General features: G+C 39.9%; 7 protein-coding genes, 1 long non-coding RNA gene, 4 other non-coding genes and 1 pseudogene across 15 annotated transcripts in view; 5 read left to right on the top strand and 8 right to left on the bottom strand.

The window, feature by feature from the left end:
* The window catches only part of gatad2b (GATA zinc finger domain containing 2B), a 44,937-nt gene extending 37,847 nt beyond the window's left edge, over positions 1–7,090 (top strand). For both annotated transcript variants that reach the window (XM_053333760.1, XM_053333759.1), the window contains exons 6-11: positions 1–30; positions 1,167–1,536; positions 3,490–3,692; positions 4,077–4,187; positions 4,663–4,873; positions 6,941–7,090. The exon at positions 1–30 is cut by the window's left edge and continues 138 nt beyond it. In XM_053333760.1, the coding sequence (XP_053189735.1) occupies positions 1–30; positions 1,167–1,536; positions 3,490–3,692; positions 4,077–4,187; positions 4,663–4,873; positions 6,941–7,077 (1,062 nt within the window). In that variant the 3' untranslated portion in view covers positions 7,078–7,090. The remainder of the gene's footprint in view (positions 31–1,166; positions 1,537–3,489; positions 3,693–4,076; positions 4,188–4,662; positions 4,874–6,940) is intronic.
* A 25,292-nt stretch (positions 7,091–32,382) lies between these two features.
* Positions 32,383–35,199, bottom strand: txnipa (thioredoxin interacting protein a). The gene is made up of 6 exons (XM_053333766.1): positions 34,798–35,199; positions 34,283–34,358; positions 34,028–34,175; positions 33,582–33,941; positions 33,155–33,451; positions 32,383–33,038 (listed from the first exon to the last, which is right to left on the bottom strand). Exons 1-6 carry the CDS (start codon positions 35,051–35,053, stop codon positions 32,991–32,993), a joined length of 1,185 nt encoding a protein of 394 aa, XP_053189741.1. The 5' UTR covers positions 35,054–35,199; the 3' UTR covers positions 32,383–32,990.
* A 4,791-nt stretch (positions 35,200–39,990) lies between these two features.
* On the bottom strand, positions 39,991–43,321 carry LOC128373645 (uncharacterized). Its single transcript, XR_008322952.1, has 8 exons — positions 43,192–43,321; positions 42,592–42,657; positions 41,844–41,882; positions 41,623–41,667; positions 41,036–41,092; positions 40,741–40,788; positions 40,439–40,477; positions 39,991–40,141 (listed from the first exon to the last, which is right to left on the bottom strand). It is a non-coding gene; the product is annotated as an uncharacterized LOC128373645 (long non-coding RNA).
* LOC128374775 (small nucleolar RNA SNORA8) lies at positions 40,565–40,702 on the bottom strand. Its single transcript, XR_008323032.1, has one exon. It is a non-coding gene; the product is annotated as a small nucleolar RNA SNORA8 (small nucleolar RNA).
* Positions 40,867–41,000, bottom strand: LOC128374785 (small nucleolar RNA SNORA18). Its single transcript, XR_008323041.1, has one exon. It is a non-coding gene; the product is annotated as a small nucleolar RNA SNORA18 (small nucleolar RNA).
* Positions 41,399–41,536, bottom strand: LOC128374776 (small nucleolar RNA SNORA8). Its single transcript, XR_008323033.1, has one exon. It is a non-coding gene; the product is annotated as a small nucleolar RNA SNORA8 (small nucleolar RNA).
* Positions 41,742–41,811, bottom strand: LOC128374773 (small nucleolar RNA Z40). Its single transcript, XR_008323030.1, has one exon. It is a non-coding gene; the product is annotated as a small nucleolar RNA Z40 (small nucleolar RNA).
* Positions 43,322–46,234: 2,913 nt separating the features above from the next.
* On the bottom strand, positions 46,235–53,900 carry chtopa (chromatin target of PRMT1a). Its single transcript, XM_053333776.1, has 6 exons — positions 53,645–53,900; positions 51,909–51,998; positions 50,661–50,811; positions 48,036–48,207; positions 47,776–47,922; positions 46,235–47,253 (listed from the first exon to the last, which is right to left on the bottom strand). The coding sequence occupies exons 2-6, from the start codon at positions 51,971–51,973 to the stop codon at positions 47,048–47,050; spliced, it is 741 nt and encodes a 246-aa protein (XP_053189751.1). The 5' UTR covers positions 51,974–51,998; positions 53,645–53,900; the 3' UTR covers positions 46,235–47,047.
* A 59-nt stretch (positions 53,901–53,959) lies between these two features.
* snapin (SNAP associated protein) lies at positions 53,960–57,822 on the top strand. The gene is made up of 4 exons (XM_053333779.1): positions 53,960–54,101; positions 54,434–54,480; positions 55,433–55,551; positions 56,414–57,822. The coding sequence occupies exons 1-4, from the start codon at positions 53,986–53,988 to the stop codon at positions 56,519–56,521; spliced, it is 390 nt and encodes a 129-aa protein (XP_053189754.1). The 5' UTR covers positions 53,960–53,985; the 3' UTR covers positions 56,522–57,822.
* An 883-nt stretch (positions 57,823–58,705) lies between these two features.
* smad10a (SMAD family member 10a) lies at positions 58,706–89,339 on the top strand. 3 transcript variants are annotated; one of them, XR_008322951.1, is made up of 15 exons: positions 58,706–58,998; positions 62,670–62,745; positions 66,973–67,216; positions 73,258–73,432; positions 73,545–73,568; positions 75,228–75,440; positions 75,551–75,808; positions 77,465–77,566; positions 77,669–77,722; positions 79,799–79,982; positions 81,353–81,521; positions 81,658–81,796; positions 82,687–82,940; positions 86,628–87,417; positions 87,987–89,339. XR_008322951.1 is itself a non-coding variant. In XM_053333764.1 (14 exons), the coding sequence occupies exons 1-13, from the start codon at positions 58,995–58,997 to the stop codon at positions 82,896–82,898; spliced, it is 1,854 nt and encodes a 617-aa protein (XP_053189739.1). In that variant the 5' UTR covers positions 58,706–58,994; the 3' UTR covers positions 82,899–82,940; positions 86,628–87,431. The 3 variants fall into 3 exon arrangements, 2 of the variants coding, with proteins under 2 accessions (XP_053189739.1, XP_053189738.1); XM_053333764.1 differs by lacking the exon at positions 87,987–89,339 and having other exon boundaries at positions 86,628–87,431; XM_053333763.1 differs by lacking the exons at positions 86,628–87,417; positions 87,987–89,339 and having other exon boundaries at positions 82,687–83,929.
* A 1,404-nt stretch (positions 89,340–90,743) lies between these two features.
* On the top strand, positions 90,744–95,403 carry pex11b (peroxisomal biogenesis factor 11 beta). The gene is made up of 4 exons (XM_053333775.1): positions 90,744–91,045; positions 91,772–91,887; positions 91,978–92,179; positions 93,591–95,403. Exons 1-4 carry the CDS (start codon positions 90,990–90,992, stop codon positions 93,991–93,993), a joined length of 777 nt encoding a protein of 258 aa, XP_053189750.1. The 5' UTR covers positions 90,744–90,989; the 3' UTR covers positions 93,994–95,403.
* Positions 95,404–96,053: 650 nt separating this feature from the next.
* Positions 96,054–103,365, bottom strand: ilf2 (interleukin enhancer binding factor 2). The gene is made up of 15 exons (XM_053333767.1): positions 103,265–103,365; positions 102,485–102,544; positions 101,410–101,452; positions 100,693–100,797; positions 100,520–100,597; positions 99,956–100,058; positions 98,833–98,898; positions 98,452–98,568; positions 98,265–98,343; positions 98,066–98,153; positions 97,894–97,955; positions 97,684–97,798; positions 97,332–97,422; positions 96,940–97,108; positions 96,054–96,272 (listed from the first exon to the last, which is right to left on the bottom strand). Exons 1-14 carry the CDS (start codon positions 103,267–103,269, stop codon positions 96,957–96,959), a joined length of 1,164 nt encoding a protein of 387 aa, XP_053189742.1. The 5' UTR covers positions 103,270–103,365; the 3' UTR covers positions 96,054–96,272; positions 96,940–96,956.
* A 21,470-nt stretch (positions 103,366–124,835) lies between these two features.
* On the top strand, positions 124,836–127,182 carry LOC128373963 (uncharacterized; annotated as a pseudogene).
* Positions 127,183–144,179: the final 16,997 nt, after the last annotated feature.

Here is a 144,179-nt window from a genome sequence, read left to right as displayed (position 1 = left end):
AGCATGGGCAACCCCATCAGCTACCAGCAGGTACACATCCCAAACCTGACGGAGCTCCAAGGCCTGCACTGCATCCAATAATCCAGAGTGTTTTTACATTTGTGTCTGTCATTAACACTGAGGGAGCGGATGAGAGCGGTGGATCTGACTGAAAGCAGGTTGAATTAGAGGTTAAAAGGGTTGAAACTACAAAGTAAAAGTGCACACTGTTCCATAATAAGCTGTAGTGAGAGCAGGTCTGTAATATAATGTGTTGTGAGCTTTACTCCATTTGTCTTCAGAGGGATGGTACTTAAAAAACACACGTAAATGACTGTTTATTAAATCTGTCTATTTTTAGCTGTATTTAACACCGTTTCCCACAAACCCACAGTCTGATGTAAGATCAGGGTGGACTGGGTTTCTTAAGATGTATTTATGAGCAGCGTGTTAATCACAGTGTCGAGCATGTTAGTGATTTTTCCGAAATGAACATAGTTACATGCTTTTTTCACTTTGACCTGTTGTTCCTGCTGTTACCGTGGATACAAGGACAGTTTGAGTTCAAACAAAATAGCAGGTTGACCACAAGTGTATATTCACCATCAGTATGTCAGTCTGCTGGTGCTTCCTCTTCCTCATTGTTAACCATTAACACAAGCATTGAGGAGTGAGATGTGCAGCTCTGAATTACCAGATTATTATGAATTATGAATTTTCATGCCATGTTCCTGATAATGTGTTTCTAAAGGAGAGTGATCAATCAGTAACTGATCAGCCTTGTCAATGTTACAGTGATGAGAAAGCGTCCTCATTTCTAATATGGTTTCTTGTTTATTAATTGTGAAACCTTATTTTCTGTTTCACAATGATCTAAAGTGGGATGTGTGTTCAAATACAGCAGATATAAAGCTGAAACCTTACAGACAGCAGCTCTGATGATGATGATGATGATGATGATGATTATGATTATGATGATGATGATGATGATATGGACAGTGATCCAGGAGTCTTACACTTCCGATGATTGTAGGAGTTGTTTTTGATAATAGTGCAGCATGTGCAGCTGCTCCCCCCTCTGACATGTCACAGTGTAACACACAACTCCTGATGTTGATGATGATGATGACGATGAAGCTCTGACACACTACCTAAGCAGCATGATGTGTGTGTGTGTCTCCCTGCAGGCCAGCCAGCAGGTGGCAGCTTCCCAGCGTTCAGGCTCCAGTGCCATGTACATGAACCTGGCCCACATGCAGGCGGCGGCGGCGGCGGGGGCAGGAGGCGTGGGGGGGGGCCTGGGCGGAGCCTCGGCCGTCAGCCCGTCCACCATGTCCGGCTCGGCCAGCGGCGGCGTGAGCTCCATGGCCGACCAGGCCAGCAGCCAGGCGGCGGCCAAGCTAGCCCTAAGGAAGCAGCTGGAAAAAACCCTGCTGGAGATCCCCCCACCCAAACCCCCCGCCCCGCTCCTCCACTTCCTGCCCTCTGCAGCCAACAGCGAGTTCATTTACATGGTGGGGCTGGAGGAGGTGGTACAGAGCGTGCTCGACAGTCAGGGTAAGCAGCACACACACACACACACACACACACACACACCTGCATCACCTGTTACAGTCTGAGCTGAGGCACATATAGACTGAACCTCTCCATGTGTCTGGAGCACAGTGAACAGCCATCCAGTCATCTACATGCTGCTGTTTGTACAAGTGAAAGGTGATTGTGTAAAGTGAAGTGTCCAAACACCCACACATGTAGCAGTGAAGCAGCTACTTGTGTGTGTTGTGTTTGCAGTGACTGGCAGCAGTGCTTAGAGCGTGTGAACATCTCACACATGTTCAGAGCTCAGGTACATGCACAATGCTCAGTGAAGCTCACATGTTTTGTTGTTTTTGACTTAATTTCCAAATAATGATCAATTTTTTTTAAATTCTCTATTATTGATTTTTGTACATGGAAAAAATAGCTGGTAAATGTAACATGGACACAGTTAAACTTGTGATCTGGGATATGATAATAGTTCTAGATGTGTGTAAAAGCAACACTGCAGCTCCCAATGCCGGTAGACTCAACAGGACACCACCAGTGACATCTCAGTGCTCCTCCACAGACTGAGACCATGTCTACCTGCATTGGGAGCAGCAGTGTGCAGACTTTTTTTCTTGCTTTAACACTGTTGTTACTCTGGAGATGAGCGCATACACCACAAACTTTTTTTAAGTTCTATATCTGCCACTCAGTTGTTTCTACATTGATGTGTAACTGTCCAGATACTTACTGTCTGGACTGTGAGCTGTCAGCAGATAATAATGTTAATATGAGGCAGTAAGCAGTGATAATCATCTATAGAGCTTCTGTGTTTGAACATGAACTATGAATCCAGCATGTTATAAACTTCAGCTCCTTCATGTTTGTTCATCATTGTGTCCTAAAACAAGTTTACAGATGTTTTATCACTAACAGCTGGGCAGGTGTTGTACAGTTTACTGTGGTAATACAATACACATTTCTCTGCTACCTGGTAGTGTGCTAACACACACTTTAGGGCTCAAGACTACAAGTGTGGGTTAGATATGTACCATAGATATCACATTTCAACATTTTATTGGCCAACAAATAAGCAAATTAAATAGTTTATTATTATGAAATTTAAACAGAGTCTCAGTCTGCTGTGCTCCCCCCTGCTGTCTGTCTGTGCCTGTGTGCATGAGGGCAGAGCTACACACACACACACACACACACACACACACACACACACACACACACACACACACACACACACACACACACACACACACACACTACAAACTGTTACAAAAAAAGTACACTTAACATTGATGATGTAAAAAAAAAAAGTTTTTGCTTTTGTAATAAGATAAGAGTATTATTTATCATATTGATCACAACATGTAATTATATCAGCTTTCATTATCACCACTGAAATTAGATATGAGTGCATCTGTAGCTAGAATACTGAGGTCAGACTGTGATGCTGATGATCTCTATTTAAGGATCAGTGCAGTCTTTTTATCAGTCTCAACTAATAAAAACTGAATACTGAGTCAACAGCAGCTTTATTACCTTTTTAATCTCACTTTGATCAAAATGTGGGAAAGCAGTTAGACGTGTGTGTGTGTGGGGGTGTGTGTGTGTTTGTGTGTGGGTGTGTGGGTGTGGGTGGGTGTGTGGGTGTGTGTGTGTGTGTGTGTGTGTGTGTGGGTGGGTGGGTGTGTGTGTGTGTGGGTGTGGGTGTGGGTGCAGTAACTGTAGATGAACAACAGGTGCAGACAGGAAACTAAACCTAATCACTTTAAGGATGAGAGTTATCAGTCACTGCCCATCATGGTTTAACCGCAGCACACCACCCTCTCCACCTGTCATCACCAGCTGACCAATAACAACCTGTGATTGTCATTGACTGAAAGTGATGAGTGAACGAGCACTGATCCAGCAGTGTGTGTCTTCACCTATGTGAGCGAGGCTTCATATGTTACTGTGGGCTCTTCTCTGCAGGTAAACTCCGGGGGACGCTGGCCCGCATGGAGCCCTTCTTCTGTGCCCAATGCAGAACCGACTTCACCCCCCACTGGAAGCAGGAGAAGAGCGGGCGAATCCTCTGCGAGCAGTGCATGACGTCCAATCAGAAGAAGGCTCTGAAGGCGGAGCACACTAACAGGCTGAAGAACGCCTTTGTGAAGGCTCTGCAGCAGGAGCAGGTCAACAACACTGTCCCTCCACACATCCAACTTCACTCTGATTCTTTGCATAGCCACCATTTCTTATATTTATATCAACAGAAGGTTTATCACAACATACCTCATTTGTCCTCCCAGTGTAGGGTTTCCTTCATCATATTCTGTGCACCTTTGTGCCTTTTTAAGGAATTAATATAAGAGTGAAGAGTGGTGAGTGTGTTAAAGCGGCCAGTTAAACAGCAGTAGTTTAAAGTCATGTCATTTCACTCTCACTATCTGATAAGAGCTGATGTAGATCTGAGGTATAATGGTGACACTGGGAACCTCTAATTCAGACTCAGTTTAATGAGTGTAAACACTGTTCCATGTTGTTTCCTGACTGTTTCCTGTATGTTTTCCTATCAGGAGATTGAACAGAGGCTGCAGCAGCAGGCAGCCCTCTCCCCCAGCTCAGCTCCTACTGGCCCCAACGCCTCCAAGACTGATTCCATGATCCGACACCATGCCCTCCGCCAGGTAGAGTGCTGCACACCACCCAGCAGTCCTGATCATAAAAGAGTCTCACCCACACATGTTTTAATACATAAAACAAGAAAATTTTATAATGATTATTTAAAATACTTTAAATAATCATTTGTTGTTTTTCCACTACAAATGTATGAGAGAAACTTTGCTTTGTGTGTATTAGCTACCACCAACATTTATATTGACTTTATATCAGTGAATATAATGATATTTCTGATATTATTATTTATTAAATATGACAGCATCATAACAAGTTAAAGGACCCCAAGGTTTACTGCATGGTTTTAATAGTTAGTACAATAGATTCATGATGGCATGGAACAAAGCACAGCATGTTTTAAGCTGGTAATGAACAATTAACTAAAAACAAGTACTGCATAAACAAACAGTTTACATTATACGTGTGTAATCTGTGCACTGTGTAACCGTGGTGATGGAGTTAATGGGATGTCTGTGCTGTCCTCAGGCTCCTCAGCCTCAGGCTTCCATGCAGAGAGGTCTGTCCAACTCTGCACGAGGCGTCCTGTCTAACTTCGCCCAGGCCTCTCAGTTGTCAGTGGCCAGCAGCCTCATGGGGATGACCAGTGCAAAGCACTGTGGCAGCGGAGGCAGCAGTAGCAGCAGTAGCAGCAACAGACTGCAGCATGACAGCCGTCGCCAGATCTACAACATCCCAGGTAGCTACAGCACACACTGACTGGTTCTGTGCCAGAGAGGTCCATGTTTAGATCCTTTAGCTTCACATTAGTTCTTCCACTTCCACTGCATTTTACTACTGTGGGACAAACAACTAGCAGCCTCATTAATCAGAATCATAAAGTAGCATAGGTCCCTTGCCGGTTTCGAACCAGGGACACTCAATTATGTGGCATGCACTCTTACCACTCGACCACCAGGGCGCTCCTGTTCTGTATATAGAACCTGCCTTATAAGACTAGATCACTTTCACTCATAATGATAGTGAGTAAACCATATTTTAGTCTTATGGTTACACCAATAATACTCCATAACTGAACAAGATAGTAGATTTCACAAACAAAAGCTGATATCATTATCAGTGATGTCCAGCAGTTCCTAATAAAAGTCAGGTAATAAACATTGAGGTGGTGAAATTTCAACAATTATATTAATAATCAATTCCAAAATGTTCTTAGAGCCCACAGAGCAAAATTCAGGTGCACTCAAGGACCGGGCTGGTGACACAGAAGCTTTTGATTGTCACATTTGCGAACCTGCAACCAGCAAATGTTTTCTTTTTCCTTTAATTTGATTATAAAAATGCTTGTAGATGAATTTCCTGGTGATCGATTAATGGATTAACTGACCATCCATTGCATCTCTAGTGGAAAATTCTGTGCTCTAAGGTTTGGTTTATGCCTGTGTGAGTCTGTATGGAGCATCCACTGACGCTTGTATACTATGCATTGAAGTGCTGTCTAACACTCAGGGATAATACTGTCATAACTGTGTGATGTGCTGCAGAGCTCTTCAATGCTGAGCTACTATTATTATGTTTATGGCTAATCAACTAAACAAAGTGTAGATATGGACACTTTTTATTTATTATTTACTGTATAATTCCAGTCATTTTCACTTTGCTCTTTTTTTCATTTGGCTACAGGCATCACATTAAAAACCAATCAAACGTTAATGTGAAACTAGCTTTTAAGTGTTCATTCACACATAGTAGTTGTAGTTGTATACTGAACAAAAAACATCAATTGGATTTAGTAGTAGTAATTAGTAATGATATTATTTTTGTTCCATAGAAAAATTCAAAGTGCATGACTCAAAATAAAGGCCTGGGCCTTTTTCTAATGAAGGCCTTTATCTAATGAAGGCCTGTTTCTAATGAAGGCCTGTCTCTAATGAAGGCCTGTCTCTAATGAAGGCCTGTCTCTAATGAAGGCCTGTCTCTAATAAAGGCCTGTCTCTAATGAAGGCCTGTCTCTAATGAAGGCCTGTCTCTAATGAAGGCCTGTCTCTAATGAAGGCCTGTCTCTAATGAAGGCCTGTCTCTAATAAAGGCCTGTCTCTAATGAAGGCCTGTCTCTAATAAAGGCCTGTCTCTAATGAAGGCCTGCCTCTAATGAAGGCCTGTCTATAATAATGGCCTGTCTCTAATGAAGGCCTGTCTTTAATGGTCTATCTCTAATGAAGGTCTATCTCTAATGAAGGCCTGTCTCTAATGAAGGCCTGTCTCTAATGAAGGCCTGCCTCTAAAGAAGGTCTGTCTCTAATGAAGGTCTATCACTAATGAAGGCCTGCCTCTAATGAAGGTCTATCTCTAATGAAGGCCTGCCTCTAATGAAGGTCTATCTCTAATGAAGGCCTGTCTCTAATGAAGGCCTGCCTCTAATGAAGGTCTATCTCTAATGAAGGCCTGTCTCTAATGAAGGCCTGCCTCTAATGAAGGCCTGCCTCTAATGAAGGCCTGCCTCTAATGAAGGCCTGTCTCTAATGAAGGCCTGTCTCTAATGAAGGCCTGTCTCTAATGAAGGCCTGTCTCTAATGAAGGCCTGTCTCTAATGAAGGCCTGTCTCTAATGAAGGCCTGTCTCTAATGAAGGCCTGCCTATAATGAAGGCCTGTCTATAATAAAGGTCTGGTTTTCTCTTCAGTTTAGGTAAATAAACACCACTATTTTAGAGTTTACAGTGACTGTAGAGCATTTCTGAAGCTAAGGCATAGTGTTTTGTGTGTGGAGCTTACAGTCCACTCTCTGTTTCTGTCTCACCCCCACAGGGTTAAATATTGCCTATCTGAACCCAGCGGCAGTTGGAGCCCATAAGAGCTCCAGCTTAGCAGACCGGCAGAGAGAGTACCTGTTGGACATGATCCCACCTCGATCCATATCGCAGTCCATCACCGGACAGAAATGAGCCCCGCCCTCTAAACCCCACCCCCCCAACCCTCTCCCGCCCCTCTGAAGCCAACCCCCCATCCTGCCCTCCTACCCCACACTGAAGCACTCCCAGATCAGCCAACATCCCACCTCCCCCCAAACCCCACCCCCACCCCCAACCATCGCATGCAGTGCCTGTCCGTGTGCCTACCTTTAAAAACCAACCCGAAAATCCACCAAGTCAGACAAAGACACTAAACTGTCAGTGCATCTCAAATTTTCTTATTATAGTAAAAATTCTTCTTCGTCAGCGTTGTTTAACAATTGTAATTCCCATTATTATCGCTGTTGGTAGCACTATTATTATTATTATTATTATTATTATACCTGCAACTACCTTTTTTGCTTCGGTTACTATTACTCATTATGCTTTTTTCTTTTATAAGTGTTGAATCCATTTTTTTTGTTTCTCTGCTGTCACTCTCATATTTTGGCGGGTGACAGTGAATCATTGTAGGGTCGCTTTAGGCCGTGATCATATAGGGTTTTTTTGCTCCACTCAATTATAAAACTTAGATGTGAGTATTGCTAGTAACAGAAGATCAACAGGGTGCATTCTGGTTGCTATGCAACATAAAACAACTTTGAAGCTTTGTTAGCTCACTAACTTGAAGTAACAAAGTGGATAATATTGATAGAAACAATATTAAGTGAGTAACTGCTCTACTCGCTCTTCAAAAGAGGATGAAGAGCTCGTTATAAAAATGGAGAATGTGGGGGGAGGGGCGCAATCGTGGACAGAGCACCCACACTTGTATCATCTCACTGAACCGACCCATTTCAAGAGCTGTTCTCACACCGATTCACAGCTAAAAGTTCAGACACATTGAGCTTGGAGTTCAGGGCAGCACCCCCAAATTTTCGAGGAGTCACCCCCTGCCAACCTGTCACAGCGAATCAACTGGTAATGACTACCAAAAGGTGCAAAAGAGAATCCTATGCGATCAGAGTTTTTGAAAAGCTTTTCCTTTGCTAGTCGGCTCCCTCCATCCTCCATCAGTTTCCTCATTTTCTGATGTCAGCATCTCCTGTCCAGATTTAACAGTTACCGGATGGATGGTAACACGGGACACACTGTAGTTGTACTAATCAGGGTGGACAGATGCAGCAACAACCCCCCCACTGCAGCTCCAGCTGACCAGCAGAACAATACAGACTCCAGTAAGGAGAGCTGATGTGTCCACACGTGTCTACACATGGCGACAGGCCGGAGTCCATCCAGTAATGACAGGGAGGAGGATGATCTCCCCTCTCAGAGAAGTTGATATTCCCTTCCTGGTTCCATCCCATCTCACCACCTGCTGCTCACCCCTCCATGAACCCCGCCCCCCAAACCCCCCCCCCCCCCCCCCCCAATACCTTTGGTTATCCAGTATGCACAGACTGAACCCTTTCTACCCAGCAGCTCCTCTTTGACATCACATGTTCTTTGAAAGTGAAAAGGACTCCAATCTGAAGGTGGGAGCACGTTTTGTGCATCCAAACCACAGATTCTGTACCTAGAAACCTGAAACCCCGGGTTCCTTTTTCTTGTTACATTTGGGTTTTTTGATTGTTTTCTGATTGTTGCCCCCCACCCCCACCCCCACCCCCTCAAACCCCCCCCCCCCCTTTCCTTCTTGGTTTGTTTCTTTGTTTTTTTGCGGCGTCTCCTGATGAAATGGTGGCGTACCTGAGAGGTATCAGCCCCCGGAGACGATAATAATCAACATAGCTAAAAACAGAAACTATTGAAATATCTGTATGGATTATGTATAGATACCTAGCTTCAGAGAAAAAAAAAGGATGTGGATTATATCATTTATGGGAGAGACATGGATCAATCATTGTGTGCACGCTCTGCACACAAGTTGCCTCACTCCAGAGGAGCACTTTGCATATTTCCAATTGGAAAAACATTTTTTTTTTTTTTTTTTTTTAAAGAGGAAAAGAATGTTACAATTGAGAGTCCCTAAGGTCTGGATGCTGGATGATGGCCTACCAGAGAGTCAGGGGAGATGTCCTTGAGTATTGTTGATTGCATCAAGGTGTGTTTTAATGGGTGATGAATGGTTTAAATTTTACTTTGCCGGTGTTGATCTCTGTAAATGTTGGACCTGAAGTGTCCTGCTGTCCGTGGTGTCAGGGTTTAGACCCAGCCTGTTGAAGAAGATGCTGCTGACCTGTGTAGCTGCAGAGTCTGACTGGCTGTCTGGAAACCTTGAACCAGTCAACACAAGTAAAGCTATGCTCCATCCCAGCCTGCACCTTCAACTCTTTGGATCACATCCCAAACAAATGTGTGACCACAGTAACGAGGCATTCACCACTTTGCCCTCATTAAGTGAACGTCATGAGAAATGTTCCTCTAGCAAAATCATTTGAGGATGAATCATGATTGTTTTCAAACCTCAAACATTTTAAGTGTTTTTAGAGTGCAGTTGCACTCATCTCTTTTATGACCTCAACACTTTGAATGTTACTCCATGATTCAGTCACATTGTGTTCCCAACACAAGCCTGGGAGGGGGGGGGGGGGGGATCCAAATGTTATTTTCTTATGTGTTTTTCAGTAGCTGGTTGCATCTTTAAATATATTTTCATGATCCGAAACCTATTTTAAAGCCCCTTATTTTCACAGTGCTCCACATCCATGCTTCTTGCTGTGGAGTGTCACATCACATGATACACATCAGTCGACGCCCATAGGTTACACTGACAGAAGTACTCAAGATACAGAAGTGAGGATGTGCAGGTCTTCAGTCTGCTTATACAAACAATGACATCACAGAACTCTCTCCAAGCATTGGGAACACAGTGTGACTGTATGGAACAACATGCAGAGTGCACAAATTGAACTATCATTGCTCTTATTTATTTTAATTATATTAAACGTATATTCAGCAACACAAAGCAGCAGCATGTTCTTCACAGGTTGAGGGTTTGACCATTGTGTCAGGTTGGCACCTACAGCATGGAGGCTCTTCCCTGACCGCAGCTACAGAAAGACAGTCTGGAAAAACTGAAATGCAATTTCATTTGATTTTCACATTTTATTCACTCAACTGTTCAATTTGTTCTTTGTAAATATTTCATTCATTCAGAGGCAGTAATGTGTCCACCAACATTTCCCACCAGTACACACGCTGTGTCACCCCGTCTTTAAGGTTTAAAGCTCATCTGCTACAGGCTGCATGTAGTTGACTTTTTAATTAAATGCTTAGGTCATCAGATTTTTAACACTGACTGTTTTGTAAAAATAATAGCTTTGTCGGGTCAGACCCACCCTGACCAAAGCAAAATAAAGCTTCTTGTTTCCTGTGATAGATGGTGTAGTTATGCTGCACTGACACTGTGCAGACAGGCAGCCAGAAAAAGAATAATGAGCGTTCTGCTCCACAAGCCAATCAACAAGCAGCTGCTCAGTCTGTCGTGTTTTTGATTGGCTGTGTCCCGTAATGGCATACCCCTCATAGAAAGTGTGCTAACAGCCCTTGAGCTTGTGTGGTTTCCTCAGGAGTGGTGGGCTCCCAGTTTGCAGTAGCATATGAAGCAGTGTTCAGTCAGTGTGCAGTATTATACATGGAGCATGGTTTAAGATGGGACAAGACACGAGGCTGTGAGCTGACTCTCCAACACATTTCAGTCTAATCAGTCAAATCATTCACTAAGAAGACAGAGCACATACACAAGTCTTTAACTTTAATCCAACTTGTCAGTGAAATGTTATGTGTTCAGAAACATGGGCAAAAAACCTGGCAAAGACTGTTTTAGTGAATCCATTAAGGCTGGAGCCTGTTATAGGTCAGTGTAATGGAGATTTAGAGAAACATCTCACAGGCATGTTAATCATTTAGTCCACATGTAGAGTACAGCTAGAGTGTAGTGGCAGAGGTCCATCAGTAAAATGAGACTGGCACACTGTTACAGAGGGTTACAGATGGCCTCACACACCTCACACAGGCAGCCATGTTGGGTCCCTTCATTTCTCGGGGAAGCAGCTGATGTGTTTCTAACTAAACATTTAGTTTCTGTGCAGTTACTGTGTGACTGGGATATTCACTGATTACTTCTGTGTTTGGATGATGTTGGTCTGCTACTCCACACACTGATGAACAATTCTGGACACGCACTCTTTAACTTTGAATCGTCTTGGAGACAGACAGACATAGTTAACATGGTTACAGCCCAGTGTCACAATGTTAACCTTTGTATGCTAGCGTGCTGGTGTTAGCATTTAGCACAAAGCACAGCTAGTACAACCTCCTAGCTTGTATGGCTATAGACTCGTTACATTTCAATATTTTTCTGATGAAGAGCAAGTGATGCTAACATGTGAAAAACAGCCCAGCTTTTGGGAAAATGAACTAAAAATAAACTAAGCACTTGAAGAGTGTGTATGTGTGTCTGGAAGCAGACGCTAACACATCTTGTTAAATCTTTTGATTTGAACAAACAGGAGAAGCCTTCATGCTAGCTGCCCACCAGCTAGCTAGTTAGCTAAGCTAGCTCTCCTGTTTTTACTGCTCAGTGTTATTTCTTCTGGTGGTTTGAGCCTTTCATTCTCTCTGAAAAGCTGAATATAATACTGAGTCCATGCTCTAAACAACATTTCTATCTGCTTCTGGAGGTTTTGAAGCTAGTAGATAAGATATAGTTTTGGCTTGGAAAGACCAATGAAAGCATTTATAGGAAAAACACATCACACCTGGCCAAGACTATTAGAACGCAGCTCTTCTCAAGCCAAGACACTTTAGAACAAACATAAAACAACATCAGTGTGATATATATTTGGCAAAAATGTCTTTGAACTTTTATTAAAGTGACCCAACAGCAGTGTTATCAGCTGTCAGTCAGACACTAACTGCACAGCATCTGCACATCTCCTGTGATTGTATTTGTTTGTGAATCAGTGTCACTGTTACATTTCTTCTCTGCATCTTTTCAGTCCCATGGCCCACACACACACACACACACACACACACACACACACACACTAGTCTGTTTTTGGGTTTTTGTTTATTTTTGTATTTTTTTTTCAGCCAGACTGTTAGAAGGATGTGTTCTGGTTCATCACTTTATGATGCAAGAAAAATCCATTTGAGGAATCCAAACCTGCTTTGATACTGCGTCAGAACGATCTGATGATAAACATCCCATTGAAACGGAAGACTGAATCATTTTTTTCCCTTTAGTGGAATGCTTGAAATTGGATGTAGAGATATATTTTCATGAATTTTTAACGTCTGGGGTAAATTTTTACTACCACTCACGATTTGATTTTAGCAACTTTTTTGCCATGCATCTCCTTTTGCTGCCAAGCTGAAGTAAAAAAAAAAAGAAAAAAAAAAAAAAGAAAGAAAAAGAAAAAAGCTCCTGTCTCTCTTGCTCTTTTGCAGATGCATCCACACACCTTTGTATTTGGACTGCGGATTCTGTCAATTTTTAGATTTCCAAAGTCTTTTTTCTTTTTCTGATGTCTCAATTGAGTTCTGTTTTATTTCTATTGCAGTTTTAAAAAATAAACAAATGTATTGACTATGAAATAAATGACACGATATTTGCTAGGTTTGAAGTAATAATGACTTATTGTACATAAGCATTTTTTCCTCCCTTGTACTGAAAAAAGAAATTAAATGGTTGTATATTGTGTAGAAAAGCAAACAAAAAGCCATGAATATTGTGAAGCTTGTCATTTCGTTTTGTGATCACTGTGTATTATTGTGTAACAAATGTGCAAAATGTTTGGGATTCTTTTTTTTTTTTCCTCCTCTGCTTGTTGAAGCGGTCTCCCCGGATGCATTCACTTTGGTTTTGGACTAGTTAAAGAGTTTGCAGGAAAGTGCTGTTTGGTTGAGACAGACGGGGTCTTCAGTCTGTTACACAGAACATGTTCAGACATTTGTTTAGTTTCCTCTTAGAGCATCAAAACTTGACATAACTTTGTTCCTTATTAAAATCATTTGCTGAATTTGCTCTCAATTTAAAAAAAAAAAAAAAAAAAAAAAAGGTAAAAAAAGCACTTTGAATATTTCACCGTGTGTGTTGGATCAGTCGACCCTCCACAACCTGTAAGAATAGTTTAATGTTGGGTCAGTTTGCTGATACTGGACTTTCACTACAGGACCAGACTGGTGTTTGTGCATGTTCACCACAAATCATGTTCATCCTGCATCACTGCTGACCACTAATGTATGTCCATACATTCAGACAGCAGCTCACTCTTTATCAACATTTAAACATTAGTCTAGACTTGAGTCTAGGTTTAAAGTTCAGCCATCCATTATCTGTTTTATTTATTCATTATTATTATTATTACTGTTATTATTATTGATATGAAAAGTCTGCTATCAGTTAATATGTTGACAGCAGAGAGGGGGTAACCTTACCTCCTGCTTTAATGTTAAAACCAGTTAGAGTGGATGTGCAGATCGTTTGATTTGTCCAGATGTTGAGATGTATGTGTGACATTTCTGCCTCCATCCAAATACATGGAGCTGATTAGAACGTAGTGTGTGCTGCTCACAGTAGTTAAAAATTAGATTAACCATATTATTCAGTCATTTTTCAATACTGTGAGCAGCAGATACTAAGTTCCATTCATCTTCATTCTATGGGGTGGAAGCAGATATCTCAAAGCCTGGACCAATAACTTATAACCAATCCTTTAATTGTAATGTGTTAATAATATGACTGTAAATCCATGCATGTCTAGCAGATGGAGACAAATGAAAGAAAAGTCAGTGAGTTGATTCATGGATAATGATTAGTGGGCAGTGATGTGATCATGATTTGCCTAAAATAGTTTTTATTTTATTTTAAAAACACCAGTATGATCCTTTACTGAGCTTGAACAGCTGTTTTGGAGTAAAGTGGTCACATCTGCACAGACGTTTGGCGTTCATTATGCCAACAAGCTCTTACATGAGTGGAACCCTGGTCAGACCCAGTAACACGTTCTTTTGTTCTTTCAGCTCTGTTTGAAACGATCAGGTCTAAACCAACGCCAACACCAGCATACAACATATACGGTCCTTTACTCTTGGCTTTATCTTCTATTAGTTGTTGCTAATGCAGGGAAACATTTAATTGCAAACTATTTTTATCAACCTTGAGTTTTACCTGTAGAAGGCATTTCTTTTTCGCATAATGTTGACAATGTTGCAAATGAACATCTGGGGAAGCAGAAACATGATGATGAAATTGAGCGGAGACTAATTTACGTCCTTTTTGTTTTGCTTACATCAATCCTGACCTTTTGCACATACTTGATATTTAACGGTCTTCAAAAAAGTAAAAGAAAATAATGCTGTTTGAATACTGCCAGTTGATTGACAATTATGCATTGATTGAAAAAATAAGCTAATTTTGGAGGAAATAACTTTGTAATATTTATCTCTTGCAAGCTATGTTTAATAAAGGTTGAAACAATTTGCTTCCAAGTGTGACTTCATTAACCTTTTCTTCTTCTTCTAGGAACAGACTCCTAACTGTTTGATGACTCCGTCCATCTCTCTCAGCTCATGTGACTTCTTTAGCACTTGGTTCATCTGATATCATAATCCAAACATTACCAGAAATCATTCATCATGGACAAAATTTTAGCATCACCTTTCAGTATAACACATCATAATTAAACAGCAGCACAAATTACAGCTTCCAAAATGACCAAATTGAATCTGAAAACATTCTGAATGAGGTTATTTACTGAAGGGTTACTGTATTATTATTGAAAATGCATCATAATTATTATGTCTTAGACTGGCTCTGTTGTCAGGCAGTATATCTCATCTAATGTCAGTTATTGTCTTACAACTGAAATAAATAAATAAACTGAAATAAGGAGTACTTTTCAGCCTGTGAAATCAGCTGTAGTGGGGTTTCTTAGTTTTTTAACAGAATATACAAGCATTCACTCATTCCAGTTCATAAAAAAAAGAATTATTAAATAAATAGTAATATGTATATGTATAAATAAAAAAATGTGTATGTAGAGCAAACATAAAAGTTTCAATAGAAATAAAGAATAAAGACATAAGACTTCTTCAATGAAACAATTCTAGTAGATTTTGATTACATAATTACTTTTCTTAATTTGTATACAATATAAAGACTCAAAAATGTTTTATATCAGTTAAGAATAATTGAAATGCTGGGGCTGTATGTGAGAGAAAATACCCCTGATGATGTCATCATTTGCCTCAAATTGGGGTTGAAACATTTTAATAGAAAACCTGTGTAACAAATTTGAGGTGTACAGAATAAAATGATTACACACTCATGAGGTAGTATTAATGAAATACACTATTGGTTGCATTGTGGGAAATGTAGTATTCAGTGTTTTCTGAGTTTGACTGTCATAAGGACACAGAGTCAGTATATCTGGGCCTCAGCTGTACTGATTTAGATCATGATTTAAAAATCTGTCTATCATGAGTCCCCCATCTTTATGGAGGTGTAAAACTAAACTTGTGGAATACATCTTTAAGCTGTAAATAATAGAGACAATGGAACAGGTTCAGTATTTACTTCAGTGTGCTGAACAAGAGATACACAACTTGCTTAGTCAAAAGCTGGGTTTGACATTTTTATTCTGGACCTTGGACACACCAGCAGGCAAAACCAGTTCACTTCCTTTAGTCCAGTTTAGTGGCTGTTCCAAAGCATGTGATCATATCACTTCATCAGCAGTTGTGCAGTTGCGATGAAGTCGTACATGTTTTTCTATGATGCTCCAGGGTTTCAAGGTGCTGACCAAAAACTGCAACATCACAGGTTCAGTGTGTGTGAGTACACCCCTCCCCCCCATCTCTCCCTCCCTCTGTCCTCATGTTATATTTGCTCTACTGTCAAACTGTCTCATAAAGACAAAAATATTTTACTTTCTTTTTTTTTTTTTTGCATGGAGTTGGTTTAATAGTTGAGGGTTAGGGTTAGGGTTAATTTCATTTTTCACCAGAGGTCAGAACTCTCCCTCCTCAGAGTGCTTTATCCCATGTGAGCCACCAGGTGTCAGAGTGGAGCGGTGATAGAGTTTATACCAGGAGTCACCCCAGTGTCCTCAGTGTTTGAGTTTGACTGACACACGTTTCTAATACTGTGAAGCAACATGAGACAGTGAGAGCTCATGTGAAACTTATGTGCATCAAGCTTTAATTCAATGTTGACATTTTAACACAGATGTGAGTGAAGGTTAAATTACTCCCAGCCATCAAATATGCAAATGATCTCTATAAATAAATATCAGAGCGGACCTCTGCTATCTGAGATCTATTTTACCATTTCTTTAGTATCATCTGTTTTTATTTGTTGTCTCATTATAAAATCTGCTTTCCATCATGTTTTCCATGATCTCATTTTTTTATGTTCAGATGCATCAGTTGATTCAAGTCCAGCCTGCTAATGGAACTCAGGCCAGGGTTCACTAAATAGCCATCTTTATTTATACACCCTTATGTTCTTATGTTTGAATGACTGAACCACAAATGCATGTGCGTCATGCCCTGCTGTCTGGCCCCTGCCTTTCACTGGGGCCCCACACAAAACGTTGTTTTTTGACCTGCTTGGTATTGTTTCCAAAGCATGTCTATACTTCATGTCCATTATGTTCATGTCTGAAGTCTGCAAAGAAGACAATCAGACAACCCTGGATTACTCCTGATGATCTGGATGGAATCACATATGCATCTGTACATTCAATCTGGAATGTATAAGAGTGAGGCTGGTGTTTTATTATGAAAGGACATCTTTAGTTTTCTATCACAGAGGAACTGAAAAACATAGACAAGTTGTCAAGGACAGTAATATACACGTGACCTGCTTTATTTGTGTTTGTCTGTGCTCCACTGCTCTCTATTTTAATAACATGTTATGTCTATCATGTGTGTCTATATTATGATAATATAAAGAGTTATTAGAGGAAATGTTCCCATAGTTAGAATTGTTGTGTATGAAAAACAGTCTTTCTGGCTAAAACACATCATGTGAGCAGTAAATATAAATGTGAGCCACATGTGTCAGATCTGCTCACACAACTGTTTCATTGCTTCATTTGCAGCTGGTTTGGTGCACACACACACACACACACACACACACACACACACACACAGACAGGCTTGAGCTGATTTTGGTGATATTTCCAGAAATTCCAGGTCTGCAGGACAGTGTCCATTCAACAACTATCTTATCCTCCTGCTTGACCAGATCGTTGTGTATTGTCAGTGTCTCAGAGCTGTGTTTCTAGTTAAACATGTTGATTATAGAGATAAACTTGAAAAACAAAGTATAATACTGTATCAGTCATCACTTTTGTACCCAGTGTGTGTTGGTGCCTGTACTTTCTTCTTATTTTGATGTGTTCAGAATATTTGTGGTTACAGGCATGTAGAGACATACCGAACTACACGTCTGTCTGGAAAACACATTAAACCCAACCCAGAGATGATCATGTGACATCTGAAGCGTGGCTGTAAACACAATGTTAGAGCAGCAACAGTGTTACTTTTGTACAATACGTAACAGTGGGTGTGGCTGCAGTGAGAAACAGTTGAACGTGGGGAACATAAAGTTCTGTAAGTGTTTACACACACAGGTCTGCATGGAGGAGAAAAACACGGCAGCTGGATGACGTGCAGAGAAGCATCCATGATGCAAATGACCACACACTGAAAGACACTGACCTACAGAATAACTTCACACTGAAATATGAGATTATTTAAGCAGAGGTTGTAGCTGCTGTATGAAGTCACTGTAAAGCAGTAACAGTGTGACCTTCCACGTGTGCAGCAAAACACAACTTCACAGCATGAGATTATAGATTATAGCAGTACTCTGTTTTATCAACTGCTCCTCTTTTTTATTGTTTGTGATGACTGCTACACACTATATATCATGACTATACTGTATATATAGTATGTATATACTCACAGTGCTCCTCAGTATTTTTAGCCTGTGACACATTCAAAAAACAGGTCAGTATTTTAAGACCTACCCTTAATCATTTTCTTTCTGTGAGTGAGATGTTCATATGGGTGTCAGTCTCGTGTTTGTGTGTTAAAATACAGAGCTGGAGTCAGGATGTGGTTAGCCTAGCATAGCATAAAAAAATACTGCTTTGCCTGGCTCTGTCCAAAGTCTAGAAATACACCTTCCAACACCTGTAAAGCCCACTGATTAACACCTCTTATCTTGATGATTTAATCTGTATGCAAACACAAATATTACACGTTACCTATGGAAACTATTTCTTGACAAACACATTAGTCATGTAGTCCTATGTGCGCCCCCCCCCCCCCCTCCTCCCTCCTCCTCCTCCACAACCTCATACAGGCACAGGAGCGGTCAGCCTCAATGTGACTGCAAGACATCAGGAGTCTGCACAGTCACTGCACTGCACCCAACTAACTGCTGCCTGCACCCCATCAGTCCCCTTTTTCCCCTTCACAAACTGCTTTTTCCCCATTCATTAAAATGATGTATACATGTGAGCCCTCATCACAGGTAGACTGCAGGTACAGTCAGACTGAAACTCACTCGCTATTCATTTCAGTAAAGAAGGGGGCGAGATGTATTTGGTTTCAATCCCCTCATCCCTCTATCAAACTGGCTTTGTATTTTCATAGGAGCAAACAGATGTTTAGACTAATCAATGTAGGATCACTTCTCAGCTGGAAGCAAATACATCTCACTCCCTTTTTACTGAAATGAGTAAGGACTGAATTTAGGCAGGTAGGGTAACTTTATTGACCCCCTGTAGTGGGAAATGCAACATGGACACAACAGTATTCTTTAAGAGTGATAAAAATGAAATAACATATACAATAAGACAATCTCCAAACACTATATACAATAAACAATAAATATACAGTTCATTAGTGGGAGTGGGAGGTACTGGGAGCTGTGGTGTTGTACAGCCTGATTGGCTGATGGTATAGAAGAGCCCCCCCCCCCCCAAGTACTTTGAGGTATAACCGCACCATTTGACAGCAGTCTAGTACAGATATACAGTAAGTAGACATAAGTTGCATTAATCACAGTGGTTTCATAAACACATACACATAACAGTGAAGGTTCAGTCTTCACTTTGAAAACAGCAATTGGAGTCATTTGTCCTGGAGTTGAAACTGTTCTCCTTTATAGAGGATAGTTTTTTAAAGATAATACATTGATGGTATTTTATTTTGCTGGTGCTGCTTTAAAAAAAACTACATTATACACATGTACACAACAAAGATACAATTATTTTAGTTGTAATATAACAATAATAATAATAATAATAATACATTTAATCTGTATTGCATTTTACATTGCAACAATCTCAGAACTTCAACTCAAAGTAACAGCAGCTTTAATATAAAATGAAAAGGTTATTGTTAGTCAACTTAAAGACTAGCACTATATTTACTGTGACATTTAAGTTCATTGAGTTGCTCTTAAATCACAGACTGATGTTAAAATGATGGAACAAACTCTGCCCCAGCTAGGGTTAGGGTTAGGGTTAGGGTTAGGGCTCAGAGTCAGTCAGTCTTTTATCTTGTTGTTTACTGTAACAGTATGTCTGATATCTATACACAACTGGAGGCAACCCAACACCATACTGTGACACTGTACACTCCCCTTTATTTATATTCATGTCCTACATAAGTCAACCCACTCCTATAGAGATGAATGATTGGTTGGAGGCAGGAGGAGGCAGACTGAGGTCAGGCGGAGGTCTTCCTGTCCTTATGGAAACTTGTTTTTCAGGCAGTTTGCTGAAGGAGCTGCCAGACGCTCCACCCTCCCTCAGTCTGTTTACTCCCTTCTCTCTTTCTCTCTGTTTCCCTCTCTCTGTCCTGTTCTCACAGGCCCAGACACACACACACGCGCACGCACACAACATACAGGATCCACACGCACTATTTTTTCTCTTCAGGAAAATTTATCTAAATCAGATCTATGTGCAAAAAAACCATCTGTGACGCATGTTCCATCTTGTGTGCCGGGTCGGTATTTAGCGGAGAAGCTTTGTGTGTTTTGGTGGAGCTGTGTGTGTGTGTGTGTGTGTGTGTGTGTGTGTGTGTGTGTGCAGGTGTAGTGTGGCAGCGGAGACTGTTCTGCTCTGTGATTGGATAGAGAGCTGACCTCAGGTTAAGACTACAGTCAGTGACACCATGGATGTTTCCATTCACCCCAAATCTGACTGTGCTGCACCTTCCTTCAGGCTTGTGTGGAGGTGTGAGTGTGTTCTTTTGTACTTTCGGATGTAACCACTTATGCACATTTTCAGTGGGTTGCACAATGCAGACACAAACCCAGAAGCTGGAAACTTGTGTGTGTTATGTACCATGTCATGACCCGGCCCCAAGGAGATGACAAAACGTGAGAGACGCAGTGCATGGTCGATAGAAAAATATATTTATTTAAATAAAGTAACGCAGGTATGAGGTGTGTATGTCAGTGGTATCAGTCATGTAAGTGTGGGTGTATTGATCATATATGGTGGAGTGTTGTGAAGTGAAAATGAATGAAAGGCCAAAGAAACCAAAAAGGTGCGGACGCTGGCGAGGGAAGAGAGACACTGACAGGCGGCCACTGGCACCTTTATCCAGCTGGAACACCGGGCCCAGGTGCTCCCCATCAGGTTGATGTAATCAGCTGATCACCTCGGAAAAACACAAACCATTACGTCAGCAGAGTGAAAACCCATGGCAGTCTAAGCAGCCTAGGCAGGGCCGTCACAACCAGGTGAGCAGTTCTCATTGGACTGATTCATAGATTCATGGATAGCACTTCACTTCAAGTCTCCCTGTTTTGCATTCATAAGCATTATATAGACAGTTCATTTGAAGAAAAACCTCAATATAATGTAGTTAGAAGCAGATAGAAGGACATTTTTAAGAGTTGAGCAATCTTCAGTGTGTATTTGTTTGGAGTGTAGTCAGAGTGATTAACCCTTACATTCTGTTCAGGGTCAAATTTGACCTATTTTTACATTTGAGAGCTGTAAAAACATCATATACACATTTCTTTTAGCTGGACTTTTCCTAACTTGACTCAAAGGTTACAAACATGTAAACAAAATATATCATTATTCTATTTTAATTTTATATAAGATGAATCAAACAGAAGGATTGATGTTTGATGTTTATTAATGACTGATGGTGAATGTATGAATGTGAATTGAGTCATGATATGAACTGTAGTCCTGTGTGAGGGTTAAGACAGACAGAGTGGTGTGATTGACTCTATAAGGTCATAGTAGCGGTACAGATGTTGAATAGTTCCAAACACAAATTCCAGAAGTGAAAGTCTCCTCAGTCTCTTTAGCTTCCCTCCCTCTGAAGGAACTCCTCTCTGTAGAAAAAACAAGATGCTGACATGCTCAGCCTGCATGCCCTGTGCATGAACAAGGACCTCAGCCAATCACAGAAGGCAGCTGCATCACTCAGCCAATTGGTGCTCTGCTTGTGTTTCAGGAGATGGTGTGTGTCATAAGGAGGGAATTTTTCTTCATGGATGGAATGAACGGCACAGAGATCTGTAATCAGTTATATTCATGATCTAACATGAGAATCACTCTGTGAAGCCCCAGAGTTTCTGCTATGTCTGAAACATTAAGTACATTTAAAGAAATGATCCAGCTTAACAAAAAGTTTAGACAGTTTAACAATATTTTTTTAATTTGTGTGATTTTCACTGTATTTCTTTTAGAATTTGTGAACTATAAATCAAATGGAAAGAGAGGCTGTCAGAGGGCAGAACAGAGAATATTCTTATTGTCAGGATGTCAGTATCAGAAATAACATTTAAAGCATTTATGGGAACATCGTAATTATAATGATACAATCTGATTTGTCACTTGAAGATCAGCTCATCATTAGTCATCAGTCATCATCACTAGGTGAATGATGTCATTATGGTTATCTCATCTCAGGTCTTTAGAATTTTACATAAGAGAGCCTGAGCATTTAGTAGGAAGTTAAATTACTTGAACTCCTTTCATTATAGGAAATGTGTTTCAAGCTTGAGCCATACTTGAGGCTGAAGCTAAAGCAGAACTACCTAAAAGTTCCACCTACTGCCATTCAAAAAGTCTCAACTTCCCCCAAAAAATCCTGAGTCAGTCATTTTCCATGAGTCACATGGTCTCAGTATCTGAATTCAGCCCTTTGAAAAGTGTACTGGTGGTCATTGTGGAAATTTTCCTCTCTTCATTAGATTTGATTGAATACTTGTTGATTGACAGATGTCTCACCTGCTGCTCTCCTCGGTTCCTACTGAGTGGCGAGCTCCTGGCTTTACCTGTGGGTTTCATACTGACCCCATTGTAAACCAACAGGTGATGTCGCACCTCACTACATCCAGCTTCATTCACACACTATGATCTCCACCTCTGCTGCTTCAATTCTAACTCTCTCTTCTTCTTCTCTTGTGAGTTTCCCAACTTTATAGAAGTGCCCCTTAATTGTTTTGCCCTCTCACTTACATCCATAACATCTCCATCATGAAGAAAAATAGAAGATTACTAAAGTATATTAGTTAGGAGCAATTGCAGCTCAGGAGTTAGAGTAGCTGTCCACTAATCAAAAGATGGGCAGTTTGATCCAGTCCTCATGTTGAAGTGTCCTTGGGCAAGATACTGAACCCCAAATTGCTCCCGACGGCTGTGTCATCAGTGTATGAATGAGTGAATGTGACAAGTAGTGTAGACAGTGTAGAAAAGTGTTCTATAAGTACAGTCCATTTACCATTTAATGGACTTACTAATATACTTTTGTAATCTTCTATTTCTTCAGTTTTTAACCAACTCAGTTTGGTGAGTTTAGTGACAGTAACACTGATGAACTTGTCACTTAAAGACAGACTGGAATCTGTGTTGAAATCTGACATGATTCTTAAAGTTGGAGTAGGACAAATGTGTCTCTTTACATTGAGTTATTTATTTAAAGAAGTGGTTGATCTCAATATACTGCATCATGAGTTTCAGTTCTACAATACATATATAGTAAATCATCAGCAGTGTATGATACTGACATGTTAACTGTAGACTGTAAAGTTCAGTGTAACTCAAGCATTTCTTCATACATGTTCCACTGACTGTAACTCTGGAAGCATGTGTCCCTGTGTCATAGTTAACTCTCAGGGCTTCTGAGCAGACTTGCTGTGTAAACACAATGTACTTCCTGTGGTGAATCACAGCCCACACTGAGGGAACCAGCAGAGGGAGGATGAGGAAATAGATCCCTTCAGGCTGTGGGTGTGGGTGAACATGCAGCTCTTGAATGCTAGCCCTCGTGAACAACTGCCTCAGCCAAACAGGAGGCGAGTGCTCAGCCGCCTCAGCCAATCACAGAGCGCGTCTGAGGGCAGAGCAACGCGTGCAACATGCTCATATCATGATATGATCATAACGATGCTCTCGGCTACAGACACCTTAAACATGAGAAGCAGGTTTATTAAAGAGCTCAGAAGTAAATCAGAAATAAAATACAAGGTGTATCCCTGATGAGTTTTAATAATCTATACATAATACAACCAAACTGTCATATACATCAAATGTATATCATACAGTCAGTTTGGGGAATTGGGATCAGACCACAAGGACAGTGAATATCAGAGTGGGGCTGAGGGTTAAGATTAGTTTCAGTGAATGAGTGATAAGTCCGGACTGAATCAGAACAAAAGGACGTCACATAGTCTGTCGTCTGACTTTTAATTGCTGTTTAACGGATGTCTGTCAGGAGTCTTTGGCTTTGAGTCAACAGAGTTCAGACCTCAAACAAAATTCCCCAAAACGCCCAGATCTGTAAATCAAAAGCAAAAATGAAATTGAACACAGCTTGATATGATGTAATGCTGTGATCCCTGGTGATAATGGATAAGTGAAATGTTATCAGAACACTGTAGCCCATTTTAGGAAAAAGACTGTAATTTACTTTATCAGAGAGAGAATGGATAGATTATGGAGTTCACTTTTAACCAAGTGACCAAGTGACAATTCATTTTGGGGCATGTCGTCATCAGAGCCAACAAGGGATAGAAGGGACACCTTTTCTCATTGTTAACAAATCCATCTCAGCCTCTCCAGTGTTCCATTTCCGGTCACTCCCTCCAGCCTCTCTCTCACTCTCAGAGTTTCTGAAATGAAATGAAACATGTTCCTGAGGTTACTTTTCATACTCTAACATAAATGAGTTCCTGCTACACACAGAACCAATCATTTGTAGAATGTAAAAAGACATTAAATAATGTATTCTTTTAAATCTGTACCATACATATTGTCATTGATTTACTTTAACCCTAACCCTAACCCTTTGCATGTTATATTAAATACATAACTTGAGATTTAAATGATTATTTAAATAATTTAAATGTCTAGTAGCAAAATGTTGTAATATAGAATATAATTTGGACCTTTATTTGATAGTTGATAGTGTACATAAGTGGGTTATTTTCATATTTGTATGCTGTTATTTTATATTTTATATTTAATACTAGGCTACACCGTATCCATGGTAATGATGCTGCTTTAAAGCTCATCACTGGGGGAGCGAGTCAGGCCAGGCTTGTGACCTGTAAATATTCATCTCTAGCCTATCAGAGAGAGACTTTATTATCAGAGAGTGATGATCCATGTGTACTGATCTATCTATATCAATGCTGTCTTTGTGTCATTTGTAATATATTAACCCTTACATACTCTGACATACTCTGACTCATAATTAGTCTCTACTCCAATTAACATTCATAAGTTCCCCATCAGTCATAAATTAATGTTTGATTAATCCTTAATGAACAGTGTGTTCTATTTATTTATTTTTAAAAAGATATTCACAATCACTATGTTATGATCCAGTAGAATATTTGATATAATCTGAAGAATTTAATATGTTTGCAAAAAATATTCAAATCTGGACATCAGCTGCACAACAATGGTGCATTTTATTTCCTTTTCTATATATTTAGGGTCACATTAGTCAAAGTCCATCCAGGTCCAAATTTGACCGTGAACAGTATGTAAAGATGAAGTCTTTGAGCCTGGTCAAGAGTGGACCCCTTAATGTGTCATTTAATGGTTATTGATCATTAGTATATGATTATTATTTTTATACTGAATGGTTTTATGATACCAGGTTTGTAGCTCCTAGGGCCCAAAGTGCTTGTAAGCAATTAACAACTGATCATTGAATGGACATCAGAGCTGTCTGTGTCTCTTTGGAATCAGTTACTAACAGTCTTCTTCCACCATCATCATCACAACACAATGCAGAGACTGTAGACTGTCACCACTATCAGAGATAACAAAGAGACTTAATGAGTTATAAAGTAGAAGCCTTCCAGTTAAACTCTCTGATTATCTATACTTTACAAAGACCTTAACTAAACGAGTATACTATACTATACTAAATAGAGTATACTACGTACATCTCCTTACTGAGAAGTAACACAGTTCTCCCTGCAACCCTTACTGAGGTCACATCTCCTTACAGTGATTCAAAGAACAGAACCACAGAGCTGATGCAGCAGCTGTCTACAGTATATGTCCTACATCTTCAGAATGATATATACAAGCAATGTCTAGCAGGTGAAACCATTTCGGTGAACTGACACAGGATACAAATAGGGCAAGACATATAGAGTGTATAGACTGCTGAGATAAATATGGACTGGTTACAAAAGAGTGACATATTACTATACATACAGTAGGTGGTGATGTTGTGTTGTGTTGTGTTGTGTTGTGTTGTGTTGTGTTGTGTTGTGTTGTGTTGTGTTGTGTTGTGTACATGTACATGTACATGTAAAGAGTACATGGACTGTTGAGATAAATATGGAGTGGCATGTTACTATACATATAGTAGGTGGTTATGTACAATATATACAGTCATTTCTACCAGTGAATCTCAGTGTAGTCTGTTTTAATATACAGTAATGAATGAAATGTATTGCACATTTTGTGGTTTCGACTAAAATAAATAAATATCATTTGTAGTGGTTCTGGTGAACTACAGAGTGGTAATGTCCAGTTTGTGAGGGGTCTATAGTGGTTTTCTCTGACTCTGGAGGTGTACATGTCCTGGATGGTAGGCAGGTCAGCTCTGATCTTTTCTGCAGATGTGAATGACCATTGTAGTTTGTTCCTGTCCTGTTTGTTCGCTGATCGAAACCAGTCAGCGATGGATGTGCAGAGCACTGACTCCGTGACTGCTGTGTAGAACTGGATCAGTGGCTCCTGAACAGGTTGAACTTCTGGAGCTGGTGCAGGAAGTTCATACTCTGCTGGGCCTTTTTGATGACTGTGTCAATGTTGAACTCCCACTTAAGGCTTTGGGAGATTGTAGAATCCAGAAACCTGAAGGATCTCACAGCTGACAGTGCTGTTGAGTATGGTGAGGTTGCATGGGAAGGCAAGCAGTGGGAGGATTGTGAGTGTGGTGAGTTCCAGATTGTTGTGACAGCACCACAGAACCAGCTGTTCAACCTCCCATCTGTATGCAGACTCATCACTGTTTTGTTTCGGGTGAGGTAGATGACTGTTGTGTCATCTGCAGGTTTCAGGAATTGAACAGACGTTCTCCTGAGGAGCAGTCATTGGTGTAGAGGGAGAAGATCACACATCCCTGAGGGACGCCAGCACTGACTGTTCCCCTGCTTCAGCTGCTGCTTCATGACTGTCGGGAAAGTTGTGATCTACTGACAGTTGGAGGCAGGCACAGTGAGCTGGGTGAACATCAAGCTGAAATCCCACTGGGGAGTCGATGTGTTGCAGGATACAGCGCTGTCATTATGACTGCATCATCCACTGACCTGTTTGCCCCGTAAGCAAACAGCAGGGGGTCCAGCAGATGGTCTGTGACGTCCTCCATGTGTCTTCACCGGCCCTTTGAAGGACTTAATGACTACAGACGTTAGGGTGACAGGTCTATTGTCGAAACCTATACCTGGATATCCATGTAGGGATATGCTCTAATGAGTATTTCTGGCAGCAGGATGGTGTGTGTGTGTGTGACTGAGTCAAAATAAACTGTGTTCATGTCACTCAATGAAACAGTGTGGCTCATTGTAACTCTATGACAGAGGAATAACATACAGACCCTTTCCAAAAAATTAGAATATCATGGAAAAGTTGTTTAATTTCCATAATTCCATTCAAAAAGTTAAACTTTCATAGATTATAGATTCAGGGCCCACAATTTAAACGATTTCAAGTATTTATGTTTATTTTTACATAATTTGGGCTTCCAGCTCATAAAACCCACGAAAACAGGAATTTAAAAAATTAGAATACTGTGAAGAAATCACTATTTACTTCTCAATTTTTGCAGAAAAAAACGAAAGAAATTAGGATCACATCAAATCAATCAAAATATGGTACTTTCAAAACGAAATGTCAATCTTCAGTACTTGGTTGGGAATCATTTTGCCTTAATCACTGCCTCGATGCGACGTGGCATTGAGGCAATCAGCCTGTGGCATTGCCTGGGAGTTATGGAAGCCCAGATTTCCTTGATGGTTGCTGTCAGCTCTTCTTTGTTATTGGGTCTGGTGCCCCTCATTTTCCTCTTGAGAATACCCCATAGATTCTCAATGGGGTTTAGGTCCGGCGAGTTGGCTGGCCAGTCAAGCACTGTGATGGCATGGGCATCAAACCAGGTTTTGGTGCTTCTGGCGGTATGGGCAGGGGCCAGGTCCTGCTGGAAGATGAAATCTGCATCTCCATACAGATCCTCAGCAGAAGGAATCATGAAGTCCTCTAAAACATTCTGGTAGACTGTTGCAGTGACCTTGGATTTAAGAAAGCAGAGTTTACCAACACCTGCATCGGACATTACACCCCAAATCATGACTGACTGTGGATATTTCACACTGGACCTCAAGCAGCTTGGGTTCTGTTCCTCACCCGTCTTCCTCCAAACCTTGGACCTTGATTCCCGAATGAAAGGCACACTTTACTTTCATTGGAAAAGAGGACCTTGGACCACTGGCCAACAGTCCAGTCCTTCTTCTCCTTTGCCCAGTTGAGACGCTTCCTACGTTGCATCAGGTTCAGAAGTGGCTTGACCCGAGGAACCCAACAGTTGTAGCCCATCTCCCGGATGCGTCTGAATGTGGTGGTTTTTGAAGCTGTGACTCCCGCCTCATTCCACTCTTTCTGGATCTCTGCCAGATTCTTGAATCTTCTCTGTTTGATAATCCGCTGAAGCCCATGGTCATCTCTTTTGCTGGTGCATCTTCTCCTGCCACATTTTGCCCTTCCACTAGACTTTCCATTGATATGCTTGGACACAGCACTCTGTGAACAGCCAGCCTCCTTAGCTATGAACTTTTGTGGCTTACCCATCATATAGAGGGTATCAATGATGGTCTTCTGGCCAGTTGTCATGTCTGTAGTCTTCCCCATATTGAACCAAACTGAAGCAATTTAATTAAAAAAATAAAATTTGGGCTGATTTCTTCACATTATTTTAATTTTTTGAATTCCTGTTTTCGTGGGTTTTATGAGCTGGAAGACCAAATTATGCAAAAATAAACAATTAAATACTTGAAATCGTTCAAATTGTGGGCCCTGAATCTATAATCTATGAAAGTTTAACTTTTTGAATGGAATTATGGAAATTAAACAACTTATATATTCTAATTTTTTGGAAAGGGTCTGTATATCAGGCTTTGGATACACACACGCAACACTTGAAACTAAAAACTTTAACACATGGTTGCAGAAACATACATGATGAGTGTGGAAATGATATGAATCATACACTTTGGCCTTCACAGTCAGCAGGTGTCAGCTCAGATCTCAACCAGTCAGCAAAACACAAAATGAGGGAGTATTGTTTTGGGAGATGATGTTAATCCCTCCAGTAGGACTTCACACATCTGGAGAATCTCTGATAAGATGAACTGAAGCTGTTCTGGAGGCTTATAGTGGAGCAACACATTACTGATACACTTTATGTTGTGTTTTACTGTCATTTGTCAGTTTGGTTAGGGTTAGGGTTAGGGTTAGGGTTAGAGTCTGTGGAAATACTGATGTCTATGTTTACAGATAAAGTCCAAAAGCTAAGTCTTTAACCAGCGTTTCCTCTGAGACTGATGCCAATCTGACAGCGTGGCAGTGAACAGTGGGACTTAAAATAGAATCCAACATGAGGTCCAGTTTGTTATATAATTATTGTAATGTATGCAGTGTGTGTATATATATTCACTCATATAACTTCAGAGACATGTTTGATGCTGTTGAAGGTTTGAATGTGTTGTGGAGTTCTCTCATAAGTTAATTTCTGTGTCCATATATAGACATTTAGTATCAACATGCAATTATAGTTTTGTTCATACTGAACTCAGCCTCAGGAGATTAGGAGTAGAGATTATAATTCTACCCCAAACCAAAAAAGTTTATACATTTAAAAGATTCATCTCACTTCTTATTTCTTCCTTTATTTTATAATTCCATGTGTTCTCCATGTCCTCTAAATGTGTTGTTTAGCTTGTGTGAAGTCAGTTATGTAATGTTGTCTTGCACTAATAAAGGGGTGATGGAAAACTGAAGGGGGCAAGCCTCCGGTTTCTCTTCCATGTTAGTCTTTCTTGGAAAGCAGATGGACAGTAGACATGTGGACAGACGCAGGTTTGATTTGTCAACCTTTGCTCTATATTTGACTGTACCCTCCCTCGGCCTACAACCCCCCGCCCCCCGAACACACACACACTGGTGACATAACATTTGCACATTTTCCCACACCTTTACACCTTTCTCCAACCCTCCGCCTGTTCTGCATTATAATTAATATTTATGTTATGTTTATATGTATCTGTTTTGTTGTGGCAACTTCAAATGGGTACAAAACTAAAAGGAAACATTTGATTAATTTTTTGATTACATTGGTTTGTTCTACATGCTCATAGTGTCACACATTGTGATTTTACACCCAGCCCTGTGGCACGGTGCTTAATGTGAGAACACACAAAAAGCAAAGAGGATGTATAGAACAGGAAGGAAGAGGGAGAAACATGAGCAGCTTAGCACACACACTGGAAACAGGGGAACAATTAGCCTGGCTCTGCACGAAAGCAACAAAATCTGCCTCCTAGGAGCTCTGAAGCTCTGAAGCTCATTGATCAACATGTAATATCTGCAACAACCACAGTGTCAAAAAATACAACATCATTTCACAGTGTGTACCTGTCAGTCTATTTATTGGTGAGAACTAGAAACTTCTTAGAGACAAAAATAGAGTGACTCACTCCCCCATGAAACCATATCATGTTTTTTGAACACATTGGTTTTTGTATGACATGATGAATGAAGGTCAGGGGGGCGAGGGAGGAGGGGGGGGGGGGGGTGTGGGGGGGTCCCTCTGAACAATGTACATATCCATGCTACTCCACTCATAGCCACTCTGTTCAGTGTACAGCAGAGATGCAGAGCAGCAGGCCCAAAGAGTCTGTCGAAGATAAACAGTTTCCTTATCTGTTGCACTCAGAAGGAACCAGACGTCAGCAGAGCAGAGCAGAGCAGAGCAGAGCAGACAACACTCTGAAAGGAAAAAAAATCCTCAGGCCTGTAGCTGCACGCACCCATACACCAGCTGGATTCACGGTGTTTAGAGGCGTACACATTTTAAATATATTCACACAAATATATCTTTTGTTCATAATACAACACAGATCCTGAAGATCCATGATGTCTATAGAATATAAAAAACATCACATGACATATTTCAGTCAGAGAAACACTAATCATGACTGAATGTTGTGTGCTAGACATTCTATTCCTCACTTGTTCACCTCTGATCATCTAGTGTTTAATTTATCTTAACCGGCAGCTGAACAATGAATTACTCCTCATCACTATCAGTGATCACACACCTGACTCTTATTTGGAATGTATTCCCATCAGCACACAACTGTTTATGTAAGGGTGTCATTGGTTAGTGCACACTGGGTAGACGATAATTCATGCTAAAAAAAACTAAATCCACAGTCCTCCTTCTATGTAAACATGTATTTAAACGTTGATCTGAAGTTAATATGAAGCTTCATATAATACAAATACATGACATTCCAAATGAGTCAAATCATGAGTCCTCTATGTTTCAACCTTACAGTGTTTTTAGTAGCAAAGTCTTTTTGTTACTATACTTCCACCACAGCTCAACAGGAAACACTAAGAGGGAATTTGATGGTAAACAGACTGTAAATGTGTCAGATATCACTTGATATGACTAACTCACACTGCTGAAGCTCAATAGAAGCTGATCAGAGACTTTAAATGACTGTGTGGACTCACTGTGGATTTAGTCCTCCATCACTTCCATTGAAAGCACATGTGAAGGAGATCTTTTAACAGTCAGTATGAACAGGAGGAATGATTACAGAGAAGAAAAACTCTTCACTGTTCATATGAACACCTGGCTGCTGGTTTAGGACACTTGAAAAATGGTGAACCTGTCCTTTAAAAATGCAACATCACAGTATAACATCACTCGTCCTGATCAGTTCTCAAAACATCATTTGGATCATCCAGACAGGTGACAAGAAACTGTCATGTCACAACAGATAATGCTTCTGTACAGTCTGGTATCTCCACATATGAATGTTAGCTAATATTCTGCTCTGTGGCAGACTGACAGCTCTCATGCCAGCATTGTTTTTCAGGTTATAACTCTAACTGTCAACAGGGTTAGTTACAATGACATATTAGTTTCCAAAATGTTAGTCTCCATGTGTTGCTGAAGACTGTCAGGCATTCAGTGACTGACAGCAGAGATGTGAGTTAACTGAAGGAAAAAGCAAATGCAGAGTATTGATTTTGAATATTTCTTTATTTAAAAAACTTAACCCATAGGGTTTCATACAAAAATACTTATTTTAAGTATCAAGAATGCATTACAAACATATCTCTCACAAATCAGTCTTAAACAGTGATTATTATCATCTTTGAACCCTGAAAGAATAGAAGTTGTGAAACACCACAGGAAGGATCTCACAGTGAAATGTTGTCTAGGACAACTGCAGATCAGATAGAATGATTATCCTCACATAAGGTGCGCTCCATCAGTCTGGAACACTTATGTTCTATAGATCGTGTTTGGCACTTGCAGTGCTCAGAAACTACCACTCATCACCAAACCTGGGTTTGGAAAATAAATGTGAGGCTTTTAACAAGTCTGGAGTGTTTTACATACAGAGTTCACTCTACATATCAGAAACATTGTTCAAACTTAACAAATAAATGCTTGTAGGCAGTAGTAGAGCAAAATGCATTCATAAAAAAGTGCAATAAAAACAAGAACAAACCATAATTGTTTTAAAACACTGATACATATGAAACTATGGATGCTGCCAGAGACTCTCTCTGTATCCAGGAAAGATTATTCTACATGCTGTAATTCTCAAAGGCAACAATATTCAGGACTAATTGTTAACAGCAACACAAACTCACTGGACAGAAGTAACAAAAGGAGTCTTTTACTAATGAATCTTTAACAGGTACAGGGTTTGACTGGAATAAGGAAAAGTCAAACCCCTAAAAAGCAAAGATGTCACAGCAGGCTTGGGCATGACTCATATAACGCTTGGCCCCAATAACAAAGTCATAAAGTGTCTGATAGGCAATGAGACCCCGATCAAGAGTCTCTGGAAGGGACAGCTTATTCAGATACGTAGTGCACCACAGACTGTGTGGCTCCACCTTCACATCCACGACCTGAAGAACACCACCATGAAGACTCAGGATCAGCGAAGGCAATGAAGCGCAGTGAAGACAGCTGATAGTACAGGCAAGTGTCTTTCTGTCCACCTCCACAGTCCTGGCTTTACTTCTCCATCCAACAACATTTCTTCTGGAGTTTGGACCTTCTGCTCCTTCTGAAGTGCCTTGAAAGAACAGTCCCTGAGAGCTGGACCACAGTTCTAGAATCTCTGCTGGACTTCAGAAGACAGGAAGCATGCGAGCGTTGCCATTGAACTCTTCCTCAGCCTGGAAACACAGGAAGTACAGTTTACTTAGACAAGCTATCAGCATATATAACTTCTTATTAGCTTGAGTGAGTGTTTTACAGTGCCTCATGGAAACCATGTGTCAGAAACACCTACCTCAGTGTAAGGTGGCGGTGATGGGAATGGGAATGCGTTCATGAAGATTGGGCTGTCGTCACCATCAAAGTCATCCAGGAGTGGAGTGAGGGGCTGGTCCAGGCCGCAGTCACGGGGGATATCGCTGTAGCTGGGCGGCTCAGAGGGCATCCTGAGAGACACCCAGCTCTGAGAGGCGTTGCTGACTGAACCCTCCTGACTGCTGACACTGTTGCTGCGGCTGCCCAGACCAGCAGTCCCTATGACCAGAGGCAGCTCCAGGATCAGTTTCTCACTTCCTGGGATGTGGACATAAATCTAGAAAAAAGGAACACATACATAAACATTAGCACTGATTTTAAAATTCCCAGTTTTCAAAAAAAAAAAAGAAAAAAAAAAGAAGGTAATAACCAAGATTGATAGCTGCATGCAGAAGCTGAAGTCTTACCATGAGCGCGTACTCCACACGGATGATGTTGCAGCTCAGCATGGATGGTTTGATCTTTGGAACCCTGATGCTCTTTCCCTGCCAGGCGTCACACATGCCAGAGATGATGTGGTTTCCACGCACTGATGACAGCTTCTGACGGAAGACCTTTGTCCGACCGTTGGCCTGATAGATGTGTTTGGCAATGATGGCTGCTTTGGGCACGACGATGCGGGAGCAGGTGTTCTCAAACTTTGCATTGATGCAAATGTCTTCACCTTCACAGAAGCCGCGGCGATCGATCTTAGCATTCAGTGACACCTGACCGTCTGGAATGAACATGCAGGTGACCTTCTTCTCCTTCATGCCACCTGTAGGAGACTGAGGACAAACGGGACACTTAGACTCAACTCATTTAGAGGTTATGGCTAACAACTCAAGCAGCATTCTCATATCAGTGAACTCACCAGCAGGTCTGGGGTGTTGACATCCAGAGGCTCTTCAACCTCAAAGGGTTTCTTGCACTCCAGAGGAGGCTGCTGTGGCCGCTCCATCACGGCCTTCACACAGTAATGGACATACCCAAACTTCCCCTTGTATGAAGACACCAGCTGCCTGTGAGAACATGAGTGAAAATTAAAGTTAAAACCAAGTATATTCCATAAAATAAACCTAAAATGAAAAGCCTCACATTCTAAGATGGAATAAGAGAATACCCTTACCCTTGCTGTGGAAGCTCAAATCCAAAGGTGTACTGGTATTTGTTGCCAGGCCTCAAGACTACCGATCCATCAGAGTCTGGAAGAAGAAAGGGAGAATTCATTAGAGTCGGTCATCCATCAATGACACCATACTTAGTATTGACTCTGGTGTGGCTGGCAGCCACCAACTGCATTTTAATAGAACGTGGGGAAGACCAGTGTAACTTGATAAGTATCCATATTAAGTTCTGAGGAGACTCCCTCTACTATCACTGTACTGAGTTTATCATTCCAGGAATTAATCTGCTGTCAGCCAGTCATTACTCAAAGTTAACAACTATTCACACTAGTAGAACATGCCAAAAGCAACTGAATATCTAGATTCAAAACACTTTTATACTAACAAAACTTAACTGCTCATTTAAATGACATTAACACATATATCGACAGCGTGCTAACTTCTGACAAAGTTCCAGTTTGTACAGTGGTGATATTTGACTGCGGAGGGTTACATGATTTTCATAAAGTGTCCGTACCTGTGGGCTGGTCGTCGAGCCGCAGAACCTCTTCATATCTCAGGTATTCAGCCTCCTGACGACAACGTTGCTTTCCTTTAGCATATTCCACTTTCGCATTGCCCAGAGCCCGAACCTTCACTGCGGACACACGCGTCACCTCGTTCACCTCCACCTCCACCCGTCCAGAGACCTTCTCTCCTCCGCAGTAAAAAGTCTTACTGGGATCAGTAAAAACGACCTGGAAGGTTTTCACTCTCTTTGTCATGGCCACCATGATTGCGAATAAAGGTTATCCAACAAGGAGCTAAAAACCGTAAGGTAGTAGAGTAACGTGTAGAGCCGTGTGGTCGTTAGATAGAGCCGCTGAAAAGCGATAGCTCGTTTTCGGAAGCGCTGGCTTCCACTTATGTCTGCTGTAAACAAAGAGGGCTCGGCTGCTTTTATACGAGGAGCCTGAGCTGCCCATGAGGAGCCAGAATGAACAGCATGGCTCAGCGCGTGCACACTGCTCCCATTGGTGGAAAAGAGTTGTTTGTGTGAGCTCTAGCCAATCAGCGTCCTGAACCGGCGCGTGGACACCGCATGGCTAGGGGAATGTACAGCATGCTCAGCAGATGTAGCACAGGAAATGGAAGGCACAGAAAAAGAACATTTGTAGTAAACATATTGAAACCAGGTAGCGTGAGTTAGAATGGATCAGAGATGTGAGTCATCAGGTGAAGAGTTTCATCCCGAGAACTCAGTCAAGTAGGGATGGGCTGGAAATAGGTTACAAATACAGACATACATGTATAAAATAGCATGAATAAAATTTCACATAAGGTGTATGTGTAATGTTTCCTAATAGTATATATGGATATAATTTAATATAGGCTATAATTAGGTTCAAATGAATTTGTTAGTTGGCAACAGACACATTTATTATAGGATAAATAAAGTAGTTTAGTATTAGATTGGGCTGTCTTATGAAAATGTGTAAAGTTGTACAGTCAGACATTTACAAGTAAATGTACTGAATTATAATGAATGTATTAAGCCTTTTTATGTATTTATTGTAGATTTGGCAGTGGAGGCAGGATGAGAGGGAAGACGGATGAGAGGGGAGACGGATGAGAAAGGTCACCAGCTGGACTTGAACTAAGGATGTTGGAGGTTCATGTTTAACTAGGCCAGTGGTTCCTAACCTTTTCTTCAGACGTGTCAGATGAACTCATGTACTACGTCATCTAAATCTGTTCATTTAGATATAATACATGGTACAATATTTAACTTTAAATGACGTAAATGTAGATATTGTTATAATATGTTTTCACATTTGTACTACTAGCACTTAGGCACAAGATAGACGTTTCAACTACTTAGCCATTATTTTTTAACTAACTATGTCAACCTCTCATCCACTGTCTTTAGCTATTTCAGCCATTTAATCATTGAGTTTAGATTTCAGTGTTTCAGAATCTTTTTTGCTAATATTAAGGATACATTTTTCTCTAAGACAATGAGCTTTTGACTGTATCACGCAGCCCACATCAGCAGACTGAGTTAGATTTGTACCACAGAACTGTAAAACTTTCCAGGACTCTGAGGATGCGGACCTAAAGGCTCATTCTTGCCTTTGATAACAGCGGCTGATTAGAATAGAAGAGAATATACTTTATTGTCTCCTAGGGGAAATTTGTCATGGACTCAAAGTGCGTAGTGCGTAGTGCATAGTAGTAGCTTCCCTTACAGACAATAAATACACATAAAATACATATAACAGCTAAAGATGTACACGTAGGCTACATACACACACAACACCAAGTTATAGCACACTTCCCAGGCCTCAGCGCACAGATCTATTTAACATTTTGATGGAGGTGGGTACGAAAGAGTAACGGTTCAGTTTGCATTTTGGGATTCTGTACCTTCTGTATTTAGTTGATTTGAGATGTGAAAGTGGGCTGCTGATGTTAAAGGACAATGATTATCTAACATCCACCCTGTAGTGACCCACACTATTATTATAAGTCAAAACCACACCTTAGTTACCGCACTATATTCACACTTGCAAAACAAGTATATCAAGGACATGATAAAACATCAGCATATTCTGCAAAATAATGTGTCTCTACCTACAGTTACTTTTAAAAGGGTAAGAAACATAAGCAGCAGCATGTAACAGTATTGTGAAAGGTCCAACTGTCAACTCTCAACTAAACCTCTTCAAGGCAATATGAAATGTGGGACTGCATGTGAAGTCTTTTAACCAAGCGCTCTGTTTTAATACATGCACAGTAGCAGATTTGGCAGTCGATCTATCAGTGACACTGCAGGTCATTTTCAGTGCTTATCAGCTGGTTCTCTATCACAACAGAGATAAGACAATTGTATTGATCTCTGTGGGAAAGTGAGGTAATGAAGCAGCAAAGAATTTGGACCAATGCTCTCCAGCAGCTTACTAAAAACCAACACATACATACATACAAACAATTTCAAATGATTACTATTATAAGTGGTAGAACTCTCTCTCTCTCTCTCTCTCTCTCTCTCTCTCTCTCTCTCTCTCTCTCTCTCTGTGTATGTGTGTGTGTGTGTAATGTCACAATTTGACCCCAGTAAGGTCAGTTACACTATCACACTCACAACTTCTGCAAATGTTTCAACATGTGTGCATGCACATATATATTTACAATGTGCACATTATGCACACAACCAAAGTGTATCACAATGTGTACAGTTGTTTGTTTTTTTCCATTTTAGTTCCTTATCCATTTGCTACCTGCTGTATAGAGAGTGTTTCTTGTACTACTGCACATGTAACTATACTCATGCACGTGCTGGCAATGACGCTACATATATATATACTGTATGAATATGTTATATATAATCTTTGTTGCAGGGATGTTGCATAGGGTTGCATTTTATAAATAAATGTTTCTGCAACTTGGCCTTTCCTTGAATAGGACTACTAAAGAAATACACAGAGATACAGTGTCCTCATACTGTTTCATTAGCAGAAGTCTTGTTATTTGAGGAAGTGGATACAGTGATCCAACATGGCGTCTAATTCTTTGCAGTCAGTCAAGTTGGTGCAGACGACATGTGCATCAGTCCATCTGTGGCTCTGCACGGCTGCCTGTGTTACTGTGAGCTTTAAATATATATAAGAGCTAATGTTTCACACTTCGATGAAAAGAAGTTTTTGAATGTGTGGCATTCTCTTCTCTTATAGTGCTTTCCTCTTTAATGTGCGATGTGCGTGGTGTGTGTGTGTGTGTGTGTGTGTGTGGTGTCATGTGACCTGCACAGCCAGCTGCTGTTCCTTGTGGTTTGGACTAGAAGCTGTTTTGGATCTGTTGACATCTCTTTGTTCCCTTCTGTGAACTTTCACCTGATTTTTTTCTTAGACGCCATGATTCCATCAGCAAGAGTTTCTTTAAAGGGACACTCTGCCCAAAACCTCAGTCATATGAAAATGAATCACCCCATCCTGAAGTGCAGAGCGGTTGTGAAAGTTGCCAGCTTGCATTTTCACTGAGAATGTAGGAAGTTATGAAGAAGGTTAACTGATCCCTTCTGACTTTCTTCTGTAAACAAAACATATGTGCATGTATGGTTTGCAGTGTTCTGTTACATGTTCACTGAAATAGAGACTTATATAATCAGGTGGGAATAACTACCTACCATGTGCCTGCTGTTTTGTTGTCAAGTAAAACTGTTCATGAGTGATGTGTTTTCAGACCAACTCAGTAAACAGAAGCCAGTCCAACCAATGAATTAGTTAGGTGCAAGGTCAACCAATGAGTGAGCTCCAATAGAATGAGGTAATGTGCACAAAGTGGTGCATGCACCTGTCCTGAGCTGCACAGGGTCACGCATGTCAACTCATACTGAGTGAACATATGGACGAATAGAGGAAAAATACTCAATAATGATCTATAATGTTGACTCTATATGAAATAGAGAAGTAAAGATGGTTGTCTTTTGTGTTAACCAATCAGAAAAGACTCCTTTTTTTTAGGATGACTCCTTTTAAGGACATCATGAAACCTGAACTCATTGTCTGCTTAACAGCTGACAGTTACTGTTAGTGTGAACATGCTGCCACCTAGTGGAGGAAACATGCAGCTACAGGATACATAGATATATGGTATGTTGGACATAGATGTATTAATAGAGATAATAGTAATGATGATAATAATAATAATAAACTTTATTTCTATGGCACAAACTAAAGTTAGAAGATGCTTCACAATGCAATAATTATATTGAGAATAACATACACACATATATATATATATATATATATATATATATATATATGATAAAAATGCCTGTCTGTACAATAATACAACTAAGCATAGTACACAATAGTACATAATACATCTAAGGCACTTCTAGGAGGATCACATTAATGACTTGTAATACTTCATGTTTAACAGCATATATTCAGATTATACATAAGTAATTCTTAGGTATCAAAATTGACCAGAACCTCCCAAGCACATGTGCTGATGGCTCCTCCATTAACTGGCTGATACTAACCAGAGCAGCTTGTTGGTGCTCACATTTTATCCTGCACACTTTGACTTTGAATCATTGGTAAGGACAGATTGGCGTAAATAAAAATAGGCTACATTAATACATATTCCTTGTCCCCAAAACAAAACATTAAACTACACCATCACACATAATCCTATCCTGTACAGACATCTCTGAATACATCGTGGTAGTGACAGAGGATGATTTGGTTTGCTCCTAATATGAAAAGCTCTACATTTCAGTGTGAAGCAGCAGTTCACTCTAGACCAATGCACACCCTGAGAAATGTGTCTAATCTCTGCAGTATTTGGGCTGACATTCATATCATTGTTTTTAAAACATCCATGTCAACACTTGTCCACCGACTGATCTTATTGTGTATACTATACAATTAAATGGACTCTATACTGCTATCAGGTATTGTGTGTAGACAGAATATGCAGATCTTTAGAAACGGTGGTTTCTAGAACTTAATCTACTTCCATTGTGAATGGAGAAGAGAGAAAGACCCAGAAAGTCAAAGCTCCAGCAACACTTACTGAATAACTTCTCAGAATATGTTGAGCTGCCATGATTCCTGTAACAATGTTTATCTTGACACTAAAGTCACCTGTTTCTACTTTGACCAGAAACTATACATCATGTTATCCTCATTGTTCACATATTAAACAAGACAAGTGATGAGGTATGGAAATAGATTTTATTTATTGTGCACAGTAGAAAAACAATACAAAATGTGAAGCAGTGAACACATCTGTTTTTGTAGATGTGATGTATTACAGAGGAAGTGACAATCAGTGTTGACAGCTGGTGTCAGATCTGCATCAGTCTGCTGCCTCTGAAAATAAAAAGGAAACAAAATGTTGAGCTATTGCACTCAAAGTGTTACACTGACATGACTAATGCACCACTTTTAATAACAATGTTACAGATTATCAGATATGGAGGTAAGACTGGTTCATGTTCCCAGCAGAACCTCTGAGCAGCAGAGCTGCTGCAGAAGCCCACTGGGATGGGATTTAATTTCTGGTCATGTCCACAGCAAGTCAGGAACTGGGATACCTGAAAGCTTTGGTATATGACCAATCACAGAGCAGAGAGGCACAGTGTGTTACTCACAGTGAAGCAGGCTGACAGTTCTCCTGGGATGATGTCTCCAGCATGATTCAGCAATCTGAAAGGAGATTGTTCAGTGATTAAAATACATCTTAAGTCTCTCCTTCTCTTCTGTGGATGTGTGTAGAAGCAGCCAGCAGGTTCTGGGTGTTTCAACACAAATACCAGGACTCCACACACATGCAGCGAGGAGACCAACGATGCCATATGTTGAGATTCTCTAGCACTGACTTATGAACAAACCAGCTGATTATCCAGCTGGCTGCAGATACCGTACAGTGCTGATACTGACTGTCATCATAGAAAGACAAACGCACTTACCACTGTCACAAGTTCAGTCTCATGTTTCTGTTCGATCAGAAGCAGGACCTGAAAGACAAAAACGACTACTTTTAATAAAATGCTTCACATGACCGAAGGGAGGGGGAATGTTACTGTGGAGTCAGTATGTGTCCTGCAGTTATATCCCACAGAGCTCATGGCAGGGAACATGTGGGTAAAGCGAAACTACAGATTTGCTCTCTGAGGCATTTCCAACGACATGACTCTACAGATCAGTGTCTGTCGGGATAGACCTCAGTGTTCAACTAACAATCACTTCTTTCTGTTCACTCACCTTTGTTATTGAATCTCTGCTCAAGTCTGGGACACAGGCTCACACTGCATTAGAAACCTGCAGGAAACACAGGACTGTAAGAAATCAGACAGTAGGCAGATAATTATTTCACTGGAATCAGGACTGGGAGAGCAGGTAGGCTGCAACTGCCTGCACTACACAGGTTTGAGTTACTGAAAACAGATCCAGGATTAACATGGGTTTTTTTTATAGCAAAGGTATCAAACATACAGCCCACTGGATAAGTGAGGCAAAGTCTGATGGCAAATTAAACTGAGCAAGTAAAACTGAGGAGCCAGTTTCATAGAAAATGAGGGCTGTGTGGCTCTGGAACTAAAATGACTGACACCCCCATCTTAAAGGATGTGTTTCAACACAAATACCAGGACTCCACACACATGCAGTGAGGAGACCAACGATGCCATATGTTGAGATTCTCTAGCACTGACTTATGAACAAACCAGCTGATGATCCAGCTGGCTGCAGATACCGTACAGTGCTGATACTGACTGTCCTGTAAAACATCTCTGCTTCCTCCTGCTATCAATGCTCTATCCATCCATCCATCCATGTGGGGGTGTACTTACTTGCTTCAGTGCAGAGAGCTGAGGGGACAAGGTTGTAGAAGGAACCTGCAGGAGGAAGAGGAGAGGATGAAGGACATGTTTCCAGCAGCATCATCAAAGTCAGTTATCAGAGGGTCTTGTGTTGTTCAGAGAGGCATCTGTCATTCACAGTTCAGAGCAGTTGAACATAAGCCAATCATCATAACAAGTCAGCACTGGATGTGTTCTGGAATAAAACTTACCATGCAGGCGGCTGCTGCTGCTTTGCTCTGCTCCTCCACCTGCACACACATATATTGGTTTAAATTCTACAGTAATAACAGCAGCAGACATTAACAACATGTCACAGTAGAAGCTGTCACTTCTCATAAGTAGCACTGCTGCAGAGAGTTCACAGCAGTGGGTTGCAAGAGAATGAGTTGCTCTTTGCACTGTGAGTGCTCCACAGCCCACCTGACAGGACCAGAGCTCACACTGTGCCAAACCTTACCCTTTCTACTGGAATACCCCCCCCCCCCCCCCACACACACACTTTATGACTACCAGCTACTTACAGGAGGAAAGTAATGTGCGTTATATTAGATTTTAATATACAGTTAACATCCTAACATTTTTCCTCATAATTTTACTGTGCAGTGCTGGAAAAACATTACTTTCAATTATAGTAACATATGTTTGGTAGCATTGTGGTTCTCAAAATCATTTCATTCTTTCATAAATCACCTAATACACAAACAGGTCAGCACTACTTGTTTTCTTTTGAAGATTTAAAAAAGGTTCACTGATGAGTAGACAAACTGACTTCACCAGCAGATACTATGTACAATAACACTGATTTATGACTGTCACATTTATCCACATCAACTGTATACAGTAGGGTGATGGTAGTTAGTCAGGAGAACTCTGAGCTGTTCACTCCAGTCTAATTCTGAGCAAGAGAGGCTTCATTTATTGTCTTCCAGTGACTACAGTAAGAGCACACATACTAACCTCATGTCCCAGAGAGGCTGGACATACCATAGGGTATCTTCACACTCCCATCAATGAGGTCATTGCCTACAAAAAAGGGAGGAAAGGCATCATTAAAACCAAAATACAAAAGATCTATCAGAGACACTAGTGCACAGAGGATGAATGTACCAGGCCTCATTGACACCGTTCAGCAACCAGCAGTGCAGAGGTGAAAGCAAAACCTGATGTTCTATAGCCACACTGCTGCTCTGAGATCAGCCCACTGAGCAGGACAAACCCACTGATCAGTCTGTACTGTGGCACTGATGTGGACAACTCACCCACTGGCAGGGTCACATGATCCACACGACTATTTCTAACCATTCAACTCAGTACTTCTTCATTTGATACTTTAGTCACTTAGATCTATGCATATTAAGAATTAAGTGTGTTCACATTTCTCTCCAAGCATTAACTCTAACTTCAGTCGTGTTATTGAAGTCAAGTTTTGGCTAGTTTTTCTTCTACTCAAGCAGTCACTTTTGGGAATATGGCAGGTTTAATATTGCTGTCAGCCTGGGTCATTTGCATCCTGGGTCTGTCACTATGCATTACTGTTGTATGCAAAATTTGACAAACCTAATAGGCCAGTTGAGGACACTTGTTGCTGGTTTGAACAGCTTCTTCAAAGCCATTTCTCAGACGATTCTCCATTTCTCGACTAAAAGAGATGTCAGCAAGGACATCAGCTGCTTTCTTCTTTCAGCTGCCATCTACAATCAAAGAAGACACTTAATGACAGACACACGCACATGTACACACACGCACTTTTGTTCATCTTATTTTCTGTATACTGTGAAATTTTAACACGTGTAGGTGGAGGCTTTAAATAAGCCCATTCTTTCTCCCAGCAAGGTTATGTCATTATGTAAATGTTAACTTGTACAAAAAATTTAAACTATTGTCCTCTGTAGCAGTTAAAGCAACATGTTAAATAATAGGACTATTACAGGATTAGCATTAGCTGTGGCTAGGACAGCTTTTGGTTATAATATTTGTTTTATTAGTAAATTAATCTTCAGAACAGTATCCTACAGCTTTTCCCGCCTTGTTTACAGTTTCCCCGAGTAATAGAAGCATTGAGTTAAACTGCACTCTACTAACATGCTGTTACACATTCATGTTAGCATCAAGCTAACTGTTAGCTACAGTTACTCGGCCACACGAGGCAATGCAGCGCGCGACATTTGAAGCCGTCCGGTATAGTTACAGATTAAACCCCCCTGTCTGAAGCACAGTGTTCATGTATGAATATTAACTGCTACATATGTTTAACATGATAGAAATATCTTAAGAAACTTGCCTGTCCCACGCGCTCTGGTTCAGACGTCTTCATCCCGAGGAGGACAATGTCGAAAAGAGCTTTCCCCGTCCTGCTGAGTCATTTATAAGATTGCGTTACGACAATTCGAACTGCTTTTCGACACCGCCGCTACGCGTCATGGCAACTCCCCAGTGCCGTAAAAAGTTCTATACTAACCACTAACCAGTCTATTATGATACTAACGCTCTATGTCCCCATAAATACCATAAACATAATAAAGAACTCTGTCTATGATAAGTACGCTGTTTACTCACTTTATGTCATAAAGTCTCATTAAAATGATCTTTGACTTTTCTTAATATTTCTGTGTTGGGATAGAGTTGACTAACGCAGTTTGCAAGGCAGCATTCTCTCACCACTGTGTGTGTGTTTGGTGTGATGCAGCAGACTGTTCTATCAAGCTGTTCAGAAAAGAAAAAGATTGGATGAGCCTAGAAACTACACACACTGCTAAAACGTGCTGACGCAAAAAAAGAAAGTACTATTTTCACTTCTTGTGATTGTGTAATTCTGGGTTCAGTAGTCTCAGAACAGATGAAGGCTGGGACATGAAACCAGATTATTATTATATTATGATGAGAATGACTCCTGAGCAGAGTACAGCTCAGGTTAACATAGTCCTGATAAGTCATATAGTTGTTAACCCTTACATATTGTTTGGGTCCAATTTGACAAACCAAAAATTAAAATATTTAAAATGTTATACTTTTGTATAGATGCTACATTGAGTGTCCATTGAGTGTGTTCTGGGTCAAATGACCTCTGTATCTATTGACATGTGTTTATGTTAAATGAATAGTTCATAGTTTGAATCATTCTTTTTATGATGTAGCAGTGAAGACTGATGGCTCTAATGGTTCTACAATAAACCCCACAGTTCATTTTCACTTTACATTAAATACATTTCCATCATTATTGCTATGTTATATTTTCATGTCTTAGGTCAAATAGGACATGATATTGTGTGATAGGAGCTAAAAAATACACTCTCTCTGCTCTCTGAAACATGAATCAAGGTTTAATCACATTTATTGATCAGTCAGATCCACTATTGATGCTTTCTAAACACATCTGTTGTTTAAAATTGGGTATAGACACTTTTTATGAGGGGAACATACTGTGATGGTGTAGAATACGAACAGTATGTAAGGGTTAAAGTAGAATTATATTATCAAGCATCACTAGTCCAGACTTGGTCTAGTGTACTTTACATTAATTATAACATAATGTGCTATAAACTAAGCACTGGTGTAGTAGCAGCCAGAGGTGGACAGAGTACACAGCTTCCTTACTTGAGTAAAAGTACAGATACCCCTTGCTAAATTTTACTCAAGTACAAGTAAAAGTACTACGGTCAGATGTCTACTTAAGTAAAAGTACTGAAGTACTTGTTTTTAAAAGTACTTGAGTATCAAGAGTACAAGAGTACATTTTCTTAATATTGCATTACTACTGCCACAGTGCTTCCATTTATGTATAGAAATGTCCTAGATGGAGTTATGACAAATGTTAATACCTTGGAGAATGTAAAAGGAATTGAAAGTAAAATTCTTTCTCTCTCTCTCTCTCTCTCTTCCTTCCTTTCACCCTTCCTTTCCTCCATGGTTTCGTGTCTCTCATCTAACCTGACCATGATTGGTGATTGCTGATAGGCTGTCCCAATCAGTGGTGCCTGCACAATCCAATCACGTTTTTTTGTTTTTTTTAGTAGAAGTAACAGGTACTCACAGGTATGGATAGAAATGTTGTGGAGTAAAGAGTACAATATTTGCCTCTCAAATGTACTTGAGTAAAGTCATGAGTACTCCCCAAAAATGATACTCATGTAAAGTACACATCCCTCAAAATTGTACTTAAGTACTGTACTCAAGTAAATGTACTCCGTTACTGTCCAGCTGTGGTAGCAGCGTGTTGCCCCTTTGTATTTATCATGTGTCTCCCATGTTTTACCACTTTATGTCCACACTGCACCTTTCTGAGAGCATACTACTAATTCATTTTCCTTCACCAGCTCATTCAGACAGTAGGCGCTCTGAATCATTGTTAAAACCTGCCCAGATGTTCAGTGTTGGGCTAGTGTGGATGTGAAGGCCTCTAACTCTCACATCTACTCCATGTTGAACACAAAGCAAGACTGTACGCAACTTCAATGTGAAGACAAACTGGTGATTTGTTGACTTGGATCAGAGCAGACAGACACTCTTCCCATCACTTAATGATTCATTGTGTCACTTCCTCCATAAAGTGCGGGCCATGTGTATCCATGTCTACTACAGAAGGATCAAATTGGAGCTCATGTTTTGGGAGTTTGCCATCACTGGCTAATTTTAATTATTCATGTTGAGATTAACACCACATTGAAACTCACTTTCTGATTTGTGGTTAACCTTTTACACAAGAGCTTTTCATTAAAAACTGTTTTACTTGATTGTGTGTAATCTGACACAAATGTTATCAAGTACAATTTTAAAGAATGGCAACAGCCCTGAAGAATGCTGACTAATGGAAGAACAAAAATGTCAAAGTACTACATCCTTTAAATAGAAACAAAGACAAATGGATACTTGGCTTAAAACCCTCTGCTCACATTCTTTTTTTAAACAAATAATTTAGAAAAGGTTTGCATTGAAAATGTTTAAGATAAGACAACAAATTAAACCAAAAACCTTATCATACAAGTTTTTAAAAAAAAAAAGAAGTAATTCAAATATGGTTACAAAGGAAGGTTAACACAACAGAATAACTGATCAGGATCAAACCATTATAGATATCTGTCCCAAATTTGAAACATGTTTTCATATAAAAAAACAAAAAGGTTTACAGACAGCAGAGTGTTAATGTTTAAAAAGGTCCCTTCACACAGTTACTCTACAATTAAAAGGGTTTTTGCAGGAACAGGGTTGATGCAGAAATGCATTGTGGTTGAAGCACATTCAGGTACTCTGCTGTTCCTCCTGCTCAGAGTCCTGGACTTTGACCGCTCAGCATCTAAATTTAACTAGTATTTCTCCGCACGTCAATCTGGTGCACGACACTAACGCTGTGTGTGAGTTCAGCTGTACAGTTCTGCAGTAAACTCTACATGTGCTTTATTCAACAGTTCTTCAGGGGTCACTCCATGCTGTCTGGGTCTGCCTGTGCCATGTAGGCATCCAGCTCAGCGTCCAGGTGGCCTTTGGTCTTTGACATGTAAGCGTCCAGCTGGTTGTCCAATTGTTCGCGGGTGACGGCGGGTTGGCGGATGCCGCGCCCCCCCCGCCCGCGCCCACGACCGCCTCGGCCGGCGAAACCTCCGCGCCCGCGCAGCCCGCCACGGCCTGTCAACAAGAACACACACACACACACACACACCAGTGGTGACTGGAAAGCACAGATTTTAAAAGCATGTATAATAAAGAAAATCAAACTGGTCGTAGGGCTGCTCGATTATGGAAAAAATCATAATCACTGCCTTTTATCTGTCGCTTAGCGCAACACACAGCAGAAAATGTGCAGGGATATTAGAGCTGAGCGAGTTACCATGACGATAGTTCAAACATCACATCCTGGTTTTTAATAATTAGTCAGTAAACTCAGCATCGTCTGACGCAGGCTGGAAACTCTGCACTTTTATTTACAGTTAAAACATTTCACCGTGTGTTTCAGCTTCTATCAAACTAACGGAGCTGCAGTGGCTTCCGGTCTAAGCTTTTCAAAATAAAACCTTTGTTATTGTGCGCTTCTCATTATTAAAAAATCATTTCCCCTCGATTTTATTAGTTTTGAGGTCGTTTAGCCCCTAAATCGTAATCACGATCAAACTTCGATTAATTGAGCAGCCTTAACCGGTCGGCCCTCACCTCTGACTATTCCTCCTCGTGCTGCTCCTCTGGACAGAGCTCCTCCACGGCCGGGGGGTCCTCCACGGTGACGCCCTCCTCTACGCATAGCCAGACGGCCAGCAGCTCCACGGCCTCGCATGGGTCCGCCTGTAGCCACTCGCTTCCCTGTGCAACACCAGACGCACACATTTATAAACCATGACAGTGGATCCCATGTTAACAAAAAGTGTGCTTTTTTTCTACCGTGCTTTTCTAGAAATGTGAAGTGAGAGCTGCACCTCTCAGGGACAGAGCGCCCCTCATCAGTCCTCCTCTGCCTCGTCCTCGCAGGCCTCCTCTGGTCATCCCCCTCATTCCTCCTCTGCCAGGAGCTCCTCCTCTCATCAGAGCACCAACGGGCCGGCCCAGCCTGGCCTGGATGTTGCTCTTTCCCAACCGCTGCTTCAGGCTCTGATACAAGTTATTCACACACACAATCAGACTATATGAAACACTCACAGGTCAGTGATGCTCAGCTAACTTTATAAACTCTACACACTATACCATTTAACTAGTGAGTCAATTTAATGACTTTTACATTTTAACATTTTTTACAGTATTTTCTCCGTACTTGTATACATTGAAATTAAATTGCATTTCTCCCCACAACAAAAACAGAGCAATTGCAGAATAGAACGATTCAAAACACTAAAAATATACTTAGCAAAACTATATTTAGGTTCAAAACAAAAGTAAAGGAAAATAACTACAAAATAGCAAACAGTGTTTTCACCTAAAGGCTGTGTGAATAACACTAAGCTAGTAAACATGGATGTAAACATAGGATTCTAAATACTTAAAATATTGTCTTTATGTTTTATGAGAAAAGAAATGCATTCAACATGTTAGATCTCAAAGATACACACAGTGGGCCTCAAGCAACAATTACTCATACAAAACTAATTCATATGACTCACTTAAAAGGAATGTTTTCATGTCTAAAGTGTCTAAAGGGGACAACACATTTAGAAAGGGAGCGAGAGCATTCACCTAGTAACAGAGGAGTGTTGTGTTGGGAGTACAGAATGTGTAGCTTACTGATAGTCTACACATTTTCAAAGTCAACTCTACACAATCACACTTCTCCTTGAGTGAGACTTTGTTAGACATAACAAACGGAGCAGATTAAGTGAAAGGTAAAGATGTGTGGTCGCTTCCATAATGTTGTGAGACACTAAAACAAACACATTGAGGGTTTACACTGAAGTCTGCTTCATGCCTGTTGGCTGAAGCCCTCACTCATTCTGGACCCATTTCAAATCTTGTTGTCCATATTAGTCACTTACAAGTTACACTTTAGGAACATTTCATCATTTCAGAGGTCTGAACAGAGCATATGAGTGATCTAGATCTGTCACAACTGAACAGACAGTCTGCTTGTCTTTATAAGAGGGAAACATTTAACATAGAATAGTCATGATTTCATCTCAATTAATCTAGAGTTTAAATATGATGCTTAAAAAGAAACTAAAACAGAATGAATGCTAAAGTAATACTGTTCAATAGATCATCATCACTCAAACTAAAGAAGAACATGCGGTCACATGGGTTTTTCAATATAACATAACTACGCGGGTGACTACTACACTGGACACCTTAAGCACTTCATTCAGTTTACTAGTCATGTTTAGTACTACTCAGCCTGTTGACACAGTTGTACACTCAGAGTTGCATTATGTGTATCTGGAACTGAGGGAGAGGGGAGTAAAAGTTGGTATCGACCCATTATCAGATCTGTCACACACATTTTTTTCCGAGTGCATTTTGAAATCAGTCAAGAGATGTGTTAAGTTACTGCTGATGTAAACATTTCCTGCATTACTGATTGCTATTAAAAGCTATTAAATGACAACATAAAAGCGGAGGATAATAGCACTAACGTATCATAACTAAATATTGGTGAAATGAACTAGTTTCGTGGCAGATAATGTGTTATATAGAGGCTGCGCTTCGGTGCCCCGTGTACTCTCATTATACAGATATACACAGCGCTCCACTGGAGCTAATTTCATCTGAACGACTCCAAATGACACCAAAGTTGTCTGGGTGAGTAAATGATCGTATTTTATGCTAGAAAGAAGGTCCAGGTTGTAAAAAATGGTAATTATCCTTTAAATGTGAATCTCACTGCAGCGTCTCACATTGTCAATGATCTGAAGTTGGACATCAATGGGCCAATCAGAAGCCTCAACTGTGAACAGTGAGTGAAAATAAGTGAGACTAGCAGTGTGTTTTACTGAAACACTGGAATTATTTTTCTGTAATATTCATACTTTGCAAAGTGGGCCGTATCTTTGACACCCTTGGTTTAGGCTATGTAAATAAATGCTAAAAACTAGTCAAACCTATATCATGTGTCCTGCTTGTTTCTGCTGAAAACAAGCAGAGAGTGAGGAGGATGTGAGAGGAGCTGCTGCACACACTTACACTTCACAACTGCAGTCTCCACCATTCAACTGAGTACTGATAACACCCTTACTATTTAACAATTCAGCTTTTTATTTTTACAAGCTGTACACTTATATCAAAGTTTCATTTCTATAGTGTTGTCCCATGAAAAGATATGATAAAAAAAAAATTGCAAAAAAGTGAGGGGTGTACTCACTTTTGTGAGATACTGTATATATCACAAGTAACACAGTAAGACGTTCAGCTGATATCTGTTTCACATTATATTGGGTCATTTAATTGTTATAAACATTGATTGTTGTAGTCGGCTGCATGAATCAATATTACAGTCTAGAGAAGACTGCACACATCTCATGCTGTGTGTGTGTGTGTGTTCTGACTCTTTAATAATCATTGATAGATCTTTGTTGCACTACTACTAATCATGCAATGATCAAAATAAAGTGTCGTCCCACCTGTTTGTGATTGAGAGCGGCTTGCACTGACGGCCGGTTCTCCATCTGCTGGGCCAGCCGGCGATTGCGAGCACTGGCCAAATGCTGCTGTTGCATGGTGGCTCGAATGCTAACCGCAGTGGGCTGCTTGTTCTTCAGCATGTTAGTGAAGCTTTAGGAGGTGGGAGGGAAAAAAAGAGGGAGGAAGTAAAAGAAGGGGACAGGGGATATACAGAAGAGGAGGAGGAGGAAGCAGGGTTCCACATCAACTCATTTCTCATGTTACGGTTGTGGCCACAGAGACTGAGGTGGCTCTTTTGTTGGCACTCATTTTCTCTCTCAATCATATGACAAACCAGAATTACTTAAACAGTCATTTTTGCATGTGTTTTGTTTTTTTTAAACCAAGCACAAGAAGAAAAGCTACTCAAAAGATAAAACAAGAAGAAAACAGAGTGAAGGACAGAAGCAGGTGCCAGGAGAGCAGCACAATTTTGCCACTTACAGGCCTCCACCAGCTGACCAGCTGGGGTGTCATCATCGTGCTGCAGCAGCGGAGGCCTTGGACGTGAGGAGTGCTCGGCAACCCAGCCACTTACAGCATGGACCGTGACTAGTGGGTGAACCACTGAGTGACTGAGCAGGGAAACCAAGGTGGGAGGGAGGGGGGTGGGGGTGGGGGGGGACAGGGGAGCTCTCGGTCACGTCCAAGCTAGGACTGGGTACCTGGTGTTTTATAGGTTTGGAGCAGAGAGAGAGAGAGCGAAAGAGAGTGAGAGAGACAGAGACAGTGACAGATGAGGATAAAAAAGGAGCGTGTGCTTTACTTCCACTGGTTTGAGAGAGAAACGCCCCTGCTTTAGTGTAAGCTTTCCTCTCCCTCTGACAGCGTATACATTGTGTATACTGTGATGTGTAAGTAACAGGGAGCAGGAGTGCCATGGCAGTTTTCAGGACAGTGGTCTTTGTCTCACATAGGCTTACCAAGTAGGACCACTACCCTCTCCCCCTTGTCTACACGTGTGCACTGCTCACACAAGACATCCAAAGCCCAGGCGAGCCCCTTCCGCTCCGCCGCGCTACCACATTTGAACCCTGCCTGTGTTGAGTGAGCAGTGCACACGGTGGGGCCAGTCAGAACAGCATCCATGTCGGATCCGGTTTGCCCGACAGTAGCCTTCCGCAGAGAGCACTAGAACCTTCACAAGCCAAGGCTGGCCCCCCTTGCATCTGGGTGTCTAACTGCTGACAGGGTGCGTGGCGCCTCACCGCTCATTCAGGGACACTTTGGTGGTGCTTTTCAGGACAACTTTTTGGGAGGAGGCAGCGCTCATTTTGACAGGCTCCGCTTGCAGGCTCCTGAAAAGAAAAACAGGAGAGAAAGTTAAAATGAGGCCACGAGAGAGATTTATACGGCAAAAATATATATGACTCAATTATGTAGGAGACTTATTTTTATTGTCATATTTATTTTCAGTCTAAAGCACAGTGTGTACAATGTCTAAATCATGAAATCAAGTTCTTACAGTATGTACAACAAGGTTATGTGTAGTCAAAAAATAATGCAGATGACTGTCTCTGGCTACCTTGTAGTGAAATTAATGGATGAGAAGAACAGCCTGAATATGACTCAGCACACTAATATGTGCTCTCTGTTTGTGTTAGCTGACAAAGTATCACTGAGTGCATAGTTTCCATATTCTACATTGTACAGTCGGTTTAATGATGTGCTCTACTTAGCAGAGGTATCTGGTAGCGACAGTCAATAGCTGTGTGGGATAACCTGTATGTTATGCTTAATCATGGTAGCGTTGAATGGAGGTTCAGGCCTTTTATAATTGTTACTCAACTGCCTTAAAAAAAAAAATCAGTTTAATCCTGCAGTCCTCATTGGACCCAAAGCTTTTTGGGAGCTGCATTTTTAAGGTTTTCCTTACATTTAATGGAACAGACACAGTAAGACGTGCCATTACTCTGACATTGTAACAAACAGGGTGGATAAATGTACAGCAAGCACACAGGATGGCCACTTTACTGTTTACCATGTTATGTTTATTATTGAGGTTGTAGTGTGTAGTGTTGTATTGGAGTGCATCGGCCAGTATTAAAAAGTGTTAATATCTTGACCATCCAATTAATATGGAAATATTCACATTTATACACAATGCTGCTCAGTACATTAACACACACACACACACACACACTACAACCTCAATAAAAATAAAACAGAATGATCTCCTTTCTGAAGAGGAAAGCTGTTGTATTAGATTGCACAGCTGTTCCTAATAATGCACTCAGTCAGTGTACAGCCTCCATGGATGCATCTATTCATACATGACAATTCCAAATAACAGTTTGTGTTGCTTTTTGGTTCCGTTACACCCCCACCGCCTTTTATATGACCCATTTCCATTGGATCCTTGAATTAAGCTTTTTATGGCTTTAAACGATCTGCTAAAGCCAGCTGTTAGGGAACAGTTATCATGAACCAGGCTGACTGAGTGGGTGAGGTGACACAGTCAACACCACCCACACCTGCCAGGCCATAATTTATGTCACTGTGAGACAGACATATGCAGCAGAGGAACTGTCTTTCTCATTTACAATGGAATGACCGTGAAGGTTTGATTCCTACACAACAAGCTGCTTTAGATCCGGCTTTAAGCCTTCTACCGCCTCTTTACATGGAGCTGTTTCTGTGTAATTAATTAGACGTTCCCACTTGAGTGCTCTACAATGAAAGTGCCATTGTTCATAAATAGAGAGCTCAATCTATCAGGAATAGTATAACTCGTCCTATGAAGTAGAGTTACGTAGTTTAGATTCAGGAATACAGAACGTCCTCGAGCCTAACAAACTAGCTAAACTTAGCGTAGTTAGACTATAAACAGGCCTTACATAAGCGGCCCGGTTTCTCAGCTCTAGCTTTAAATATATGTGCTGAATTATTTAAGATGGTTCAGTGCAATTCAAATATTTAATACATTGCAGCAGTTTTTACTTACAGTGAGTGTATCGTTGGTGGAGAGAAGCCTTAGAGCCAGCTCGGGTTAGCTTCAGTAGCTAGCTGGTACTAGCTCGGTATGTTCTCCTGCTTAGCTAACCTATACAATGCTTCGCTTCAGCGCTAACGACCGTAAAAGAAACGAACCAAGTCTAATTGAATTCAGGTGTTCTTTTCCCAGAGTAACTATAAAATGCTAGAGACAGGAGTCTGGCGATACGTCTTCCTAAAATGGTGCTGGCTAAGTGACTCTCCTCGGGAAGAAAATGGAGAGGTTATGAAGACTCCAGCGTCATTATGTTACGTAGTTTCCGGTGTGGCTTGTGTTGATGATTTACTAAAATGGCTGCTGCTGCGTTAGTAGAGACTTCTGCAGGGAAAGATGTTATTGCCGAAGGATTGCTCGATCTACTGAAACCAGCTATTCAGCAGCTGGACTTGCATGTCCACTCAGTCAGGTAAACCAGTGTCGTTGTTCTATCTTCAGTTGATGATCTGTATTCATGCGCATCACACACCTCTGCTGTCTGTCTCATAACTCGTGACTTGTGTATATGTCTACTCTACTCGATGTGTATAGCAGCTTGTTATTTCCTGCTGTGTACGTGAGATCTCACTTAAATACTTATTTACTGTGTATATCCTTTTGTAAATGTTTGTCTAGGATGTTTATGATTTTAGTGAGACTTCCTGTTTCAATCATAAATATACACTTATTTTGCATAAGCCTGCTGCATCTGCTTCTTTCATTCCACTTTATGATTATTGTAATGATTTTGTATGTTTGCAGAGAGAGCCAGGTGGAATTAAGAGAACACATAGACAATCTTGCCACAGGTAAATAACTATATCATGTATGTTAATGGATGAGTTCATTATCTTAAAACAATTGCCATGTGCCCATATGTGCATTGAAATAGTTTAGGTCAATGTACTTCATCCTTAGAGACCAACCGATATCAACCAATATATTGACCTGATCACAGATATCTCTGTATCTGTGTTTATGCTGTCTGATATGTACTGATATTTTTTCTCAAAGATATAGGATATATACATTTTAAGTATATTTGATCATTTTTTCTTATTTAGTGTAATACATATTAAATTCATAGTGAAGTTTACAGTTTCAGTGCACTGATGTCATTTTATGAAAATCAAATGTGTTCTTAAATAGTAAAATATCATGAGCTCTAGTACATATTTTTGTCACAAGTATATGGTAACCACATCTGCAAAAAAGTGTTTTTGTGTACTTTCTGTTTATATAAGATTATCAATGGATATGTCAATATCTGAATTTTTTTCCTCCCTAATATCGATATCGGCACCACACCCAAAAATCCAGTATCAGTCATGTTCTATACTTCTCACCAAACTGACTTCAAATAGATCTATTTTAACAGAAATGCCAGTCTAAGTGATAGAGGAATGAACTGTCAACACTCTTTTTGTGTAAAAGGCCTTTTTAAGATTGAGCTAACGTCTATATGATGTTTATTATCTTGGACCAGCTGAACTGAAGGCTGCATTTTCACACAGATCTGGGCTGTGATTTAAAAAATTCAAAACTTAAATTTAAAACCCTTAAAATGGATCTATTAGAAGGAATATTGTTGCACAGAAAGAACAAGTCCAACAAAAGCATTTCAATGCAGATACAGCTGTGTCAGTACAGGCTTCAAAACATGGAACTGATATGAAGATCCATGAAAATGTGTAATATATTTGAAGTACCTTAAATAAAAAATGTGCTTGCTAATAAGTGTTTTGCTCTCATTGGTTGCAGAGTTATGCAGGATAAATGAACATCAGAAGGTGGCTTTAGACCTGGACCCCTACGTAAAGAAGCTGCTAAATGCAAGACGTAGAGTAGTGCTGGTTAACAACATTCTGCAGAACGCTCAGGTCAGTGTGAGAATGTCTGTATATCATCAACAGTGATGTGTGTAATGGTGAAGCTGTTGTTCATAGTGACAATATCAGCAGCTCTACTGAGCTTTGTAGCAACTTTGGTATTAAACATTGCTTTCACCAGCCTGAGAAGCTGTTTACAGAGAAACATCTGTGATAAACCACTGTACACTGCTGACCAGGCCCAGCTGCTTATTATGGTGGAGAGTCAGATATATAACTGCTACCATTGCTACTACCACCACTAGTACTGTACTGCTACAATTACTAGTGTCATCATCACTACTATTTTACTATTTTCACTACCATCTTACTATTCTACTATTATTACTGTTGCTTATGTTGAGTTGACCTGGTCACTGCATGTATTAAGTTCATATGATATCCTATGAAAAGTAGGATATCATACAATCAGAAGGTGAGAATACATTGCAACGTGGAATTTATTTACTTTACAAAACTCATTCCCATAATATATCATCAGACATTAAGGAATTGAATTTTGAATTGTATGGACAATATGAGTTGGCCTCCTTTTTTAAGAAAAAGACTGTAGCTATTGGTGTTATGAGGATTGGAAAACTGTTAATATCAATGAAAAAGTATAGTTACAGACATTTGAAACATTGTTGAGTTAGTTTAGAGCAAATGTCTAACTCAGTTGACTCCTCCACCTCTAATACTTGGATAATACAATAATATTACGGTTTTTCATTGGTATATATTGAGTGGGACTGAACTGGTGTAAAAACAAAAAATGGCACAACCCCCCCCCCCCCCCCCCCCCAAAAAAAACAAAACAAAAATACAACAAACTCATGAATGTACCAAATGAATGTCAATATTGTGTCCCCAGGAACGTCTGAGGCGACTCAACCACAACGTAGCCAAGGAGACAGCACGACGAAAGACCATGCTGGAGGCGTCAGGAGTGTTCACCTCCCGCTCCCCCAGTAAACCCTGAGCTTCCTCCTCCTCCTCCTCCTGCTCCTGCTTTGCACAGCAAATACTGTGGACTGTCCCGACCAGGAGGGACACATCAATACAGGAAACTGTAACACGAGGAAGACGAGTCTTCCTTTGACCTTTAGAGAGCTGTTTGTCTCATGGCATGCTCATGTTCTGCACTGCTTTGTCTGATGTTGTCATAATAAAAAAAAAAAAAAGCCAGGCTGCCACCTGCTCAATGTCAGGCAGCTGCAAATAGGTTAATGTCTTAATCCTCTGGTGAAACACATCAGAGAATGAGCTTTACATTATCAGCTGATAACACTATATCACACATTTATTAGTAGTTTGTCCTCTCATCAAGTCAATTATGTTCCAGCACTCTGGGAGATTTTAATTTAATAATTTATATGCACTGATTCTACAGTCAAAGACAAATGAGATGCATTATTCTACAAATGTTAGAACAATGTGTAATTGTGATATAAATGTGTATGCAGGATAGAGGATGATACTTGGCTGCAGTGATGTGGATCAAAATAACAGATAGTTGTTTCACTGCTTGAAGGATTGCAGTATTGTCAGTCTCCATGTGTTCTTCTGCTCTCTGTCTTTGGTCAATGGTGAAACAACATGAGAAAGTTTGGGTTTAGCTGACTTTTATTAGATTAAAGTACAGAAACACAAATGTGCTGTAGCAAATCAACCAACACAGAGCATATTGATTGGTTTAATATTAGATGATGGAAATCAAACTGGAGAATGTTGTGTCTCTGTGATTATGCAATATAATGCCTACATAATGCTTCTGATTTCTACTTTTTGTTCAGATATTTGTCTTTGATGTTTTGTAAAGTATACATTAACATTGTGTTCTTATCTTTTTATGCTTGTGCATTTCTTAAATGACTAATTGGTCAACATGCTCATGAAAACAAGGCAAAGGCTCATATTGCTCCCCACTCAGTATGAATATAAAATATACTGATGGTTTACCCTTCTTAGTGCCAACATGGGCTACATTTAGCTTGAAGGTGACACTACAGGAAAGTTAAAAAGTTTCAAATTTCATGGCAAACTTGTTGGTAACATAATTTCACAGCGTTATTATTAACTATTAATTTCCTAATAATCTGCTGAAATTTAGGTTTTTTGAAACAAATGTGAGTAAAAATCAGACAGTTTGAGAACTTTACATGATGTACTGCTTCATTTAAATCCAAACAAATATTTCATTATTTATTTATTATTGGAAACTAAATTCTTCTACATACATGTTGAATTGTGTGCTTACCTGTAGACGAATAGTTCAGTGAACTGACTTTAATTGGAAGTGTAGCAATGTAACTATTTACCTCTAAATTACATCATTCTTTACGATTATTGACCAGAATCTACTCTCTTATGAATGACTATGAATATCCACATTTCATTAAACGTCAACTATTGACCACTAAAGTGTTGGTCAGGGGAAGAAATATGTACCTGATCTTTGCACTAGAGGAAGAGGGTGCCCAAAATCAGGAGTCATCCTCTGGGGACCATCAACATCATTATTATTATTATTGTTGTCTTTTGTCATCCTGCTGGATCAAAGTGTTATGGGGCTCAGCACTGACAAGAAGATGAAGTCCTTTAAAAAATGATGTGAATTATAGATTCTATAGTTGAACTCGTTTCTCACAGATCTGTAAGCCTAGCTATATGACTGAACTAATAAATGAATTCGAGTAACATGTTGCAGGGGTCATGAGATTTTTAGGATGTAAAAATAGTGTAGCAGCCAAGAAAAGATAGAGGAACTGTAAAGTGTTGGGCAAAACATTGAATCAGTCATAGTTTTTTTCCCCCAACGTGTTAACTCTGCTCATAAAACGAGGGGAGAGTTGCTCAAATAACAGTTGCAGTTCGTGTGTGTGTGTGTGTGTGTGTGTGTGTGAAGGAGGGGGAAGGGGTGGAGAGGGGGGGGGGCGGGGGCTAATCTCAGCGGCGCCACCTTAAAAAAACAGTCTCGCGGGCCTGTCAATCTAGACGAACCAGACAGACCCTGACTCGCGGCCCTGCTGTGAGAAGCGCGACGCGATTGGCCGAGAGCGGTAGTCCCTGTGAGACCTCCCCGCCTATTGGCTGCAGCGTGTCGAGACACTGACGCGCACGACGTCTACCCTCTATTGTTATTGTGGCGTGCGCGAGAGGAACAGGCAGGATGCACGAGGAGACAGTGGGGCTGATAAAAGGATAAAACAACTGAGAAACACCAAGCTAGCGCACTACATCGTATGAAAAATAAACTGTTAGCGCTTTACATTACGGCAACTCACAGAAAAAAAGCAAAGCTGTAAACACAGAGCAGTACACACGTCTAACACAGAGGGGAATAAACACAAATACCAGCTCTGCTCAACACATACAACACGTAGAGAAATCTGAGTACAACACTTTCAGCTCAAAGGTCTGTTCTGTTCAAGTTCTTCTCTCCACTCCGGCTGATGTGTAAGTAAAAAACAATTTATCTCAATCGTTTTGTTTCTCGTGCTCTCGCCATGTATTCCAACCAAACCAGACAGCCGAGCACATATGAGGTGGAAGTCAGTCAAATGAACGTTAGCTTGCTAAAATTGTTGCTTACTGTAAATCTGCATTTATCCTTAACAAACGCTGTCCTGCTGTCTCGGTTCATACTGGGCGAGATGTGTGTTCAGTATTGTGTTTTTGTCGGTTTCATTAGCTCCTGTGGTTTATTTCCCTCTATTCGTTCAACTTTAAACAGGTAGGCAAATGAACCCGTGTAGAAATGAATCATGTGTCATGTATGTGTTTATTCACTATGTACGCTGGTGCTTTGAACATGTTGAGACGGTGGACTTCGTGACGCATGATGACCAATATGGGGGTCAGAGTAGTGAATGTATGGACAAGAAATGGAAACTGCAAAAGAACAAAATGCCTGAATAAACAAGGGGACTCCTATAGTAGAGGAGGAATTTACAATTGACAATTCTGAAAAAAGAAATAGACCAAATATATACATGAATATGACCAAAGTTGCCCTTTATACGTTCTAGAGCAAAATGGCTGGAGGAAGGTGAGAAGAATACATGCTATTTTTTTGCAATGGAAAAAGGACATTTGAAGAGAAATAATATTACATCTTTACAAATAGATACATCTATACATTCCAATCCTTCTGATCTAGTGAATCATATATTTCAGTTCTATTCTGACTTATATAGTCCAGAAACAAACAGTGAGAGAAAAGTGTCAATATTGTGAGATCATTTACTCCACAATTATCAAAGGAATTTATGCTGGATTGTGATAAAGCTGTCTTAAAAGCTGAAATGCTTGAAGTTGTTAGCACTGCTAATTGATGGTCTTCCCATTGAATTTGAATGTTTTTGGATGACAATTTAAAGTCTGCTTTCAGTATGTTTAATTGATGTTTCAGTAATGAAGGAAGAAATCACTGCAACTATGAAGCAGGGTACTATAACACTGCTTCGCAAACCACACACACAGATCATCTGTTGATGGATAACTATCAATAACCAGAATATAAAATACTCTCACTAATCTTTGCTCACCCTGGGAGGCAGCTGGATTCAGGAGGTCATGACATCATGAGATTACTCAACAATCCATCTTGTCAGGTTTCAAGTTTTGTGCATTTGTCATGTCTGCCTCACAAGGTAAGAAGATGATAGACAGTGATAGAGAGATGGTCCATCCAATCACCCACCACTTACTGTTTTGAAAGTGCCAAACAGTTTCTGTGGTAACTTCTTCTAATGGTTTGAAACCATGAGGCTCGTCAGGGTAAATCTGTGTCAGACACTTACAAAAAGTGAAATCATAATGAAACTCAGACTGGTTTCATTGCTAATCCACACAGAAGTCATGATAACTACTTTTATTGGACGATATATAGTCTCAGCAATAATCAGGATAAACAATATTATTGTCATTTAAAGATCATTTTATACCACTGATATAATGGCAATATGGTAATGTAAAGGGTAGGGGAGGGGGTGTTGTAGAGTGGGAACTACACTTGTGTAAAAACAGAGTATCATTATGGCTGGGGACAGAGTTATTTACCTTTAATTCTTCTACAGTCTCCACTCAGGACGTACACAGTGAGGAATGGAGGACACTACTAGCTTAGCTAATGAGACATGCATTAGCATAAATCATTTTCATTTCAGTTTACAAAAAACATATTTGATATGTGGTCTTCTCTATTTATCCAATAATCTCTCTAAAGGAAGTAAACAACACTTTAATGCATTTTATTTGGAAAAAGGAGATTTTAGCAGCAGGCTTGAGAGGTAAAGGAGAGATGGAGAAACTGAACTATACCTTCAAATGGATAAAAGACTAGTCCAGAATGTCTCTGGTACTGTACTTCATCTTCAGAAGAATGGCAGGCCTAAAGTTTACATTATGTCATTCTGATGGAACAACATTACCACAAAAGTTGTTGGAGTTTCATCAACAGGTTGTTAGAGCAGCAGAGTGATATTTATCTACTATTTCTCTCCCCACAAAACTATTGTATGGAACAATGAGTGCAATGAGATGAGACCCTCATAGAGAATATCCAATATAGTAATAAATACTCCTCCTTTTTTATAGAAATATGACATCAGTGCACTGAAACTGTAAACTTCACTGGGAATTTAATATGTAACCTATATTATATATTAAACTGAATTAGGAAAAATGATTAAATATACATAAAATGCGGCCTATATATCTTTGAAAGTAATATCAGCACATATCAGACAGCATAAATACAGATACACATATATCTGAGATATCACCATAATATCGGTTGGCACTTGTATTGGTTGGGCTCTACTAAATACATACTCACACACTCTACTGTTTGTACAGTCTTGAGGACTGAACCTGACTCACATACTTCTATTTTATGCTACATTCATTTGACACCTGTTGGTTTTGGGGCTGCAACTAACTTTTATTTTTATTACCAATTAATCTGCTCATTATTTCCTCCATGAATCATCCAGTCTTCTGTAAGCACCCAGAATTCATCTTGTGTTGTCAGACCAACAATCCAAAACACAGAAATTCACTCATTAACACAGAAGACTAAGCATTGGCATTTTAGCTTGAAGGACCAGTGTGTAGAATGTAGTGGCATCTAGTGGTGAGGTTGTAGATTGCAACTGACTGAATACTTCTCAGCCTCCCTCCTCTTCCCTTCTAAATGTGTAGGAGAGCATACAGTGGACACATAACATGTGGAAGACATGAAAGGTCCTCTCTAGAGTCAGTGTTTAGTTTGTCTGTTCTGGGCTACTGTAGAAACATGGTGATGCAGCATGGTAGTCTCCATGAAAGAGGACCTGCTCCCTATGTACATATAAAGGCTCATTCAAAAAAGAGCTTGACAAAAACACAATGAGTTGTAATTTTAGGTGATTGTACTGCTACTAAAACATACTTATGAATATTATATTCAGAGTCCATTCTGCCACATGCCACTCAATTCTACACTGCACCTTTACAAATGACTGGAAACGTCTTAACAAAAGCAATTTACTGTTAATTGAATAATCGATTAGTTGACTGAGTGTTTCATCACTAGATCAGTCTCTTAAATTTAGATTTTTTTAAAATAGATTTAACAGCAGTTTATAAAGTAGTTTAAATCATTCAACCTGTTGATCAGCTACAACATTCAAATACTGTCCATGATAATACTGCAGTGCTATAATATCTGACAATACTGTAGTAATAAGAAACAACTCATAAAATCATCACTCTGTATAAAAAGCAGTATTACTTTTGTTAATAATAATGTGTATTTATTTAAAGGAACAATCCACCAATAAAAGCAGCACAATGTTTGGTTTGGTCGGCACATGGAGTCCAAGTCAGCCTGTGAAAACACCTTTATTATGTCTTGTGAGGAAAATCTGAATGATGTCATCAGGGTCTTTTCAGTTTGGGCTTGTTACAGATCAAGAGTGTGTGGATTCAGTATGGGACATTGTAGGATTGCAGTATTAATGTGGTATTTACAGCATTTACTTTAAGGATCTGAATACTTCTACCACTGATCATCTCTAATAACCACTGACTTTGCACCCACAACTGGCTTTGACTAATTCCTGGTCTCCCTGCTCTACTAACAGGGACTGATTCAGAGTTGGGCCATCATGATCCCAGTGAACTTTCTGGTCACTCATTGGCTGACCAACTTAATACCAGGTAAGCAATACTCAGCAATACTGAGTGTTTTAGTTCTCATTGGCTGTAGTACTCTCCAATATTACCAAGACTAGTAGAAAGGTGGCTAATGTAGAAACTAAAAGGAGACTGGACATTTGAATTTGACTGTGTTGTGGGTGGGATGGAACATGGAACTGGATGAAATATACTAACAAGGGGACTGCTGCTCTGGTTTCAAGCCAAAAGAATGCTGACCTGTTTTTCTAGTGAGCTGCTTTAAAGGATGACTGTGTTAAAACAACAGTCAGCAGCCCAAATGAACATTGAAACATTTTTTTCTTGCTGTAATGATTCCTCCTGTTCATACTGACCATTAGAAGATCTCTTCATAATGCACTTACAATGGAAGTGATGGAGGACTAAATCCACAGTCCTCCTTCTGTGTAACAATGGATTTAAAAGTTGATGTGAAGCTAATATGAAGCTTCAGCGTCCAAATGAGTCAAATCTTCATCTTCTATGTTTCAACGTTACAGTGTTTTTAGTAGCAAAGTCTTTTTGTTACTATACTTCCACCACAGCTCAACAGGAAACACTAAGAGGGAATTTGATACTAAACAGACTGTAAATGTGTCAGATATCACTTGATATGACTAACTCACACTGATGAAGCTCAATAGAAGCTGATCAGAGACTTTAAATGACTGTGTGAACTAGGGTTGCAAAGGGGTGGAAAGTTTCCGGTAAATTTCCATGGGAAGTTAAGCTGGGGAATTTTGGAAATATTCCAAATTGGAAACTATGGGAATTAAATGGGAATTCATGGGAATTTATGGCAATTGAGGGTAATTTAGTAGAAAGGTATCATATCTAAGCACAAATAATTGTTTAGTTAGAAGCAAAATAATACAATTAAAACAGTATGAAAAGCAAATCTACTGTATGAATACATTTGTATGTGATATTTGTAAGTTAAACATCACCAAATGTGTCAAATACATTTAGGGCTGCAACCAACCATTATTTTAATAATTGATTAATCGGTTGATTATTTTTTCGATTAATTGATTAATTGGATAAAAAAATTCATTAAAAAACAGAACATGATTTTAAGTTGACGATGAAAAAAAATGTCCCTGAGCTGTTGAAGTTATATTATGTTTAAATGTGTGGAAGTGTAGGAGTTAAGGTGTTACATTAGATGTGAGCTGGTGCAGAGTGAATGAGTTTATGTTATTTATCATTATTATCATTATTTTCTGATTATTTTACATAACCAACCAATCAACGTATTAAAGTAAAAAAAATAATCAGCAGTTGGAACTATAATGAAACTAATGATTATAAATATGAACTCCATTGAACCCACTACAACAGTAATGATTATATCTCTCATTGTTCTATGTACTTCCATCATGGTAATGCATACTAATACTGAAATATAGATATAAATACTTCCTCTATCAATGTTTGCTGAGCAATTTTAATACAATAATATCTTCTTCTTCTTTCTTTTCTTTTCATCTTCTTTTCTTTTTTATTTTCAGTATTTTTCAAGATATACATGAAAACACAAACACAGCTCCAAACCCCTCCCCAACCCACCCACCAACAAATTGAGAGAGAGAGGAAAAAAATAAAATAAAAATAATAACAATGAGAGTCAATGTAGACAGAAGCTTGTAAATCTACAACCCGTCCATCATAGAGGCTGACAATGTGTCAATATATACCAAATAGGGTTGCCACATCTCTGTAAAAGTATTGTAGTCTTTCCTGAGTGTATATGTCATTTTTTAAAGTGGAACACAGCTATTCATTTCTGAAACCCATCTTCCTATAAAAAGTTGGGAGACAGACTTCAATGTGATGGCGATGCACTTCCTGGCAACACACAAGGCCAATGAGAGAAACTTCTTTTGAGCTTTTCTTAATCGTGCATCAATATTTGTAGTATCTCCTAATAAACAGGTTTGAGGATCTAATGGAAGATGTACTCCTAGAAGTTTTGTCATGATGTCAGAAAAATCATGCCAGAATGTTTTGTGCATAACCAAGTGCAGTGTAGGAATGAGCCCTCCTCTATACTACATCTAAAACACAGGCTGGATATCTCAGGTTTATATTTATGCAATTTCAGTGGCGTAAGATATAATCGATGTAGAAAGTTAGAATATGTCAGCCTGTATCTGGAGTTAATAGTGGCAGTTCAGACCAGAGCTCTGTACCTATTGTCACACCCAAGTCGGACTCCCATTTCTCCCTTGACTTATGTAAACCTGGTTTTGGAGCATCCTCCATCAAGAGAGAGTATACTTTAGAGATGAGACGAGGTGCATTACCCTCATGAAGCAGTCCTTCCAAATCATTGAGCATGGGTAAACAGTGGCAGTTTGACAGTGGGAGAATTTCACTTTTTTTTCACTTCAGTTTTTAATCTAGCAAGGGGATCAAATGGATTTACAATAATATCTTCTGGTTATGATAGAGGAGAAGAGCTTCACATAGAATAAATACATAAAGTTATCAATATAGAAATGATAACATAATGTAATGTTGTGCTTATCATTATTGTATCATAAGTTTATTAAGTCTATTTCTGGCCTCTTTTTAAATTTCAGTAATACTCATAAGTGTATACAGTAGTGTAATTAGTTGTATTCTTGTGTGGCAGCAGTGGTCTTAAAAAGGTCTTTAAATGTGCAGGTAGCCTGGAGATAAGCATGTTATACCTTATAAGGTTTCATTATGAACATTCACTAAACATAGCAGAAACAACACAGAGATGACAAATAATATATATAATAATAATATCATGAAATGTTCTTTTTCCCAGTCTATTGTTTGACCAAAGATGTGTGTATTCTACTTCATCTTTTCATCTTTATTCATACGAACTCTGCATGTAGACAAATATGAGTGATACTGAAAGATACATTTCAATGATTGTATTAGTCTCAGGCCTCCATCATGTGTCATATCTCAATTTGTTTTGCCTCAGAGGAATTAAATGCCCATTTCCCACTTATATGTCTCTGTATGTTAATAATAATAATAATGATATGTTTTATTTATAAAGCATATTTCATACAAGGGATGTAGCTCAAAGTGCTTTACATTAACACATACAAATACAATACAGTAAAACAACAGCAAATAAACACATACAAAATAAAAGTAGATCATTTATAAAAGTTAAACATGTAAAAATATGTTAACATGACATTAATTAAAAGCCAGATTAAATAGATATGTTTTCAGCTGTTGTTTAACCCTTACATACTGTTCATATTCTGACTCATAATTAATCTCTACACTAATTCACATTCATAAATTCATCATCAGTTATTAATAAATGTTTGATTCATCTCTAATGAAGCTGTCAGAGAGCAAACAGAGTGTTTATCTATGGAAAAAAAGACATTAACAATCACTATTTTATGGTCCACGAGAACATTTTAGAGACTATGATAATACAACAACATGTTTAAATGCTGATTTTATTGTATTTTTTTTAAATAAACATAGGTCAAATTTGGACATTAGTATACACAAAATTGTCAGCTGCACAAAAATAAAAATATGATTCTTTTCTTTGTATATTTGGGGTCACATTAGGAAAAATCCACCTAAAAGAAATGTGTACTGGCTGTTTTTACAGTTCAATCTGACCCTGAACACTATGTGTAAAGGTTCAACTTCTTTTACAGCTTTTAGTATTCCATCATTTTGGAGCATAATTAAAGAAAGCTGCACTTCCTGTTTTCTTGTGTGTATAATTGTGTGTATTTAAAAAGTCTATGATGAAGCTGGTCCCCAAAAAAAACCATTTAGAAGTTTAAAAACAAGTAAGAGAAGCTTGAAATGTGTTCTAAAAGATACTGGGAGACAATGAAGTGCAGTAATATTATGTATGTGACTAATGTATGTTTCAGCCCAGAAAACATCTGCTAGTGAAAATGAAAAATCATTTCTTTTTCAATCTGTCATTTAAAGAGGATGAAGCATGAAAGTATTATACAAGTGTTAAGTCCACATACATTCTATCATACTGTACTGTAGCTTGCTTTGGTTTGTAAGGAGAGATCATGTGACTCATTGGGACTCACACTGGTCCTGTGAGGCACAAATGTGTGTGTTGTGGAATCTATTCCTCATATCAGAGTATTATAAAGTAGCAGTCAAGTGGATAATATGAGCTAATTTAACTTAACAAGCCCTCCTCCTCTTCCTCCTCCTCCTCTTCCTCCTCTTGTGTCTTTGCAGCAGCATCATGTCGGTGAATCCTCCGAGCAGCAATGACGCCTGCCTCAGCATCGTCCACAGCCTCATGTGCCACCGGCAGGGCGGAGAGAACGAGGGCTTCGCCAAGCGCGCCATCGAGAGCCTGGTGAAGAAGCTGAAGGAGAAGAAAGACGAGCTGGACTCGCTCATCACCGCCATCACCACCAACGGTGTCCATCCCAGCAAGTGTGTCACCATCCAGAGGACGCTGGACGGGCGGCTGCAGGTCAGCACTTTGGAATTTCTACAGATGTGAATTGTTGTGATTCCAATTCAATTCAACATTAATTCAGCGTTTTTATATATTCACAATATTAGAATAGTCATTTTCAGTTAATATCAGCTGCTAATGACTGATCAGTATTTCTTATTAATAATATATCCAGCAGGTGGCAACATTCGATCAATCATATATTACAAGTAGCCAAACAAGGTGATGGCACAGAAGTCACAGCCAGACTTTGTGAAGCTGTTGTTTAACATGTTTCTCTTTAAACTTGTTCATTGTGTCGTGTTTTATGCCGCTGTCACACTTAACCTGCAGCCTGCTTCAAATCAACTCTGATGTGTGTCGCTGTGGTTGGGGGGGTTGTTGAAGCGATCTCTCTGCTGCAGACTAAACAAACATACTGAGACTGGTACAAAGGGTCTCAGCTCACCTTCAAGTCGACCTCGCTGTAGTTTTGTTAGAGCTGTGAAAGCAAAGCCTGTACATATGTGATTTTACTGTATTATTACATCCATCAGCAGATCAGAAGTGTCAAGAAAGTGATGTTTTGACCTGCATTAGTAAATGTATTTGGTGTCCATGGTAGCACAGGAGTGTGTGTTCAAACAGAGGTGTGTTGTGTGTTTGACTAATTATTAAAACGTCAGTGAGACGTAGTAACGTCATGCTAACTATCAACCCCCGTCATAGTACGCAAGTCAGTCACCAGAATTAGATTCTCCTCCATGAGTCAGGATGACTTCACAACTGTTCAATAGATCAGTGAGCTGTGAGTCCATGTGATGACATCATATCTACAGCTGTTGATGTGTTTGTAGTAAGCTGGTTCACATGTGTACCAGTGTTCAGTCATGGTCCTGCCGCAGTTCCTCCAAGACACATCAAATGATTACTCTCTTTACACACAACTTACAAACCATAAAGATGTTTAATGTGGAACTAGAGCTGGGTGATTATGGCAAAAATGTAAATCACCATTAATTGAACTTTTAACCTGGATTATGATTAATGAATGATTATCTCCACACATGATGAACAGTTATGTATTTTCACAGTTTCTTTAGTTTAGTATTTTCCACTGCTGCCCTCACACATGAGGATCTTTAGGGAGGTAAAATAAAGATGTTTTAAGGTGTGACGCTGTGGTTAATGTCTAGTTTACTTGATTACAACTATGTAAAGATCATGCTTTGATTAGAGTCATGATTAGAGTTTGTAAATGTCGGTTATGTTTCCATTAATTGCCTAGCTCTATGTGGAACTACTGTAGAATAGTTCCAGGTTCATCTATGTGTGTGATCATTTACAGGAGAAGGTCCAGATAAGTGAATCATTATGGAGCATTACAATATTTCTAAAAACACACAGTACATTTAGACACTAGTCAGATGAAAAGTGAAACTAATATACTGACTAGGGCCTGACCCATACTGGATTTTTGGGTCCAATGCTGACACCGATATAAGGGAGTATTAAAAAATCCCAGTATGGATATATCAGCAGATAATGTTACATATACAGAGTTTACACATAAACACACATTTATTGCAATGGTCCCTCATATTTGGTTAGCACTTTCCACAAAGCTGTGTAATGAAGGAAAATGACATCAGTGCACTGAAGCAGTAATCTTCACTGTGGATTTAATATGTAGATATTAAACTTGAATTAAGAAAAACAGCTGTGTCAGCCAATAGTTTACAAGAGTTTGACTAGTTTTAATATAGGTGTGACACTGAGTTAAACGTTTCCAGCAGCTACTTACACACAGATTTCATTTGAACTTGTTCATAACACTTGACTAGAAGCTTATTAAGTTGACTGTGGTTGACTGCTAGTGAATGAACCATTGCACACAGAGCAGGTAACATATTGCAAAACAGCTGCTTTGATGAATTACTCTGGTTTTATTTATCATGAAGCTTTTATTGGACTTACAGTAAAGAGCATTGTTTTATCAGCTCCAGCCAAACTTCCTCTTTCACTTCACTGCTCTGTGTGTGTATCTGCTCTGTCACACACTACTTTAGGGACAAATATCAGACTTAGTGAGACCAGTTAATTGGGGGACTGCTTTGTCCAATTGGGGACCCAGTGTTTTTAGGTGTGTAAAGTGAATTCAGACATTTTCTTCTAAACACATTAAATAAGTCATAAATGTATTTCAAAAAAAGGTGTAAAAAGCATTTCAACCATTTAGATTTGAATTGTGGAGCTAGGCTTCACACATTGTGTTTCAAGATTTCTGTGTTCAGGATTTAGTGGGCGGGTCTGAAAATCACCACCGCGTTACCCTGCTGCTGTAGAGGTATAAATACATTCAGCACACACTACTACTACTACTACACTCTACAGTTAGCCAGTTAGCTGAGTTAGCCACCAAGAGTTAGGTTAAATCTCCAGGAAATGAATATAGGTACTGACATAGAGAGCAGAGGACAGGACAGAGACCACACATGACATCATAGTTCTCATTCTTTCCCCAGTAGCTCCAGTCAGCTGCTGAAACTGGGAGGAATACTGTGATGTTTGAATATAACCAGAAAAAGAAAAAAACCTACAATATACAAGTCTCATTGGAAACACAGTATCCTGCTCTCTAAATAGACTCAGTAATGTAACATAAACTGATGGGGCCCCCCCAAAGCAGCCTGTCTTTGGATGAGCCCCTTCCTGTCCACAGTGACAGGGAGCAGGCTGGATCATTACTGAAATAGTTGAGGAAATGCTTTTATCATTTAAACCTTCACACATGCATTTGAACATGCTTCACAGTTGTCAGTCGGCTGACATCTGACTCTCCCCTCATCTGACCCCCTGTGCCCCTCTGCTTTTAAACACACAACCCAATACATGTGTTATTTAGTAATGCTACTGTAACTATCTGCTGATGGAATGCAGTCTGGACAGCTGACAGGATTTGCTGTTCCTATCTGAGTGCAGTGGAGGTCAGCGAGGAGACGTGTTTCTGGATTCTTCACTGCTTGTAGGACAATGAGGAGCTCTTCAGATGATTAACACTCTTTTTATGTCACTTACTAATAACAGTAGAGCCTCTCTCCATTGAGATCATATTAAATGAGCATGTTGTGAGCTGGTTATCACAACATTCAGCTTCATCTTAGAAAAACTAAACAGATGATTGTAGACTGCAGGAGAGAGTTTATATTTTACTTTCTAATAATGATGTAAAGCAGGGGTGTCAAACATGCGGCCCGCGGGCCAGAATCGGCCCGCCAAGGAGTCTAATCCGGCCCACTTTCCTTACTGTCTTCTCTCCTCTTCCTTCCATCCTTCCATCTTTCCTTCCTTCCTCTCTTCCTTCGATCCTGCCTTTCTTCCTTCCATCTTTTCATCCTGTCTTCTCTTCCTTCCTTCCTTCCATTTGTCTTCTCTTCCTTCCTCCTTCCTTCCTTCCTGATTTGAGCTGTATGTGGCCCTTGAATGAAGATGAATTTGCCCCCCCTGATGTAAAGAAATGCTTGTCTCTTCATCACTGCCTAATAAATGTGTTGTTATGGACATCAGTGTTGACTGAGCTGAACTCTGTCAGAAGCATGTATCTATGTATCCTTCCCTCAGCAGCTAGCTCTACCACATGTTAACAACTTGTGGTCATGTTATTGATCATCTGAGCTGCTTATTATACAACTAATTAGTTTCTATGCTTCAGAGACACATTTATATTAATAAGTGAAAGCCCAGGTCCTGCCTATTCTGTAGGTGGTTGATTGACAGACAAAACACAGGATGTATTGATCAGCTGATATTGGCTTATCACAGATATATGGGTATCAGCATATGTTTTATTTATTTTTTTACATTATATAGGCAGTGTTTTATGTGTATTTAATATTTTTTCTTAATTAAATTAATATTTAGAAATATGTTTAATTACTGGGAATTAATAATGATTCAATTCTCAGTGTAGTTTACAGTAAAACATCATGTCTGCATTACATATCTTTATCACAGGGATTGGACATCCACATTGCAAAAATACATATTCTATATAAGATTATTGACCAATATATCAATATTTGAATTTTATCTCTATTCTATTCTCAATATCTTTTAATATAATCTTCAACTGATGCAGCAGTTGTTTTTACCTTTTCTTTTAACTTCTTCCTCATGTTTATTAAGAACACCTTTTCTTTACACATCACAGTTTATATCCTCCTCTCACCCCAAGGCATGATCAGAGCTGATACTGTTTACATATATACACTCAGGTCCATCAGGTATTGGGCTTGTTGACAAGCAGAAAGTGAGATTCTGACCTGAGCAGACTAAGTAGAATTATAGTCATGTCTGGCTTCCTTTAGACTAAAGCACAGAACAGCTGTTACTATAGTTTCTATAGAGAGAATTGGTCATCTTACTCCCACATAGCAGACAATAAACACTGATCACAACAACAGAATGACTGAATTGAACTGAAGAGAAGTGGAGTGGGTTCCTCTGAGCGTTTGGTGTATCAGGCAGTGTCACCTCAGAGGAAACTAGAAACCGGCCTCCAGCTGTGTTCAGAGCAGCATCAGTCCTGAGCAGAGACACAGTCCTCTCATTCAGTTGACAGTGTGGTAAACACAAACACAGCAACGGTCATACAGAAAAAAAGCTCAACCTGCTCTGCTTTTATCAGACTGCAATGTGCCATCATGTGTCAGCTAGTTAAATACATCTAACATGTGTTTATGTTGCTGTTGTTGTGAAGGAGGATAAAACAGTTCTCACTGTGGTAACCTTTCACTGTCTCATTACATTAAACACACTGTGCAGTGTTTAGTGTGTGATAAGATGTCAGAGTTCTGTGGCATTATACAGTAAACCACACAAACACTGCTCTTCCTTTAAACATAGACCCTGATATTGCCCCAAATATTATAACATTGATCGGCACTGATACTGGATTTTTTGGGGCAATACTGATATCGATATTAGGGAGGAAAAAACAAAGTAAAACAAACTTCTTTTGCAGATGCCATACACTTGTGACAAAAGTATGTACTGGAGGCTGTGATATTTAACAGTTTAATAATAAATTAGATTTTCATAAAATTACATCAGCTCCCTGAAACAGTGAATTCACTGTGAATTGAATATGTAATACATTTAAATTATGAGATAAAATGTATATATCCTTCTAACCCTATATATCACACATATCGGTCAGCTTAAACACCAATACCAAGATATCTGTGATCAGGTCAATATCAGCTGATAATATCAGTTGACTGATATATTGGTTGGGCTCTACTGTAAACTATGAGCTATCACTAGTAAGCCCACAGCTGATTTCTGTTGGTTGTGGGTTGAGACATTGATGTGAATGTAGAGTACAATGTTGAGCTTCATAAGGCAACGTTACATGGATTTCTTTGAAAAAAAGGCAAATAACTACTGTTATAATGAACACAACAGACTGGAACCAGCATCAATTGATAGTATAATACATGTACAGTAATACTACAGAGCTGAGATGAAGGAGCTCAGCAGTTTGTTCTATGCTAAGAAACATGAGAGCTTTGTTAGTACATGTTCATTCAGCAGTAAGAATGTCTGCTGTCTAATATTGCTCAGTGCAGTCTCTCTATGCCACACCTTTATTCCACAAGAAACTCAAATATACATTAAGTATAAAGTCCTGTTTGACTGTTTGTAGCAACTTGAGTATTCAGGCCCAACAATGGAAAACAACAGGACAAAAACACACAGTGAACCTCTGCTCTGCTTTGCTCTGCTGCTCTGCTGCTCTGCTATGTGGAAGTCTTATATTTAAATGTAGGTTTTGCTCCAGGCAAACATTTTATCATTCAGACCGCAAAGCAGACAGACAACATCACAAACATATATTTAAAACACACAACCCAGTATTGAATAACAGACTATAGAGAACACTGTGTAACTGATCTGCAGGCTGCTGAGAACACAAATGGAAGTAAAATAAAGTGGCAGTCCTTGGGAATAGATTGATAGTCCAGCACAGACTGTACTTGGCAGTGTTGTAATGATGCTGTGCTCTCTCTCCTCAGGTGGCAGGAAGGAAAGGTTTCCCTCATGTGATTTATGCTCGGCTGTGGCGCTGGCCCGACCTCCACAAAAATGAACTCAAGCACGTTAAGTTCTGCCAGTACGCCTTCGACCTGAAGTACGACAACGTGTGCGTCAACCCCTACCATTATGAGAGGGTGGTGTCACCAGGCATCAGTAGGTTCACTGCTTCATACTTCCAACAAGTCACTTTATTCTGAAATGAGCTGATGGATGCTTTTGAGTTGTGTAGTTTTCATCTTTTCCTTCTCTCTGTTCTCTCTCACAGTTGGTCTCAGCCTTCAAAATACAGGTGAGTTCTATTGGACAGCAGCACTTCATCATTTATATATACACACTCACTCATGGCACCACTTCTATTTCTTATTCATGTCATCACAAACATGTTCAGCTCCCCAAGGCCAAGAATTTCATTACATTTTTAAGCCACATGTTTCAATACAGTCACAGCATACATAAGGTTAAGACACTATTAAGCACAGTGGATTATATGATTCTGTATATGTTGATAGTTTACAGTGTGTAACCAACCTGAGGCAGCACAGAGGTGAAGCTGTGAATTTAGAATGAGGTGGACCACATTTAACCCTCACATACTGTTCATATTCTACAACCTCTGGATCAATTTTGACCCAGACTAATCTCCTCATAAAAAGTGTTTATACCAAATGTTGAAGCACAGATGTGTTTAGAAAGCATCAATAGTGGATCTGACTGATCAATAAATGTGATTAAACCTTGATTCATGTTTCAGAGAGCAGAGAGAGTGTATGTTTTAGCTCCTATCACACAATATCATGTCCTATTTGACCTAAAAAAAACCCCATAAGAATTAAGTGAGAGTTAACGTAATACATTTCTGTGCTTACACATAATCCTTCCACATGTGCTTACACATTGTTATTCTGTCATCGGTCATGAATTAAAGCTTCGAGTATAAAATCAAATCCTGTGAGAGAACAGACAGACACAAAGTGTTCTCTGGTGTCACTTTTCTCTAACTCAGCACTGTTCTCCACTTCAGCACTGACATCCCTCCTCTCTCTCTGTAGACCAGGCCACACATAGAAACGCTCCTGTCATATGGAACAATGATGTAACCCTAACCCATCTATAGAGATGATAGATGAAGCCTGCAGTGGTACACACTACATGTCTGAAAATGACTAAGCCCACCAGGACACTCTACTCTAACAGACCCACTTCCCTTTTTTCAGATGTGGCTCATACTCAATCATGAGGTCTATGCTACAACATTACAGTGAGACTGTGTTCTAACCACAGGAGGGAAAGTGTGTGGTCTCACTGTTAGATTTAAGAACACTTCAGAACACCACAATGTATTTCACAGCAGTGTCTCCTAGAGGGCATTCCACTCTGACTGAAATACTGCCCTTCAGATCATTTATAGCTGGTCAAAATAAAAAGTGGTAACCTGGCTGCTCGGCTATATGACCAATAACAGCCTTTTTATTGGACAGTTATTAATTACCTGAGCACCAGTGATATTCAGTAACATCACTACCAGTGAATCTGGCCTTTACATGCACTAACCTGCAGTAGGCCTGGGCAATTAATCGAAAAATAAATGGTGGTGTTCACTGTTACCATGACAGCAAAGGTTTCATATCTTTAAGGAATATGAAAACTTGTCTCCAGTGATGATTTGAACCCAAACCATGATCTTTACATAGTTGTAATCAAGTAAACTAGACATTAACCACAGCGTCACACCTTAAAACATCTTTATTTTACCTCCCTAAAGATCCTCATGTGTGAGGGCAGCAGTGGAAAATACTAAACTAAAGAAACTGTGAAAATACATAACTGTTCATCATGTGTGGAGATAATCATTCATTAATCCTAATCCAGGTTAAAAGTTCAATTAATGGTGGTTTACATTTTTGCCATAATCACCCAGCTCAGTCTAACCTCCTCCTGCCTCCTACAGCACCACCAGGCGGGCTGATCAAAGAAGAATACATCCATGACTGTATACAGATGGACCTTCCACCTGGCATGCCTCTGTCTGACCACCAAGTGGCCCTGAAGCTGCCTCCTCCAGACCACTACGGCCAGCCCCTCCCCCCTCCACAGCTGTCCTCTGAACCCCATGGACCCCCACCTGTCACCAGATACACTAACCTGCCTGTCTCACCCAAAGGTCTATATTGATTATTGAATGTTTCCATGTGTGTTATCTGTGTGTGTGTGTGTGTGTGTGTGTGTGTGTGTATAGAAGGCAGGTCTCATGTGTCTCTCTATGTCTCTCAGTGTCTGGCTCTGGCTCCATGCTGCCCCTGCAGGCCGGTCACAGTGACAGCCGCCTCCAGACCGCATCTCCTCAAGCTCAAGGCATGACTCCAGCACCACGTCCCCCAACCCCAACCCAAACCCCTCCTCAGCAACAGGGTCCCCAACAACCCCAGCAGCCCCAACACCCACAACAACCCTCCCTCCCTCCTCCTCACGGCCACGGGCAGAACGGGTACAGCAGCAATAAACACTCTCAGAGTCAGGCTGCCTTCCACAGTGAGTACACACACACACACACACACACACACACACACACACTACACACCTGCATACCTGTCTAACATTCTACCTGTCAGTGCTTTTCTGTGCAGGTTAGGTCAAATTTAACTTTGAACTTTTTAAATAAAGCAGTCTTTGGGAAGCAGCTTTTCTTCTAGCGCCACCATGAGGTTAGCATTTGTCCTTTTCAGTGAAATGTCTCCATACCTATTGGATGGATCGCCATGAAATTTGATACAGACATTCATGTTCCCTTCTAGATAAATTGTAATGTTGTTGATCCTCTGACTTTTCATCAGGTCAACATTTAACATTCATTTTCCCATCAGCCTCAGCTGCACTTTGTGTTTTGTGCTAATTAGCGGGTGTTAGTGCGTGCTAATACACAAAACAATGATAGTGAACATGCTAAACTTTATGTCTGCAAATCATCAGCATCTTAGCATTGTCATTGTGAGCCTGTTAGCATGCTGATATTAGCATTTAGCTCCTCACAGACTGATAGCATGGCTGTACACTCTGGTTTCAGACTGCGTATAGCCAATGTTTATGTTCAGCACAGTAAATGACTGTTTTCCCATTTGAATCTGTTTAGGACACCTTTTTTTCAAAAGTTTTCCTGTAGATAGTGAACTCTCTCTCTCTCTCTCTCTCTCTCTCTCTCTCTCTCTCTCTCTCTCTCTCTCTCTCTCTCTACATGTGTTTTTAAATCAATTAATTGGGCTTTAATCTTGTCAAAACTCTTAATTTCGAGAGCATCATCTAGAAAGCATTACATAAGTATAGTTAGAGTCAGGGCTGGATGATTAATCAGGTTTTATTTTCAATCACATTTTGCCTTCCAATGATTATGGAAACAAAATCATCCTCGTTCCTGGTTTTGTCTCTCATGTGTGAGAGCAGACAGACAGCTCAATGAGAGACAGACAGAGTGAATGTATCTGAATGAAACAGTCAGATGTTCAGTGATGGAAACAGACTTATTTAGACACCTACAGGTTACTTTGTTTTAGTTTCAGTCAGACTTTGGATGCTGTTCAGTATGAGGATGGTGCAGAAACCTGGTTCCATACATAACAGTGATCCTGTGGAAACCAGGTTTATCTAATCCTACACTCTGGTTTCTCTTTCACATGACAGTTAAAAGATAATACAAGACAATGATTCCTGTCAAAGCTCTTGTTTCTATAAGTACCATGATCAATGATCATTTTAGTATTGATCACTCTCCACACAATGTGCATCTTGTCAATCACTATAATAACATGATCTCAATTATTTTGGTCGTATTTACTGTTATTTATTATTTTTATATATTGAATAAATGTTTAGTAGTTTTCAGTGGGTTGAGGAAATGTGCTACAACATGGTTGATCTTATTTAGTTTATATATCTATATGTGTCTATATCTATTAAAAGTTATAAAAGAATGATGATTATGAATCAAGCAGCCATAGTTCAGTACATGCAGTGTAATGGCTGATGGTAGTGGCAGTTAGGCAAAACAGTTTGACACCAGTTGAAGGTGTTAGAGATTTGAATGCATGGTCAGTGTATGATCAGTATGGAGAAGCATCAGTAATGTAGTGATTCATTAGAGAACACTGAGTTGTTGCACTGTGTTTTAACATCTGTTACTTTGCTGTATTGTAGCAGTTTGGACAGGCAGCAGTACAGCCTCCTACGCTCCAATAGGACCCCTGCAGAATGGACGTGGTCACCAACAACCTCCCCTCCATCATCCAAACCACCACTGTAAGATGATAGAAAATCTCTGTTAGATTATAATATAGTAAAATACCTTTAAAGATCTTTATGTTTGTTTGTTTGGGCTAATCTACTATCTCTGCTTCTCAGGGTCTCAGCATCACGGTTCAACTTCTTTCCCTCCTTCTGTGTCCAATCATCCAGGTAAGACACTGTATGCTGCTAGATTGAGACATTAACCTGCATGGCCGTAGCTGCCATTGAGGACATCAAGGTCATGTCCTTGGTATTTTTTTCTTGATGTTTCGTTTCATTGTGAAGTGAAAATAGCCAACGAGACAATTATCCTTGCATCAACGTACCGTCACGTGACACGCACTTGCAGATACTGTGGACCCGGTGTTATGTCCCAACTGGTTTTCCAATGTAACTGGTTTCCTTACCGAACAGCTCCAGCTGTGTTGTGCTCCCGTCAGCAGATTCGTCAATAATTCACTAATACACACAGTGTGTTACTGGAGATTTATAAGTCACAGTTATATAGTGCTCACTCCCAGAAAAATATTAGCTGCAGTAGATGTGAACTGTGACTTGAAAATCACCAGAAATATGTTTTATATTGGACTTGACCCAATTTTGCAAACTGTTAATTCATTGGATGAGCCCTTTTCTCCTTTTCCCAGCAGGCCGTGCTCCGGTCCACATTTTAAGAACAAACAAAGAAAATAATATATTGCAGTTTTTTGCAATTTTTAAATATACAACCATGGAAGTTGTAGAATACTAAAATAGGAGTTGATTTAAGTTGTGAATTGGAAGTGATAAGAAAGAACCGGACCACAAGTGTGACCATGACTGAGAAATGCACAACAAGAAAGTGTTATAAATACATCATGGATTACTAATCACTGATACATGAGTCATAGTTTTATTTTTGACCTTGGTATTTGAAAAATCCTGGCTACGGCCTTGGTACACCGGTGTATCTGGCCAACATTACTGTCTTTTTTGCTGGTTCAGTTTTAAAGCTAACTACTGATATACTGGTATGAAACTAGATGACCTTAGACATCCATTGGTACCAACCATGTCATGCTAACTTATCGAGAAGAGGCTAAATAACAGTCCAAACCTAGGCTACATTTCATACCCATGAGTCTCCCCTGTACAACCATGCCCACTATTGTCATGCAGGTTTGGGCAGAAACCATGCAGTTTGCATGCAGTGTAATCATGTTATTTTAGCCTATTCTAAAAATGGTATATTGTGTGTACTGGAGTCTCTAAACAGTCTTGTAATTATATAAATTGGGCATGACTGGAAAACTGAGACTGTTGTGGATTCAATGAGCCTCATTGTATTCACGTGTGATGATGTTAGTCCTCATAGTTGATTGTAGTCACACCTTCACTTGTATATAATGACCTACTGTGGTAATCACAGCCTCATGAAACTTTACAACCACAGACTACAGACCCCCCCCCCCCCCCCCCCCCCCCCACACACACACACACACTAATTATTATTGCTCTCATTACTATAATTGTTGGAGTTGCCATACTGTTCCACTCAGCCATAAAAATGGGTTTAAATGTATTTTTTAAAGACACTTTATTTTTGTAAAAGTGGTGCCAGCAGACCTTAGAATATCAAATGTATATCTTTAGCAGCAGCGAGGTATAACATTTTAACAATGTTGTGGGCTTTACCTGCGTTAGTTATGGAACACCACATGATATGATGCTTTGGTTGTCTTGGTATTTACTTTGATAAATGTCTGAGTTACTTTCTACTGTAATCTCCAAATGTGAAAAGTTGTTGATACCAAATCAAATCACAGCATGACTTTTTCTATGGTGTTCCTCCAGGTCTCTGTGTCTTAATCTGCTATTTAGTTTTTTGCTCATTTTGCACCAAATATGGTATCAACCCCAAAATTGCTGCAACAACTTCTCCATCATAATCTGTAAAGTTTCAACATTTGAACAGGTGCCTAACCAAAACACAATGTTCATTACAGATTTGACTAGAAGAACTTGACACACAGAGCTGAGCTGCATCTCTAATGAATCTGCAGGTTCCCAGCTTTCACATGATGTATGCCACTTCTATGTGGTGAATACTGTTGAGCTGCTGTCTCCCTTATACATGATGTGTTTTATTGATAATGTGTATGGCTTTGTCTGAATTACTTTGAATGCATTTTCTTATTTTATCCAAATGCAATTGGACACTTAATAAAAAACCATAAGTGATATATCAGTTATATGTCATTGCAGGACCAGAGTTTTGGTGCTCTATCTCCTACTTTGAGATGGACGTTCAGGTGGGTGAGATGTTTAAGGTGCCCTCCAGCTGCCCCGTTGTGACTGTGGACGGTTACGTCGACCCGTCAGGAGGCGATCGCTTCTGCCTGGGCCAGCTGAGTAACGTCCACCGCACAGACGCCAGTGAAAGAGCCAGGTGTGTGTTAACCCTAACCCTAACCCTTACGTACTGTTTGGCTCACATTTCACCAATTATGACGTTTGAAAGCAATTTAAAAAAAAACACATCAATTCATTTCTTTTAACCTGAAATGTTATGACTACAGTGGCCTAGAATGTCCATAAATGGAAATATTTAAGAATTTAAGTATTTTTGCACAGAGGGGGTTAAAGGTTAAATTGTGAAGCCTAATATTCAAGTATTGTTGCATCCTTCACTTTAAATAAATGAGCAGAAATAATTATGGCTGTTATGTTCTCATTTTAGTTAATATAAGGTCATGTATTTTCACTATAATAGCATCAAATCTAAAGAAAACATGAACACAAAATACATTTGTGGTTCCAAATTTGGAATGATGAAGGAATAAGCTGGGTCATAATATGAACAGTATGTAAAGAGTCACAGTTTGACATCAGACTGTTAGTAGGATAGATTTAAGCTCTCAGTATGCTTTAAACAATTGACACATGCAAAGCTAGAGTATGTCTAGTATGTTTAAATCAGAGCCTGAGAGAAATTCAAAGATGTTTTGTGTCATATAACCCCAGCTCATTGTTGTCTCAGAGTAAAAGTATAATATTATTATAATAAAGTGGCAATTCATTCTACCTGCTTTTACTGTCTGTCACTTGACTGTCAACTGTACGATAAAGCTAAAAAAACTTTTTTTTTAAAGAAAAGGGAGCTAACGAAGAGAAAAGACAAAGAGTGAAAGTCATTGTGTTTTATAACTTTATAACTAGTACAGTATTGTGTCATTCATCACACAACACAGCAGAGCTGTATGCTGGTTCTAGGATTATGATCTTCAAAACACAACTGTAAAATTGTACAACCTTATTCCTAAAATGTCAGACTTTCATTCATTTCATTCATCTGTTTGGAAAAGGGCACTTTCAAAAAATCTTCCTCACCTTGTGAGGCAGATGGATGAGAGTCCTTATAGGATGCTGATTGGTCTGAACCAGCAGTGGTTGTGTTAGGGTTAGGGCAGCTGACTTGAAGCCTGTGATCTTATGATGTTGTGATCTTAATTCATTTCAATCCAGTTCAATGCCTTTATTGTCATTGCACAATGTATAACAAAATGGTACATCATTACATACAGTAACTAACAGACAGGTAGACACATTACAGCCTGAATTCTAAATGAAAACAGTACATCTACTCAGTTACATTGCACATGATCAGGATATGATTGGGTTATACATATACTGATATACAGCAGTTTGGTCCTGTACTGCCTCACAAGCTAACCTCATAATGTCACATCAGTGTGGTATTAGTTCAGTATGTTGTGATGTTCCACCTCTGCTTCACTGATGTCTGTGTGTGTGTTGCAGGCTACACATAGGTAAAGGAGTGCAGCTGGAGTGTCGTGGAGAAGGCGACGTGTGGATGCGCTGTATGAGTGACCACGCTGTGTTTGTACAGAGCTACTACCTCGACAGAGAGGCGGGCCGAGCACCAGGCGATGCTGTGCACAAGATCTACCCCGGAGCCTACATCAAGGTCTGGATCCCATGATGAATAATAACCTCACACTTCCATTTGAGATTAGACATTATTATCTGCAAATTCTGAATGAAGAGTAGTGTAAAGTGTTAGTGAATAATGAATGGTATGTTGTATTGTGTGTGTTGGTTAGGTGTTTGACCTGCGGCAGTGCCACAGACAGATGCAGCAGCAGGCAGCGACGGCTCAGGCTGCAGCTGCTGCTCAGGCTGCTGCCGTGGCGGGAAACATTCCTGGTCCAGGCAGCGTCGGAGGCATCGCACCTGCAGTTAGTGAGTGTGACATCACATTAATAATACATGATGGATTCTTATTTGAGATGCAAGATGCTCTGTGCTCAACCATCTGTTTGTGTACTCTTTATTTTAGGTCTGCATTAGACCGTGTTACTTTGGCAGGGTTCATGTTATATGTACTATATGCTGTTGCTATGGTTACTAGACTAAATAATAGGTTAAATAATGATAATATAGTGTAAAGTTAAAATCATCTATAGTGGCTACAAAATGACCTGAAAATGAACACAGATTGTATGTGTCTGTCTCTGTGTCTATCTGTCTGTGTGTTTGTGTGTGTGTGTGTTTGTGTGTGTGTGTGTGTGTGTGTGTGTGTGTGTGTGTGTGTGTGTGTGTCTGTGTCTGTGTGTGTGTGTGTGTGTGTGTGTGTGTGTGTGTCTGTGTGTCTGTGTGTGTCTGTGTGACTGTTGCTCACACTTATACCAGTTGCTGTTGTAAACCACATTAGCATATGTGTGAATTCATCCCATGATACTACATGTAAAATGACAGTTTCTATATGTGATGACTTACATTTTTAAATATGTGAAAATCAATACTGATATCAAACAGTGTGAAAAAACTTGAAATGTGTTTTAGGTCAGACATGTCCATTTGTTACTGTAGGAATGATCAATTATCAATCAATCATTGATTAAGAATCAGTCTGTGACAGAATGAACTTTTGTGTGTGGTTTGATGGGGAATGATTGTGATGGAGCACACTGATAGGTGCAGCTGGTTTGATCTTTGTTTCATGTCATACCCATCATCTGTCTCGCTTTGTTTCCTTGCTTGTCCTCTTCTCTGTCCAATAAAGACACAAGTGTCAGACAGTGCAGTGATCAGATGCTGTATATCTGATGTGAGTGTCTTGTTATCTGCAGGTCTGTCTGCAGCAGCAGGGATTGGCGTGGACGACCTGAGGCGACTGTGTATCCTGCGGCTCAGCTTCGTGAAGGGCTGGGGGCCTGACTACCCCCGACAGAGCATCAAACACACCCCCTGCTGGGTGGAGGTCCACCTGCACCGCGCTCTGCAGCTTCTGGATGAGGTGTTGCACACTATGCCTTTGGCAGATCCAGGGCCTGCTAACTGAGGATGAACACCATGTTCAAATTCCAATCTGGATCCTATGAATGTGCGCTCACACACACATACACATACACACACACACACACACACACACACACACACACACACACACACACACACACACACACACACACACACTTGAATATTTCTGCTTCAGGCCAAATATGCTATCTAATTGATACACAAAGAAAACCAATCAAGACACACAGAAATCATAAATGACCAACGACACATTATGCTTGTAACAATCAATGTACACATCACACACACATATGCACACGCACACTCTAACCAAAACGTCTGTGGCCAGGCAGACATAAAACTGCTGATGTCTTGGGGATTTTTCTAATGCTTTACTCTCTACAATCTCAACTCCAACATGAAGGAGTTGGGTCTCTGAAGGTAAAGATTTTGACTTTGTGTTCTGACCAGTTTGTCTCTGTCCTAAAGACATTTGTATGCACTGTAGAAATCCAGGGATGTTTCAGAAATCCAGTTCCCCTATATGCACTTTGGATTTCTTCTCATTGTAGAAGCATCGTGCACATTCATTAACGGAACACACACAGACGTTTAGAAATCATGCATGATTCAGCTGCAACAAGCTGCAGCTGAACATCCAGGAGTCAAAAACACTCTAGATAAGTTAACTGCATACCTCTGGAACATGCTGTCAGTAAACCCACAGCATGACAGCTCTCTGTACGTCTTATGAACAGAACTGATGTATAAATATGGATTAGCGATCCAGTGTTATGTCATCTCTGTGCTCGTACTGTGCTTTTCACTGTCTGTTGATTGAAAACCCAAAACTGTTAGCACCAATAGCTCGTTAGCTCCCTTATTATACGCTCAGCTCAAGTTCTATTATTTTTATACCAAAAAGACTAAAACGCCAAAAAAACATTTAGCTTTAAAGTAGTGTTGTCGTTCTTTGTAATGAAACAGTGCTACCCTGTATGTAACCAAATGGTTGGTGCAAATCACCAAAGCCAGAATACCTCATAACAACAGTGCATAGCTCGTTTTTTTCACCTGAACCGCACACACACACACACACACACACACACACACACACACACACACACACTCACACTCTCTCTCTCTCTCTCTCTCTCTCTCTCTCTCTCTCTCTCTCTCTCTCTTCTCTTTCTCTCTCTCTCTCTTTCTCTTTCTCTCTCTCTCTCTCTCTCTCTCTCTCTCTCTCTCTCTCTCTCTCTCTCTCTCTCTCTTCATCGCTGACAGGCTGCTCAAGTTAGGAGTGGTCATTCAAACATATAGAAAGTCATTACTGGCAGTGCTGGGTACATGAACTGCTAGCTCTTACTTTGGGATATTAGTTACACTCTACAGTTTTACAGAATTATGAACGGTTACAGGAATGACGGTTACAGGAGAGACGGTTACAGGAGAGACGGTTACAGGAAAGACGGTTACAGGAGAGACGGTTACAGGAGAGACGGTTACAGGAGAGACGGTTACAGGAACTTGTTATGGTTGTACAGTAAAACAGCCAGCAGCCAATCCAGAGACAGAAGCCTGAGATCCCCAATGATCAGACCTGTGCAGGTGGCTCCAGTACCTTCTGTTCTCCTGCATATCATCTGTGATATCTTCTATCATTCCAAGCCTGATCCCAGCAGTTTATTGGAACTCTGCTTCTGCCACTAGCTGTGTGTGTTTCGTCATCAAAGAATAGGGCCCTGCTCTTTAATCCAGGATTAACAGATCCTCTGAAGTGGCTTCATTTAAAAAGAAGGCAACATGAGTAGAGAGTTGAAAGCATCATCAGTATTTATATGATTGGCTGAGCACTGATCATATGATTGAACTTACATGAGGCAGTTAGGTTGGGAAGCCTCCCAGCATGCATTTTGTTCTACATTGTGCTCTATCATGTTTCAGTTTTAATATCCAATTAGTTATTTGTGTGTTCAGACAGATTTATACATTGATAAAACCCTGCAGTATGTCCATCATGTTTGCATTTTATGATAGATTGTATTATTCAAATGACAAGTTGCTATCATAATGTCATAGTTTAATGTCAGGTTTCCTGCTTCCAACGGTCACAATGTTTAAATTGAGTCCATTTCTCTCTTTTTTAAGAGTATTACATTTACTTAGTTGAATATTTTGTGTTGAGCAAAAGTAACAAACACACAGCTGAACATGACTGAAGGTCTAAGGACAGAAATGACTCTTATCTGTTCTTAACAGCATAATGACAACATGTGGATATAGTTGGTTAAGCAGAAGACATAGATAGAAGAGACAACACACAATATAAAGGAGGTGTAAGAGTATGATAAAGCCAATAGTTAATAGAGTAGATTATAAAGTGCAAAATAACACCATTAAAGTCTCCTGTCCTGCTCTCATGTTCACTGTAAATAATAATGATAAAAGCTTTAAATGGCCTTCTGTAGCCCTACTGCCATCCCAGCCAATCATATCACTTCTTTTCTCTCTCTACATATGTTGCCTTTATTAAAAGGAGCACACTATAATCCAAGATTATTTTATCTGGATGAGAATAACTTCAGTCTGGATTAGTTGAACCATCCAATCAATTTATTTTCTTTTGTAATTGTTTCTTTATTGACACTTTGCATCCATAAAACATGGCCTTATATAATATACAGGTATTATATAGAATTATCATTAGTTCATGAACGTCTGTTTTTTTAATGAAATAGAAAGAAAAATCAAACAAACAATAAAACAAACTAAACGTGAAAAATCCAAGAAATGCATTCCTAGCTGAGATTTCAGCAGTCACACTTCCTCAAATGTAAAGTAGGTATCTTTCACAGTCTGTCTTGTTAGGACAAAACCCCGTGTGTGTGTGTGTGTGTGTGTGTGTGTGTGTGTCCACTAACAGTGTTTCTGCAGCAGAGGAACGTAGGTTTGTTACCAGAGCACAGTAAACCCTACATGTGACTCAGGCTGCTGCACACTTATGTTCTCTTCAACTGGAAAGGAATCACTTCAACTCTTTCATCGTAAGCATATTATTAGATAGACTTCTAAATAAGTGATAATAATGAATAAAAACAAGGTGATTTCAGAGTTCTAATAAACTGCTCTTGAACTGGCTGTTAGATACTAAGATGAGATCTGCTGTGTCATGGTTCAGTAGAATCAATATCACAAGCTCAAATCTTTAGAAAAAATCAGAACTGTGCTGTACTGGGAATACTGTCCCTCGATCCAGATCCAAATGTGAATAAATGCACCGATGAGTTGAGGCGAGAGGCGGAGTTTCATCCTGTCAGGAATCTGTTTGGAATCTGAGAAAACATGAGTCATCAGATTCAAGCTGCTTTACAAAGATCAGCCGTAAACATATGCATATTGGTGATTCGTGCCTTTTGTTGTCAACAGTAGATGCACCAACACTGGATTGTAAGACAGACAGATGCTATAGTTTGTCTTTAAACATAGAAAGATTCACATTGCACATATTTGATTTGGTTTTCATCCGTTGGAGATCTTTGGATGATATTCTGTGGTTCCCTCAGGTATCCGTGTAGCTCACTGAAGATAACAGACTGGTTTATAGTGATAGACAGAACTATTAACAGAGCACTCATCATACCTGAGTAGTATTATTTATTGCCTTAGTCTTGTGTGAGTGTAAAATATGACTGAGTAAGCTTGGCACTATTTTAATCTTAGCATGGACGACACAATTAGATGTCATATTTATCTGTTCTCTGCCCATATTCAGGGAAGTACAAGTGTTCGAGTAGGCGCTCTCAGATAGTAAGCAAATTCATCATCATCATCATCATCATCATCCTCATCCTCCTCACCATCATCAGATCTCTACAATCATATCACTGCAGATCATATCGGCTCCATGATGTGTCCAGAAATGCTTTGCAGTTAAAACACCTGTATGTTCCTCACTGTGTATCAAAGACTGATGGAACCATGCAGAGAAAGTTCCACACAACTCAAACCAGCCTTCAACTTCATCACAGCTGTTTGACTGGATGAAGTTTGGTACTGTCCAGTGTGTCAGAGTTAAAGACTGATGTTACTGCTGCTTCTTCATACGGGACCATCATTAAATATGCATTTATTCTTCAGTTTTTATTGGTCAGTTTATTCTTTTTTAAATGTTGTTGCATGCTGTCTGTATACAGTCTTTGCATTTTTGTGTGTTCAGCTGAATGAATTGGAAGTGTACCAACTCAACAATGTCTGTTTTTATTGAAATGAACACCCACTACACCAAGAAAACTGTTGAGGAGATTAATAGTTAAAGGAATTGTTGAGCTTATCATCATTTTCCAGAACTAGTGCTGGTTTCCTTGAGAGCTCAGCAGGGCTGGATCAGTACTCCCAGGGGCCCCTGGGACCTGAAACTCATGCTCAATCCACTAGTTGATCATTTTCCCCACAAACCTAACCACAGCACATTATGGCCTGCTAACCAATCATCAATTAAATCAATTATCAATCTATCCATTTTTATGTATATAGCGCCAAATCACAACAAAAGTCATCTTAAAGTCTGTGTAAAGTAAGAATAAATATGTGTTCTGAGTTTGACATACCACAGAAAAGTGTGTTGTTAACCACCCTGCCAAATTTGAATGATTAAAAAAATCACCAAAATATATGAAATTAGGCTTCAAAGTTGTGTAAAAATCAGCCTCTTTCTCTGCTCCAAAATGCTGTGGGAGTGCTGACCGAGTTTGTTGAAACCCCGCCCCCTACCAAGTGTCACCTGTCAATCACCACCTCTACCAGAAACATGGGCGCTAAGTCTGAGAGCTTTCTGCTGCTAACTCGGCGGCTAACTCAGCTAACTGGCTAACTGTAGACTGTAGTAGTAGTAGTGTGTGCTGAATGTATTTATGCCTCTACAGCAGCAGGGCGGGTTTATGCTAATCATGATTTTCAGACCCGCCCACTAAATCCTGAACACAGAAATCTTGAAACACAGTTTGTGAAGCCTAGCTCCACAATTCAAATCTAAATGGTTGAAATGTTTTTACACCTTTTTTAGAAATACATTTATGACCTATTTAATGTGTTTAGAAGAAAATATCTGAATTCACTTTACATGGTCTTTAAGGTACAATCATCACTTACCCAGCTATCAAATTGACACATAGAACAGTTAATCATGTTACTTATTTTACTGGAAACAGCTTTTATTTCATTCTGATTGGATGACGCTGCTGTCAGGTAGAAACCTTGTAACTCCATGTATTGTTTTGGACAAACTAGGTTTCCAATAGCAACGATAACTATCAGCATCAAAAGAATGACTCAAGCTTTGTGTCACACATCTGACAGCTCAACACACAGGACCTGCACCTGGTTTGAATGTGCTGCTGCATTATAACACACACACACACACACTCTCTCTCCTCTACACCTCCTCCACTCCCAGCCAGACAATTCACAGAAATCACATTTGGCCCAGACTCTCTGGAGGAAGATGAACAAAACAAGTCATGGTCCACTAAATAAAATAATATTTAATAAAAGCTTTTTTTTTCCCAGACAGAATTCAGTTCATCAGTGGATGGAGTTTGCTCAGACAGACATTCTACTAGAAACAGTGATAGTCAGACATCAGAGAAATCTCCTCCATCTGCTTAAAAGCTCTGAGAGAAGACTGGTTTTGTCAATCCCATTTCTTGAATATGATTGTTTGATTAAACCCACTGTTTCTACACCATCATCATACCACTCAGAGGAAATATTATAGTAATCAGTTCTGCTGTTCAGCTGCATTATTTTTCTCCACACAGCCTTACCATAGACTGTAACAGTCCATACATACACACATTACATATCTCTTCTCTGCTGCATTCTGGGTAGAATGTTGGCAGTATTTGATGTGACACACAGGGAGCTGCTTGTGCTCCAGAGAAGAACACAGAAAGCTGGATAAATATTCTGCACATGTTGAAGAGGGAGTTCAACTAGCAGACAGGGTGTGATGGAAAATGGAAAAAGTTTGTTTGTTACATATTGGGGAAAAAATTGAATTGGTACCACAATTTTCAAAAACAGGTTTGGGTTAAATATTCAAATATGTAATTTATTTATTGTCATGTCTTACAGTGTGATGTAGAGGGACAACATGTAAAACATTTCTGGACAAAGTCTGATTTCAACACATAGAAAAATCCACCAATGATCCATTTATCATTCATCACTGATCTGTTTTAATGTCCTTTGTGAATTTTGTTCAGTGTCCTAATGCTGACACAAGCAGAAAACATCTCTACATCATCCCATTCATAAAACATGACACATTTATTCTGACACTTGATATAGAAAATATGTACTAAAGAATTTCATTTGGCTAGAGTATTGTTTTTGTTTTGTTTTTTTAAATCTTGTAGTTATTTTATTGTAAATATGTGCTGCTCTTGTAATGTGGACTGTATATTCAAATAAAATAAACATGACATTGTCATATTTATACAAACTTTGTTGATGAAGTCTTGCTGCCAACTGATAACTCAAACACTATCATGCTTCACTGATAGTCTTCATCAAGTCCTCTGGGGAGGACTCTCAATTTACAGAGTCCTGTGTATGTCCCTGCAGTTTGTGTGTTATTAGTGAGATTGATGTAAACGCATATCGTTGCACCATTATGTATTTACATGTTTAGTTTTTATAGAAACAAACTGAAGACATTGACCTCATTGTGTTTCTCCTCAAACTGGACCAACACACTCACCTCATAATGATAGATGACTTATAGAGGGAGAAGAAATGAAACACTTACCTCATGCTTATCACGCATAATGACACTATATTAAAATATACCATACATATATACTGCAGGTGTTTTGGTGTCATTAGTGAAGTGTTTAAACTTTAAAGAGTGTGCTGGAAATTACAGATGATGCTTGTGTTATATATACAATGGAGCTTATGGCAGCACAATGGTTTCAATGCATTATGTATTTCATTATCAATAAAAGCTTTCCTAATGAAATATGGAGTTCAGTGTGTGATAACAGCTGAATAGATGATAGGAAGACTCACAAGTATGGCAGTTCAGTTCAGCACATGGTAATACAAAGTGAGTGTATGATGTCATCGCATCCACAGAAACGAGGTCAAAGGTCAACACCTCAACGTGAAAACTGCTTGGATGTGGATACTTTGTGTTGTCACACATACTGCTCACACAAAGCTGTTTGATTATAAGATGATGTTCATCCTGAGTACTGATTTACTGTGAGCCAGTGAACACTTCCTCCAAATCTGTTGGTTAGAGTGTGAAGAATCTTATAACACCTGTCTGCTACACACATCACCTGCACTGTATAATCACACAGTTGACCATAGTTCATGAGGGAGAATACTGAGTATGGCAATCACATAGTTTAACTGAATGTGACACTGAAGAATTATAGTCATTAAAAGACTGAAACACTGCTGAGGACAAACACCACTAGAACATGTGAAGAGGTGAGTTGGGTTCGGCTTATATTAGCACAAATTCATAACATTTAATGTAATATTTGAAACAATAAAACTTAGCAAATGATGTAACTACAGTTGTCACTTTATTGAAATATGTTTATGGAAGAGAAGCTGTTTTAAGATGTTTAATAAGGTTTCATTTTCACAGCAACATTAATGACAGTCTAACCACATTACAGTAACAATGTAGGAACATAAAATGAAACTTATTACATGATTCTATTGTACTAAAATCAATCCTGACACTGTCAAATAACCACATTAGCTGGATGAGAAAGAGCAGGATTATTTGATCCTGATAACATCATGTTAACCTGGATGAGTTGATCCACACTCAACCAGTGAGAGGCGGTAATGTTACCCAACTGCTAACACACCAGGAAGAAGAAGAAGGACAGACACGGAAGAGTTCATCCGTGTGCGAGTAAAACGAGCTAGTAAACAGACGGTTCTGTGCTAACATTCTCCTCAGAATAGTAGTTTTAAAGCACTAGCCGTCAGTTTCATTGTAGCAACATTTAGCTGCTAGTTAGCAGCTAAGAGTAGCTGACATTAACAGGCAGCAGTTTGACAGCTAACTAGCTTAGCAGCTGTGACAGGCCGACAACAACACGCTAGTATGGACTCTTGGGTTCGCTTTAACTCCCAGAGCCAAGCAAAGGACAAAATTATTAGGTAATGTTCTGACTTTTACTAACAATAACAGTTCTAATGTTTAAAGCTCATTGTAGTTGCATATGTTAATGTAGCTAAAGTAGTTAGCTAGTTAGCCAAACTGCTAGTTTAAAGTCACGTTAGACAACTGATAACAAATGTGTGTTCAAGCAGGCTGACTCTACAGAGTTAACACTTGAAAAGTTGTGAATTGATTTATTCGACATTTTACTTGTAAATATGTTTTTCAGGTCTAATGACAAGCTGAACAGACTCTAACACTGAGAGCTACACTTACTACACACTTCTTAAGTTTAAAACAATGTGCTTCCCAGAAGTTTGAGTACTTAATTAAAATTAAAATGAAAGTTATTAAATACGTTTATAGACCCAGACACATACTAACATATTAATATAATGTTACTTTGTTTCCTGCACTCAGCCTGAGTGGCACATATACAGCTGTGTTCATTTGAATCATTATTATTATATATTCCACATGATGTTATATATGTGCCACTGTGACCTGTGACCATTATAAACTGATATGATGTGTGTTTGTTGTGTTGATTTAGTTGTTAAACCACCAGACTTAAGTTTGTTTTTACTTTGTCTTACATGAATTATTGTGGATCCAGGAAAAAAAAGTGTGCACTCAGATACCTGCTTTGTGAAACAGCTCTTACTGATCATATGTTGTGTGTTGATGGTGTGTGTTGATGATGTGTGTGTGTTGTGCTGTCACAGGGCTGCTCAGTATGCCTGCACTCTGTTGGGCTACACGCTGCAGAAAGGAGGGGCAGCAGCTGAACTTCGCAAAACCATCAGTCAGCTGGAAGCACACATGAGCCTGACGAGAAAGCGTGAGTTGAACCGGATTGTTCGGCTGCTTATTTTACATCTATATTAAAAAAGTTGAGGATTTGTGGTTGATGTGTGTTTGTGCCTCACAGTGCTGCGTCTGGGAAACTCTGTGGAGGCTCTGGAGGCGGCAAAGAGGGCCATCCACCTGTCTGACAGCGTGCTGAGACTCACCCTCACCATCAGCCATCTCAACAGAGCCATGTACTTTGCCTGTGACAACGTCCTGTGGGCTGGAAAAACAGGCCTCATCTCTAAACTGGACCAGAAGAAGTGGAGTCAGAGATCTTTCAGGTGAGTGAGGGTTTGTTTTCACAGCTTTTATGTGTTTTAACACCAAGTACATCTATGTATCTCAGTCAGATAATCAGTAACCTTTTCTGTACAGTCTATATGACCTGAAGCTGATGTGACATGTTAACACAGCGTTAAACCTGACATACATATGATCAGAGCTGAGCTAGTGACTGAGCTCCTAACAGAGCCTACAGTGTGTCAGAGAAAGGGCCACATGCACAAACCATGCATTCACACAAACATCATGCATACATCATTTCCTGTACATAAACAGGTATTTTAACACAGAATGGCAGTGAGAACACTTCACTCATTGTTCAGAGCAGACACACACATGTTTTCTAAAGTGATCTGAGGCTGATGTGATGAAATGGAGATGAAGTATAAACTGAGAGATTAAATATTTTAATAAGACATTGTTTATGTTGATAATCAGCTTTAAACAGAGATTTATAAAAAGCCAATCAAAGGCACATTCATTAAAGTCATTACTTTTGTGTGATTCATTTGATCATTCTTTTAATTTACATAAGAGTTCATCATGTATTTTATTCATTTTATCCTCAGTTGTGTCACACCTTGTAATGTGGTTTTAGATATGAGCACTACAAACTATTTATTGATTACATTTCTAAGATATGACTTATGATCCATGTCATTATTAATATGGACACAATAAAGAGCCACATAGCTGTGCGTCATGTTTGCATGTGATGATAGTTGTTCTGCTGTTAGTGAACCTAGGCAGTGCATGTTTAAAAAACACAACCATGAGTACACAGCTTTATAAATGTGTATTTGTGGCTCTGTGTGTACCAGGACCCGACCCATACTGGAGTTTTGGGGCCGATACTGATAGTAAGGATTCAAAGAATGATTTTATCTATATATCTACCGCTATATAAAGAATATATACATAGATACATTTTTATTTGCAATGATTCATTAAAACACTTGTGATAAAGATCTGTAATGAAGATATTTTACCATCTGGAAATGAACTTATTTGTATAAAATGACATCAGTGCTCTGAAACAGTAAACTATACTGAGAATGTAATCATAATACATACATACATAAACTAACTATCACACATGTAACAAAAAAAGTATGTATTAAACTTAAATTAAGATAAAGGATCAAATGAATATTGGCACATATCAGACAACATATAGGCAGATACCTATATGTGATAGGTCAATATCGGCCAATAATATCGTCTGAGCAATACATCAGGCGGGCTCTAGTGTGTACATACACACAATTTTAATCATGAATCTACAGTTTGCTACATGTGACTCCTTTAGCTCCATATTAACCTCTGCTACTGTGGAAGTGTACATGTGGATCAGACTGTCTCACTTCTATGTGTGTACTGTGTGTGTGAACATGTGTTTGAACCCTGCAGGTATTACCTCTTTGCTCTGATCCTCAACCTGACTCGAGATGTGTACGAGCTCCACCTCCTCATGGAGTGTGAAGCCCGTTACAGAGCCACCAAATCACCGCTCAGCACCACCCAGCCCTCAGACGGGTTGTCCTCCCCCTCCTCACCCGCCAGCACAGCTGCTGTGGCCCTGCCCGTCATGTCTGCGTGGATGCGCAGACAGCTGCACCTGCTGGTGACGGTGCTCTACAGTAACCCTCCGCTGCTGATGGACCTGATGAAGAACAGTTGTGATATCTTCATCCCACTGGACCGGCTGGGGATTTACCCCACAGGGACAGGTTTTGTTGGGGCATGTGGCCTGGCCTCCTCTGTCCTCTCCATCCTCACCATGATCCACCCCTGGCTCAAACTCAAGCCATGAACTCAGAGACACAGAGGATGGTCAGTCTGAGGAGCCACAGCAAGGCCTCAAGTCACAACCTAACAGAGTTAACAGACTCATACTGTGAAGACTGCAGCTGCTGCTAGGATCTGCTTTTTAAATAAGTGGCAGGACCTTAACATCCTTAAAATGATCTCAATATAAGAGTCAGGGTTGATGCATGAGGAGTTACTCAGCATCACACACTGCATCCACACAGCTGATTACTGACCTGCATGTCTGCTTGACCTCAGTTCCAGCTGTGCTCCAGACTGAAGAGAGGTGTAGTGATGCAGCACAGTCTCATACTGTAACACAGCTAGACCCTGACCCAGGACCACCACTCTACACATCAATCAGCCTGCTCTCATCCTCTGAGCTCTGTGTTGGTTTCACTTCATTTAAGATCAATAACACTGAAGCAAAACCTTTGAGTTATTAGGCTCATCAGTCATCACAGCCTCAGCTAAACCAGGCTCTGTATTCTCTGCCTCTGTTGCATCTGCTCTCTAACAGGCTCATATTAGATAAGACCCACCTTTTTTTGTGTCTGGCAACCAATCAAAACAACCTGTGATAATGACCCTGAGCTTTAATCATGTTTTTTTTTGTTTGTTTGTTATAAACTTCCATGGTCCTGTGAGGTAGAGATGCAGGAACATGGTGTAGCATAGTAATGATCAAACTTGTATTTCATTTAAGGAGGAAAAGTGTTGCTGCTCTGACTTTTAACCAGCTGACATGTGGCACCAACCTCTGACCCCCACCACAGTCTGAACTCTCTCACTGTGGATCTACAGCTGTCTGAATAACACACATTCACAGACCGAAGCCTTATTAACAAGACTAGTACATCCTGACTTACTATAGAAATTTCAAAATAAGACTTCTAGCGTAAATCCTTCAGAATAAACTTGTTAAACTTACTAAAAGGACATGTTAAAGTTCTGTTGACTTGTACTAGTGCTCAAAAATAATCTATTTTGGAAGAACATAGGAATATTTTGAACTGAACAAAGTCAGTGTTTAATTTTTAAATGACAGTACTACTGAAATTACACTCAATTATATTCTAACTGCACATTCAGAGCTCTTATGCAGCTATACATCGAGCTGCTACAAACCAGCACAGGTGTAAAACATCAGCTGTGAGTTGGGGGGAGATCAGTGATGCAACATGAATCTTTTAACTACTTGTTTTTTATAGCTTTAATGTGTTTTCTCAGATTTTAGCAAATGATGTCCAAATGATTTTATGTAAGATGAGGAGAGTCTGGAGGGATCATAACATGCAGTGTGACGGCAGGAAGTTGCTGTTTGGTAATGTTACATATGTTACTTCATGCTTGTAGTAGCAGCTCTGATAATTACGAGTTCAGAGTCATGGAACTGATGTGCTGCTAATGGTAAGAAAATATCATTCTCTCATAATCATTATATATCATCAGCCTGTATGATCTTACAGGTTATTGCTTTCCCTCAGATTCTCCTGTTGAATATCAGCCGTCCTTATTCAGCGTCAGACTCATACTGATAATAGTCACTTGTCACCATTCTGCCTCTGACCTGGATTAACCTTTTCCTTACGAGGAAGACGACCTAACATGAGTTCACAATGAGTTAGTTTGATGTCAGTGTGAAGAGAGGTTGGAGTCAGAAAGAAGTTTCAGGTACACAGTTGTACTCAGTGTATGAATTGTAGATTAAGAGAGCATAAATGAGTTATATTTATATTAGAGCAAATACATATTTTCTAAATTAGAAGGTGAAATATAGCCATCACTGCCCATATCTGTACTGTTCTGACTGGACATGCTACCATAATATTACTTTAATTTTCTTTCAGTATTTGTGTCATGCATATCACTGTCAGTTAACACCTGCAGTATGTTCTAATGTGTGGATCTTTGTTCTGATCTTTGTTCTGGTCTCAACCTGTTCAGTTTAATTATGTTGTTGAGATACTGCTGCCTGCAATAAAGCACATATGTGTGACTGGACACAGTGGTCTGTTTCAGCTTTATGTTTTCATTGTGACACACAGAACAACAGCCAAGATAAATAATAAAAAAACAAACACATTTATTCAGTCACTCTGACTGTTTACAAAGGAGAGGTAAAAACTAAAAGTAAAAACATCGTAAAAATTGAAACAATGAATGGAGTCTGTCCTTCTTCTCAACACATGATGAGACCAGTGGCTGGCAGCTGGAAGCGTTTGTGTCCATGTGACATGATGAGCTGAGCTGAAGGGACTCCAATAAGCTTACTGAAGTTTACTGTGGAGAGAGCAGAGGATAATGTTAGAAATCATAAACACCATAACTCACTGAATTATCACATAATACAGAATACTTTAGTATATAGAATAGTTTAATCTAAAATTATGCTTTTCATACCAAAATACTTCCTACAGACAGTCAGTTGAGTGTACATCTTACAAGTATATCATATTCTCTTATTGTATAGTAATATGAATAATACGTATACTCTGATGATTTTGGAGTGTTTTGTGGAAAGAATCAGGAGGGTGTTTGGCTGCTGTATCCAGGTTTGCTGTCAATATGGAAGCTCTAAGTTCACAATAATAATGTCAGATAGTTTAGACATGTCTGTTCTATGGCTATAAGATGACTTCCTGAATATCAGCAGGTTGGCTTTTAAATTCATGTGCTTGCTGACCACCTGGAAGCTAACACTTTGACTGTTAACTTTCACAACAGAATGAACAAACTGCACTAAACTGGCCAATGACAGTTTATTATGTAAAAGCTCTTGAACTCAAGTCAAGATGAATGTTCATGTCTTTATGTTAATGTAGGGTTGAAATGATACTGGTAGTTGTGGAGCCGGCCTGTCTGTGGATCTGTTATCACACATATCAACAGATCCACAGACACATGTCCACTAGAACCCCAGCTGTTAGAATGTGCAGACGCCTCTGACCTCATCTGTACTCTTCATCACTCCTGTGTCTCCATGCTCTCGTCCTCCCCGTCTCCTCCCTCCTCCAGAGCTTCGTCTTCCTCCTCCTTCCTCTCTGGAGGTTTCTCGTAAGCTTTCTCTGACGGAGTGACGATCACACCGTCCCATGTAGACATCTCTGTGGCTAGATCTGCGACAGCGACCGCACAGTAAATATACATGAGGTGGACAAAATATTGGAAACAGGCCTTAGTATAAGACCACAGAATTAACTAGTATATAGAAGAGCAACCATTATCTAGGATCTATATTTTAAGCTTAAACATACAAAGACACCTAATAGTTCTGAGTGTTTGATACAGATGTTAACATCATTTAAGGCTCTGTGTCACACTGAAGAATAAGACTCTTACAGCTGGCGTCTCCCTCCAGGCCCAGGATCTTCCTGTAACCTCCGTGAGACAGAACCCTCACTAGGGTCTGAGCTGTGAAACACACCATGTCCTGCACACACACGCACACACACACACACACACACACACACACACACACACACACAAATTCATCATCATCATCATCATCAGGTTCATCAAACACTTGGAGAGCCTTCACTTATATAAATCAGACAGATGAAGTGATGGGTTTTTGAGGACCTGGTTGTCCATTTGTGTGTGATAGTAGATAGATGACATCACTGCAAACACTACACTGAGATCTAAGCTATAGCAGCTGATGAGGACATCTAAATCCCAGGATGACACCTACCTGCTGTTCCAGAGTCATGACTGTGTGGACTCTGAAGTTTCCGCTCTCACAGGGGTCGGTGATGCCCACAGAGCCAGGCAGGAAGAGACCAGCAGCCAACATCTGCAGGCAGCGCCTTTAAAAACACATCACGCAGTCCAACATAAAGCTGAGAGATAACACACAAACAGAGGATGTACAGATGTGAGACAGATGTGAGTGGGGACCCACCTGTAGGCCACGTTCAGAGACAGAGGCTGCCTGGACGGGTTGTTCATGACTGCAGAGTGACCCTGAAACACAGAGGACACCACACTCACCACTATGACCTCATCACTGATCATTCAAGGTGTGCTGTGTGGTCACATGATGTCAGGACTCGTTAGCAGGCTCATGGTCTTACCAGCAGGTCCAGGATCCAGGGTGTGAGAGGTTCAAACCCAGGGAATCGCAGCCTCAGGTCCTTCAGCAGGCGGATCAGCACTTTGACCCTGAAGATGATGGACATCAAATCATCCAATCAGATCAGAGTTCTGCATGAATCAGCTCTGGTAATGAAAGCAGCGGCCAATGAGAGTTAAAAAAAAGAGTAACTTCCTTACGTGGACTGAGAGGCGTTCTCCTCAAACCAGCGGGCGTGTCTGATGGCAGCGAGAGCGCTCTGCAGAACCTTGATATCCACTGAGGAGACAACAAAAAGTATGAGACACTGAAACCTGCAGCAGTTATAATGTGACAGTGTAGATGAGAAGAGTGCGAGTGCGTGTGTGCGTGTGTGAGAGTTCATACAGTGCAGCTCGGGGTCCAGCTTGCGCAGGTTAGGGGGGACGGTGGTGATGAGGATCTTGACGGTAGCGTCGGCTGAACTGATCTCAAAGCCCGTCTCATTGGTCAGCATAGAGAGCACTGACAGCAGCAGATACACACACACACACACACAGTCACACAGAGTCACACAGAGTCACACACAGTCACACACAGACACACACAGACACACACAGACACACACAGACACACACACACATCAGCATCACATTACATAAACTATATTACTCTTTCATTCAGACACTCCACATGTAAACCAGGTTACTGAATCAATGAGCTAGACTAACTGTGACCACAGGAGATCATCTATGACATCACTGTTTTTACTTGTCACTGTGTTATTACCTTCAGAGGGGTCCTGTGTGCGAAGAGTCTCCACTACCTTGTTGCCAAGAGCAGCCACTGCCTCCACTGTAAAAGACAAAACAACCATCAACTTTATTTGATGACATAAGGCTGTATCCTACATTACATAACATCTGGTTTAGACCATGACAATGAACAATACAGGACAGCTGTTATGCTTCTTGTTGTGTAAACAGTAGATTATAGCAGTGTAATGATGTTTGTCCTGCTGTGAGAATGCACTGTTGTCCTATCAGAGACATTCTGGTTGTGGAACACGAGGCAGAGTCTAGAATCTGGTCTTCATGGGTCCATAGAAATATGTTAGAGGAAACTCCAGGTTTCAGGTTGTTAAAGGAGTTATTGGATACTTCTCAATCAATACTTTTGACAGTTTTAGACTTTTTTATCAAGTTTTTAACAACAATTTAAATCTTTGGCTTCTTTTGTTAAAAGAAAAATGTCCATTGAAAATAAAATGGTTCAGCACTGTCTGGGAAATGTTCCTATTCCTAACCCTGCTGTTATAACTGTGTCAGTACCAGACTAACAGGAGTCAGTGACATATGGGGCTTTTCCATTATCACAGCAGTTTCACAGAGTCATGCTATGATGGCCCGCTCACGTTGAGTAGGTACTATAGTAATGGAAAAGGTTCCTGTTACCAAACCGAGTCGAGTAGTGCTAGAACCGTGTAGTGGAAAGCTCTGTGGTTGGTTTATTTGGTTGATAAGTATGGTGCAGGATAAGGGACAAAATGACCTGGTAACATGTCTTCAGAGATACCAAAAGAGCAGCTGATGCTGGGGGTTGCTAGGTTACACTCATGAGTTACCAGCATGGTCCAAATCAACAGTCAGCTTCTCATTTATGACTGCCAGCTTATCATTGGTCAGAATGGCAGCTGGCTTTAACAAGGATACACTCTGCTGTCTTTTCATCAGTCTGAATTTTGTCCCTTACCCTGCACCATAGATAACAGCTGATGTATCATCATCATCATCATATGGAAGCATGTGCACATTAGCCGCAGCTGCTTTAGACAGTCTTACAGTCTGGATTGTTATATTATTAACCTCTTCAATGTTTAAGCTGATGACATCACTTCCTACTGATCACTTACATGTTGGGAGGATCTTGAGGATTACAACCAGGTCAGCGACATTGTGTCCCGTTGTCATGGTGCCCTTCTTGTAAGAGCCCACCTGACGCACCTCCTCAATTTGCTGTGAAGAGACAGAACACTGATGTTATATTCACATTCACTAGTGATGCAACGATACATCAGCCAGATATCAGTATCGGCCGATATTCCCCTTGTTGACTAACATGAGCCTATTCATATTAGATACAATTTGCTGATGTCAGTGGTAGATGGTTATTTCTGGTCAGACTCAGACAGCTGTAGCAACAGTATCTATGGAAGTACAGAAAACTCAAATCATTAAGGAAATAATTGTATAGCAGGGATTTAGGGGATTTTGAAGCAGTTGTTTTACAAAAAGAAAAGTTATGATGGGCTGCACTACTTTAAAACTATTCAGTTATTTACTTTGTTTACAATGATTTCTTTGTTTCCCTGTGGAATAAATAACATACGTCTTAATTAGTAATACAATGAGCATCGCCCTCAGTAATCTAAACTACAATAATAAGCTCATAACACAGTGTCACAAACATGACTCACCACTTCAAAGTTGCCGGGAGCAACAATCAGGTTGTCAATGACGTTGTTGATTTTTGTAACCAGGGACAAGATAGAAGACTGAATGGAGGAAGAGAGGTTTGTGTTAGTGGATTGAAACAACACTAATGTGAATGTGAGTGTAATGTGGTCAGTGTGTGTGTGTGAGGGCTGACCTGCTCTGCTGGTGTGGGACTCAGGTCCTGGTTTCTCTTCAGCAGACACTCATTGAAGGCCGTCTCATCAGGTGCAGGCTTCACTCTGGGGAAAGCCATCTCACACTGAAAAACAACAGGATGATTTACTGCTGTCCTCTACATACTGCTAGTGTATGATGGTACATTTGTTAGAACTCCACACACACACACACACACACAGACACACACAGAGACACACACACACACACACACACACACACACACACAATCTGCTGGTTTGACCTCTCACCTTGCTGCAGTGATGGACAGGTCTGTGTACAACAGGAACCAGTGAAATCACTGTTGGGTGTGGTTACAGGTGCAGCAGAGTACATTACTGACCAAACACACAACCACACCCATCTGTGAGGCTGGATGTGGTCAGAGGTCAAACACACTGAAGTGCTTCTTTTCTTTTTCTGACCAAATGTTTATTGCTTTTGTTCATTTATAGTTTGATATGAATACAAGACACACGATATGAAATGAACTGTCACACTAATATAAACACACAACAATCAAACACACAGACATTGTGTATCTTTGTCCAGGGTGTAAACATATATATGTAAATATACATACACACAGACACACACAACAATACACATAAAATAAACAGACTAAGGCTTTCGACACCATAAAGGACAGTGATGTGATTTTCAGCCTGTTGTGTCTGTTCCTATTTTTTTTACTCACCACATAAAAATCAAATGGGATGTGTGGTACAAACGGACGGTACCTAAAACAAGGATGAAAAAAACAACAGGATTCAATTCAGTAATAATGACTGCAACAGATTATCAGATGTAAATAATGTGGTGCAACTATTGTGTACACTGAGGTAGTAGTGGGGGATATGGACGGTATCATTAAGGGTGTAACACAAAATAAGTGCTCAAGGTTCAATGTGTCACAATACTTGTTTCTGTTATTTGTAATAATATGAAAATATTAAACTTCATTTTACATTCTATAAATCATCAGAAAACTGTGAGAAAAGTCCATCACCATCACAGTATGCTGCAACACAAGCTGACATCACTAAAGAGAACCTATAATGCTCATTTCCAGCTCTGTATTTATGTACTCCACTACTAGAGTCCACCAGGTTTGCAGGATTTACAGCTGAAAACACTCCTTATTTGAAGTATAAGTCTGTCAGGCTTTAATTATGTACTCATTTTAAGACAGGTCTTATGTGGCCTAAGTGTGCACTGCTCTGCCTGTGTGATACAGTATTAAACACTGATCTGGACATGACTATGTAGGGTTTAGCTTATGAATGGCCAATGGCACACATGTATATAATCTCAGGAATGTCTACATATTACACATTTATATATTACTGATGTATTTACACAGAGATTGTTACTGTATATAGTGGAATGATCTGGATGAAGAAATCAACAAGAGTAAAAATATTACACAGTTCAAAAGGATATAAAACCTTTTTTTTTCTAACTACAGAAATAAGGATTCACATTATTGATTTGTTAGTGTTTGATTATGTAAGAGGATGAACACAGAGGTTTAGTTATGTAAGATAGATAAAAAATAGAGATAGGACTGGATAAGTATGTTGCTTCTTCTTCCTTTTCAGACATTAAATGTTTATTTACATTGCTTATTTGTTGTTCTGATTTTCATATTTATAGTTCCAAATGAAGTTTGTTTCATTTAATGGAAAATATGATTAACATTACATTGAATCCTCTGTACACTAACCCAGCTGGGCTATATATGTGAGTAGCAGGTCTGTGTCTGGACTCACCCCTGGACCAGTCCTCCACGGGACCCGAAGCGGCCTCCCCGACCCCTGCCGCGGTCCCCTCTGTACACACAAAAACATGTTGGAAATGCTCACATACATTTACTCCATAAAAATAAAAATAAGGTATGATTTCCACTGTTTCAAGCCTCCGCTGCTATGTGCCCATACACACACAAACAGACACTCTCTCTCTCTCTCTCATACACACACACACACACACACTCTCTCTCTCTCTTATATACACACACACACACTCTTATGTACACACACATACACTCTCTTATACACACACACACACTCTTATGTACACACACATACACTCTCTTATACACACACACACACACACACACACTCATTCATTCATATATATATATATATATATATACATATACATACACACACACACACTCACACACACTCACACACACACACACACACACACACACAGCTTCATTCATTCAGCTGGAGCTGCCTGGCTAGGTAATGTTAGCTGGCTAACATCAGCCAAGTGTTGTGCTGTAAACTAACTTATATCAGGGTAATATTTCCTCAACAGGTATGAAATGATACTTCTGTGATAACACAGTGGGAATAATAAGCACATACGTAGCTCCTACATGTTAGGTAACGTTCTAGCCAACAATGCATGCAGCTAGCTTCAGGTTAGGCTAACTCGCTCTAGCACATACCCGGGCTATAACGACTACAGTCAACACTTTGCTTGTATTCATCTGTTTTAAAGTAAATTATTTTATGTTAAACCAAGTGAAATATAAGTACCTCATTGCGTACGACGTTTTGGTGATTAAATGTGAAAATTAGAGGAGAAGTGTTCACCGTCCGTCAAGAAAGCACAGACCGGCTGCAGCTGCTGCTTCCGGTTCTTCTTCTTCTTAGAGATAGGTAGGCTTGACGTTGCAACGGCGTATTGCTGCCCCCTACCTATAAAAGTCCTCATTAATTCCATTTAACAATGGGAAAAATACATTCACAAATATGGCGGGGAGGGGGGCTGGTTAAAAGAAATGTATATATGTTGTTTTTACAGCTTTCAAATAAAAAAATATGTAAGGGTTAAAGAAAGTTTAAAAGTTGAGGAAAGATTTGAAGATTTGAAGTTCCATCACATTAAGGATTTTTATTGAAATGCTAATGTTTAAAAAGAGTTGAAGAGATGAAAGAAGTTAAGTATTTAAATCTGTTTTTGTGATCACTGAATTTAAACAATAAAAAGATAGATGATTGGCACAACCAGAAATTAAAGTAGCAGCTGAAGAAATGGAAGCAGTAGTGATGAAGTGGAAACAGGCCAACTGATATTAATAAGGTTGGCAGGATTTCTGACAGTTGAATGACGCACTCAAAAGAGTTGTAGTGGCAGCTAAAACAAGAAGATGGCGTATTGAAATGAGTTAAAGTTAATAAGTAACCAATTTAAGCACTGAAAATGGTTGAAGCAAGATTTTCAGATGAATTACATGAAAGAGTTGGAGGTATTGATAAGAGTAAGGGCGTTTTCACTTCCATAGTTTGTTTGCTTTGGTCTGAATCAGTGGATGATGCCTTTGGGTCTGTTTGGTTTCACACTGGAAACATTTCAAGTGAATCAAAATGTATCAACAACAGCTGCATAGGAGCTGCCCCCATTTAACATTAACCACACACACACACACACACACACACACACACACACACACACACACACACACACACACACACACACACACACACACACACACACTTGCCTGAGTCTGGGGATCTGTCCTGGCAAAACTAATGAAATCCTGTTACAGATATGACAGAGTCAGGCACTGCTAGATCCAACCAGGTCTCAATAAAAACTAGCAAGCAGAAGTTTATGGCAAGTTCATACCAGAAATAATTCCGTGACTTGAATGAAGCAGCTGCATGTCTGCACTCATCTAAAGAAAGAAAAATGAACATTGTGAACAATTTAATGAGTGATTAAGATGTTAAAAGAAAAACATGATGTTCAATGAACGTCTAGAGGATTTTAAAGGTTTGCATGCTTTCGAATTGGATAAGGACACAAAAAGGATCTGTATCTTGTCTAAATATGCATATATTTTAGTCAATCAATCAATCAGTCAATCTTTATTTATATAGCGCCAAATCACAACAAAAGTCATCTCAAGGCATATTTCACATAAAGCAGGTCTAGACTGTATTTTTTAGTTTAATTTATAGAGACCTGGCATTCCCTCATGAGCAGCACTTGAAAGTGAAATTGTCAAGGGAAATCTTTGAGAGAGGGAAATGGAGAGAAGGTGAAGAGGGAAAAATGAGAAGTAACAAGAAGAGGGCGAGAGAGAGAAAGGGAGAGAGTGAGAGAGAGGCACAGTGACAATCAATCAACACTGATAATAATAGGAGTGGAGGCAGAAACAGCCTTAGTAATTAACAATGTCTGTGTGTTTGATTGTTGTGTGTTTATATTAGTGTGACAGTTCATTTCATATCGTGTGTCTTGTATTCATATCAAACTATAAATGAACAAAAGCAATAAACATTTGGTCAGAAAAAGAAAAGAAGCACTTCAGTGTGTTTGACCTCTGACCACATCCAGCCTCACAGATGGGTGTGGTTGTGTGTTTGGTCAGTAATGTACTCTGCTGCACCTGTAACCACACCCAACAGTGATTTCACTGGTTCCTGTTGTACACAGACCTGTCCATCACTGCAGCAAGGTGAGAGGTCAAACCAGCAGATTGTGTGTGTGTGTGTGTGTGTGTGTGTGTGTGTGTGTCTCTGTGTGTGTCTGTGTGTGTGTGTGTGTGTGTGGAGTTCTAACAAATGTACCATCATACACTAGCAGTATGTAGAGGACAGCAGTAAATCATCCTGTTGTTTTTCAGTGTGAGATGGCTTTCCCCAGAGTGAAGCCTGCACCTGATGAGACGGCCTTCAATGAGTGTCTGCTGAAGAGAAACCAGGACCTGAGTCCCACACCAGCAGAGCAGGTCAGCCCTCACACACACACACTGACCACATTACACTCACATTCACATTAGTGTTGTTTCAATCCACTAACACAAACCTCTCTTCCTCCATTCAGTCTTCTATCTTGTCCCTGGTTACAAAAATCAACAACGTCATTGACAACCTGATTGTTGCTCCCGGCAACTTTGAAGTGGTGAGTCATGTTTGTGACACTGTGTTATGAGCTTATTATTGTAGTTTAGATTACTGAGGGCGATGCTCATTGTATTACTAATTAAGACGTATGTTATTTATTCCACAGGGAATTTTTACTCTCTCACTAATATAATGTTACTGTGAAGTGTCATTAAGAAAGTAACATCATCCTCAACACTGCTATAATCTACTGTTTACACAACAAGAAGCATAACAGCTGTCCTGTATTGTTCATTGTCATGGTCTAAACCAGATGTTATGTAATGTAGGATACAGCCTTATGTCATCAAATAAAGTTGATGGTTGTTTTGTCTTTTACAGTGGAGGCAGTGGCTGCTCTTGGCAACAAGGTAGTGGAGACTCTTCGCACACAGGACCCCTCTGAAGGTAATAACACAGTGACAAGTAAAAACAGTGATGTCATAGATGATCTCCTGTGGTCACAGTTAGTCTAGCTCATTGATTCAGTAACCTGGTTTACATGTGGAGTGTCTGAATGAAAGAGTAATATAGTTCAAAGTGCTGATCCGCCTGCTAAAGGACCTGAGGATGCGCTTCCCTGGGTTTGAACCTCTCACACCCTGGATCCTGGATCTTCTGGTAAGAGCACGAGCCTGCCACAGCACACCCACATTAAACACAGTACACACATAGAAGTGAGACAGTCTGATCCACATGTACACTTCCACAGTAACAGAGGTTAATATGGAGCTAAAGGAGTCACATGTAGCAAACTGTAGATTCATGATTAAAATTGTGTGTATGTACACACTAGAGCCCGCCTGATGTATTGCTCAGACGATATTATTGGCCGATATTGACCTATCACATATAGGTATCTGCCTATATGTTGTCTGATATGTGCCAATATTCATTTGATCCTTTATCTTAATTTAAGTTTAATACATACTTTTTTTGTTACATGTGTGATAGTTAGTTTATGTATGTATGTATTATGATTACATTCTCAGTATAGTTTACTGTTTCAGAGCACTGATGTCATTTTATACAAATAAGTTCATTTCCAGATGGTAAAATATCTTCATTACAGATCTTTATCACAAGTGTTTTAATGAATCATTGCAAATAAAAATGTATCTATGTATATATTCTTTATATAGCGGTAGATATATAGATAAAATCATTCTTTGAATCCTTACTATCAGTATCGGCCCCAAAACTCCAGTATGGGTCGGGTCCTGGTACACACAGAGCCACAAATACACATTTATAAAGCTGTGTACTCATGGTTGTGTTTTTTAAACATGCTGCACATGCTGCTCATGTGCAGCACGTGCACATGAGCAGCACTGCCTAGGTTCACTAACAGCAGAACAACTATCATCACATGCAAACATGACGCACAGCTATGTGGCTCTTTATTGTGTCCATATTAATAATGACATGGATCATAAGTCATATCTTAGAAATGTAATCAATAAATAGTTTGTAGTGCTCATATCTAAAACCACATTACAAGGTGTGACACAACTGAGGATAAAATGAATAAAATACATGATGAACTCTTATGTAAATTAAAAGAATGATCAAATGAATCACACAAAAGTAATGACTTTAATGAATGTGCCTTTGATTGGCTTTTTATAAATCTCTGTTTAAAGCTGATTATCAACATAAACAATGTCTTATTAAAATATTTAATCTCTCAGTTTATACTTCATCTCCATTTCATCACATCAGCCTCAGATCACTTTAGAAAACATGTGTGTGTCTGCTCTGAACAATGAGTGAAGTGTTCTCACTGCCATTCTGTGTTAAAATACCTGTTTATGCACAGGAAATGATGTATGCATGATGTTTGTGTGAATGCATGGTTTGTGCATGTGGCCCTTTCTCTGACACACTGTAGGCTCTGTTAGGAGCTCAGTCACTAGCTCAGCTCTGATCATATGTATGTCAGGTTTAACGCTGTGTTAACATGTCACATCAGCTTCAGGTCATATAGACTGTACAGAAAGGGTTACTGATTATCTGACTGAGATACATAGATGTACTTGGTGTTAAAACACATAAAAGCTGTGAAAACAAACCCTCACTCACCTGAAAGATCTCTGACTCCACTTCTTCTGGTCCAGTTTAGAGATGAGGCCTGTTTTTCCAGCCCACAGGACGTTGTCACAGGCAAAGTACATGGCTCTGTTGAGATGGCTGATGGTGAGGGTGAGTCTCAGCACGCTGTCAGACAGGTGGATGGCCCTCTTTGCCGCCTCCAGAGCCTCCACAGAGTTTCCCAGACGCAGCACTGTGAGGCACAAACACACATCAACCACAAATCCTCAACTTTTTTAATATAGATGTAAAATAAGCAGCCGAACAATCCGGTTCAACTCACGCTTTCTCGTCAGGCTCATGTGTGCTTCCAGCTGACTGATGGTTTTGCGAAGTTCAGCTGCTGCCCCTCCTTTCTGCAGCGTGTAGCCCAACAGAGTGCAGGCATACTGAGCAGCCCTGTGACAGCACAACACACACACATCATCAACACACACCATCAACACACAACATATGATCAGTAAGAGCTGTTTCACAAAGCAGGTATCTAAGTGCACACTTTTTTTCCCTGGATCCACAATAATTCATGTAAGACAAAGTAAAAACAAACTTAAGTCTGGTGGTTTAACAACTAAATCAACACAACAATATATAACATCATGTGGAATATATAATAATGAACACAGCTGTGTTTATATGTGCCACTCAGGCTGAGTGCAGGAAACAAAGTAACATTATATTAATATGTTTCTGGGTCTATAAATGTATTTAATAACTTTAATTTTAATTTTAATTAAGTACTCAAACTTCTGGGAAGCACATTGTTTTAAACTTAAGAAGTGTGTAGTAAGTGTAGCTCTCAGTGTTAGAGTCTGTTCAGCTTGTCATTAGACCTGAAAAACATATTTACAAGTAAAATGTCGAATAAATCAATTCACAACTTTTCAGCTGAGTTATTTCAAGTGTTAACTCTGTAGAGTCAGCCTGCTTGAACACACACTTGTTATCAGTTGTCCAACGTGACTTTAAACTAGCAGTTTGGCTGACTAGCTAACTACTTTATTACATTAACATATGCAGCTACAATGAACTTTAAAATGTGCTAACGAGCTATTGGTGCTAACAGTTTTGGGTTTTCAATCAACAGACAGTGAAAAGCACAGTACGAGCACAGAGATGACATAACACTGGATCGCTAATCCATATTTATACATCAGTTCTGTTCATAAGACGTACAGAGAGCTGTCATGCTGTGGGTTTACTGACAGCATGTTCCAGAGGTATGCAGTTAACTTATCTTTATTGGTTTTCTTTGTGTATCAATTAGATAGCATATTTGGCCTGAAGCAGAAATATTCAAGTGTGTGTGTGTGTGTGTGTATGTGTGTGTGAGCGCACATTCATAGGATCCAGATTGGAATTTGAACATGGTGTTCATCCTCAGTTAGCAGGCCCTGGATCTGCCAAAGGCATAGTGTGCAACACCTCATCCAGAAGCTGCAGAGCGCGGTGCAGGTGGACCTCCACCCAGCAGGGGGTGTGTTTGATGCTCTGTCGGGGGTAGTCAGGTCCCCAGCCCTTCACGAAGCTGAGCCGCAGGATACACAGTCGCCTCAGGTCGTCCACGCCAATCCCTGCTGCTGCAGACAGACCTGCAGATAACAAGACACTCACATCAGATATACAGCATCTGATCACTGCGCTGTCTGACACTTGTGTCTTTATTGGACAGAGAAGAGGACAAGCAAGGAAACAAAGCGAGACAGATGATGGGTATGACATGAAACAAAGATCAAACCAGCTGCACCTATCAGTGTGCTCCATCACAATCATTCTCCATCAAACCACACACAAAAGTTCATTCTGTCACAGACTGATTCTTAATCAATGATTGATTGATAATTGATCATTCCTACAGTAACAAATGGACATGTCTGACCTAAAACACATTTCAAGTTTTTTCACACTGTTTGATATCAGTATTGATCTTCACATATTTAAAAATGTAAGTCATCACATATAGAAACTGTCATTTTACATGTAGTATCATGGGATGAATTCACACATATGCTAATGTGGTTTACAACAGCAACTGGTATAAGTGTGAGCAACAGTCACACAGACACACACAGACACACAGACACACACACACACACATAAAATCTGTATTCATTCTCAGGTCATTTTGTAGCCACTATAGATGATTTGATGACATCTGACTCTGGACTTCTCTCCATTCTGGTTCTCCTCGACCCGAGTGCAGCCTTTGACACTGTTTCTCATGACATCCTCCTGGACAGATTAGCCTCCATTGGAATCACTGATATCCCTCTGGCTTGGTTCACATCATATCTCTCTGGCCGCACACAGTTTGTTCAAATCAAGAACCTGAGATCGGGCTGCTCTCCAGTCTCTAGTGGTGTTCCCCAGGGCTCTGTCCTTGGCCCCCTCCTGTTCATTATTTATCTTCTGCTTCTTGGTCACATTCTCAGGAAATTTGACATACAATTCCACTGTTACGCTGATGATACCCAACTCTATCTTTCCACTAAGCCTACTTCCACTCTGCCACCCATAGCTCTATCTGACTGCTTACTGGAAATTAAATCATGGCTCTCATACCCCTTTCACACCAAAGCAGTTCCAGTGCTGGTGCTGGTTCGCAATCAGTTCAACTGCGAACCAGCTGAGAACCAGTTTGCTTTCCCATTGCTCAAGGTTCTTGTGGGGCCACGTAATGATGTCACCGCATACGCCAGTTACATTCGCTGCTTTCCCATAAAGACTCGTGCCAACTCCGAAGCAACAACAACAACAACGGCAGACTAGCGTTTGTACAGCTGTTGCTCCTGGCTCGCATCCAAACATGGCAGATACAACACATTTGTGCTGCTCGACAGGATTGAGATGGTTGTTAGCCTTTGTTGTTAGCCGGCAGAGCACAGCTAACCGACAACGAATTAATTTCACCATCAGTCAAATGTTCAAGGGATAGTTCACTCCTTATCTTTTCACCCCGCGGTCTTGTTTGTTGTGGTTGGTCTCAATAACCCCGCCCCCTTCCCCCACTCTGGAACCAGTTTTTGTGTCCCGGAGCCAGTTCTTTGTGTGTGTGAACATGAAAATTGGTTCCAAATTAAGCACTGGCCCCGAACCAGCACTGGAACTGCTTTGGTGTGAAAGGGGTATCACTCAACTTTCTTAAACTCAACGGCAAAAAAACTGAGGTCCTCCTCATCGGTACCAGATCAATCATAGCAACACTCAACACTTTCTCTATGTCCATCAACAATTCCACTGTTCCTCCATCCCCTCAGGTAAAGAGCCTGGGTGTCATCCTGGACAGCACATTATCTTTCGAAGCCCACATCAATAACGTTACTCGGTCTGCATACTTCCATCTATGTAACATTAATGGTCTCTGTCCCTCACTTTCACCATCCTGCATATGTATCATAACCAGAACTCCCGCTATTGAACACATCACTCCTGCCCTGCAGCAACTTCACTGGCTCCCTATCAAATCCTGCATTGACTTTAAGATTCTACTCCATTCTTTCAAGATCCTTCACAACCTGGCACCATCATATCTCTCTGAACTTATTCACATCTACAGACCTTCCCCAACTCTCCGATCCTCCTCTGCCAACCAGCTCTCTGCCCCATCTGCCAACTTAACCACCATGGGGTCAAGAGCCTTCAGCTGATCTGCCCCCCGCCTATGGAACTCTCCCACCTGACATTCACACTTCAGACTCTGTCTCCACCTTTAAATCCCTCCTGAAAACCCACCTATTCAGAGTGGCCTACTCTGTCTCTCACTAACTGTGCAATCTTCATTCTTGTTTATTTATTGTACTAATGCACTTTGTAGTCAAATTCATATTTATTCTTTATCTTTGCACTAAATGTCACCTGATTTATATTGTTTGATGTACTGTTGTTGTGTGATATGTGCCTTGTAAGGTGTCCTTGAGTGCTTTGAAGGGCACCTTTAAATAAAATGCATTATAATTATTATTATTATTATTATTATTACCTGAAGTGCAGTATGACATGGTTGACCACATGCCAAATTTTGAAGAAAAGAATGAGGCTACCGGATGCAGGGTGCCATAATGTACAGGAAAGACACAAGTGTGTCTTTTGTGACAAGTGCAACATGGACTTTGTGCCTCACTGAAACTGCTTCAAGGCTGCTCATCGAAAATGAGAATACATGAAAACATCCACAAGCTGATGTCTCAAGTTCAAGTTTCAGTTCCATTCCAAGTAAAGTCTCTCTCTCTCTCTCTGTCTCTCTCTCTCTCTCTCTCTCTCTCTCTCTCTCTGTCTCTCTCTCTCTCTCTCTCTCTCTCTCTCTCTCTCTCTCTCTCTCTCTCTCTCTCTCTCTCTCACTCTGTCTCTCTCATTCATTACGGTGATGGAATAGAGAGCCAAAACCATAGCAAATACACTGCAGTCCTGATACTTCCTGGCTGCATTGTTATTCATTCATTAATCTTTGGTTTGGAAGCATTCTTCTAGATAATGAAACTCTTATTGGCAAGCAGTAAACAAACAGTACAACAATGCACCCTCACTTAATAATGATATAATTATCAGTTTATTAATCAAAAAACTAATGGTACAACAAAACCTGCCCTTTCCCATGAATACAATGCAACTATGTACTGTACATAGTGCATTAGTTTGTAGCGTTGATGGTTTAATCTGAGACAAGGAAAGGAACTGCAAATGTTTCCAATAAGCAGACAAGTTGCTTGCATGACAGCTTCACCACACTTTTCCACCACAGAGTAATTGAAATGAGTTTTGTTCTGCTGTTGTGATTAGAACTCACACAAGTGGAGTACACACACACAAATTAGTACAAGTACAAGAATGGAATTAAAGGGATACCAAGGTGTTGTCACTCCAGCTGTACCCTAGCAGGATACCGTCTTGTCTGTACTTCTAAAAGAACATTTCTGCACCCTTAGGGACAAAAATGTACCTTTAAGTATTGGAAAGGAATTGGTATCTATTTAATAGGTATCTGGTACAGCTACAACAACATATCCTTAAATTTAAAAACAAAAACATTTACATTTATTCACCAAAATTTATTTAAAGAACAATTAGTACACAAAATCAATATTTTACATATACCGAGTATGGTTTAGACCTGCTCCATGTGTAAAGTGAGATGACTTTTGTTGTGATTTGACACTGAATTTGTACCTTTAAGATGAAACAAAAGTCCACAGTTATCACTTTAAGGACCATTTCTGTACCTTACAAATGTACCTTTGGGTACAGACATCTGTTATTCACATTTAGTCTCCAAAATTGCAGACTAATTCTCTGTTATGTTACTATAATCATCAACTGTGCCCAGTTCATTCATAAATCAATCAAACTCTACCAACATAATGACATGAGTCATATGTACAGTATAGTTACAGTTTGATAAGAGAAGATAAAAGTTGAGAGTGTCATAAAATTTCACTTTATAATCACAAGTTAAATAAAACCATCATTTATCATTTATTATATAATATCCCCCTTTAGCTGTCATATAATATACCACAACCGGTAGTGAGACACTGCTTAAATATGTGATAGCAAACACTCTGTAGTGTAATGAATGTGTAATGGTATCTTCCTGCTGATCTGTTTAACACTGACCTTACTGTCTGGTCTTCAATGTACTGATGTAATAAAGTTTCACATTATGATTTGTGGTACATAAACTGCCTGTGAGAACTATTACATTTTTATATATAATAATATATGATATATATGTGTATATGAATGATAGTATGTCAGTGTTAATGTTAATGGCATGGTGATGCTGTGGCAAAGAACTGAAAGCTTTACATCCAGATCAAGTTCCACTTCTGGCTTCAGAGAGTGGAGAGAACATGGAGACATTAGATTCCAATCTAGGTGATGGGGGACAAAGTCCACAGCTCTGATTCTGTGTAAATACTGTATATTTATAATGTTCCTATGAAGCTTATCTGAAGTTAATATGAGGCTTCAGCCATCTCAGTTCAATCAAGTGAGTCTATTTCAAATGTATTGTTTTATTAGAACTCCCATAAATAAGTTGAGAACTACTACAAAATAGCTTTGTGTCATTGCGTTGCTATACTCTTACTTGGATAAAGGAAGAGTAGGTTCTGGTTGACATTTATTTTTAACCAACTTGAGCAACACATTTGAGCTGACCAAAGAGCCATTCATTTGCCCTCTGGTGATGCAGACATTAAACCTGGGAGTGTTCCATTGGGGCACATCCTAGTTAAACAAATGTATCAAAAAGGACATTTCAGCATTATGAGTGGCATACCACTGATACCATAATGTTCTTCCACATTGTAACTATTTACTAGAAAGCTTTTGTGAAATTGTGCTGCACTGGGCATCATGAGAAGTAGTATAACTCAAAGTAGAAGTAGTATAATCACTGGTTCCCAACCTGGGGGTCCTGACCCAAGGTCCTCTGTTTTTAAGGGGTGTAAGAAAACCCTTTTTCATGTTTTTAGTTATGTTATTATGTCTAATTTTTTATTCATTTATTTCAAGAGAACTAGTGAATCCCACTATTATTTTTAAAGTGTCTATTGTTTTTTTATTTAGAAAAATAAATGAAGATATAAGGATGTGTTGCAGACATGAGCATAGTTTCCATTCACAGAGCTTTCACTCTATGCTAAGCTATAATAGCAAGTTAAACAGCCCAAAACAGAATGCAATTTAAACAATCAGCGTCAGGGGCAAGAGAATGTGAACTGAATATGTCAAAAAGAAGCCTATTAAGTGTGCATGATCATTCAAAATAAAATGATAATAATATCAATAATGACCAGACATAGAACATTTTCCAAAAATAAAAGGGAAAGTAATCTCTGATGCTCTGCAATATTACACAATACATTCAAAATGTATTCAAATTGTTAGTTTTACACACATTTCTTGCAGGTATTACGTTCACTGTTCATTGCACGGTTCATTGCAATTAGTAATTGTTCTGATATTGTTATTGTAATGTATTAAATATAATATGAAATATCTATACAATTTATTAGTTTGTCAGGAATAATTTACTCAGCTCTAAAATATGGCTAAAGGTTGGTGCCTGCAGAGAAACAAGATTGTGTACTGTATAAACATGTGTGTATACATTAGTCTTTAACCAGCGTCAGTACACACTCAGTGAATGTAGTCTCCGTCTTCTTCCGCTTTATCAGGGGTCGGGTCGCGGGGGCAACAGCCTAAGCAGAGAAGCCCAGACTTCGTCTAGCTCTTCCCGGGGGTTCCCGAGGCGTTCCCAGGCCAGCCGAGAGACATAGTCTCTCCAGCGTGTCCTGGGTCTTCCCCGGGGTCTCCTACCGGTGGGACGTGCCCTCCATCCTTTTCCGGTTGAGAACCATGGACTCGGATTTGGAGGTGCTGATTCTCATCCCGGCCACTTCACACTCGGCGGCGAACCAATCCAGTGAGAGTGAGAGTTGGAAATGGAAATTATGAACAGGATTGGGGAAGCCCTGGCGGAGTCCAACCCTCACTGGAAACAAATCCGACTTATTGCCGGCAATGCGGACCAAGCTCTGACACCGGTCATACAGGGAACGGACAGCCCGTTTCAGGGGCTCCGATACCCTGTACTCCCAGAGATCCCCCCACAGGACTCCCCAAGGGACACGGTTGAATGCCTTCTCCAAGTCCGCAGAACACATGTGGACTGGTTGGGCACCCTCAAGGATTCTGTAGAGGGTGTAGAGCTGGTCCACAGTTCCAGCACCCGGACGAAAACCACACTGCTCCTCCTGAATCTGAGGTTCGACTATCCGACAGACCCTCCTCTCCAGCACCCCCGAATAGACCTTACCAGGGAGGCTGAGGAGTGTGATCCCCCTATAGTTGGAACACACCCTCCGGTCCGCCTTTTTAAAAAGAGGGACCACCACCCCAGTCTGCCAATCCAGAGGCACTGCCCCCGATGTCCACGCGATGCTGCAGAGTCGTGTCCACCATGACAGCCCCACAACATCCAGGGCCTTGAGGAAATCAGGGTGGATCTCATCCACCCCCGGGGCCCTGCCACCGAGAAGCTTTTTGACCACCTCGGCGACCTCAGCCCCAGAGATAGGAGAGCCCACACCCAAGTCCCCAGGCCCTGCTTCCTTACCGGAAGGCGTGTCGGTGGGATTGCGGAGGTCTTCGAAGTATTCCTTCCTCCGATCTACAACGTCCCGAGTCGAGATCAGCAGCGCACCGCCCCCACCATATACAGTGTTGACGATGCACTGCTTCCCCCTCCTGAGACGCCGGATGGTGGTCCAGAATCTCTTCGAAGCCGTCTGGAAGTTGTTTTCTATGGCCTCATCGAACTCCTCCCATATCTGTGTTTTTGCCTCAGTGACCACTGCAGCTGCACTCCGCTTGTACCTGCCTCTGCCTCCAGAGTCCCACAGGCCAATAAGGTCCTATAGGACTCCTTCTTCAGCTTGACGGCATCCCTCACCGCCGGTGTCCACCAGCGGGTTTGGGGATTTCCAACACGACAGGCACCAACCACCTTGCTCATCGTGCTTTTGAGCTACCCTTTATGTGGACCCTCCCCCCGGACCTGTTTGCCATGGGAGACCCTACCAGGGGCATGAAAGCCCCTGACAACTGAGCTTCTGGGGTCATTGGGACATGCCAACTCCTCCACCACGATAAGGTAGTAGCTCAGGGAGGGGGAAATGTATGTGAATGAATGTAGTCTCACCCTGTTCTATTACACTGCAGTAGTGCTGAGAGACAAACAGTTCCACAATAATCTAAGTGAGTAAGAAGAAGGTCAATGAACAGTGTGATGAGGACTTCCCTATTTACAAATGCCTATGCTCTCCTCATTAATAACTTCAACTGGAAGCCATTAAAAGTTTGTGTCTGTTTTTGCCAGTTTTGTCATTATTATTGTATGGTAATGCATGTGTAGATTAACTGGAAAACGCTGCACTGAATTATCATTTAACAGTAATGTAATTTCACAATAATAATTTAAGAAGAAGAAAAAGAACAATAAGAGCTTATACGATATGATCTCTAGAGGAGCATTGAAGTTGCCCTCACATCAATCATCACATATTATTATATCATATGTTTGCTACAGACCAGTATCATCCAATCATTTTCATCCAAATATTTAAATCAGCTGTTTTCTTTCATTTTCTCTATTAATGTGTTGATTCTGTCATGCAAATGCTGAATACTGCTGCAACTCCCTCCACTTTTAGGTGTATATTTGTTGGATGTATATTTCTAAATATGCTTCAGATTATTTGAGACTTTTCACCTCCCAAACACAAAGTCTATTCTGCCCTGAACTGAGTATTATAAGGAATCTATTAGCAAGTCCATCCTGATGACTGACAATTGTGTTGTCACAGTGAAATGAAACTCAGTAATACACAGAAATGTTCCTTCAATCAAATGTAAAATAGATTTAATCTGATTTTTCAGTATAAAACATACCATTGAAAATACATTACAAATATGGTAACAATTCAGGCTTACACATTTAGCTCATTATATTATTCAATTAATTATATTATATATTCAAAGTCACTCATCACTGGCTTGTATGAATACTCACAATGCATAAAAAGAATGTTACAATTATCTATACTGGTATATACAATATTTACTGATATTAATATTAACATCAGAATTCTAGTCATATGACTGAAATATGGCAAAATAAAATGTAATAAATAACATCTATTGATAGCTCATTGCTGATACACTATCCAGACTGTTTCTTCACTGTTGGAGTTTGTCTTTCTTCTCTCTGCCTCTGCAGTGCAGTCTGCCTGGAAGAATAAGCACAAACCACCAAACCAAGTTTCATTATTTTAAAAAGAACTTTGCCAAATGAGGGCATGAAAGAAAATGTTTGGAAAAAACATGTATATACTTTATATCAAAGGACAAAAAGTCTGTGTTTAATTCATTATTTATTTTTACATTTTAGCAATGTATTTGGTTACATTAATGTCACCAGCAGGGGTGATTCTAGGATCACACCTTTAAGTGAGCTCAGCTTCTAATGACAAGTTTACATACAATACCCTGCAAGTGTTCCAAAAAATAATCATTGATTTATTGTTTGTGGGGCTGAGATCGAATTTCAAGGTCTAAAATCTCCTCTGGTCACCAGTGACCATAAGTATGCAATATTATACATCATACACTTACACTATTATTTAAAGTGCTAGCAAAACTACTGACCTGAAATATTGTATATGTTGAGTTGGCCACGCCGTGGCTTTAATAGAAACATACAAGCTTCTTTCTATATACTGAGGGTGACATTAGTGACATTTGCTTTGTTTCCAAACTTGAGTCAATTTTGGCTTTGTGTTGTGGCCTTTAACTCCTATATTAGTACATTTATGAATAGAAAAGCACGCCCTTAGTTGTCTTCATGAGAAGGCTTTGTTCAACAAACGTATATATCCATACACAAGCACACAAAGCCCAACCTCAATGTATTGTCTAACAGCTCAACTGTCAAATAAATCTTCTAATGAGTTGGCTATGATTAAGATCTGTTATGAGAGTGGGAGAGGTAATGTTGCTGTTGATAACAACTCTGTATCTTCAACATGTAAACTCTGCAGGAACCAGCCTGGTGATGATGCGTATTTGAAATAATGGGAAAGATCATTTCCAAAACTTATAGAGTAGAACTTGCTGCTTCAGGGTCTAACAAAAACATAATCACCATAAAGACATAGTGAGGGACAAAAAACAAAATATTGTATGCATAATTTGTTTTTATGTCATAAATTGAATTTAAAAAAATGAAAAAAATAGATAAAAACATGATTGTAGCATGTGCAAAAGTTTGGGCACCCTGAAATCTCTTTAAATCTTGTGTGAACACTCAGTAACCATGAGTTACTGATGGCCACACTGCAGGAGAAGAGTTGTCTGCTTGCAGTTTCCACAGTGTAAAATGGAATTAAGCGATGGTAGTGTAGGGCAAGTGTAGAATTCAAGATTAGATCTGGAAGACTAAACTGTAAACTGCTTAATACCTGTTACTTGATGGCTGCATTCATCCAGGTAAACTCAAGGATTGACTGCATAGAACCCCATCCTGTTCTTCTGGGGTGAGCCCCCCTGTTGAAAAGGGATAGGATTAAATTTAAACATCACATCAGCCTAATAATGAACAAGACCAACAAATGGACAGATATCACGAAAATGAAAATATGATCAGAGTGTGAAAGTTCATTTTGAGTGTGAGATGTGTGAGAGGTAGTGTAGAAAGCTAAAGAAAAAACTGGCACGTAGACCTCAAGTAAAGATTTTTATTTTCTTTTTTTGTTAAACCACTTAAGTATTTGATCTATAGAACTTACTAATTTCAGTTTAATTATATCTAAAAACAGAGAATACCAGCCATTCTATGAAAACTGAAATCTAAGACATAATTTCTATAGCTACAGGTTCTACAGTATATCAAGACATGTTGACAAGCACAAATACAGAAATAAAATAGCATCTCTGCACAGGTGTAAGTATAGCTTTGCAGTACTTACAATGATGACAGGGGTTGACTCTGGTTGCTGTGTCATTGGGGTCTGGGGTGAGTATACTGGCAGAGAGTCCTGGGGGGGTTGTTTTGCTTCATTGTAGTATGGATCCTTAGCAGTGTCCATGTGGTCGCTCTCTGTTTTCTTACAACACCATCGAACCAACTGAAACATTAAAGCATGAAAATAGACAGAGCTCAAAGAGTGATCTGACAACCCCTGCCCAAATCCTGCACCTGCTCTCACAAACCCCCCATTAAGAAAACAACAAATGAAGCTTTGGTGGAAGTTCAATAAGGATAATGTATTCCATCACATTCTATCTTTATACCTCTACAGTGTAAAGGTATAATATGTGGTAAATGCCATTTCCATCACATCTGCTTTCCCAGGCTTTCAAAATCCCATCATACAAAATTCCAACATCACCATATCTGACCTATAATCTTTCTGCTTGCATTCCTCACTGATGTTCAAATATATCTTAATGTCTAATCTCTCTTTATTTCTAAATTAAAAAAATACTGTTATATTTTACCCATTAATCTCTCCTTATTGAAAGATAATACAATTAATACATTTGTACATACATAGTGATTCAATCTAATGTCAATTAAAAATACTAATTTCACAGTTTAGATTACGTCTCTGTTCCTGTGTGTCAGTATTCACAGTACCAGGCTAATTGTACTAGTAGTACAGTTTGTTATACTTGTATTTGAACGTCAAGAGAAAGGTCTGTTATTAAATTATTTATTAATTAAATAATTGATTTTAATGTGTGTGATGCACAAGATGTTTTACTTAGTTTGGCTCTCTTCAGATAGAATACAGCTTCAGATTTAATTTTAGATCTTCTTGGGGGTTTTTTCAGCAGTTCTGGTAACACTGTATATAGAAATTAGAAATAAAAACGGTGGAATGAGAAATTATATTGACTGAAACCTTCTTGATAACTCACCATCATGATAAAGATGATTATAAGTAATAACAAGATGGCGGAGGCCAGTACCAATAGGGCAATAGCCCATCCAGGTACCCAGTCACCATTGCTGCTGCTGCTGCTGCTGCTGCCTCCACCTGGTGTCTGGGAATGATTGGGCTTTCCAGTTGAAACATGTTGAACATGTGTGTGATTTTCATGTGGATTCACAGTTGTAGTTTTTTTCACTGGTGGGTCAGAGGTGTTTGTTTTACTTGAAGATTTTGTAGTTGGTGTTGTCGTTGTGGGAGTTGGAGTTGTAGGTGTAGTAGTTGTGGCTGTAGTAGTTTTGAGTGTAGTGGTTGTGGGTATTGTAGTTGTGGGTGTAGTAGTTGTAGGTGCAGTAGTTGTAGGTGTAGTAATTGAAGGTGTTGTAGTTGTGGGTGTTGTAGTTGTATGCGGTGTGGTTGTAGGAGTTGTAGTTGTAGGTGTAGTAGTTGAAGGTGTTGTAGTTGTGGGTGTAGTAGTTGTAGGTGTTGTAGTTGTGGGTGTTGTGGTTGTTGTAGTTGTGGGTGTTGTAGTTGTATGTGATGTGGTTGTAGGAGTTGTAGTTGAAGGTGTTGTAGTTGTGGGTGTTGCAGTTGTGGGTGTTGTGGTTGTGGGTGTAGTAGTTGAAGGTGTAGTAGTTGTAGGTGTTGTAGTTGAAGGTGTAGTAGTTGTAGGTATAGTGTTTGAAGGTGTTGTAGTTGTAGGTGTAGTGGTTGAAGGTGTAGTAGTTGTGGGTGTTGTGGTTGTAAGAGTTGTAGGTGCAGTTGTAGTAGTCGTAGGTGTTGCAGTTGTGGTAGCAGTAGTGGTTGTTGTTGTCTGTACTAAAATTATTTTTATTTTGTTTTCTAAAGGAAAAAGCACAAGTAGAAGGGTTAGGGTTAGGGTTAGTCAGTTCAGGAAACAACATGTACATCAATAATGTTGAACAACTGAATTATATGTACAAAGTTAGATCTTACCTGTTGTATAGTCCAAATCCATATGGAGAATGTGGGGTTTGATGTTGTTAGCATGATTAAAGAAGAAGAAATGGAGAAGGCTTGGCGTGGTTGAGAATATTTTGAAGGCTACAGTTGTATTTGCAATTACCGATTGTTGAGGTCCAGCACTGTGAAAGAAAGTATCATAATGAGCACAGCAAAGTAAAAGTAATACACAGCTTCATCATGTACACTATGCCAGCAGAACATCTACTACCTACCTATCAAGAAAAAAAAACAAAAATGCCTCAGTGGCATAATGTGTGTTAAAAACTGACTTTTGTTGAGTTTTAAGCTACTTTTTATGATAAACTTTTTAGATCTTTGTCATGCTTAATCTCAGTAATATAATATTATTTTACTTCATCATCTGGCTGCAAGAGCGGCTCTCCCAGTGAGAAGATCAGAGTTGGAGCAAATAATTTCCACGTTCTACAAAATCCAGGAGACTGAGAGTCATCCTTGACCCTACACAAACAACCAGTGCTGAAGGACTGTAACTGCTCCCTAACCTGCTGCTGCTGCTCCAGCAGCTGCTTCTGTTCCTGCTCCAGTCACCATCCCTAAAGACCCTTGGAGCCAGTCCAGTTTGAGGCTAAACCCAAAGCCCACCCAATCACATCCAGAGGCACATCACCAGCCCTGGATTGAGGTCTGCTGTCGCAAAAAGAGTAGGAGATGCTCTTTTCCCTCCTTTCAAGCTCCTGTGACTCATAACATACAGTTAGTTAGACACCCTTCATTTACCCTTGAATTCCCTCCACCATGGGAGTCCACAGCCTCTTCTTCCTCCCATGATAAAACCCTGGTTTTGAGGTTTTGGTCCAACTAATTTCACCAGACATCCACTGTGCAACATTAATCAAGTTGCAGCGCTGTCTATATACAAACAAGGTTTGGCTGTACTGGAGGTTCTGGACTAGCCGGAAAGACCTTCCTTTCCAGTTCAGTGAGATCCCCAGCCTGGTCCATCTTGATAACCTTCTCTTCCGGGTACAGCTGACACCTCGATCAACACTAATTGTTAGTGATGATTGGCAATCAGAAGTCAACAGAGCTCATACTCTCCTTTCCCGTGGTCCTTCAGTACAAGACTTTACTGATAAAGTAACAAACATGAGAAAATCCTACCCTGAGGTTGACATAAAACAGCAGTTCAAGCTGTTAGAATAAGACTTCACGCGTCTCTTTAAAGGTATAATCTGTCATTATGGAGAACGATTGGTGATTTTTTAATTAAACACCCAATCAAATACACTTGTCCCTTTGTGCTCCTTCAGAAACAAATATGGCAGAATCACCAGCTGTAGAGTCACTTTTATTCCTCTTACACTTCAACACAAGTAGAAAAAAAACATTGTCTCATGTAAGCATAACAGTCCATCCACACATTCCACTTCTCTCTGGCCACTACTCACTCAACCTGTGTTCAGCAAATCTGTCCACAGAAGCAATCGTTTGTCTTTTCTGCTCCCATTGGGAAGAAACATTCAACAACTCATAACATCCCTTTTCACTGCTATGCAGATGATAGTCAGATCTACCTCCCCACCAACTTCTAAAATCAAGCTAATGTAATTTGACTACAAAAATGTCTTCAAGACATTAAAGATTGGTTGGGTCAGACTGCATGATAAGAAGGTGCCAACCTGCTCATCAGATGGAGGCTAACCATTCACACACATTCATACACTGTTGGAGCAACAGTCAGGAGCAAATCAGTGTTAAGTATCTACTCCGAAGACACATCGACATGTGGACTTTAACTCCTGAGCCACAGCCGTCCCAAATTGTCTATTAATCTCTAGCCTCTACATATATTTCAGAACTTCTCACCCTTTACAGCACTACCAGGCCCCTCAGATCCTCCCACCAAGTCATGTTGGCTGTGGATAGGGTTTATTCTGTAGCAATTCCTCAGCTCTGGAATAGCCTGCCAGAGGCCATTAGACAGGCTGAGTCTGATAATCCTATGAAGATGTACCTTAAGGTACCTCTGGCATTTAATTGTGTTTAATATATATTTTTATTTCTATCCGATTTCTTGGGTTTAAAATTGTGTGTAAACTGTTTCTATTTTAATTTTGTTTTATTTTCACACCATCTGTTATGCGTTGTTGTATGTGTATACATTTGTATGGACACTTAAAGGTGCCCTTTTCAATTTAATTTTGTATGCATGGAAGTGCATAAGAAAACAATAAAGGAAAACTAATCTTTTCTAGTATGTATCTGTCTTGAAGAACTGAAGTATATATATATATTTACATGTATATACTGTACATATATATTCAAATACAGTTCCTCTTACAGAGAGACGATTGAAATTGATGATACCTGAAAGTCATCCGGTCAACACCTCTATAGTAGGGGCTTGTTGGACTACCAGATGAGCTGCCATAAATTCCATTTAGCTGCAAAAAAAACAAACAAAAAAACAAAGAAACCCAATTACAAATCAAACTATATACACAGTGTAGTGACAATTAACAGTGTGTATGTATTTACTACTTCTGTATCAACAGCAGCTGGATTGCAGTCTGTGTAAACCTCTAATCCCAACACAGACCAGACCAAAAATGAATCTCCATTTGGATGCATTAAAGGTTATCCCTTCTCATCACCAGCTGACTTGTGCTTTCGTATGAATAGCTACAGTTTCTCGATTGGTTGCAGACCAATTGTTTCTCGATTGGTTTAGACTGTGGCAAGACTGTCATGGTAAACACGAGTAAATGCAGAAAAGTTTGAAAACCCACTGACATGGTATTCTCAACATTGTAAGTGAAAATGTTCTTCTTGCATTAGATGTTATTTACATGTTGTTCCACAAATGCTGGTGCTAAACACAGTTTATATTTCCCTTGTCCTTCTTGTCTACTCTATTTCTCTCCTCAGCATAACTTGAATGAATATTTTGGTCAAAAATCAATCAGTTTCAAAATGATTGACATTTTTGAAGACAGTGTCTATATTTGCTAGCAGTTTGGATGTCAACAAATCCAGAATGCATCAAATGCCAACAGTAAACATTTTTTTCCAGTTACAGTATATTAGCATGGTAACATGAGTATGATTTGGTAAAGATTGTGGTTATGGTCAGTAAAAAGGTGAACATTTATTGCAGGTTTGTGGGTGGACTTGTGTCCAACATGAGAGTCATACACAATGACCACCTCAAGCCCTACACTATTACATATTTTCTTGCTACATAAAGGACAAACTCCTATTCAATGCATACAATATACTGTGAATTGTCACTGTGGGTATTGTTAAATTGTATATTATGAGGTGCTGATTTGTCTGATATGGACGTGAATGCTAGGGCTATAGGGCTGGGTTGCTTGGCAACAGTGTTCTCATGACTATAGCAATATGAGTTTGAAGGCATAATGAGTATATTCTCTTGGGTCCTCCATTAAAAAAACAATAATATTCAGCTGAAATAAACATGTTGTTGTGGTCATATGTTGATATTTCATCACTCAAGTTACATTTCAGAAAGCAATGACTTTAAAGTCACTTTTTTTAGGTGAATATGTCCTGGACTTGGTGAGATGCAGGAGGAGCCCGGCCATGAGGCAACCCACAGAGCCCAGTCCCTCCACATACTAGTGCTCCCCAGTCCCTACAGAGTAGTTCCACAGCAGCGGATTATGTGGCCCCCAGCCAGCAAATGGAGTGAGTGGCTGCAGTTTGACCAGGACGTGTCCAGCATCATTCAAGCAAAAGCTAAAGGAGACGCTGACAGTCGACTTAACACAATGACCACCATCATAGTCAGCTATGCCTCAGAGAGATTTGGACAGATGGAAACGGGAAGCGCCAAGACTACCTTGTACGCCATGAATCGTAGGGCCAACTGCGTCAAGAGCCTTAAGATGCAGTACAAGAAATCTACTGATGAGGAGAAGCAGGCACTGGCAGAACTGCAAAACATCCTGCAGAAGAAGTTGATGACCCTTCCCAGAGCAGAGTGGCCAGGAAGCGAGCGGCGTTCATTGCCAACCCCTTGGTTTTACGAAGTAACTGCTTGAGGACATGCGCAGCGGCCGTCTTGAGTGCTCTACAGAGGAAGTGAATCACTTCCTCCAGGATTCCTTAAGTGACCCAATGAGGAAACAAGATCTGGACGCCAACAGAGCTGTCACCAACCCCGCCCCCCCGACAACAAAGTTCAATCTGAGGGAGTTGAGCCTGTAGAATGTGGAGGAAGTCATTAAGGCAGCTCAATCATCATCTACTCCAGGACCCAGCGGTGTACCCTACCTTGTCTACAAGGTAGAGCTTCTCCGGCACCTATGGAAGACCTTAAAGGTGATCTGGTGAAGAGGGAGAGTTGTTGACCAGTGGAGGCGTGCGGAGGGAGTGTGGATCCCCAAAGAGGAGAACTCGAGAAACATTGACCAGTTCTGGACAATCTCACTGTTGAACATAGAACGGAATGTGTTTTTCAGCATAGACTGACCATGTATCTCCTCAAGAACAGCTACATCGACCCCTCCATCCAGAAGGGTGGGGTTCCTGGAGTCCCCGGCTGCTTGGAGCACACTCTCATCAGAGAGGCTCATAAAGGAGATCTTGCAGTGTTGTGGTTGGACCTGGCCAATGCCCACGGATCTATACCTTACAGGCTGGTTGAGCTCACACTAGACCACCACCATGTTCCCAGTAAGATTAAGGATCTGATACTGGATTACTACAATAATTTCAGGCTGAGGGTCACTTCTGGGTCAGAAACATCAGACTGACATCGCCAGTGGAAAGAAATAATAACAGGCTGTACCATCTCTGTTGTTCTTTTGAACATGGTGGTCAAGTCAGCCGAGGTGGAATGCAGAGGGCCCCTGACCAAGTCTGGTGTATGACAGCCCCGGATAAGAGCATACATGGATGACCTAACCATCACAACAACATCGGTCCCAAGGAGCAGGTGGATCCTACAAGGACTTGAGAAACTCATCACCTGGGCAAGGATGAGTTTTAAGCCCTCTAAGTCAAGGTCCATGGTGTTGAAGAAAGGTACGTTCAGGTTTTCAATCTCAGGAACTGTCATACCATCCATCACAGAGCAGCCGGTCAAGAGTTTGGGGAAGCTCTTTGACTCAAGCCTGAAGGACACCATCGCCATCCAGAAGTCCATGCAACAGCTCGGCACTTGGTTCACCAAGGTTGACAAGTCTGGCCTACCTGGTAGATTTAAAGCCTGGATCTACCAGCATTCCATCCTGCCCCGAATCCTGTGGCCACTCCTGATCTATGCAGTCCCTGTGGCAACCGTGGAGTCCCTTGAAAGGAAGATCAGTGGCTTTCTTCGGAAGTGGCTGGGTCTTCTATGCAGTCTCTCCAGCGCAGCCCTGTATGGACATCCTGCAGCTACCATTCAGTGGCCTCACTGAAGAAATCAAGGTAGCACGCACAAGAGAAGCCCTACAGTACAGGGACTACAGTGGAAGTCGCAGAATCACGCCTTAGACAGAAGGCACTGGTGGGCACCTTGGCGTCTGGCAGAGCAGGCTCGGGTTACTTTCCAAAGACCCAAGTTAGCAAGACCCAGGGCAAGGAGAGACACCATCTACTCCAGGAAGAGGTCCGAGCTGGTGTGGAGGAAGAGCGACTGAGCAGAGCGGTAGAAATTCGGCAGCAGGGAGCCTGGACTAAGTGGGAAAGTGGGCTGCAGCGCAGGATCACCTGGTCAAACATCATGCAGGCAGATTTCCATTGGGTCTGGGTCCTGGTGCAAGCAGTCTATGATGTCCTTCCAGGCCCAGCAAACCTTTTTGGGGGAATTGGGGGAAGGGTGAGACACCTGCTTGCCCTATCTGCTCTGGAAAAGACTCCTTGGAACATCTCCTCAGCAGCTGCCCAAAGGCCCTGGCAGATGGCCGCTTTTGTTGGCGCCATGACCAAGTGCTTAAGGAAGTTGCCTAAAGTGTAGCCTCAGCTATCAGCACCAGCAAGCACCATCAAGACAACATTTGCCACGGAATGGTGTTTTAAAGTCTTGGCCCCATTACCCTTAATGTAATGATAGTGGAGAAATGCTGAATCTATCATACTTTATTGTTTGTTGGGATGAATGAATTCAAGTTTAATATGTTGAGTCTAAAAATACTCAAATTAGACTTCAAGATGCCACAATGTGTAACTTTTTAATTGTAGAGTGAAATCTCCTTCAAAGTTGCAAAAGGAAAAAAACGTGATAGAATAGACCAGAACAGAGTTCACTGTTCCCAACAGTAGTTACTAAAATGGTACAAAGTGGTTATCATCATCCGATGTTGTTACTCTTACCAAGTCAGTGACTTCTTTATACAAGCTGTGATATTCTTCAGATGTTGGGTTTTGCAGTGCAGGTGTGAAGACTCTGTTGGTGATCTCCATTGGGAGAATGTAGTCTGTCTCTGCAGTACTGAGGACCCGCACAATACCAAGGAAGTCTTTGTGGCTGAAGCACTGGACAGATGTGAGCCCTGCAGGTTTCAATATGGCACATTATGTCATAAGAGAGAAGCAGGTACCAGAAAATCACTTACATACTGATGTTTCCTGTCTGATTTGTAACATAATGTAAAGACTACTGCAGTCTTTCTCAACCTTCTCTTCCTTTGAGAAGAGTGCTGAGTAAGTGCATTGTGAGCATTCACCAAGATGCAACAATATAACCATAGTAATTGCTACTGCAACTAAAAAAATCCTTCCAAGGTCAAAAAGTAACTTTCAATCACAACTTTTGAACCAACCATCCTTAAAGTACTCTGCTGAATGTAAAGAAAAGCTATAACTCGATTACAACTGTACAGAAAGATTGTGTGATATAATTAATGATATGATCATGGACATTGTGGTCATATTTTGTCAAAAACAATACAATTTAAAACAGGGCTCTGATTGAGTGGCAATATAAATAAAGTGTCTATTCAGACACTTTATTTATATTGCCACTTTTGCCATTGAAAATCTCTAGTCTTACTAAGTAGAACATGTTCAATGAATCACCTAATATTCACATTTTAATTTCAGATGACTCATTTTAGTTGTATAACTGTACAAGTACTTAAGTAAATGGGAAAAATATGCAAAAACAGCAGTACAGTCATTTGAGCAGAATGTCTAACTTACTTTGATGAGTTCTAAATTATCCAAATGTCAATGGCTCTGCTACAGGTCACCACATTCATTTAATTATTTCAACCTACTACTAACTAGAACCTACTTATCATCAACATGTGAATATTACATCAACTTTATCATCAGAGATAAATTGGTTTGCAGTGTGTGCACAAAATGTAACATGCACAATAAAAACATCAGCAGGAGTCCAAGACATTATAAAAGTACTAAAGATGTACACCATGTATGGACTTTCTTACCTGAAAGACCAATCATCACTAAACACAGAGTCCACTGCCATCTCAGTTGTCCCATGGTGAATATCAGCCAGTAAAACTTTGTCTAATATTACTGTGATGATTTCTGTTGATCTCTCTTTCATGTTCGGGCTTTTATTCATTCAGTGTGAGAATGGGCAGGGATTAGAGGCTGGTCTGGAAATGAATGATATCTCTTCTATATCACTGATTGCCCCATTCATATGTAAAACACATGTGCCTAATGTACACCTTCAGTGTTTACTTTGGCTAGAAAAGAGAGCTCAACTAAGTTTGATAGATGTGTGTGTTGAGTAATCTCAGCACTGCAATTATTATTTAATCTTAAATTTGCTTGCAAAAAATGAGTGGTGCAGCCTGCTGTATACAGCACTGTCAGGGTTAACTGAGCTTAAAGCATTATGGGATAACTTTTTTTTGCAATTAAAGTCTTCCACACTTTTCTCTCAGGGTGATTTGAATTTTTATTGGGGTTGGGGATTTTATTAAGGTTTCATGGTTGATATGAGCATGTTTGAGCACGGCCATCTGCCTCTCAACCCCAACCGGTCGAGGCAGATGGCCGCCCACTTCTGAGTCTGGTTCTGAGGTTCCTTCCTGTTAAAAGGGAGTTTTTTCTTGCCACTGTTGCTCATGTGGGAATGTTGGGTCTCTTTAAAGTTAAAACCTGAAGAGTTCGGTTTAGAACCTGCTCTATGTGCAAAGTGCCTTGAGATAACTTTGTTGTGATTTGGCGCTATACAAATAAAGATTGATTGATTGATTGATTGATTTGACATAGACTATTTCTCTTAGATATAATATTTTTTTATTGCCACAGAGATCCTATATGAACATCTAAATCTTATTGCCTAGCTTTTTAATAGGTGTTCATTTTTTAAATTAAAGTTTGAAAGTAAAGCCTTGGGATGGGCGTATTAATAGCTCAGTATAATCACCACTGCTATGTTGGACAACGCTGTCCAAGGAGGGGCACCACATTGCACAAAAATTAGTCCATGCCCCATGCCTCAACCCTTCCACCCCCCACCCAACCTCCCTGATGGGTGTGTTCAGATCAACAGAGGAAACTTTATTTGATGTCTTACTTCATCATCGACCATCCATAGCATTCAAGAATATAAGTATTCCCACAGGTGTCCTGAACGGTGTCTTGGACCCAGTCAATGTTCGGATGTCTGTTTGTGCCTCCACTCCTATTATTATCAGTGATGATTGATTGTCACTGTGCCTCTCTCTCACTCTCTCCCTTTCTCTCTCTCGCCCTCTCCTAGTTGCTTCTCCTTTCTCCCTCTTCACCTTTTCTCCATTTCCCTCTCTTGAAGATTTTCCTTGACAGTGTCACCAAGTGGTGCTCATGAGGGAATGTCGGGTCTCTGTCTGTCTGTATAAGGATAAATTTATTGATCCCACAGTGGGGAAAATTCATTGCTACAGAAGCTAAAAAAATAGTGACATAGAAAAAACCAAAAAAACCAAATGTATACAACAATAAAATTAAAGACTAAATAAGACAACCCTAAAATGCAATTATAACACACATATACAGTATCTCACAAAAGTGAGTACACCCCTCACTTTTTTGCAAATATTTTATTACATCTTTTCATGGGACAACACTATAGAAATGAAACTTTGATATGCGTGTACAGCTTGTATAGCTTATAGATTTACTGTTAAATTGTATCAAAGGTTCATTTCTATAGTGTTGTCCCATGAAAAGATATAATAAAGTATTTGCAAAAATGTGAGGGGTGTACTCACTTCTGTGAGATACTGTGTATATATATATATATATATATATATATATATATATATATATAGATATATATATATACACATGCGACAATAAAAAAATAAAAAAATAAATAAAGGACCCTAAAGTGCAACTATAGTGCAGCATTGTACAGTCTGACTGCTGTTGGAATGAAGGACCTGCGGAAGCGCTCCTTTTTACACGTGGGGTGTATTAGTCTGTCACTGAAGGAGCTGCTTAAGGCCCTCACTGTCAGATGCAGAGGGTGAGAGGTGTTGTCCATGATGGAGGACAGTTTGGCTAAAACCCTCCTCTCTCCCACCACCTCTATAGGGTCCGGGGGGTGGGGGGTTACCTAACCCCTCAAAGAACTTCTGGAGGTGACAACTGTTCGTGGAGTAACAGAAGTCTGCTGTGTAGGAAAGGTGAGAGTACTGTACCCTGAGGGGCCCCTGTGCTGCAGACCACCACATCAGACACGCAGTCCTGCTATCTCACATACTGGGGTCTGTCTGTGAGGTAGTCAAGGGTCCATGCAGCCATCTGGTCACTGACGACCACTCTCTCCAGCTTCCTTCTGAGCAGTGTAGGTTGAACTGTATTGAAAGCACTGGAGAAATAAAAAAAGTGATCCTCACAGTATTTCCATTGTCCTCCAGGTGAGACAGGGATCTCTGCAGTAGGTAGATGACAGCATCATCCACTCCAATGCCAGGCTGATATGCAAACTGCAGGGGCTCACCAGGGGGTGGAGATGTTTCAAAACGATCCTCTCAAGTGCTTTCATCAGGTGAGAGGTTAAAGCCACAGGTCTGAAGTGGTTGAGCTCCTTGGGACTGGAACCAAACAAGAAGTCTTCCACTTCATTAGCTGCATTCTCACCTGATCCACTGTTGGTGTGACGAGAGGAGGGGAAGGGGAGGGGGGCGGGGAGAACCACAGAGATGATAGTGGTGGTGGTGGTGGTGGGGAGAGTGAGGGCCCCATAGATGATGGTGGTGGTGGGGAGAGTGAGGGCCCCATAGACAATGGTGGTGGTGGGGAGGGTGGTGTGAAGGGTGAGGGCACCATAGGTGATTATGGTGGTGGTGAGGGGAAGGATGATGGTGGTGGAGGATGTGAGGGTGAGGGCCCCATAGATGGAGGTGGTGGTGGTGGTGAGGGGAAGGATGATGGTGGTGGAGGACATGAGGGTGAGGGCCCCATAGATGGAGGTGGTGGTGGTGTTGGTGAGGGGGAGAGTGAGAGCCGCAGGGATGGTGGTGGTGGTGGTGAAGGGAAGAGTAAGAGCCCCAGAGAAAATGGGGGAGGGGAGGGGGAGGATGATGGTGGTGGTGGGGACGGGGAGAGCCGCAGTGATGGCGGTGGTGAGGGTGAGAGCCCCATAGATAGAGGTTGTGGTGGTGGTGGTGAGGGGGAGGGGGAGAGCTGCAGTGGTGGTGGTGGTGGTGGTGGTGAGGGTGAGAGCCCCATAGATTGAACCAGAATCAAATCTGAAAAACAGGTTTAACTTGTTAGCCCAGTCTCTATCTCTAAGTTCAGGGTCCTTCTTCCTGCTTTTGCCCTGGCCTGAAATAGTTTAGAGTCCTCTCCACACTTCCTTTGAGTTGTTCTGTAGTTGGTCCTCTATTTTTCTCCTGGAGTTGGCCTTGCACTCTCTGATCTTTCTTTTAAGATCCCTCTTCCCCCTCCTCAGTTCATCTCTGTCACCAGATTTAAAAACCCTTCTTTTCTCAATTAAAGGGTACAGTCTAGACCTGCTTTATGTGAAATGTGCCTTGAGATGACTTTTGTTGTGATTTGGCGCTATATAAATAAAGATTGACTGATTGATTGGTTGACTGAAATATGCGCATATTTATACAGATACAGAAGATGTGTGATGGTTAATGATAAATGGGGCTTGGACACAGCTTTTTTATGATTACATTGCTCTCTGTCCTTGATTAAAATAGATCACAGAGAATGGAGTGAGAGATCCTATGCAGCTGTTGTTGATACATTTTGATTCACTTGAAATGTTTCCAGTGTGAAACCAAACAGACCCAAAGGCATCATCCACTGATTCAGACCAAAGCAAACAAACTATGGAAGTGAAAACGCCCTTACTCTTATCAATACCTCCAACTCTTTCATGTAATTCATCTGAAAATCTTGCTTCAACCATTTTCAGTGCTTAAATTGGTTACTTATTAACTTTAACTCATTTCAATACGCCATCTTCTTGTTTTAGCTGCCACTATAACTCTTTTGAGTGCGTCATTCAACTGTCAGAAATCCTGCCAACCTTATTAATATCAGTTGGCCTGTTTCCACTTCATCACTACTGCTTCCATTTCTTCAGCTGCTACTTTAATTCCTGGTTGTGCCAATCATCTATCTTTTTATTGTTTAAATTCAGTGATCACAAAAACAGATTTAAATACTTAACTTCTTTCATCTCTTCAACTCTTTTTAAACATTAGCATTTCAATAAAAATCCTTAATGTGATGGAACTTCAAATCTTCAAATCTTTCCTCAACTTTTTAACGTTCTTTAACCCTTACATACTTTTTTAAAAAATGTGAAAGCAAAAGAGTGTGTGTGTGTGTGTGTATATATAAGAGAGAGAGAGTGTCTGTTTGAGTGTGTATGGGCACATAGCAGCTGAGGCAGGAAACAGTGGAAATCATACCTTATTTTTATTTTTGTGAATGTATGTGAGCATTTCCAACATGTTTCTCTGTGTGTGTGTGTGTGTGTGTGTGTACAGAGGGGACCGCGGCAGGGGTCGGGGAGGCCGCTTCGGGTCCCGTGGAGGACTGGTCCAGGGGTGAGTCCAGACACAGACCTGCTACTCACATATATAGCCCAGCTGGGTTAGTGTACAGAGGATTTAATGTAATGTTAATCATATTTTCCATTAAATGAAACAAACTTCATTTGGAACTATAAATATGAAAATCAGAACAACAAATAAGCAATGTAAATAAACATTTAATGTCTGAAAAGGAAGAAGAAGCAACATACTTATCCAGTCCTATCTCTATTTTTTATCTATCTTACATACTGTAACTAAACCTCTGTGTTCATCCTCTTACATAATCAAACACTAACAAATCAATAATGTGAATCCTTATTTCTGTAGTTAGAAAAAAAAAGGTTTTATATCCTTTTGAACTGTGTAATATTTTACTCTTGTTGATTTCTTCATCCAGATCATTCCACTATATACAGTAACAATCTCTGTGTAAATACATCAGTAATATATAAATGTGTAATATGTAGACATTCCTGAGACTATATACATGTGTGCCATTGGCCATTCATAAGCTAAACCCTACATAGTCATGTCCAGATCAGTGTTTAATACTGTATCACACAGGCAGAGCAGTGCACACTTAGGCCACATAAGACCTGTCTTAAAATTAGTACATAATTAAAGCCTGACAGACTTATACTTCAAATAAGGAGTGTTTTCAGCTGTAAATCCTGCAAACCTGGTGGACTCTAGTAGTGGAGTACATAAATACAGAGCTGGAAATGAGCATTATAGGTTCTCTTTAGTGATGTCAGCTTGTGTTGCAGCATACTGTGATGGTGATGGACTTTTCTCACAGTTTTCTGATGATTTATAGAATGTAAAATGAAGTTTAATATTTTCATATTATTACAAATAACAGAAACAAGTATTGTGACACATTGAACCTTGAGCACTTATTTTGTGTTACACCCTTAATGATACCGTCCATATCCCCCACTACTACCTCAGTGTACACAATAGTTGCACCACATTATTTACATCTGATAATCTGTTGCAGTCATTATTACTGAATTGAATCCTGTTGTTTTTTTCATCCTTGTTTTAGGTACCGTCCGTTTGTACCACACATCCCATTTGATTTTTATGTGGTGAGTAAAAAAAATAGGAACAGACACAACAGGCTGAAAATCACATCACTGTCCTTTATGGTGTTGAACATGACAACATTGACTGGGTCCAGGACAGCGTTCAGGACACCTGTGGGAATACTTAGACATATTCTTGAATGCTATGGATGGTCGATGATGAAGTATGACATCAAATAAAGTTTCCTCTGTTGATCTGAACACACCCATCAGGGAGGTTGGGTGTGGTGGAAGGGTTGAGGCGTGGAGCATGGACTATTTTTTGTGCAATGTGGTGCCCCTCCCTGGACAGTGTTGTCCAACACAGCAGTGGTGATTATACTGAGCTATTAATACGGCCATCCCAAAGCTTTACTTTCAAACTTTAATTTTAAAAAATGTAAGAAGTGAGCAGCTATTAAAAAACTGGCAGTAAGATTTAGATGTTCATATAGGATCTCTGTGGCAATAAAAGAATATTATATCTAAGAGAAATAGTCTATGTCAAACATGCTCATATCAATCATGAAACCTTAATAAAATCCTCAATAAAAATCCCCAATAAAAATTCAAATCACACTGAGAGAAAAGTGTGGAAGACTTTAATTGCAAGCAAATTTAAGATTAAATAATAATTGCAGTGCTGAGATTACTCAATGTACACACATATCTATCAAACTTAGTTGAGCTCTCTTTTCTAGCCAAAGTAAACACTGAAGGTGTACATTAGGCACGTGTGTTTTTACATATGAATGGGGCAATCAGTGATATAGAAGAGATATCGTTAATTTCCGTACCAGCCCCTAATCCCTGCCCATTCTCACACTGAATGAATAAAAGCCCGAACATGAAAGAGAGATCAACAGAAATCATCACAGTAATATTGGACTAAGGTTTACTGGCTGATATTCACCATGGGACAACTGAGATGGCAGTGGACTCTGTGTTTAGTGATGATTGGTCTTTCAGGTAAGAAAGTCCATACATGGTGTACATCTTTAGTACTTTTATAATGTCTTGGACTCCTGCTGATGTTTCTATTGTGTATGTTACATTTTGTGCACACACTGCAAACCAATTTATCTCTGATGATAAAGTTGATGTTATATTCACATGTTGATGATAAGTAGGTTCTAGTTAGTAGTAGGTTGAAATAATTAAATGAATGTGGTGACCTGTAGCAGAGCCATTGACATTTGGATAATTTAGAACTCATCAAAGTAAGTTAGACATTCTGCTCAAATGACTATACTGCTGTTTTTGCATATTTTTCCCATTTACTTAAGTACTTGTACAGTTATACAACTAAAATGAGTCATCTGAAATTAAAATGTGAATATTAGGTGATTCATTGAACATGTTCTACTTAGTAAGACTAGAGATTTTCAATGGCAAAAGTGGCAATATAAATAAAGTGTCTGAATGGCCTATCAGAGCCCTGTTTTAAATTGTATTGTTTTTGACAAAATATGACCACAATGTCCATGATCATATCATTAATTATATCACACAATCTTTCTGTACAGTTGTAATCGCGTTATAGCTTTTCTTTACATTCAGCAGAGTACTTTAAGGATGGTTGGTTCAAAAGTTGTGATTGAAAGTTACTTTTTGACCTTGGAAGGATTTTTTTAGTTGCAGTAGCAATTACTATGGTTATATTGTTGCATCTTGGGTTAGGGTTAGGGTTATCTTGGTGAATGCTCACAATGCACTTACTCAGCACTCTTCTCAAAGAAAGAGAAGGTTGAGAAAGACTGCAGTAGTCTTTACATTATGTTACAAATCAGACAGGAAACATCAGTATGTGATTGATACTCTGGTACTTGCTTCTCTCTTATGACATAATGTGCCATATTGAAACCTGCAGGGCTCACATCTGTCCAGTGCTTCAGCCACAAAGACTTCCTTGGTATTGTGAAACTCCTCAGTACTGCAGAGACAGACTACACTCTCCCAATGGAGATCACCAACAGAGTCTTCACACCTGCAATGCAAAACCCAGCATCTGAAGAATATCACAGCTTGTATAAAGAAGTCACTGACTTGGTAAGAGTAACAACATCAGATGATGATAATCACTTTGTACCATTTTAGTAACTACTGTTGGGAACAGTGAACTCAGGTCTATTCTATCACGTTTTTATATGTATACATTATGTAGGTTATATATCTATTAAATATATACATTATATAGCTGACATATTAACCTAAAAAAGTGACTTTAAAGTCATTGCTTTCTGAAATGTAACTTGAGTGTTGAAAAATCAACATATGACCACAACAACATGTTTATTTCAGGTGAATATTATTGTTTTTTTAATGGAGGACCCAAGAGAATATACTCATTATGCCTTCAAACTCATATTGCTAGTCATGAGAACACTGTTGCCAAGCAACCCAGCCCTATAGCCCTAGCATTCACGTCCATATCAGACAAATCAGCACCTCATAATATACAATTTAACAATACCCACAGTGACAATTCACAGTATATTGTATGCATTGAATAGGAGTTTGTCCTTTATGTAGCAAGAAAATATGTAATAGTGTAGGGCTTGAGGTGGTCATTGTGTATGACTCTCATGTTGGACACAAGTCCACCCACAAACCTGCAATAAATGTTCACCTTTTTACTGACCATAACCACAATCTTTACCAAATCATACTCATGTTACCATGCTAATATACTGTAACTGGAAAAAGTCAGCTGGTAATGAGAAGGGATAACCTTTAATGCATCCAAATGGAGATTCATTTTTGGTCTGGTCTGTGTTGGGATTCGACGTTTTCACAGACTGCAATCCAGCTGCTGTTGATACAGAAGTAGTAAATACATACACACTGTTAATTGTCACTACACTGTGTATATAGTTTTGATTTGTAATTGGGTTTCTTTGTTTTTTTGTTTGTTTTTTTTTGCAGCTAAATGGAATTTATGGCAGCTCATCTGGTAGTCCAACAAGCCCCTACTATAGAGGTGTTGACCGGATGACTTTCAGGTATCATCAATTTCAATCGTCTCTCTGTAAGAGGAACTGTATTTGAATATATATGTACAGTATATACATGTAAATATATATATATACTTCAGTTCTTCAAGACAGATACATATTAGAATAGATTAGTTTTCCTTTATTGTTTTCTTATGCACTTCCATGCATACAAAATTAAATTGAAAAGGGCACCTTTAAGTGTCCATACAAATGTATACGCATACAACAACGCATAACAGATGGTGTGAAAATAAAACAAAATTAAAATAGAAACAGTTTACACACAATTTTAAACCCAAGAAATCAGATAGAAATAAAAATATATATTAAACACAATTAAATGCCAGAGGTACCTTAAGGTACATCTTCATAGGATTATCAGACTCAGCCTGTCTAATGGCCTCTGGCAGGCTATTCCAGAGCTGAGGAATTGCTACAGAATAAACCCTATCCACAGCCAACATGACATGGTGGGAGGATCTGAGGGGCCTGGTAGTGCTGTAAAGGGTGAGAAGTTCTGAAATATATGTAGAGGCTAGAGATTAGTAGACAATTTGGGACGGCGATGTGTCCTCGAAGTAGATATTTAACACTGATTTGCCCCTGACTGTTGCTCCAACAGTGTATAAATGTGTGTGAATGGTTAGCCTCCATCTGATGAGCAGGTTGGCACCTTCTTATCATGCAGTCTGATTTAGTCAGAAGGTGATTGACTTTCTGGACAATAACAGTGCTACGATGTGGGGGCCCATAGTGTAGGATCTCTGTCTTGTCCTCATTTAACTGAAGAAAGTTATGAGCTAACCAATCTTTAATATCTTGAAGACAGTTTTGTAGTCAAATTACATCAGCCTGATTTTAGAAGTTGGTGGGGACGTTTTTTTCTACTTGTGTTGAAGTTTAAGATGAACAGAAGTGACTCTACAGCTGGTACACTGCTCTGGAATCTGCCATATTTTTTTTTTGGTTGTTGCCTTGACAATCCACACCCATGAAGTTGGGACATACAGGGACATCTGAAGGAAAACAAAGGGACAAGTGTATTTGATTGGGTGGTCTCCAGAATGACAGATTCTACCTTTAAAGAAATGGGTCTCAGTTTGAACTACTGTTTTATAATGTCATTCATACCCACATGTATGACAAGGCTGTCAACCTCAGGGTAGGATTTTCTCATGTGTGTTGCTTTATCAGTAAAGTCTTGTACTTTAGGACCTTGGGGAAAGAGAGTATGATCTCTGCTGACTCTCAGATATTTGATTGCCAACAATTAGCATTGATAGAGGTGTCAGCTGCACCAGGAAGAGAAGGTTATCAAGATGGACCAGGCTGGGGATCTCACTGAACTGGAAAGAAAGGTGATTCCGGCTAGTCCAGAACCTCCAGTACAGCCAAACCTTGTTGGTATATAGACAGCGCTGCAACTTGATTAATGTTGCACAGTGAATGTCTGGTGAAATTAGTTGGACCAAAACCTCAAAACCAGGGTTTTATCATGGGGGGAAGAAGAGGCTGTGGACTCCCATGGTGGAGGGAATTCAAGGGTCACAGGAGCTTGAAAGGAGGGGAAAGAGCATCTCTTACTCTTTGCATCAGCAGACCTCAATCCAGGGCTGGTGATGTGCCTCTGGATGTGATTTGGTGGGCTTTAAGTTTGGCCTCACGCTGGAGCCAGAGGTCCTCAGGGATGGTGACTGGAGCAGGAACAGAAGCTGCTGGAGCAGCAGCAGCAGATGGAATACAATCTGTGGCTGAAGTAATAGCAGCAGCAGGTTAGGGAGCAGCCTTCAGCACTGGTTGTTTGTATGGGGTCAAGGATGACTCTCAGTCTCCTGGATTTTGTAGAATGTGAAACATTTGCTCCAACTCAGTGATCTTCTCACTGGGAGAGCAGCTCTTGCAGCCAGATGATGAAGTAAAATAATATTATATTACTGAGATTAAGCATGACCAAGATCTAAAAAGTTTATCATAAAAAGTAGCTTAAAACTCAACAAAAGTCAGTTTTTAACACACATTATGCCACTGAGGCATTTTTGGGTTTTTTTCTTGATAGGTAGGTAGTAGATGTTCTGCTGGCATAGTGTACATGATGAAGCTGTGTATTACTTTTACTTTGCTGTGCTCATTATGATACTTTCTTTCACAGTGCTGGACCTCAACAATCGGTAATTGCAAATACAATTGTAGCCTTCAAAGAGTTCTCAACCAATCCAGGCCTTCTCCATTTCTTCTTCTTTAAGAATGCTAACAACATCAAACCCCACATTCTCCATGTGGATTTGGACTATACAACAGGTAAGATCTAACTTTGTACATAAAATTCAGTTGTTCAACATTATGTATGTACATGTTGTTTCCTGAACTGACTAACCCTAACCCTAACCCTTCTACTTGTGCTTTTTCCTTTAGAAAACAAAATAAAAATAACTCATGTACATACAACTACAACAACCACTACTGCTACCACAACTGCAACACCTACGACTACTACAACTACACCTACAACTACAACTCCTACAACCACAACACCCACAACTACTACACCTACAACTACTACACCTACAACTACAACTCCTACAACTACTACACCTTCAACTACTACACCTACAACTACAACACCTACAACCACAACACCCACAACTACTACACCTTCAACCACTACACCTACAACTACTACACCTACAACCACAACACCCACAACTACAACACCTTCAACTACTACACCTACAACCACAACACCCACAACTACTACACCTTCAACTACTATACCTACAACACCTTCAACTACTACACCTACAACTACAACACCTACAACTACAACACCAACAACTACTACACCTTCAACTACTATACCTACAACTACTACACCTACAACACCTTCAACTACTACACCTACAACTACAACTCCTACAACCACAACACCCACAACTACTACACCTTCAACTACTACACCTACAACTACTACACCTACAACACCTTCAACTACTACACCTACAACTCCTACAACCATAACACCCACAACTACTACACCTTCAACTACTACACCTACAACTACAACACCCACAACTACTACACCTACAACACCCACAACTACTACACCTTCAACTACTACACCTACAACTACAACACCCACAACTACTACACCTACAACACCCACAACTAGTACACCTTCAACTACAACACCTACAACTACAACACCTTCAACTACAATACTTAAAACCACACCACGCACAACTACAGCACCCACAACTGCAACACCTTCAACTACAACACCCACAACTACAACACCCACTACTACAACTACTACACCCACAACTACAATACCCACAACCACTACACTCACAACTACTACACCTACAACACCAACTCCCACAACCACAAAACCAACTACAAAATCTTCAAGTAAAACAAACACCTCTGACCCACCAGTGAAAAAAACTACAACTGTGAATCCACATGAAAATCGCACAGATGTTCAACATGTTTCAACTGGAAAGCCCAATCATTCCCAGACACCAGGTGGAGGCAGCAGCAGTAGCAGCAATGGTGACTGGGTACCTGGATGGGCTATTGCCCTATTGGTACTGGCCTCCGCCATCTTGTTATTACTCATAATCATCTTTATCATGATGGTGAGTTATCAAGAAGGTTTCAATCAATATAATTTCTCATTCTACCGTTTTTTAATATTAATTTCTATATGCAGTGTTACCAGAACTCCTTATTTTGATTACATCTTGGTCGGCAAATACCTCAAATTCTGAAAAACCCCCAAGAAGATCTAAAATTAAATCTGAAGCTGTATTCTATCTGAAGAGAGCCAAACTAAATAAAACATCTTGTGCATCACACACATTAAAATCAAGTATTTAATTAATAAATCATTTAATAACAGACCTTTCTCTTGACGTTCAAATACAAGTATAACAAACTGTTCTACTAGTACAATTAGCCTGGTACTGTGAATACTGACACACAGGAACAGAGATGTAATCTAAACTGTGAAATTAGTATTTTTAATTGACATTAGATTGAATCACTATGTATGTACAAATGTATTAATTGTATTATCTTTCAATAAGGAGAGATTAATGGGTAAAATATAACAGTATTTTTTGAATTTAGAAATAAAGAGAGATTAGACATTAAGATATATTTGAACATCAGTGAGGAATGCAAGCAGAAAGATTATAGGTCAGATATGGTGATGTTGGAATTTTATATGATGGGATTTTGAAAGCCTGGGAATGCAGATGTGATGGAAATGGCAGACATTTACCACATATTATATCTTTACACTATAGAGTTATAAAGATAGAATGTGATGGAATACATTGTCCTTATTGAACTTCCACCAAAGCTTCATTTGTTGTTTTCTTAATGGGGGGTTTGTGAGAGCAGGTGCAGGATTTGGGCAGGGGTTGTCAGATCACTCTTTGAGCTCTGTCTATTTTCATGCTTGAATGTTTCAGTTGGTTCGATGGTGTTGTAAGAAAACAGAGAGCGACCACATGGACACTGCTAAGGATCCATACTACAATGAAGCAAAACAACCCCCCCAGGACTCTCTGCCAGTATACTCACCCCGAACCCCAATGACACAGCAACCAGAGTCAACCCCTGTCATCATTGTAAGTACTGCAAAGCTTTACTTACACCTGTGCAGAGATGCTATTTTATTTCTGTATTTGTGCTTGTCAACATGTCTTGATATACTGTAGAACCTGTAGCTATAGAAATTATGTCTTGGATTTCAGTTTTCATAGAATGGCTGGTATTCTCTGTTTTTAGATATAATTAAAAGTTCTACAGATCAAATACTTAAGCGGTTTAACAAAAACTCAACAAACACTCAAAATGAACACTCTGGTCATATTTTCATTTTTGTGGTATCTCAAAAAATGTCCATTTGTTGGTCTTGTTCATTATTAGGCTGATGTGATGTTTAAATTTAATCCTATCCCTTTTCAACAGGGGGGCTCACCCAAGAAGAACAGGATGGGGTTCTATGCAGTCAATCCTTGAGTTTACCTGGATGAATGCAGCCATCAAGTAACAGGTATTAAGCAGTTTACAGTTTAGTCTTCCAGATCTAATCTTGAATTCTACACTTGCCCTACACTACCATCGCTTAATTCCATTTTACACTGTGGAAACTGCAAGCAGACAACTCTTCTCCTGCAGTGTGGCCATCAGTAACTCATGGTTACTGAGTGTTCACACAAGATTTAAAGAGATTTCAGGGTGCCCAAACATTTGCACATGCCACAATCATGTTTTTATCTATTTTTTTCATTTTTTTAGTTCAATTTATGACATAAAAACAAATTATGCATACAATATTTTGTTTTTTGTCCCTCACTATGTCTTTATGGTGATTATGTTTTTGTTAGACCCTGAAGCAGCAAGTTCTACTCTATAAGTTTCGGAAATGATCTTTCCCATTATTTCAAATACGCATCATCACCAGGCTGGTTCCTGCAGAGTTTACATGTTGAAGATACAGAGTTGTTATCAACAGCAACATTACCTCTCCCACTCTCATAACAGATCTTAATCATAGCCAACTCATTAGAAGATTTATTTGACAGTTGAGCTGTTAGACAATACATTGAGGTTGGGCTTTGTGTGCTTGTGTATGGATATATACGTTTGTTGAACAAAGCCTTCTCATGAAGACAACTAAGGGCGTGCTTTTCTATTCATAAATGTACTAATATAGGAGTTAAAGGCCACAACACAAAGCCAAAATTGACTCAAGTTTGGAAACAAAGCAAATGTCACTAAGTCACCCTCAGTATATAGAAAGAAGCTTGTATGTTTCTGTTAAAGCCACGGCGTGGCCAACTCAACATATACAATATTTCAGGTCAGTAGTTTTGCTAGCACTTTAAATAATAGTGTAAGTGTATGATGTATAATACTGCATACTTATGGTCACTGGTGACCAGAGGAGATTTTAGACCTTGAAATTCGATCTCAGCCCCACAAACAATAAATCAATGATTATTTTTTGGAACACTTGCAGGGTATTGTATGTAAACTTGTCATTAGAAGCTGAGCTCGTTTAAAGGTGTGATCCTAGAATCACCCCTGCTGGTGACATTAATGTAACCAAATACATTGCTAAAATGTAAAAATAAATAATGAATTAAACACAGACTTTTAGTCCTTTGATATAAAGTATATACATGTTTTTTCCAAACATTTTCTTTCATGCCCTCATTTGGCAAAGTTCTTTTTAAAATAATGAAACTTGGTTTGGTGGTTTGTGCTTATTCTTCCAGGCAGACTGCACTGCAGAGGCAGAGAGAAGAAAGACAAACTCCAACAGTGAAGAAACAGTCTGGATAGTGTAAATCAGCAATGAGCTATCAATAGATGTTATTTATTACATTTTTATTACATTCTATGACTAGAATTCTGATGTTAAGATTAATATCAGTAAATATTGTATATACCAGTATAGATAATTGTAACATCTTTTTATGAATTGTAAGTATTCCTACAAGCCAGTGATGAGTGACTGATGTGGTTTTTGATTTGAATAAATGTTTGTCTGTATGATTTTAGGAACATTGATCACATGACAAATTCATATGAGCTAAATGTGTAAGCCTGAATTGTTACCATATTTGAAATGTATTTTGTATGGTATGTTTTATACTGAAAAATCAGATTAAATCTATTTTACATTTGATTGAAGGAACATTTCTGTGTACTACTGAGCTTCATTTCAGTGTGACAACACAGTTGTCAGTCATCAGGATGGACTTGCTAATAGATTCCTTATAATACTCAGTTCAGGGCAGAAGAGACTTTGTGTTTGGGAGGTGAAAAGTCTTAAAGAATCTGAGGAGGAGGTAGGGGTGGAGGGAGTTACAGCAGTATTCAGCATTTGCATGAAATAATCAACACATTAATAGAGAAAATGTATAACAGCTGATTTAAATATTTGGATGAATATGAATACCATATACTAT

This window comes from Scomber japonicus, chromosome 15, assembly GCF_027409825.1.
Source record: "Scomber japonicus isolate fScoJap1 chromosome 15, fScoJap1.pri, whole genome shotgun sequence".
In the NCBI taxonomy this organism is placed as follows: domain Eukaryota; kingdom Metazoa; phylum Chordata; class Actinopteri; order Scombriformes; family Scombridae; genus Scomber; species Scomber japonicus.
The sequence above is the reverse complement of the archived record's forward strand: the minus strand, read 5'-3'. Positions and strand labels throughout refer to the sequence as shown.

Excerpts from the sequence above, each read along its gene's own strand:
- txnipa (XM_053333766.1), bottom strand. The coding sequence starts at position 35,053 with ATGGTGGCCATGACAAAGAGAGTGAAAACCTTCCAGGTCGTTTTTACT. Across the intron at positions 33,942-34,027 it reads TCAACACCCCAGACCTGCTG|TCTCCTACAGGTGGCATGAA; the intron begins GTGAGTTCACTG and ends GTTTGTCCTCAG. Across the intron at positions 33,452-33,581 it reads GTGTGGAGTACGCGCTCATG|ATTTATGTCCACATCCCAGG; the intron begins GTAAGACTTCAG and ends CCTTTTTTCTAG.
- chtopa (XM_053333776.1), bottom strand. The coding sequence starts at position 51,973 with ATGAGCGCTGCCTCCTCCCAAAAAGTTGTCCTGAAAAGCACCACCAAA. Across the intron at positions 47,923-48,035 it reads GGGCGCTCTGTCCCTGAGAG|GGAAGCGAGTGGCTACAGGC; the intron begins GTGCAGCTCTCA and ends GGTGTTGCACAG. Across the intron at positions 47,254-47,775 it reads ACGAGGAGGAATAGTCAGAG|GCCGTGGCGGGCTGCGCGGG; the intron begins GTGAGGGCCGAC and ends TCTTGTTGACAG.
- snapin (XM_053333779.1), top strand. The coding sequence starts at position 53,986 with ATGGCTGCTGCTGCGTTAGTAGAGACTTCTGCAGGGAAAGATGTTATT. Across the intron at positions 54,481-55,432 it reads CATAGACAATCTTGCCACAG|AGTTATGCAGGATAAATGAA; the intron begins GTAAATAACTAT and ends CATTGGTTGCAG. Across the intron at positions 55,552-56,413 it reads ACATTCTGCAGAACGCTCAG|GAACGTCTGAGGCGACTCAA; the intron begins GTCAGTGTGAGA and ends TTGTGTCCCCAG.
- smad10a (XM_053333764.1), top strand. Across the intron at positions 73,569-75,227 it reads TCTCAGCCTTCAAAATACAG|CACCACCAGGCGGGCTGATC; the intron begins GTGAGTTCTATT and ends TGCCTCCTACAG. Across the intron at positions 77,723-79,798 it reads TTCTGTGTCCAATCATCCAG|GACCAGAGTTTTGGTGCTCT; the intron begins GTAAGACACTGT and ends ATGTCATTGCAG.
- pex11b (XM_053333775.1), top strand. The coding sequence starts at position 90,990 with ATGGACTCTTGGGTTCGCTTTAACTCCCAGAGCCAAGCAAAGGACAAA. Across the intron at positions 91,046-91,771 it reads GCAAAGGACAAAATTATTAG|GGCTGCTCAGTATGCCTGCA; the intron begins GTAATGTTCTGA and ends GTGCTGTCACAG. Across the intron at positions 92,180-93,590 it reads TGGAGTCAGAGATCTTTCAG|GTATTACCTCTTTGCTCTGA; the intron begins GTGAGTGAGGGT and ends TGAACCCTGCAG.
- ilf2 (XM_053333767.1), bottom strand. Across the intron at positions 100,798-101,409 it reads TCCCATTTGATTTTTATGTG|TGTGAGATGGCTTTCCCCAG; the intron begins GTGAGTAAAAAA and ends GTTGTTTTTCAG. Across the intron at positions 98,154-98,264 it reads GAGAACGCCTCTCAGTCCAC|GGTCAAAGTGCTGATCCGCC; the intron begins GTAAGGAAGTTA and ends CATCATCTTCAG.